Source organism: Pseudophryne corroboree, unplaced genomic scaffold, assembly GCF_028390025.1.
Source record: "Pseudophryne corroboree isolate aPseCor3 unplaced genomic scaffold, aPseCor3.hap2 scaffold_249, whole genome shotgun sequence".
Taxonomy (NCBI): domain Eukaryota; kingdom Metazoa; phylum Chordata; class Amphibia; order Anura; family Myobatrachidae; genus Pseudophryne; species Pseudophryne corroboree.
In genome coordinates, this window is record NW_026969146.1 from 275251 (window position 1) to 418802 (window position 143552).

The 143552-nt window shown below is 47.3% G+C and overlaps 26 non-coding genes and 2 pseudogenes across 26 annotated transcripts; all 28 read left to right on the forward strand.

The window, feature by feature from the left end:
- Positions 1-28996: 28996 nt before the first annotated feature.
- On the forward strand, positions 28997-29159 carry LOC135011561 (U1 spliceosomal RNA). Its single transcript, XR_010210634.1, has one exon. It is a non-coding gene; the product is annotated as a U1 spliceosomal RNA (small nuclear RNA).
- A 671-nt stretch (positions 29160-29830) lies between these two features.
- On the forward strand, positions 29831-29994 carry LOC135011580 (U1 spliceosomal RNA). The gene has a single exon (XR_010210649.1). It is a non-coding gene; the product is annotated as a U1 spliceosomal RNA (small nuclear RNA).
- A 152-nt stretch (positions 29995-30146) lies between these two features.
- On the forward strand, positions 30147-30309 carry LOC135011563 (U1 spliceosomal RNA). The gene has a single exon (XR_010210636.1). It is a non-coding gene; the product is annotated as a U1 spliceosomal RNA (small nuclear RNA).
- Positions 30310-30987: 678 nt separating this feature from the next.
- Positions 30988-31151, forward strand: LOC135011586 (U1 spliceosomal RNA). Its single transcript, XR_010210655.1, has one exon. It is a non-coding gene; the product is annotated as a U1 spliceosomal RNA (small nuclear RNA).
- A 152-nt stretch (positions 31152-31303) lies between these two features.
- Positions 31304-31466, forward strand: LOC135011619 (U1 spliceosomal RNA). The gene has a single exon (XR_010210689.1). It is a non-coding gene; the product is annotated as a U1 spliceosomal RNA (small nuclear RNA).
- Positions 31467-32144: 678 nt separating this feature from the next.
- Positions 32145-32308, forward strand: LOC135011608 (U1 spliceosomal RNA). The gene has a single exon (XR_010210676.1). It is a non-coding gene; the product is annotated as a U1 spliceosomal RNA (small nuclear RNA).
- Positions 32309-32460: 152 nt separating this feature from the next.
- LOC135011620 (U1 spliceosomal RNA) lies at positions 32461-32623 on the forward strand. Its single transcript, XR_010210690.1, has one exon. It is a non-coding gene; the product is annotated as a U1 spliceosomal RNA (small nuclear RNA).
- Positions 32624-33299: 676 nt separating this feature from the next.
- Positions 33300-33463, forward strand: LOC135011604 (U1 spliceosomal RNA). The gene has a single exon (XR_010210671.1). It is a non-coding gene; the product is annotated as a U1 spliceosomal RNA (small nuclear RNA).
- A 152-nt stretch (positions 33464-33615) lies between these two features.
- LOC135011573 (U1 spliceosomal RNA) lies at positions 33616-33766 on the forward strand (annotated as a pseudogene).
- A 687-nt stretch (positions 33767-34453) lies between these two features.
- LOC135011596 (U1 spliceosomal RNA) lies at positions 34454-34617 on the forward strand. Its single transcript, XR_010210664.1, has one exon. It is a non-coding gene; the product is annotated as a U1 spliceosomal RNA (small nuclear RNA).
- A 152-nt stretch (positions 34618-34769) lies between these two features.
- On the forward strand, positions 34770-34932 carry LOC135011574 (U1 spliceosomal RNA). The gene has a single exon (XR_010210645.1). It is a non-coding gene; the product is annotated as a U1 spliceosomal RNA (small nuclear RNA).
- A 654-nt stretch (positions 34933-35586) lies between these two features.
- Positions 35587-35750, forward strand: LOC135011593 (U1 spliceosomal RNA). The gene has a single exon (XR_010210661.1). It is a non-coding gene; the product is annotated as a U1 spliceosomal RNA (small nuclear RNA).
- A 152-nt stretch (positions 35751-35902) lies between these two features.
- LOC135011617 (U1 spliceosomal RNA) lies at positions 35903-36065 on the forward strand. Its single transcript, XR_010210686.1, has one exon. It is a non-coding gene; the product is annotated as a U1 spliceosomal RNA (small nuclear RNA).
- Positions 36066-51309: 15244 nt separating this feature from the next.
- Positions 51310-51472, forward strand: LOC135011602 (U1 spliceosomal RNA). The gene has a single exon (XR_010210670.1). It is a non-coding gene; the product is annotated as a U1 spliceosomal RNA (small nuclear RNA).
- Positions 51473-64707: 13235 nt separating this feature from the next.
- On the forward strand, positions 64708-64849 carry LOC135011570 (U1 spliceosomal RNA; annotated as a pseudogene).
- A 692-nt stretch (positions 64850-65541) lies between these two features.
- Positions 65542-65705, forward strand: LOC135011582 (U1 spliceosomal RNA). The gene has a single exon (XR_010210651.1). It is a non-coding gene; the product is annotated as a U1 spliceosomal RNA (small nuclear RNA).
- Positions 65706-65857: 152 nt separating this feature from the next.
- LOC135011622 (U1 spliceosomal RNA) lies at positions 65858-66020 on the forward strand. Its single transcript, XR_010210692.1, has one exon. It is a non-coding gene; the product is annotated as a U1 spliceosomal RNA (small nuclear RNA).
- A 673-nt stretch (positions 66021-66693) lies between these two features.
- Positions 66694-66857, forward strand: LOC135011591 (U1 spliceosomal RNA). The gene has a single exon (XR_010210659.1). It is a non-coding gene; the product is annotated as a U1 spliceosomal RNA (small nuclear RNA).
- Positions 66858-67009: 152 nt separating this feature from the next.
- Positions 67010-67172, forward strand: LOC135011565 (U1 spliceosomal RNA). Its single transcript, XR_010210639.1, has one exon. It is a non-coding gene; the product is annotated as a U1 spliceosomal RNA (small nuclear RNA).
- A 671-nt stretch (positions 67173-67843) lies between these two features.
- LOC135011583 (U1 spliceosomal RNA) lies at positions 67844-68007 on the forward strand. Its single transcript, XR_010210652.1, has one exon. It is a non-coding gene; the product is annotated as a U1 spliceosomal RNA (small nuclear RNA).
- Positions 68008-68159: 152 nt separating this feature from the next.
- LOC135011566 (U1 spliceosomal RNA) lies at positions 68160-68322 on the forward strand. Its single transcript, XR_010210640.1, has one exon. It is a non-coding gene; the product is annotated as a U1 spliceosomal RNA (small nuclear RNA).
- A 6267-nt stretch (positions 68323-74589) lies between these two features.
- On the forward strand, positions 74590-74753 carry LOC135011605 (U1 spliceosomal RNA). Its single transcript, XR_010210672.1, has one exon. It is a non-coding gene; the product is annotated as a U1 spliceosomal RNA (small nuclear RNA).
- Positions 74754-74905: 152 nt separating this feature from the next.
- On the forward strand, positions 74906-75068 carry LOC135011611 (U1 spliceosomal RNA). Its single transcript, XR_010210679.1, has one exon. It is a non-coding gene; the product is annotated as a U1 spliceosomal RNA (small nuclear RNA).
- Positions 75069-75738: 670 nt separating this feature from the next.
- Positions 75739-75902, forward strand: LOC135011598 (U1 spliceosomal RNA). The gene has a single exon (XR_010210666.1). It is a non-coding gene; the product is annotated as a U1 spliceosomal RNA (small nuclear RNA).
- Positions 75903-76054: 152 nt separating this feature from the next.
- LOC135011614 (U1 spliceosomal RNA) lies at positions 76055-76217 on the forward strand. Its single transcript, XR_010210683.1, has one exon. It is a non-coding gene; the product is annotated as a U1 spliceosomal RNA (small nuclear RNA).
- Positions 76218-76888: 671 nt separating this feature from the next.
- LOC135011590 (U1 spliceosomal RNA) lies at positions 76889-77052 on the forward strand. Its single transcript, XR_010210658.1, has one exon. It is a non-coding gene; the product is annotated as a U1 spliceosomal RNA (small nuclear RNA).
- A 152-nt stretch (positions 77053-77204) lies between these two features.
- LOC135011575 (U1 spliceosomal RNA) lies at positions 77205-77367 on the forward strand. Its single transcript, XR_010210646.1, has one exon. It is a non-coding gene; the product is annotated as a U1 spliceosomal RNA (small nuclear RNA).
- A 12267-nt stretch (positions 77368-89634) lies between these two features.
- Positions 89635-89708, forward strand: TRNAN-AUU (transfer RNA asparagine (anticodon AUU)). The gene has a single exon. It is a non-coding gene; the product is annotated as a tRNA-Asn (tRNA).
- The last annotated feature ends 53844 nt before the right edge of the window (positions 89709-143552 follow it).

Here is a 143552-nt window from a genome sequence, read left to right on the forward strand (position 1 = left end):
TTAGGTGGTATATACAATTATGGACGGGCTGCCGAGTGCCGACACAGAGGTAGCCACAGCCGTGAACTACCGCACTGTACTGTGTCTGCTGCTAATATATAGACTGGTTGATAAAGAGATAGTATACTCGTAACTAGTATGTATGTATAAAGAAAGAAAAAAAAACCACGGTTAGGTGGTATATACAATTATGGACGGGCTGCCGAGTGCCGACACAGAGGTAGCCACAGCCGTGAACTACCGCACTGTACTGTGTCTGCTGCTAATATATAGACTGGTTGATAAAGAGATAGTATACTCGTAACTAGTATGTATGTATAAAGAAAGAAAGAAAAACCACGGTTAGGTGGTATATACAATTATGGACGGGCTGCCGAGTGCCGACACAGAGGTAGCCACAGCCGTGAACTACCGCACTGTACTGTGTCTGCTGCTAATATAGACTGGTTGATAAAGAGATAGTATACTCGTAACTAGTATGTATGTATAAAGAAAGAAAAAAAACCACGGTTAGGTGGTATATACAATTATGGACGGGCTGCCGAGTGCCGACACAGAGGTAGCCACAGCCGTGAACTACCGCACTGTACTGTGTCTGCTGCTAATATATAGACTGGTTGATAAAGAGATAGTATACTCGTAACTAGTATGTATGTATAAAGAAAGAAAAAAAAACCACGGTTAGGTGGTATATACAATTATGGACGGGCTGCCGAGTGCCGACACAGAGGTAGCCACAGCCGTGAACTGCCGCACTGTACTGTGTCTGCTGCTAATATAGACTGGTTGATAAAGAGATAGTATACTCGTAACTAGTATGACTATAAAGAAAGAAAAAAAAACCACGGTTAGGTGGTATATACAATTATGGACGGGCTGCCGAGTGCCGACACAGAGGTAGCCACAGCCGTGAACTACCGCACTGTACTGTGTCTGCTGCTAATATAGACTGGTTGATAAAGAGATAGTATACTACTAATATTATATATACTGGTGGTCAGGTCACTGGTCACTAGTCACACTGGCAGTGGCACTCCTGCAGCAAAAGTGTGCACTGTTTAATTTTAATATAATATTATGTACTCCTGGCTCCTGCTATAACCTATAACTGGCACTGCAGTGCTCCCCAGTCTCCCCCACAATTATAAGCTGTGTGAGCTGAGCACAGTCAGATATATATATACATTGATGCAGCACACTGGGCTGAGCAGTGCACACAGATATGGTATGTGACTGAGTCACTGTGTGTATCGTTTTTTTCAGGCAGAGAACGGATATATTAAATAAAACAAACAACTGCACTGTCTGGTGGTCACTGTGGTCGTCAGTCACTAAACTCTGCACTCTCTTCTACAGTATCGCAGCCTCAGGTCAATCTCTCTCTCTCTCTCTCAACCCTAATCTAAATGGAGAGGACGCCAGCCACGTCCTCTCCCTATCAATCTCAATGCACGTGTGAAAATGGCGGCGACGCGCGGCTCCTTATATAGAATCCGAGTCTCGCGATAGAATCCGAGCCTCGCGAGAATCCGACAGCGTCATGATGACGTTCGGGCGCGCTCGGGTTAACCGAGCAAGGCGGGAAGATCCGAGTCGCTCGGATCCGTGTAAAAAAAGCTGAAGTTCGGGCGGGTTCGGATTCCGAGGAACCGAACCCGCTCATCTCTAATTCAAGGTATGTGCAAAACATTGGACGTGCTGGAATTTGCCCATATTTAATGCACACACAATATTGCTGGCGTTGTCCGATGCCACAAATCCACAGGAGAGTCCAATTGGGGTAAGCCATTCCGCGATGATCTTCCTCAGTTGCCGTAAGAGGTTTTCAGCTGTGTGCGTATTCTGGAAACCGGTGATACAAAGCGTAGCCTGCCTAGGAAAGAGTTGGCGTTTGCGAGATGCTGCTACTGGTGCCGCCGCTGCTGTTCTTGCGGCGGGAGTCCATACATCTACCCAGTGGGCTGTCACAGTCATATAGTCCTGACCCTGCCCTGCTCCACTTGTCCACATGTCCGTGGTTAAATGGACATTGGGTACAACTGCATTTTTTAGGACACTGGTGAGTCTTTTTCTGACGTCCGTGTACATTCTCGGTATCGCCTGCCTAGAGAAGTGGAACCTAGATGGTATTTGGTAACGGGGGCACACTACCTCAAGAAATTGTCTAGTTCCCTGTGAACTAACGGCGGATACCGGACGCACGTCTAACACCAACATAGTTGTCAAGGCCTCAGTTATCCGCTTTGCAACAGGATGACTGCTGTGATATTTCATCTTCCTCGCAAAGGACTGTTGGACAGTCAATTGCTTTGTGGAAGTAGTAAAAGTGGGCTTACGACTTCCCCTCTGGGATGACCATCGACTCCCAGCAGCAACAACAGCAGCGCCAGCAGCAGTAGGCGTTACACGCAAGGATGCATCAGAGGAATCCCAGGCAGGAGAGGACTCGTCAGAATTGCCAGTGACATGGCCTGCAGGACTATTGGCATTCCTGGGGAAGGAGGAAATTGACACTGAGGGAGTTGGTGGGGTGGTTTGCGTGAGCTTGGTTACAAGAGGAAGGGATTTACTGGTCAGTGGACTGCTTCCGCTGTCGCCCAAAGTTTTTGAACTTGTCACTGACTTATTATGAATGCGCTGCAGGTGACGTATAAGGGAGGATGTTCCGAGGTGGTTAACGTCCTTACCCCTACTTATTACAGCTTGACAAAGGCAACACACGGCTTGACACCTGTTGTCCGCATTTCTGTTGAAATACTTCCACACCGAAGAGCTGATTTTTTTGGTATTTTCACCAGGCATGTCAATGGCCATATTCCTCCCACGGACAACAGGTGTCTCCCCGGGTGCCTGACTTAAACAAACCACCTCACCATCAGAATCCTCCTGGTCAATTTCCTCCCCAGCGCCAGCAACACCCATATCCTCCTCATCCTGGTGTACTTCAACACTGACATCTTCAATCTGACTATCAGGAACTGGACTGCGGGTGCTCCTTCCAGCACTTGCAGGGGGCATGCAAATGGTGGAAGGCGCATGCTCTTCACGTCCAGTGTTGGGAAGGTCAGGCATCGCAACCGACACAATTGGACTCTCCTTGTGGATTTGGGATTTCAAAGAACGCACAGTTCTTTGCTGTGCTTTTGCCAGCTTGAGTCTTTTCATTTTTCTAGCGAGAGGCTGAGTGCTTCCATCCTCATGTGAAGCTGAACCACTAGCCATGAACATAGGCCAGGGCCTCAGCCGTTCCTTGCCACTCCGTGTGGTAAATGGCATATTGGCAAGTTTACGCTTCTCCTCCGACAATTTTATTTTAGATTTTTGAGTCCTTTTTTTACTGATATTTGGTGTTTTGGATTTTACATGCTCTGTACTATGACATTGGGCATCGGCCTTGGCAGACAACGTTGCTGGCATTTCATCGTCTCGGCCATGACTAGTGGCAGCAGCTTCAGCACGAGGTGGAAGTCGATCTTGATCTTTCCCTATTTTTGGAACCTCAACATTTTTGTTCTCCATATTTTAATAGGCACAACTAAAAGGCACCTCAGGTAAACAATGGAGATGGATGGATACTAGTATACTTATGGATGACGAGCGACTGCCGACACAGAGGTAGCTACAGCCGTGGACTACCGTACTGTGTCTGCTGCTAATATAGACTGGATGATAATGAGATAAAATTAAAATATATATATATATATATCACACTAGTACTGCAGCCGGACAGGTATATATTATGTAATGACGGACCTGCTGGACACTGTCTGTCAGCACTGCAGACTCCTAAAGTAAGCTACTAGTATCAAGAAGATAGAAAAAAAAAAAACCACGGGTAGGTGGTATACAATTATGGATGGACGAGCGACTGCCGACACAGAGGTAACTACAGCCGTGGACTACCGTACTGTGTCTGCTGCTAATATAGACTGGATGATAATGAGATAAAATTAAAATATATATATATATATATATATCACACTAGTACTGCAGCCGGACAGGTATATATTATGTAATGACGGACCTGCTGGACACTGTCTGTCAGCACTGCAGACTCCTAAAGTAAGCTACTAGTATCAAGAAGATAGAAAAAAAAAAAACACGGGTAGGTGGTATACAATTATGGATGGACGAGCGACTGCCGACACAGAGGTAGCTACAGCCGTGGACTACCGTACTGTGTCTGCTGCTAATATAGACTGGATGATAATGAGATAAAATTAAAATATATATATATATCACACTAGTACTGCAGCCGGACAGGTATATATTATGTAATGACGGACCTGCTGGACACTGTCTGTCAGCACTGCAGACTCCTAAAGTAAGCTACTAGTATCAAGAAGATAGAAAAAAAAAAAAAACACGGGTAGGTGGTATACAATTATGGATGGACGAGCGACTGCCGACACAGAGGTAGCTACTACAGCCGTGGACTACCGTACTGTGTCTGCTGCTAATATAGACTGGATGATAATGAGATAAAATTAAAATATATATATATATATATCACACTAGTACTGGCGCCGGACAGGTATATATTATGTAATGACGGACCTGCTGGACACTGTCTGTCAGCACTGCAGACTCCTAAAGTAAGCTACTAGTATCAAGAAGATAGAAGAAAAAAAAAAACACGGGTAGGTGGTATACAATTATGGATGGACGAGCGACTGCCGACACAGAGGTAGCTACAGCCGTGGACTACCGTACTGTGTCTGCTGCTAATATAGACTGGATGATAATGAGATAAAATTAAAATATATATATATTATATATCACACTAGTACTGCAGCCGGACAGGTATATATTATGTAATGACGGACCTGCTGGACACTGTCTGTCAGACTCAGCACTGCAGACTCCTAAAGTAAGCTACTAGTATCAAGAAGATAGAAAAAAAAAACCACGGGTAGGTGGTATACAATTATGGATGGACGAGCGACTGCCGACACAGAGGTAGCTACAGCCGTGGACTACCGTACTGTGTCTGCTGCTAATATAGACTGGATGATAATGAGATAAAATTAAAATATATATATATATCACACTAGTACTGCAGCCGGACAGGTATATATTATGTAATGACGGACCTGCTGGACACTGTCTGCAGAATGCGTTTATAAAAACACCACACGACGAGTGTTTAACTTTTTCAGGCAGACAATCACAATATACTGGTGGTCAGCAGACAATCACAATACTGGTGGTCAGTGGTCACTGGTCAGTCACACTGGCAGTGGCACTCTGGCAGCAAAAGTGTGCACTGTACTTAAAATATGTACTCCTGCTATAACTGCTCCCCAGTCTCCCCCACAATTAAGCTGTGTGAGCAGTGAGCACTCAGCACAGTCAGATAATGATATACAGTATTACATATAATGCAGCACACTGGGCTGAGCACAGATATGGTATGTGACTGTGTCACACTGTGTATCGTTTTTTTTCAGGCAGAGAACGGATTAATTAAACTGGTGGTCACTGGTCACACTATCAGCAGCAAGTAGTACTCCTCCTAATAATATGCTCCCCAAAATTTGTGTCTCTCTCTAGTACTCTAGTCTAAACGGAGAGGACGCCAGCCACGTCCTCTCCCTATCAATCTCAATGCACGTGTGAAAATGGCGGCGACGCGCGGCTCCTTATATAGAATCCGAGTCTCGCGATAGAATACGAGCCTCGCGAGAATCCGACAGCGGGATGATGACGTTCGGGCGCGCTCGGGTTAACCGAGCAAGGCGGGAAGATCCGAGTCGCTCGGCCCCGTGTAAAAAAACCTGAAGTTCGGGCGGGTTCGGATTCCGAGGAACCGAACCCGCTCATCTCTACCCTCTATACAGTACACTGACCTCTATATACCTGCTAGTACATCCCTGATGCCTATATTCCCTAAGCTAAATCCCTGACGCCTCTATTCCCTACGCTACATCCCTGACGCCTCTATTCCCTATGCTACATTCCTGACGCCTCTATACCCTACGCTACATCCCTGATGCCTCTATTCCCTACGCTACATTCCTGATGCCTCTATAACCTACGCTACATCCCTGACGCCTCTATACCCTACGCTACATCCCTGACGCCTCTATACAGTACAATGCATTACTGATCCCTCTAGACCATACATCCTCATTACATCAGAGAGATAGTGAAACACTGGAAAAAATAAGGATAAAGTGGACTACAGAAACTGATGCTCTAAACAAAGGAGAGAGAGAGAGAGAGAGAAAAGCACAAGGGAAAGTGGGCAATCGGAACACCATAGAGAGAGGAGAGATAGAAATGCCTGAAAAAGTAAAGGGGGTTGGGTATGGCATCCGGCGCTCGGGATTCCAGCAGTCATATGATACCTAATCCTAACCCTCTGGGGGGGTGGCGGATAGGGCTAACCCTCAGGGGGTGGCAGCTAGGACTAACCCCCCCCCCCTCCTAGTGCCTTCCCTAACACCCCCTCCCCCGGTCCTAACCCTCCCTCCAATACTTGCCTTCGGGATGTTGGCTGTCTGTGTGCCGGCACCAGTCTCCCAAGTGGTGTCAGGATTCCAACATCGGTCAAATGACCGCCGGTATACCGTCTGCCGGGATGGTAAATGTATCCTGAGGACAGGTAGTGAGTGTGGAGGGATAGGTGGTTCAGTAAAATGTAACAGCTCAAACTGCGATCATTCACTGATAAATTGATTTATAGCTCTCCCTTTTTAACCATTGCAGTCATAAAAGCAATGTTTTTTAAACTTTTAAATAAAGCTTGTTAGCATCCCCAGCACACTGTATATGCTGGGAGATGTAGTTCTCAATATGAAAACATTTAATTACTGTATGAACTCTAATTCCCCAACTGAAACCTCTCACAAACACACACTCCTAAATCTAGTACACACACACACACACATTTCCCCAGTACTGACAACTCTCATCACTTCCACACACTGACAACTCCCTCCTGCTCCTCTCCCCACTGACACTGACAGCTCCCTCACAGTCACACACATCCTCCACCCCCCCACACACACACTGATAGCACACATCCCCCCCTCCTCGACACTAACTGTCACGGACTGCTTGGGCAGCAGGGGGCAGGCTCTGACTTGAAGTGCTGAAATTCAACAGCTCTCTCGAACTTGCAAGGCATGGCTGTGCAGCTGTCTCCAGCCATCTCCTTGCCCACTGTGTAATTTGTGGCGTTCTCTGATGTTCCCCGCTCTGCCTCTACAACCGGCACATAATGTACAGCAGTGGTGACTCCTGAGTATGGGCCTGGAGAACTCCGCCTACCGGGGGGTAGGGATTAATAATTTCAAAGGGGCAGAGCTAGGAGTGAAGCAGTGGACAGCAGTTGAGGGGCGTTTCAAACTGTAACAGGGTTGGGACAATTTCAGTATCCTTCCCTCACCGTCTAATTGGTCAGTCCCACGCCGAGACTGCAGAACTCTATCCCTTAGCCACGGTTGGCACAGCTGGATGGTGCCCCTGGCAAGTGCCATCCTGGCCAAGGGGTAGATACGCCCCTGAGGGTCAGGGCCAGCAACAGAAATCTCGGGGCCCAGTACACTGATATCTCTGGGGCCCCCTCAACCCCCCCTTAACTTGGCAGAGGGATCTTTAAAAAAAAATGGAGCCTTTGACTCGGACCGTCAGTGAGGCCGGCAGGTGGTTTTCATACTGGGCTATCCAGCTCTTCGGTGGCGGTGGCAGGGACATTCAGAAAAGGGCCAGCACAGCAACATGCATAATAATGGCAATACAGTATGGACCACAGGGACTGGACAAAGTGATGGGGTAAAAGGAGGGGGGAGGGTTTAGTTGGCCTGTTAATTGTTTTCCTGCTTAAATTGAGCAGTTGGTGGATACACTTTAAAAAGCAATATTGGCACTGTGGCCCCATTATTTCTGTTCTTAATACTTGGAGCCCTGAACAAGTGTCCCCTTTGTCCCCCCTGTCACCGGGCCTGTTCAGGCGTTACCTATGGAGAAGCTGCGACATGACATCCTAGGACACGATACTGCACCATGCATCACCATTATATTTCAGTGTGCCTTGTCAATATTTAAATCTTGTTCTGTGTGACGTGAGTTGTAAATGGTTGAAAATCTCTGTGCTACAGTATCGTCACCATGTAGTTATAACAACACAGCAAAACCACCAAAAGACGTGTTTTGGTAGAGGGACTGCTGGAGGGGCCCATTGGGGCCCCCAGTTTGCTACCCCACCCCAGTATACCTGTGCTGTAGCCAGTGGAAGGGGCACTATCTTCCCGGTGATCTCTTCGGGAAGATGGTGCCGCACATAGAAAGCAAAGACTCTGGCTGCACTCTCCTGCCCTCGCTCTAAGCAAGGTGATCGGGCCACAAAAGGACCCCTGTCGGACCCCGGCCTGTGGGCCACAAAAGGATGCATTGGGGGCGGCATGCGGCCCATGGGTTTGACACCCCTGCCCTAGAGTATCACAATTTGTTTCACGGCACCCCTAGGCCAAAGTTTTTTTTATTGAGAAATTCAGAAAAAAATATAAAATTAAGTAAATTGTGTTTATAGCATGTCATCCTCAGGTTCAGTTATGTTGTGAGGGAATGGTTTTGCCAATTTAATAAAGTATAAATAATTTTAATTGGTCCTGGACCACCAAACTATGCTACCAGTGCAAGAACCCCAGTTTGGAAACTACTGCCATAAAATAAACCTTTTTTGTTGTTTTTAAACTACATGTAATACACCTTCGATCTCAGTTCCTAAAAGGTTTTAAACCTTTGCATACAGTAAACTACACATATTTAAAAATCCTACACCGGGCACAAGTGCTCACGGGCCAATTTCATGGCAGTCTCGGATAGGAGGGCATTGTGGATTCACCAAGGGAATGCTGATGCTGACTCCAAGAAGAAAGGGAGTCTCTTCCCTATGAAGGTGAAGCCTTGTTTGGCGACGGCCTAGTTAATTTGATCTCGGCAGCTCCCGCAGGTAAGTCATCCTTCTTGCCCTATGTTCCCTCTCAACGGATGAAGACGCATCATTATCTGACGCAGTCATTTCGTCCCAATAGATATGCAAGAAGTTAAGATTCCCCTTTCTTTGCAGGTAGAGGAAGGAAAAGAGGGAAGAGGTCTGTAGCCTCTTCAAGATCGCAGGAGCAGAGATCGTCCTCTGCTTTTGCCAAATCCACTGCATGACGCTGGGGCTCTCTTGCAGGAGCCCGCACCAGTGGGGGGCACGTCTAAAACTCTTCAGTCAGTTCTGGATTCATTCGGACCTGGACTCGTGGGTTTTACAAATAGTGTCCCAAGGGTACAAACTGGGGTTTCAAGACGTTCCCCCTCACCGATTGTTCAAATCAGCCTTAGTCAGCAGGGAGAAGGTTTTTATTCAAGCCTCTTCGTGGTCCCGAAGCCGGACGGCTCAGTCAGACCAATCTTAAATCTGAAATCCCTTAATTTCTACCTAAAGAAATTCAATTTCAAGATGGAATCTCTCAGGGTAGTGATCTCCAGTCTGGGGGATAAAGGAGATTTCATGGTTTTGGTAGACATAAAGGATGCCTACTTATATGTTCCCATTTAGCCACTGCATCAAGCTACCTGAGGTTTGCAATTCAGGATTGTCATTACCAATTTCAGACGTTGCCGTTTGGTCTGTCCACGGCTCCGAGGATTTTCACCAGGGTGATGGCGGAAATGATGGTTCTCCTTCGCAAGCAAGGAGTCACAATTATCCCGTACTTGGATGATCTCCTGATAAAGGCGAGATCCAGGGACCAGTTGGTGCAAAACATCTACTCTCCCTGACAGTTCTTCAACAACATGGTTGGCTCCTAAACTTGCCAAAATCGCAGTTGGTCCCAATGACGCGGTTGTTGTTTTTGGGAGTGATACTGGACACAGAAGAGGTTTTCTTCTAGTGGAAAGGCTCTGGAGATCCAGAGTCTGGTCAAACAAATTCTGAAACCAGCAAGAGTGTTAATCCATCATTGCATTCAGTTGCTGGGGAAGATGGTTGCGGCCTACGAGGCCATTCAGTTTGACAGGTTCCATGCCAGAGTGTTCCAGTGGGACCTGTTGGACAAGTGGTCCGGATCCCACCTACACATGCACCGGAGGATAATCCTGTCTTCCAAGACCAGAATCTCACTCCATTGGTGGCTGCACAGTTCTCACCACCTAGAGGGGCGATGGTTCGGGATCCAGGACGGGATCCTAGGGACCACGGATGCAACCCTCTGAGGCTGGAGAGCAGTCACACAGGGGGAAAACATCCAAGGAAGATGGTCAAGTCTTCCTTGGATGTTTTCATCTCCACATAAATGTTCTGGAGTTAAGGGCCATTTAATAACTGCAGACACAGTACGCACTGGGACGGGTGCCCAGCATCCTCTACGGACTAAGAGAAAAGGATTTACCGGTAGGTATTAAAATCCTATTTTCTCTAACGTCCTAGAGGATGCTGGGGACTCCGTAAGGACCATGGGGATAGACGGGCTCCGCAGGAGACATGGGCACTTTAAGAAAGACTTTAGTTCTGGGTGTGCACTGGCTCCTCCCTCTATGCCCCTCCTCCAGACCTCAGTTTGATACTGTACCCAGTGGAGACTGGGTGCTTTTCAGGAGCTCTCCTGAGCTTTCTGACAGAAAGTATTTTGTTAGGTTTTTCATTTTCAGGGAGCACTGCTGGCAACAGACTCCCTCATCGAGGGACTGAGGGGAGAGAAGCAGCCCTACTCTCTGAGTTGCAAGGTCCTGCTTCTTAGGCTACTGGACACCATTAGCTCCAGTGGGATTGGTACGCAGGATCTCACCCTCGCCGTCCGTCCCAGAGCCGCGCCGCCGTCCCCCTCGCAGAGCCGGAAGATAGAAGCCGGGTGAGTATGAGAAGAAAAGAAGACTTCAGAGGCGGCAGAAGACTTCATGATCTTCACTGAGGTAATGCACAGCACTGCAGCTGTGCGCCTTTGCTCCCATACACCTCACATACTCCGGTCACTGTAAGGGTGCAGGGCGCAGGGGGGGCGCCCTGGGCAGCAATATAAACCTCTTTCGCAGAAATATAACATATATACAGCTGGGCACTTTATATATGTATAAGCCCCCCACCAATTTTACAGTTTAAGCGGGACAGAAGCCCGCCTCCGAGGGGGCGGGGCTTCTCCCTCAGCACTCACCAGCGCCATTTTTTCTCCACAGCACCGCTGAGAGGAAGCTCCCCGGACTCTACCCTGCTTATACCACGTTAGACAAGAGGGTTGAAAAGAGGGGGGGGGGGGCACATAATTCGCAAATTACATACAGCAGCACTACTGGGCAAACATTAAGTTACTGTTTTATTCCTGGGTTATATAGCGCTGGGGGGTGTGCTGGCATACTCTCTCTCTGTCTCTCCAAGGGGCCTTGTGGGGAAACTGTCTTCAGAAAAAGCATTCCCTGTGTGTGAAGTGTGTCGGTACACGTGTGTCGACATGTCTGAGGAAGAAGGCTATATTAGAGAGGAGCGGGAGCAAATGAATGTGGTGTCTCCGCCGACAGCTGATTGGATGGATATGTGGAATGTTTTAAATGCTAGTGTAAACTCATTGCACAAAAGATTAGACAAGGCAGAAGCTTTGGGACAGTAAGGGTTTCAACCCATGCCTGATCCTATGTTGCAGGGACTGTCAGGGTCTCATAAGCGCCCACTATCCCAGATTGTTGACACAGATACCGACACGGATTCTGACTCCAGTGTCGATTACGATGATGCAAAGTTACAGCCAAAATTGGCAAAATCCATTCGATTTATGATTATGGCAATAAAAGATGTTTTGCACATCACAGAGGAACCCCCTGTCGCTGACAAGAGGGTACATATGTACAAGGGAAAGAAGCCTGAGGTAACCTTTCCCCCCTCACACGAGCTGAACGAGTTATGTGAAAAAGCTTGGGAATCTCCAGATAAAAGACTGCAGATTTCCAAAAGGATTCTTATGGCGTATCCTTTCCCATCAACGGATAGGTTACGATGGGAATCCTCCCCTAGGGTGGACAAAGCATTAACACGCTTATCCAAGAAGGTAGCCCTCCCGTCCCAGGATACGGCTACCCTCAAAGAGTGTGCTGACCGCAAACAGGAGATTACCCTGAAGTCCATTTATACACATTCAGGTACCTTACTCAGACCGGCAATTGCGTCGGCCTGGGTGTGTAGTGCTGTAGCGGCATGGACAAATACCTTATCTGAGGGGATGGATAGCCTAGACAAGGATACTATTTTATTGACCCTGGGGCATATAAGAGATGCTGTCCTATATATGTGTGTATGCAAACTACAGGTGGTGCTGCAGGGCCCACACCCTTTTACTTGTCTTGTAGAGCAGCTCTGAAGCTGTTACAGTGCCCAGCTGCTGCAAGAAATCAGCTTGAATGCTTCAGGGGCTTGGGCATGGCCAACATGAGCCCCACACCGAAGGAGGGTGGGGGTGTTTAATGCAAACTTGGGGTTATCCAAGCGCCGCAAAAGGCCGCCATGCCCTGCATGCCCCTTTTCTCTTTTCATATACAGATGAGGGTTCCAGCCAACTTTGGCCCACTGCTTGGATGACATCACCGTATGCAAATCCGTCTGCTGCAGACCTTCCCCCAGGAATGCTTGCAATAGTTGTTGCATATGGTTTAATGTCTGAGGGTGCTTCAGTATTAGGCAGCCTTCCGCCCTCCCATGTTCATCTGAAAAGATGTGGTCTCCCTGCAGTTGTTGTCCCCAGACGAGAGTTCCCTTGTGCTTCCTCAGTTAAATCTCCTTAACTTGACGGGGGTGTGCCCGAGCAGCCACCCTCCCCAGCCCTATCCCAACACATACTTATCTTGCATATGAGATCTCTTGATCATGAAGATAGTTCTCACAGGTTGAGGTTCATCCTGGCCCCGCTCCCCGCTGGAGAGCGCTGATGGGGACAGCAGCGGGGCTTCAGCAGAAGGGTGAGTACGTGTGGCCAGAGACCTCCCTTCCCATGTGCAGGCCTGCAGAGTCTGCCGCGCAGGATGGGGCATGTGGCACTCTCCCTCCCAGGGGCTCTTCCAGATGTAGCTCCTCAGCAGTATTTTTCCCGGGCTGCGCTGCGCTCTCCCCGACTGGCATCCGCCCTGGAACACTGCCACGCAACATCAGCAGGGGGCCCTTGCCTCATCACCATCCCAGGTCTTTCTCATGTATGTATCATGTATGTGTGTGTGATATATGTATGAATCATATATGTTTGTGATATATATATATGTATGTATGTATCTATCTATCTATCTATCTATCGTATGTGTGTGTATATATATATGTATCTATCATGTATGTATGTATGTATCTATCTTGTATGTATGTATGTGTTCTATCTATCTATCTATCTATCTATCTATCGTGTGTGTGATATATGTATGTATCTATCATGTATGTGTTATATGTATGTATCACACCTTCCTCTATACATATACATACATACATACATACATACATACATACACACACCTATATCTGTACGTACACTGACATACACACACCAACATCTATACATTAACACGCTGACCCCTAAACGTACACCAACGTACCCACACCTGCATCTATACCTACACATGCTGACACGTGGACGTACACCGGCTTACCCACATGTGAATCTATACATACATGTGCTGACACCTGGACATACACTGATGTACCCACACCTAACATCTATACATACACATGCTAACACCTGGACGTATACAGACGTACCCACATTTGCATCCATGCATATATAGATGTAGGTGTGTGTACGTCAGTGTACGTCCAGGTGTCAACGCGTGTATGTATAGATGCAGGTGTGGGTACGTCTGTGTATGTCCAGGTGTCAGAATGTGTATGTATAGATGCAGGTGTGGGAAGGTCAGTGTAGGTTCAGGTGTCAGCGCGTGTATGTATAGATGCAGGTGCTTGTATGTCCAGATGTCAGTGCATGTATGTATAGATGCAAGTGTGGGTACGTCGGTGTATGTCCATTTGTCAGCGCGTGTATATATAGATGCAGGTGCTTGTATGTTGGTGTATGTCCAGGTGTCAGCATGTGTATGTATAGATGCAGGTGTGGGAATGTTGGTGTATCTCCAGGTGTCAGGGCGTGTATGTATGGATATTAGGTGTGGGTACATCAGTGTATGTCCAGGTGTTAGCGCATGTATGTATAGATGTATATATACACACACATACGATAGATAGATAGATAGATAGATAGATAGATAGATAGATACATATTATAAGGGCACGGTCGTGCCCTTATATTAAGGCTGAATCGAACAAACGGAATTCTCCCATAGGGAACTTCTGAGATGGGGGCATGGTGTTTGAGGGGCTACACCTCAAAACTGATTGGACGTACTGAGCTGAAATTTGGCATGGGCGTGTAGAATCGTCACCCGGTGCTGCATGCCAAATTTCAGGGCAAAATAATAAAAAATGAGGAATTGGGAGTAACCTAAAGTTCCAACTGTCAGTTTTTTTCTGTGACTTCCTTTGTGGCTTTTTGACACCGTTTTCCTATAGAGTGAATTAGATATTTTTTGGGAAGGCATAACTCCGGATAGAGGACGAATTAAGACTTGGGGTTTGTTTTACTAGATAGAGTATGCCCCAGTGTAGTGCCTTTTGGGGTTGTGGTTTTTCAGAAAGTTATAGGGTTTTTTTAATTAAGAGAAATATGCCCCATTATAGAGATAGGGCTTTTCAATTTGTTGCGGCTGCGCAGTGGCCGCCAGGAGAGCGAGTGAGAGTGAGTGAGGGAAGGGGTCTCGTGCAGGCTGAGGTTATAAAAGTAGCTGCTGGCGGCGGGAGGAGAGCCAGCGGTTCCTGGGTGTGTGCACCTGCGGTCCCTTACAGACTGCAGCGACCCATTAGGACTGTGGAGGAGAGGGGTAGCGGCATAGCAGCCGCAGGCTTACCGAAAGTGCTCACTACTGAGCAATATGGTCCCCTTACCCGAAGTGGGAGCCGCAGCGGGAGGAATAGCTGGAGTTGCGCCGCAGGAGAAAGTCAGAGGACATCCAGAAAGACATCCGGTGCAGCGCTGACTCCTGACTGACAGCGCTTGCCTACTGAGCGGTGTGGTACCCCCACACCTGAAGCGGGAGCGGCAGCCGGAGAAGACAGCTGTGCTGCACGGAAGAAGTCAGGCAGCAGCAGCACCAGCGGGCTGAGGTGGGGAGGATCAGTATGGTCCCTTACGTGCGGCTCACATTCAGATCCATCCGGCTCCCTTCCCCTCCTCCCCTGCACCCTTAGCAGCCTGCCCCCACATCTCATTCACCCACCGCCGCAGACTCCTCCCCCACACGGTTATTATAATAAGGCCACCCCTCTACCCCCTTCCCACCCTGCTGTGTGTCCAGCCACCCCCCCCCCTCACCTGCTGTGTGTCCGGCCTACCCCCCCCCCCTCACCTGCTGTGTGTCCAGCCCCCCCCCCCCTCACCTGCTGTGTGTCCAGCCCCCCCCCTCACCTGCTGTGTGTCCGGCCTACCCCCCCCCCTGCTGTGTGTCCATCCACCACCCCCTCACCTGCTGTGTGTCCGGCCTACCCCCCCCCCCCTGCTGTGTGTCCAGCCCCCCCCCCTCCCTGCTGTGAGTCCGGCCTACCCCCCCCCCCCTCCCTGCTGTTTGTCCGGCCTACCCCCCCCTCCCTGCTGTGTGTCCAGCCCCCCCCCCCCTCACCTGCTGTGTGTCCAGCCACCCCCCCCCCTCACCTGCTGTGTGTCCGGCCTACCCCCCCCTCCCTGCTGTTTGTCCGGCCACCCTCCCCTCCCCTGCTGTGTGTCCGGCGGCCTACCCCCCCCCTCCCTGCTGTGTGTCCGGCCTACCCCCCCCTCACCTGCTGTGTGTCCAGCCCCCCCCCTCACCTGCTGTGTGTCCAGCCCCCCCCTCCTCCCCTGCTGTGTGTCCGGCCTACCCCCCCCCTCCCTGCTGTTTGTCCGGCCACCCTCCCCTCCCCTGCTGTGTGTCCGGCCACCCTCCCCTCCCCTGCTGTGTGTCCGGCCACCCTCCCCTCCCCTGCTGTGTGTCCGGCCACCCTCCCCTCCCCTGCTGTGTGTCCGGCCACCCTCCCCTCCCCTGCTGTGTGTCCGGCCACCCTCCCCTCCCCTGCTGTGTGTCCGGCCACCCTCCCCTTCCCTGCTGTGTGTCCGGCCTACCCCCCCCCTCCCCTGCTGCGTGTCCAGCCCCCCCCTTACCTGCTGCGTGTCCAGCCCCCCCCCCCTCACCTGCTGTGTGTCCAGCCCCCCCCCCTCACCTGCTGTGTGTCCAGCCCCCCCCCTCACCTGCTGTGTGTCCAGCCCCCCCCCTCACCTGCTGTGTGTCCAGCCCCCCCCCTCACCTGCTGTGTGTCCAGCCCCCCCCCCTCACCTGCTGTGTGTCCAGCCCCCCCCCCTCACCTGCTGTGTGTCCAGCCCCCCCTCACCTGCTGTGTGTCCAGCCACCCCCCCCCTCCCCTGCTGTGTGTCCGGCCTACCCCCCCCCCCTCCCTGCTGTTTGTCCGGCCACCCTCCCCTCCCCTGCTGTGTGTCCTGCCTACCCCCCCTCCCTGCTGTGTGTCCAGCCACCCCCCCCCTCACCTGCTGTGTGTCCGGCCTACCCTCCCCTGCTGTTTGTCTGGCCACCATCCCCTCCCCTGCTGTGTGTTCGGCAACTCCCCCCTCTTCCCGCTGTGTTCGGCCACCCCCTACCCCCTCCCCTCCCTGCCGTGTGTCCGGTCACCCTCCCCTCTCTGCTGTGTGTCCAGCCACCCCCCCCCTCTCTGCTGTGTGTCCGGCCACCCCCCCAGACACGCAGCGCCTGAGACACACAGACATGCAACACCTGACACGCATACGCATATGCAGCGCCTGACACACACGCACACACACAGCACCTGACACACACACACACACACACAGCACCTGACACACACGCACACACACAGCACCTGACACACACACACACACACAGCACCTGACACTCACACGGACCTGACACACGTGCACACACACTCACACGCAGCACCTGACACACACGCAGCACCTGACACACGCACACACAGACGCAGCACCTGACACTCACACGGACCTGACACACACGCACACACTCACACGCGGCGCCTGACGCACATAGACATGCGGCGCCTGACGCACACGCGGCGCCTGACTCACACGCGGCGCCTGACGCACACGCGGTGCCTGACGCACACGCGGCGCCTGACGCACACGCGGCGCCTGACAGACACGCGGCGCCTGACACACACGCACAGGCAGCACCTGGCACACACGCACAGGCAGCGCCTGGCACACACGCACAGGCAGCGCCTGACACACACGCAGCGCCTGACACACACAGACACGCAGCGCCTGACACACACAGACTCGCAGCGCCTGACACACACAGACACGCAGCGCCTGACGCACAGGCAGCGCCTGACACACACGCACACGCACAGGCAGCGCCTGACACACGCAGCGCCTGACACACGCAGCGCCTGACACACACACGCACCTGACACTCACATGCTCCTGACACACGCAGCACCTGACATACTCACGCGCAGCACCTGACACACACGCAGACACGCCGCATCTGACACACACACACGCAGCACCTGACACACACACGCAGCACCTGACACACAAACACGCAGACACGCAGCGCCTGACACACACGCAGCGCCTGACACACACGCAGACACGCAGCGCCTGACACACACGCAGACACGCAGCGCCTGAGACACACGCAGCGCCTGACACACACGCAGCGCCTGACACACACGCAGAGCCTGACACACACGCAGACACGCAGCGCCTGACACACACGCAGACACGCAGCGCCTGACACACACGCAGCGCCTGACACACACGCAGCGCCTGACACACACGCAGACACGCAGCGCCTGACACACACGCAGACACGCAGCGCCTGACACACACGCAGCGCCTGACACACACGCAGCGCCTGACACACACGCAGACACGCAGCGCCTGACAGACACGCAGCGCCTGACAGACACGCAGCGCCTGACACACACGCAGACACGCAGCGCCTGACACACACGCAGACACGCAGCGCCTGACACACACGCAGACACGCAGCGCCTGACACACACGCAGACACGCAGCACCTGACACACACGCAGACACGCAGCACCTGACAGACACGCGCACACACACACACACACACACACAGCACCTGACACAGATATGCAGCGCCTGACACACACACGCAGACATACAGCGCCTGACACACACACACGCAGACATGCAGCACCTGACACACACATGCAGCACCTGACAGACACACACACCCACACACACACACAGACATGCAGCACCTGACACACCCACACACACATGCATCACCTGACACACCCACACACATATACAGACATGCAGCACCTGACACACACACACACACACACAGACATGCAGCGCCTGACACACACACACATACAGACATGCAGCACCTGACACACACACACACACACACATACAAACATGCAGCACCTGACACACACACACACACACGCAGCACCTGACACACATATATACATGTGGCATTTAACGCACACACGCACAGCACCTGACACACAATCATATACACTCAGAGCACCTAACACACATATACACTCGCAGCACCTCACACACACTCGTATACACACGCAGCACCTGCCACTCACACATATATACACATGCAGCACCTGCCACTCCCACATACATGAACAGCACCTGACACACACATACACGCGCAGCACCTGACAGTCACACACATACAGATGCGACAGCTGACACAAACACATACACGCTCAACACCTGACACCCACGTGGCAGCTGACGCATGCAAATGCAGCACCTGAAATACACACATATACACGTGCAGCACCTGAGACACACACATACACGTACAGCACCTGAGACACACACACACACATGTATGTACACGCGCGGCTCCAGGCACACACATACGTACGTACACACGCGGCACTTGACACACACACGTACACGCGCGGCACCTGACACACACACACACACACGTACGTACGTACGTACGTACGTACGTACGTACGTATGTACGTACGTACATGTGTGGCACCTGACACACACAAATGCACACGTGTGGCTCCTGACACACACGCGCGTTGCTCCTGACACACACACATGTACGTACACGCTCGGCTCCTGACACACACACGTATGTATACGCGCGGCACCTGAAACCTACACGTATGTACGTATACGCGCGGCTCCTGACACCCTCACGCATGTACACGCGTGGCTCCTGGCACACACACACACACACACACACACACGTACGTACACGCGCGGCACCTGACACATACACGCGTGTATGTACACACATGCACAGCACCTGACATACACACATGTAGGTACGCGCCACCTGACACACACACACGTACACGCACGACACCTGACACACACGTACGTACGTACGTACGTACGTACGCGCACGGCACCTGACACACACGTACATACTAGTGATGAGTGGGTTCGGTTCGTCGGAATCCGGACCCCCCGAACTTCACCCATTTTACATGGGTCCGAGGCAGGTTCGAACCTTCCCGCCTTGCTCGGCTAACCCGAGCGCGCCCGTACGTCATCATCCCGCTGTCGGATTCCCGCGAGATTCGGATGTCTGCATTCGTGGAAAGGGGTCCCATGTGTAAACATGGGACCCCTTTCAGTCCGTCTGGTCCGGGTGTTCGGTTTGTTGTTTTGCCAAGTACGTGGATTTAATCTGGAACCTGGATCAGGTGAGTATAATTATCTTTTATTTTCAGGTACCCGTGGATTCTACTTGGAGAAGAGGACCGACTGCTTCGTGTCAACATAGGTAAGTATGTGTGTGTCGGCAGGTGTGAAATAAAGTTATACTTTCACGGTGTCTGTGTCCTGTTTTTATTTGGGTATTTTTTCCCCAGTAGAACTACAGGTACCAGCGGGCCCGTTTTTCTCCCGCATGCTGGTACTTGTGGTTCTCAAAGTACCAGATTGAGGGGGAGGCTTGCTGGGACTTGTAGTACTACTGGAAAAAACAATATTCTTTCAATTTTCTCAAGGCTATCAGCCTCCCATCCGCAGCCCTCGGGCTTCACCCCTGGCCCTTGGGTGGCTGGGGGGGGGACCCCTTGATTGAAGGGGTCCCCACTCCCCCAGGGTACCCCGGCCAGGGGTGACTAGTTGGATATTTAATGCCACGGCCGCAGGGCACTGTATAAAAGTGACCCCCGGCTGTGGCATTATCTGTCCAGCTAGTGGAGCCCGATGCTGGTGTAAAAATAATGGGGGACCCTACTCTTTTTGTCCCCCGTATTTTTTGCACCAGCACCAGGCGCAGAGCCCGGAGCTGGTTTTAAAAATACGGGGGATCCCCTGTCCGTTTTTCCCCCGGATTTTTAGAACCAGGACCGGCTCGAAGAGCCCGAGGCTGGTTATGCTTTGGAGGGGGGACCCCACGCAATTTTTCTTTTCCGGGTTTTTCACATTCCATTTAAAAAAAAATAATAATAATAATAATCTTTTAAAAAATATATAAATAATACTTGTGCCTCCAAAAAAGACAAATAAAGTACCTAATCCCTTCTAATATAAATAGATATGCTATTACCCCAAAAAAAACATGTTTTAAATTTTTTTTATTAGATTCCGCCTGCAAAGTGTGGCGGATTGAAAATGATGAATTTACTGTTTAAAAGCACTGTTGTCGAATTTACAAACTTCAATTGAATATACTTTTGTTGAATTGCCGCATTTGTACCATTGCAGAAAAGTCGAATTTGTCAAATGTCGAATTTTAAAAAGTCGAATTTTGAAAGGATGCAAGAATAGGCCCCGCCCCCTTCTTCACATCAGCCGTCCCCTTCTACCCCTGTACATTGCTCTCTCCTGTCTGTGCTCTCTCCCGTCTGTAGGACTAGGCCCCGCCCCCTTCTTACCCTCCAGTGACTGCTCTCTCCTGACAAGTGGACCAGGCTTGCCCCCTACACGCTGCTGGTGTCTTCATTGTTACTTGGTCTGGAGCTCCGTTGGGGAGAGAACTCACGTGAGCTCATTAAGAATGAGGAACTGGGATGTTTTAATTTTATTGTGAGTAGTGTAGTGTGGTGATGTAGTATGTTGTATGGGGGGTATAGTGTAACTATGAAGTGCAGCATATGGGAGGGCTATAGCATAGTGATGTAGTGTGGCATATGGGGGGTGGTAGCTCATAGGCGTGCGTACAGGGGGTGCCTGGTGCGCACAGGCACTCCCTAATGTCCAGCACCGCTGCACGCCACGCTTGCTGTGGCACAGTGATCGCTGAGTGTGTGATCGGTGGAGCCTAGCCTGTAGCTCATTTCCGTACCTCCCACCACCGCTGCGCCCGCCCCCCCCCTCTGCCTGCTGCTAATACTATGCTGAGTGCATTCGTCGGCGGCCTCACTGGGGGGACTGGTGTCACCTTGCAATGTGACGTGGTGATGTCCGCCTATGCTCTCCTCCCGCCCACCCGTGCTTTCCTCCCGCTGCGGTCTCTCAGTCCTAGTGTGCCGCGGCTGCCACACCACTGGCAGTGTTCCTCTAGGGGGCACTGGGAGCCGCCGGCAGACACATTCTGCTGAGACTTACTTGTCAGTGCGGGTTCCGGATGGCAGGCGGCGGGTGGGAGGGCAGACGGGGAGCAGGTGTCACAAGGAGTGTGTGGGTAACTAATTCACAATACTTCCGCTCAACGTGGCACTGCTGGTCCTTCATCTCCCATGTCTCTTCACCAGGTGGCGGGCGGCCCGGAAATTAAGTGATGTGTTGTGCAGCAGTCAGTGTGAAGTGACTGTGAGTAACACTGATGGTGCTGATGATGCTGCTGCAGAATCGGGAAGCAATTAATTCATAAATATAATGTACTCAGTGTATTATACATACATAAACATGTACATACGTGTATTTGTGTATACATGTATATACATGAGTGTGTGTGCATATATATATATATATATATATATATATATATATACACAGCCAGTTCCCAGGAACAAAAGTCCTCCCCCGCTTCCGCTAAGTCCACAGCATGACGCTGGGGCTCCACTGGTGGAGCCAGGTGCGGTGGGGGCCCGTCTCAAGTGCTTCAGCAATCAGTGAGCTTGCTCACAGGTGGATCCCTGGATTCTACAAGTAGTGTCTCAGGGATTCAAGCTGGAATTCGAGACGTCGTCCCCTCGCCGTTTCCTAAAATCTGCCTTGCCAACATCTCCCTTGGACAGGGAGACTGTGATAGAGGCAAATTCACAAGCTGTATTTGCAGCAGGTGATAGTCAAGGTACCCCTCCTTCAACAAGGAAGGGGTTACTATTCCACAATGTTTGTGGTACCGAAACCGGACGGTTCGGTGAGACCCATTTTAAATTTTAAATCTTTGAACACGTATATAAAACGGTTCAAGTTCAAGATGGAATCGCTCAGGGCGGTTATCTCAAGCCTGGAGGAAGGGGATTACATGGTATCACTGGACATCAAGGATGCTTACCTGCATGTCCCCATTTACTCTCCTCACCAGGAGTACCTCAGATTTGTGGTACAGGACTGTCATTCTGCGGCGGGACTGCCGCATTCTAGATCAGTAAAAGCCCATTCCACGAGGAAGGTGGGCTCTTCTTGGGCGGCTGCCCGAGGGGTCTCTGCTTTACAACTTTGCCGAGCTGCTACTTGGTCGGGGTCAAACACATTTGCAAGATTTTACAAGTTTGACACCCTGGCTGAGGAGGACCTGGAGTTCGCTCATTCGGTGCTGCAGAGTCATCCGCACTCTCCCTCCCGTTTGGGAGCTTTGATATAATCCCCATGGTCCTTACGGAGTCCCAGCATCCACTTAGGACGTCAGAGAAAATAAGATTTTACTCACCGGTAAATCTATTTCTCGTAGTCCGTAGTGGATGCTGGGCGCCCATCCCAAGTACTTGTACATAGTTATTGTTAACAAAAGGGTTATTGTTGAGAGCCATCTGTGCAGAGGCTCCGTTGTTGTCATACTGTTAACTGGGTATAATATCACGAGTTGTACGGTGTGATTGGTGTGGCTGGTATGAGTCTTACCCGGGATTCAAAATCCTTCCTTAGTGTCAGCTCTTCCGGGCACAGTATCCTAACTAAGGTCTGGAGGAGGGTCATAGGGGGAGGAGCCAGTGCACACCAGGTAGTCCTAAAGCTCTCTTTAGTTGTGCCAAGTCTCCTGCGGAGCCGCTATTCCCCATGGTCCTTACGGAGTCCCAGCATCCACTACGGACTACGAGAAATAGATTTACCGGTGAGTAAAATCTTATTATATATATATATATATATATATATATATGACTTGGGGTTTGTTTTATTAGATAGAGCATGTCCCTGTGAAGTGCCTTTTGGGGTTGTGGTTTTTCAGAAAGTTACAGGTTTTTTTTAATTAAGAGAAATATGCCCCATTATAGAGATCGGGCATTTCAATTTGTTGCCTGCGCAGTTGCCGCCAGCAGGGGGTGTACTAGAGTGCCTTCTCTTGAGAGCCGCAATATGGCCGCCTTCTCCCCGGTTATTCTGTAAATAGGAAAATAACCTCACAGGTTCACATAGGGCAGAGTTGCCACTACTAGTGCAGGGCTGTAACTTACAGTACTAAGGAAAAGCCATATACTAAAGCGGCACGGTGACCTCACCCCTCTCAGAGACACCAGGGCGCAGCACACTGGTACACACACCTGTTAGCTCAGGGCAGCACTATAGGACCCTCCTGTAATGCTGTGCTGGCGGCGTGTAGTGATCAGGGCACTGGGAGACTGGCTGGCTGGTCTCCGTCTCTGCTGCCTATAGAACTTCCACCTCTGTTATATATCAGGGCTGCTCTCCTGTTGTTATGATTCCAATACTCTGGTCTGGGGATATCTTATAGCAAGGACCTGAGTACTGGAACGTAATGCTTGGAAAGGGAGTGGGAACGGGAATAGCCCCTGGCGCCCTATCTCCGTTGTCTCGCCCGTGCTGTCAGAAATCTCTTGCGAGACTATGGTTGCTTGGGCCCATGGCAGCCGCGTTTGAAGGGCGGATTACGTCTGCCCAACTCCGATGCCCCCTCAGGTCTTAATGGGAGACCAAGAGAAATCCGAGACAGGGTGATAACAAGGGGCCCTCTACTAAACAACAAAGCCAGGGGCTCAAAACTAACTTTAAACTAGAGTATGTGCGGAAAACCGCCAGGGAAAAGGACAACCAAAATACCCACTTGTCCACTCTTCTACCCGGCACCGGCGAGTTCCGGAGAGGAGTGTGGGAGCGTAAACCTCCGCAAATGCACCAACACAGAATACAAAATAAAGCGGCCTAGGCCGCAGCACGCGGCAGAGCCGCCACTCACGAAAACCACACGAGATCCTCTAGCGACTGTTGTGGGTAAATGAGGACTGGAAGACTCCTTGGGAAGAGATGACAACACTAAGATTCAGGAACTCTGAGGACAGGAATGACCGGACACAGCAGAACTGGAACAGACGTCAGCAAACCAAAGCAGCATGCAGGAAGCTATTACCGGCGTCTGTGTGAAGCACTGAAAAGGTATTTAGCAGGGAGTCCTTCAATCAGAAGTTCAGAGCCTGATTAGCACAATGCCGTGCAGCTGCCTTGCTGCACGACCAGAAGACAAGTGTGTGTGTGTAGTTCACTTGATTGACCCTGCAAGGGGAGCGCAGTCCGTCCATGGCGTCCCCGTTGCTAGGGTCCAGGCGGCTCAGCGCGCCCGGCGTCCTAGCGTTGCTAGGGAGCTGGCGGCTAGCACGCTCGGCGTCCCTAGTTGCTAGGCGCCGGGCCGCGAGGACATCGCGGACCACGGCGCCTAACACCTGTGTGTTCTCTTCCTCTCCTACCTCACACTGGAACTGGCTGCCCAGAGAACGAGAGGGCAGCGGCTGACATCAGAGAGGGTGCAGCAATCTGTGTGGGCAGAGCCCCTCACAGCAAGGTGTCCTTATGCTGTGCCCCGTGTAATCACTGTGATCCATACAGACTCTCACCCTGGTATGCTCTCTATTATTTATTTTTTTACACTGCGGCATGCTCGAGGGAAGGGAGCAGGCACCACCCCACCGCCACTACTCCTCCGCCAGCATCACTGCCGAGCCGGTCAGTGTTCCGGCGGCAATGAGCAGTAGGCAGCCACCAGCAACAACAGTCAGGAAGCTGTTACTCCCGGCAGCAGTAGCGTCAAGCTGCAATTCAGCCAGCGGCACGATGATCCGGGAGACAGTGGCAGCACAGGGAAGCAGTACCCCCTCCAATCGCAGCACCAACTAGGAGACTGAGGCAGCAACCTGCCCCCAGCAGCAGCACCACCCTGATGATAGGTAAGATGCATTTTGGTGTCACAAGAAGGTGGCCGGAGTAGTGGCTGGCTGTGGTCACACCCCGGGGAAAAGTGATAGTGATTTCAGTGTTCCCTTGCGCGGGGATTGGATGTGTAGATGTATGGAGGCTATGTATGTATAGATGTGAGCGGCAGTGTGCGGATGTATGAGAGCGGCAGTGTGCGGATGTATGAGAGCGGCAATGTACGGCTGTATGAGTGCGATGGTGTGCGGCTGTATGAGTGCGATGGTGTGCGGCTGTATGCGTGCGGCGGTGTGCGGCTGTAAGAGTGCGGCAGTGTGCGGCTGTAAGAGTACGGCTGTAAGAGTACGGCTGTAAGAGTGCGGCTGTAAGAGTACGGGGTTGTACGGATGTATGAGAGCGGGGTTGTACGGATGTATGAGAGCGGGGTTGTACGGATGTATGAGAGCGGGGTTGTACGGATGTATGAGAGCGGGGTTGTACGGATGTATGAGAGCGGCAGTGTATGGATGTATGAGAGCAACAGTGTACAGTTGTGTGAGAGCGGCAGTGTGCGGATGTATGAGAGTGGCGGTGTACGGATGTATGAGAGCGGCAGTGTATGGATGGCAGCGTCATAGGGAGGGATGTCGGAATGCTGTTATAGGGTTCCTAATACAAAATGCCACGTTGGGCTTGATGGGCAGGTAGTGCGGCAAGCACACCCAAATTGGCATCTGACGTCGCCTGCAGTCCACACTGTTGTGAGGAGTCAGAGTTAATTTTGACTGTGTAGTGTACTCACAGAGGACCTACCGCCCGTCCCCTCCTCGCATCTGAGCAGCAGGTCAGGCTCTTATTTTCTTTTTAATCAGGAGAGGCCGAGTGAACTGTGAGCAGGGGGGCAGAGCTACATGGGACCCAGAGGTGCTGCTGTGCTGTCAGAGAGGGAGAGGAAGAGAGAGATGAAGCTACTGCAGATCCCCAGCTGATTGTGAGGTGCCGGGTTGAAGGGTGATGTGATCACCCTTCTCCCTCGCTGCCGCTGGGGACCGCATCTAGGCTTCCTCCATCGAGGGCATGCGGCGCAGCAGTGGGCAGTGTGTAATGAGTTTGTCTGACTCATTATACTGCTGCCTGTTGTGGACACCTCCGTCCGTACGGACTGGTGTACATGCCCAGCACAGAGGTGACAGTGTTGGTGGAAGTGCTGCCCAGTTCTGACCCTGCAGGCCTCCCTGATCTGACTGCGGCCGCTGCTACTGCTGCGGCCCGAAACCCCTGCCGGTCCCCCCCATAGACTTCTGCCTGTCCAGCGCTGAGGTACTAGGGGTATCCCAGCTACGGGAAGGGTATGTCTCTGGCTTTCTCTCCGGCAGGGGAAGGTGACAGCGGCGGAGGAAGTGTTGCCCACCTCAGACACTGCAGGCCTCCCCGATCCAGCTGCGGCCACAGCTGATGCTGCCAGAACCCCCTGCTGGTCTCCTTTGTTGACTGCCGCATGGCCAGTGCTGAAGTACTGGGGGTAGGCCAGCTACGGGAAGAGTGTATCTGCCTCGGGCTCTCTCTCTCTGTCAGGGGAAGGAAGGGCTGATTCTCTGGCACAACAGGGAGGGCTAGGCTGCAGGAACACAGCACTGGAAGAAACAGGAGGCCGAACTCATGACCAAAAAGTGAGCAGTGCAGTGATCAGCCCCCTAGTCTTTCCCTCTCTCTGGGTGCAGAGCTGTATTCTACAGAGAGAGCTGGGATGGGAAGAAGGGGAACGGCACCTGACAAACACATACACGCGCGGCACCTGACACACACATACACGCGCAACACCTGACACACACACATACACGTGCGGCACCTGACACACACACACACGTAGCATCAGACACAATAAAATAAACATGCAGCACCTGACCCACACATACACGCGCAACACCTGACACACACACATACACGTGCGGCACCTGACACACACACACGTAGCATCAGACACAATAAAAATAAACATGCAGCACCTGACCCACACATACACGCGCAACACCTGACACACACACACATATACACGTGCGGCACCTGACACACACACGTACCATCAGACACAATAAAATAAACATGCAGCACCTGACACATGCATATACACGCAGCACCTGACACATGCATATACACGCAGCACCTGACACATGCATATACACGCAGCACCTGACACATGCATATACACGCAGCACCTGACACATGCATATACACGCAGCACCTGACACATGCATATACACGCAGCACCTGACACATTCATATACACGCACACCATCAGACACACACATACACACGCAGTGCCTTACTCACACACACATAGACACGTGCAGCACCTGAGGCACACTCATGTACACACGCAGCACCTGACGCACACTCATGTACACGCGCAGCACCTAATGCACACTCATGTACACGCGCAGCACCTGACGCACACTCATGTACACGCGCATCACCTGACACAGACATACGTATTCATGTACAGCACCAGACATACACTTGTACACACGCGGAGCACCTGATACTCACACACATATACACCCGCAACACCTGACACACACACACACACACGTGCGGCAGCTGACGCATACACACGCACCATCAGACACACTCATATATACACGCAGCACCTGACACACACATACACACAGGAGCTGACACACACATACACAGGCAGCACCTGACACACACACACATATACACGCGCAGCACCTGACACCACGCACTCACACGTACAAGCAATGCATTTCACGCCTACCTCCAGCCTCAGTTACAGGCTGCTGCCGCCTACCCCCCTCCCTGCATCAGCTGCAAAGGCAGCAAAATATTTTGACCAAAGTCTAAAGGCCCGTACACATTAAACGATGTCGCTCTGTGAGCTACATCGTCTAATGTTTCCCCTCCCGGGCCGGCCGGCGGCCGACCGCTCATATCGCTCAGTGACGTCACGCCCCCGCCAGCCCTGCATGAAGGTCGTGGACGACAGTCCACATCCTTCCTGCATGCCCTACCGACAGCGAAGATTGTTGCCGACCCGCGGGGCCGCGCATCGTTTGTCGCTGGCTGCATACACACTTAACGATAAAATGAGCGACGTCGCTCATTAAATCGTTAAGTGTGTACGGACCTTAAACAATTTGGTTTGGTTAATAAAATAATTTTGCACAGAACAGTGATGTTATACGAACATTTTCATTAAACATTTAAAAAATCAAATGTTTATTCTTACAGTGAAATTTTACATTTCTGAATAAAAAAAATAAATTTAAAAAAAGCGATGAAATTCCATAGACAAAAAACCTTACGGTTTCACATGTCCCATTAAGGCTTCTTAGACATGATCGAAATTTCAGAAACCTGTTGTAACTCTTCCACTCAAACTCCAAAAAGCAATGAAATTCCGATCATTAAGGCTGACGCCTTAATGGACGTGTTCCTTGCGCAATACAGATATGGTATGCCATCACAGCCTGTGGGTAAGTGCAGATTCAGCACTCTCACAGAGTGAGATTGCTGTCACTCACACAATGGTGGAGCTGCTAATTCACAGATTTGTGTGCTCATTGGAATACACACATGCAGTCTATGCTGCCTCAGTTGGATCTCCTTCACTTGACAGGGGGGTGCCCGAGCAGCGACCCTCCCCAGCTCTAGCCCAACTCCTACTTACCTGCCAGGTGAGATACTATGATCATGAAGGTGCTTCTCCCAGGTCAAGGCTCACCCATTGCACTCTGGGTGTGCTGCTCCTGCGATTTCCCCAAATGTGGGACACTTGACTGCATAATTTGTGTTTCCTCTGGTCGGCTCTCGTATAATTCAGATCTCTTTGTCTCAGGTCTCTCTCCAGCCTAGTTTGCTGTCTGTTTCCACTTCTCTTTTCTTGAGCCGCTCCCTTCTATGCCCTTGCGCACTATCCTGACTTCTCCCGTCTGCTTACTTTGTGCCATCCAACGCACAATGCGAACTTCAGGTAGTGCTGCAGGGCCCACACTCTTTTAGTTGCCTTACAGAGCAGCTCTGGAGCTGTTACAGTGCTCAGCTGCTGGAAGAAATCAGCTTGAATGCTTCAGTTGCTGGGGCATAGCCAACATGAGCCCCACACCGAAGGAGGATGGAGGTGTTTAATGCGAATTAGGGGTCATCCAAGCGCCGCAAAAGGCCGCCATGCCCTGCACATCCCTTTTTTCTTTTCATATGCAGACGAGGGTTGAAGCCAACTTTGACCCACTGCTTGGATGACATCACCATATGCAAATCCATCTGCTGCAGGCCTTCCCCCAGGAATGCTTGCACTAGTTGTTGCATTTGGTTTGTTGTTTGGGGGTGCTTCAGTATTAGGCAGCCTTCTGCCCTCCCATGTTCATCTGAAAATATGTGTTCTCCCTGTAGTTGTTGTCCCCAGATGAGAGTTCCCTTGTGCTGCCTCAGTTGAATCTCCTTTACTTGACAGAGATGTGCCTGAGCAGCGGCCCTCCCCAGCCCTGTCCCAAATCATACTTATTTTGCATAGGAGATACCATGGTCATGAAGATTGTTCTCCCAGGGTGAGGTTCATTCATTGCATTCTGGGTATGCTGACCCCTGTGATTTCCCCAAATGTGGGAAACTCGACTGCATTATTTGTGGTAGTGGGGGACTGTGTTTGTGCTTTCCTCTGGTCAGCTCTGGTAAAAGTCAGATTTCTTTGTCTCAGATCTTCCTCTAGCCTTGTTCTTCTTTCGAGAGTTCCCTTGTGCTGCCTCAGTTGGATCTCCTTCACTTGACAGGGGGGTGCCCGAGCAGCGACCCTCCCTAGCTCTAGCCCAAATCCTACTTACCTGCCAGGTGAGATACTATGATCATGAAGGTGCTTCTCCCAGGGCAAGGCTCACCCATTGCACTCTGGGTGTGCTGCCCCTGTGATTTCCCCAAATGTGGGAAACTTGACTGCATAATTTGTGTTTCCACTGGCCGGCTTTCATATAATTCAGATCTCTTTGTCTAAGGTCTCTCTCCAGCCTAGTTTGCTGTCTGTTTCCACTTCTTCTTTTTTTTTTGAGCCCCTCCCTTCTATACCCTTGTGCACTATCCTGACTTCTCCTCCTGTCTGCTTACTTTGTGCCTTCCAATGCACAATGCAAACTACAGGTAGTGCTGCAGGGCCCACAACCTTTTACTTGCCTTACAGAGCAGCTCTGGAGCTGTTACAGTGCCAAGCTGCTGCAAGAAATCAGCTTGAATGCTTCAGGGGCTGGGGCATTGCCAACATGAGCCCCACACCGAAGGAGGGTGGGGGTGTTTAATGTGAACTAAGGGTCATCCAAGCGCCGCAAAAGGCCGCCATGCCCTGCATACCCCTTTTCTCTTTTCATATGCAGATGAGGGTTCCAGCCAACTTTGGCCCACTGCTTGGATGACATCACTGTATGCAAATCCGTCTTCTGCAGACCTTCCCCCAGGAATGCTTGTACTAGTTGTTGCATTTGGTTTGTTGTTTGGGGGTGCTTCAGTATTAGGCAGCCTTCTGCCCTCCCATGTTCATTTGAAAATATGTGTTCTCCCTGCAGTTGTTGTCCCCAGATGAGAGTTCCCTTGTGCTGCCTCAGTTGAATCTCCTTTACTTGACAGAGATATGCCTGAGCAGCGGCCCTCCCCAGCCCTATCCCAAATCATACTTATTTTGCATAGGAGATACCATGGTCATGAAGATTGTTCTCCCAGGGTGAGGTTCATTCATTGCATTCTGGGTATGCTGACCCCTGTGATTTCCCCAAATGTGGGAAACTCGACTGCATTATTTGTGGTAGTTGGGGACTGTGTTTGTGCTTTCCTCTGGTCAGCTCTGGTAAAAGTCAGATTTCTTTGTCTCAGATCTTCCTCTAGCCTTGTTCTTCTTTCGAGAGTTCCCTTGTGCTGCCTCAGTTGGATCTCCTTCACTTGACAGGGGGGTGCCCGAGCAGCGACCCTCCCCAGCTCTAGCCCAACTCCTACTTACCTGCCAGGTGAGATACTATGATCAGGAAGGTGCTTCTCCCAGGGCAAAGCTCACCCATTGCACTCTGGGTGTGCTGCTCCTGCGATTTCCCCAAATGTGGGACACTTGACTGCATAATTTGTGTTTCCTCTGGTCGGCTCTCGTATAATTCAGATCTCTTTTTCTCAGGTCTCTCTCCAGCCTAGTTTGCTGTCTGTTTCCACTTCTTCTTTTTTTTTTGAGCCCCTCCCTTCTATACCCTTGTGCACTATCCTGACTTCTCCTCCTGTCTGCTTACTTTGTGCCTTCCAATGCACAATGCAAACTACAGGTAGTGCTGCAGGGCCCACAACCTTTTACTTGCCTTACAGAGCAGCTCTGGAGCTGTTACAGTGCCAAGCTGCTGCAAGAAATCAGCTTGAATGCTTCAGGGGCTGGGGCATTGCCAACATGAGCCCCACACCGAAGGAGGGTGGGGGTGTTTAATGCGAACTAAGGGTCATCCAAGCGCCGCAAAAGGCCGCCATGCCCTGCATACCCCTTTTCTCTTTTCATATGCAGATGAGGGTTCCAGCCAACTTTGGCCCACTGCTTGGATGACATCACTGTATGCAAATCCGTCTTCTGCAGACCTTCCCCCAGGAATGCTTGTACTAGTTGTTGCATTTGGTTTGTTGTTTGGGGGTGCTTCAGTATTAGGCAGCCTTCTGCCCTCCCATGTTCATTTGAAAATATGTGTTCTCCCTGCAGTTGTTGTCCCCAGATGAGAGTTCCCTTGTGCTGCCTCAGTTGAATCTCCTTTACTTGACAGAGATATGCCTGAGCAGCGGCCCTCCCCAGCCCTATCCCAAATCATACTTATTTTGCATAGGAGATACCATGGTCATGAAGATTGTTCTCCCAGGGTGAGGTTCATTCATTGCATTCTGGGTATGCTGTCCCATGTGATTTCCCCAAATGTGGGAAACTCGACTGCATTATTTGTGGTAGTGGGGGACTGTGTTTGTGCTTTCTTCTGGTCAACTCTGGTAAAAGTCAGATTTCTTTGTCTCAGATCTTCCTCTAGCCTTGTTCTTCTTTCGAGAGTTCCCTTGTGCTGCCTCAGTTGGATCTCCTTCACTTGACAGGGGGGTGCCCGAGCAGCGACCCTCCCCAGCTCTAGCCCAACTCCTACTTACCTGCCAGGTGAGATACTATGATCAGGAAGGTGCTTCTCCCAGGGCAAAGCTCACCCATTGCACTCTGGGTGTGCTGCTCCTGCGATTTCCCCAAATGTGGGACACTTGACTGCATAATTTGTGTTTCCTCTGGTCGGCTCTCGTATAATTCAGATCTCTTTTTCTCAGGTCTCTCTCCAGCCTAGTTTGCTGTCTGTTTCCACTTCTTTGTTTTTTTGAGCCCCTCCCTTCTATACCCTTGTGCACTATCCTGACTTCTCCTCCTGTCTGCTTACTTTGTGCCTTCCAATGCACAATGCAAACTACAGGTAGTGCTGCAGGGCCCACAACCTTTTACTTGCCTTACAGAGCAGCTCTGGAGCTGTTACAGTGCCAAGCTGCTGCAAGAAATCAGCTTGAATGCTTCAGGGGCTGGGGCATAGCCAACATGAGCCCCACACTGAAGGAGGGTGGAGGTGTTTAATGCGAACTAGGGGTCATCCAAGCGCCGCAAAAGGCCGCCATGCCCTGCACGCCCCTTTTCTCTTTTCATATGCAGATGAGGGTTGAAGCCAACTTTGACCCACTGCTTGGATGACATCACCGTATGCAAATCCATCTGCTGCAGGCCTTCCCCCAGGAATGCTTGTACTAGTTGTTGCATTTGGTTTGTTGTTTGGGGGTGCTTCAGTATTAGGCAGCCTTCTGCCCTCCCATGTTCATCTGAAAATATGTGTTCTCCCTGCAGTTGTTGTCCCCAGATGAGAGTTCCCTTGTGCTGCCTCAGTTGAATCTCCTTTACTTGACAGAGATGTGCCTGAGCAGCGGCCCTCCCCAGCTCTATCCCAAATCATACTTATTTTGCATAGGAGATACCATGGTCATGAAGATTGTTCTCCCAGGGCGAGGTTCATTCATTGCATTCTGGGTATGCTGACCCCTGTGATTTCCCCAAATGTGGGAAACTCGACTGAATTATTTGTGGTAGTGGGGGACTGTGTTTGTGCTTTCCTCTGGTCAGCTCTGGTAAAAGTCAGATTTCTTTGTCTCAGATCTTCCTCTAGCCTTGTTCTTCTTTCGAGAGTTCCCTTGTGCTGCCTCAGTTGGATCTCCTTCATTTGACAGGGGGGTGCCCGAGCAGCGACCCTCCCCAGGTCTAGCTCAACTCCTACTTACCTGCCAGGTGAGATACTATGATCATGAAGGTGCTTCTCCCAGGGCAAGCTCACCCATTGCACTCTGGGTGTGCTGCTCCTGCGATTTCCCCAAATGTGGGAAACTTAACTGCATAATTTGTGTTTCCCCAGGTCAGCTCTCGTATAATTCAGATCTCTTTGTCTCAGGTCTCTCTCCAGCCTAGTTTGCTGTCTGTTTCCACTTCTTTTTTTTTTTGAGCCCCTCCCTTCTATACCCTTGTGCACTATCCTGACTTCTCCTCCTGTCTGCTTACTTTGTGCCTTCCAATGCACAATGCAAACTACAGGTAGTGCTGCAGGGCCCACAACCTTTTACTTGCCTTACAGAGCAGCTCTGGAGCTGTTACAGTGCTAAGCTGCTGCAAGAAATCAGCTTGAATGCTTCAGGGGCTGGGGCATTGCCAACATGAGCCCCACACCGAAGGAGGGTGGGGGTGTTTAATGCGAACTAGGGGTCATCCAAGCGCCGCAAAAGGCTGCCATGCCCTGCACGCCCCTTTTCTCTTTTCATATGCAGACGAGGGTTGATGCCAACTTTGACCCACTGCTTGGATTACATCACCATATGCAAATCCATCTGCTGCAGGCCTTCCCCCAGGAATGCTTGCACTAGTTGTTGCATTTGGTTTGTTGTTTGGGGGTGCTTCAGTATTAGGCAGCCTTCTGCCCTCCCATGTTCATCTGAAAATATGTGTTCTCCCTGCAGTTGTTGTCCCCAGATGAGAGTTCCGTTGTGCTGCCTCAGTTGAATCTCCTTTACTTTACAGAGATGTGCCTGAGCAGCGGCCCTCCCCAGTCCTATCCCAAATCATATTTATTTTGCATAGGAGATACCATGGTCATGAAGATTGTTCTCCCAGGGTGAGGTTCATTCATTGCATTCTGGGTATGCTGACCCCTATGATTTCCCCAAATGTGGGAAACTCGACTGCATTATTTGTGGTAGTGGGGGACTGTGTTTGTGCTTTCCTCTGGTCAGCTCTGGTAAAAGTCAGATTTCTTTGTCTCAGATCTTCCTCTAGCCTTGTTCTTCTTTCGAGAGTTCCCTTGTGCTGCCTCAGTTGGATCTCCTTCACTTGACAGGGGGGTGCCCGAGCAGCGACCCTCCCCAGCTCTAGCCCAACTCCTACTTACCTGCCAGGTGAGATACTATGATCATGATGGTGCTTCTCCCAGGGCAAGACTCACCCATTGCACTCTGGGTGTGCTGCCCCTGTGATTTCCCCAAATGTGGGAAACTTGACTGCATAATTTGTGTTTCCACTGGTCGGCTTTCATATAATTCAGATTTCTTTGTCTTAGGTCTCTCTCCAGCCTAGTTTGCTGTCTGTTTCCACTTCTTTTTTTTTGAGCCCCTCCCTTCTATACCCTTGTGCACTATCCCGACTTCTCCTCCTGTCTGCTTACTTTGTGCCTTCCAATGCACAATGCAAACTACAGGTAGTGCTACAGGGCCCACAACATTTTACTTGCCTTACAGAGCAGCTCTGGAGCTGTTACAGTGCCAAGCTGCTGCAAGAATTCAGCTTGAATGCTTCAGGGGCTGGGGCATTGCCAACATGAGCCCCACACCGAAGGAGGGTGGGGGTGTTTAATGCAAACTAAGGGTCAGCCAAGCCCTGCATACCCCTTTTCTCTTTTCATATGCAGATGAGGGTTCCAGCCAACTTTGGCCCACTGCTTGGATGACATCACTGTATGCAAATCCGTCTTCTGCAGACCTTCCCCCAGGAATGCTTGTACTAGTTGTTGCATTTGGTTTGTTGTTTGGGGGTGCTTCAGTATTAGGCAGCCTTCTGCCCTCCCATGTTCATTTGAAAATATGTGTTCTCCCTGCAGTTGTTGTCCCCAGATGAGAGTTCCCTTGTGCTGCCTCAGTTGAATCTCCTTTACATGACAGAGATATGCCTGAGCAGCGGCCCTCTCCAGCCCTATCCCAAATCCTACTTATTTTGCATAGGAGATACCATGGTCATGAAGATTGTTCTCCCAGGGTGAGGTTCATTCATTGCATTCTGGGTATGCTGACCCCTGTGATTTCCCCAAATGTGGGAAACTCGACTGCATTATTTGTGGTAGTGGGGGACTGTGTTTGTGCTTTCCTCTGGTCAGCTCTGGTAAAAGTCAGATTTCTTTGTCTCAGATCTTCTTCTAGCCTTGTTCTTCTTTCGAGAGTTCCCTTGTGCTGCCTCAGTTGGATCTCCTTCACTTGACAGGGGGGTGCCCGAGCAGCGACCCTCCCCAGCTCTAGCCCAACTCCTACTTACCTGCCAGGTGAGATACTATGATCAGGAAGGTGCTTCTCCCAGGGCAAGGCTCACCCATTGCACTCTGGGTGTGCTGCTCCTGCGATTTCCCCAAATGTGGGACACTTGACTGCATAATTTGTGTTTCCTCTGGTCGGCTCTCGTATAATTCAGATCTCTTTGTCTCAGGTCTCTCTCCAGCCTAGTTTGCTGTCTGTTTCCACTTCTCTTTTCTTGAGCCGCTCCCTTCTATGCCCTTGCGCACTATCCTGACTTCTCCCGTCTGCTTACTTTGTGCCTTCCAACGCACAATGCGAACTACAGGTAGTGCTGCAGGGCCCACACCCTTTTAGTTGCCTTACAGAGCAGCTCTGGAGCTGTTACAGTTAGAGATGAGCGGGTTCGGTTTCTCTGAATCCGAACCCGCCAGAACTTCATGTTTTTTTTCACGGGTCCGAGCGACTCGGATCTTCTTGCCTTGCTCGGTTAACCCGAGCGCGCCCGAACGTCATCATGACGCTGTCGGATTCTCGCGAGGCTCGGATTCTATCGCGAGACTCGGATTCTATATAAGGAGCCGCGCGTCGCCGCCATTTTCACACATGCATTGAGATTGATAGGGAGAGGACGTGGCTGGCGTCCTCTCCGTTTAGAATAGATTAGAGAGACACTTGATTTACTAATTTTGGGGAGCATTAGGAGTACTCAGTACAGTGCAGAGTTTTGCTGATAGTGACCAGTGACCACCAGTTTTATTTATAATCCGTTCTCTGCCTGAAAAAAGCGATACACAGCACACAGTGACTCAGTCACATACCATATCTGTGTGCACTGCTCAGGCTCAGGCCAGTGTGCTGCATCATCTATTATCTATATATAAATAATATTATATATATCTGTCTGACTGCTCAGCTCACACAGCTTATAATTGTGGGGGAGACTGGGGAGCACTACTGCAGTGCCAGTTATAGGTTATAGCTGGAGCCAGGAGTACATAATATATTATATAGTGAGTGACCACCAGACACACAGTGCAGTTTATTTAATATATCCGTTCTCTGCCTGAAAAAAGCGATACACACAGTGACTCAGTCAGTCACATACCATATCTGTGTGCACTGCTCAGGCTCAGGCCAGTGTGCTGCATCATCTATATATATTATATATCTGTCTGACTGCTCAGCTCACACAGCTTATAATTGTGGGGGAGACTGGGGAGCACAACTGCAGTGCCAGTTATAGGTTATAGCAGGAGCCAGGAGTACATAATATTATATTAAAATTAAACAGTGCACACTTTTGCTGCAGGAGTGCCACTGCCAGTGTGACTAGTGACCAGTGACCTGACCACTAGAGATGAGCGCCGGAAATTTTTCGGGTTTTGTGTTTTGGTTTTGGGTTCGGTTCCGCGGCCGTGTTTTGGGTTCGACCGCGTTTTGGCAAAACCTCACCGAATTTTTTTTGTCGGATTCGGGTGTGTTTTGGATTCGGGTGTTTTTTTCAAAAAACCCTAAAAAACAGCTTAAATCATAGAATTTGGGGGTAATTTTGATCCCAAAGTATTATTAACCTCAAAAAACATAATTTACACTCATTTTCAGCCTATTCTGAACACATCACACCTCACAATATTATTTTTAGTCCTAAAATTTGCACCGAGGTCGCTGTGTGAGTAAGATAAGCGACCCTAGTGGCCGACACAAACACCGGGCCCATCTAGGAGTGGCACTGCAGTGTCACGCAGGATGGCCCTTCCAAAAAACCCTCCCCAAACAGCACATGACGCAAAGAAAAAAAGAGGCGCAATGAGGTAGCTGTGTGAGTAAGATTAGCGACCCTAGTGGCCGACACAAACACCGGGCACATCTAGGAGTGGCACTGCAGTGTCACGCAGGATGTCCCTTCCAAAAAACCCTCCCCAAACAGCACATGACGCAAAGAAAAAAAGAGGCGCAATGAGGTAGCTGACTGTGTGAGTAAGATTAGCGACCCTAGTGGCCGACACAAACACCGGGCCCATCTAGGAGTGGCACTGCAGTGTCACGCAGGATGTCCCTTCCAAAAAACCCTCCCCAAACAGCACATGACGCAAAGAAAAAAAGAGGCGCAATGAGGTAGCTGACTGTGTGAGTAAGATTAGCGACCCTAGTGGCCGACACAAACACCGGGCCCATCTAGGAGTGGCACTGCAGTGTCACGCAGGATGTCCCTTCCAAAAAACCCTCCCCAATCAGCACATGATGCAAAGAAAAAGAAAAGAAAAAAGAGGTGCAAGATGGAATTATCCTTGGGCCCTCCCACCCACCCTTATGTTGTATAAACAAAACAGGACATGCACACTTTAACCAACCCATCATTTCAGTGACAGGGTCTGCCACACGACTGTGACTGATATGACGGGTTGGTTTGGACCCCCCCCAAAAAAGAAGCAATTAATCTCTCCTTGCACAAACTGGCTCTACAGAGGCAAGATGTCCACCTCATCTTCACCCTCCGATATATCACCGTGTACATCCCCCTCCTCACAGATTATCAATTCGTCCCCACTGGAATCCACCATCTCAGCTCCCTGTGTACTTTGTGGAGGCAATTGCTGCTGGTCAATGTCTCCGCGGAGGAATTGATTATAATTCATTTTAATGAACATCATCTTCTCCACATTTTCTGGATGTAACCTCGTACGCCGATTGCTGACAAGGTGAGCGGCGGCACTAAACACTCTTTCGGAGTACACACTTGTGGGAGGGCAACTTAGGTAGAATAAAGCCAGTTTGTGCAAGGGCCTCCAAATTGCCTCTTTTTCCTGCCAGTATAAGTACGGACTGTGTGACGTGCCTACTTGGATGCGGTCACTCATATAATCCTCCACCATTCTATCAATGTTGAGAGAATCATATGCAGTGACAGTAGACGACATGTCCGTAATCGTTGTCAGGTCCTTCAGTCCGGACCAGATGTCAGCATCAGCAGTCGCTCCAGACTGCCCTGCATCACCGCCAGCGGGTGGGCTCGGAATTCTGAGCCTTTTCCTCGCACCCCCAGTTGCGGGAGAATGTGAAGGAGGAGATGTTGACAGGTCGCGTTCCGCTTGACTTGACAATTTTGTCACCAGCAGGTCTTTCAACCCCAGCAGACCTGTGTCTGCCGGAAAGAGAGATCCAAGGTAGGCTTTAAATCTAGGATCGAGCACGGTGGCCAAAATGTAGTGCTCTGATTTCAACAGATTGACCACCCGTGAATCCTTGTTAAGCGAATTAAGGGCTGCATCCACAAGTCCCACATGCCTAGCGGAATCGCTCCGTGTTAGCTCCTTCTTCAATGCCTCCAGCTTCTTCTGCAAAAGCCTGATGAGGGGAATGACCTGACTCAGGCTGGCAGTGTCTGAACTGACTTCACGTGTGGCAAGTTCAAAGGGCATCAGAACCTTGCACAACGTTGAAATCATTCTCCACTGCACTTGAGACAGGTGCATTCCATCTCCTATATCGTGCTCAATTGTATAGGCTTGAATGGCCTTTTGCTGCTCCTCCAACCTCTGAAGCATATAGAGGGTTGAATTCCACCTCGTTACCACTTCTTGCTTCAGATGATGGCAGGGCAGGTTCAGTAGTTTTTGGTGGTGCTCCAGTCTTCTGTACGTGGTGCCTGTACGCCGAAAGTGTCCCGCAATTTTTCTGGCCACCGACAGCATCTCTTGCACGCCCCTGTCGTTTTTTAAAAAATTCTGCACCACCAAATTCAAGGTATGTGCAAAACATGGGACGTGCTGGAATTTGCCCATATTTAATGCACACACAATATTGCTGGCGTTGTCCGATGCCACAAATCCACAGGAGAGTCCAATTGGGGTAAGCCATTCCGCGATGATCTTCCTCAGTTGCCGTAAGAGGTTTTCAGCTGTGTGCGTATTCTGGAAAGCGGTGATACAAAGCGTAGCCTGCCTAGGAAAGAGTTGGCGTTTGCGAGATGCTGCTACTGGTGCCGCCGCTGCTGTTCTTGCGGCGGGAGTCCATACATCTACCCAGTGGGCTGTCACAGTCATATAGTCCTGACCCTGCCCTGCTCCACTTGTCCACATGTCCGTGGTTAAGTGGACATTGGGTACAACTGCATTTTTTAGGACACTGGTGAGTCTTTTTCTGACGTCCGTGTACATTCTCGGTATCGCCTGCCTAGAGAAGTGGAACCTAGATGGTATTTGGTAACGGGGGCACACTGCCTCAATAAATTGTCTAGTTCCCTGTGAACTAACGGCGGATACCGGACGCACGTCTAACACCAACATAGTTGTCAAGGACTCAGTTATCCGCTTTGCAGTAGGATGACTGCTGTGATATTTCATCTTCCTCGCAAAGGACTGTTGAACAGTCAATTGCTTACTGGAAGTAGTACAAGTGGGCTTACGACTTCCCCTCTGGGATGACCATCGACTCCCAGCGGCAACAACAGCAGCGCCAGCAGCAGTAGGCGTTACACGCAAGGATGCATCGGAGGAATCCCAGGCAGGAAAGGACTCGTCAGACTTGCCAGTGACATGGCCTGCAGGACTATTGGCATTCCTGGGGAAGGAGGAAATTGACACTGAGGGAGTTGGTGGGGTGGTTTGCGTGAGCTTGGTTACAAGAGGAAGGGATTTACTGGTCAGTGGACTGCTTCCGCTGTCACCCAAAGTTTTTGAACTTGTCACTGACTTATTATGAATGCGCTGCAGGTGACGTATAAGGGAGGATGTTCCGAGGTGGTTAACGTCCTTACCCCTACTTATTACAGCTTGACAAAGGGAACACACGGCTTGACACCTGTTGTCCGCATTTCTGGTGAAATACCTCCACACCGAAGAGCTGATTTTTTTGGTATTTTCACCTGGCATGTCAACGGCCATATTCCTCCCACGGACAACAGGTGTCTCCCCGGGTGCCTGACTTAAACAAACCACCTCACCATCAGAATCCTCCTGGTCAATTTCCTCCCCAGCGCCAGCAACACCCATATCCTCCTCATCCTGGTGTACTTCAACACTGACATCTTCAATCTGACTATCAGGAACTGGACTGCGGGTGCTTCTTCCAGCACTTGCAGGGGGCATGCAAATAGTGGAAGGCGCATGCTCTTCACGTCCAGTGTTGGGAAGGTCAGGCATCGCAAACGACACAATTGGACTCTCCTTGTGGATTTGGGATTTCAAAGAACGCACAGTTCTTTGCGGTGCTTTTGCCAGCTTGAGTCTTTTCAGTTTTCTAGCGAGAGGCTGAGTGCTTCCATCCTCATGTGAAGCTGAACCACTAGCCATGAACATAGGCCAGGGCCTCAGCCGTTCCTTGCCACTCCGTGTGGTAAATGGCATATTGGCAAGTTTACGCTTCTCCTCCGACAATTTTATTTTAGGTTTTGGAGTCCTTTTTTTTCTGATATTTGGTGTTTTGGATTTGACATGCTCTGTACTATGACATTGGGCATCGGCCTTGGCAGACGACGTTGCTGGCATTTCATCGTCTCGGCCATGACTAGTGGCAGCAGCTTCAGCACGAGGTGGAAGTGGATCTTGATCTTTCCCTAATTTTGGAACCTCAACTTTTTTGTTCTCCATATTTTATAGGCAGAACTAAAAGGCACCTCAGGTAAACAATGGAGATGGATGGATTGGATACTAGTATACAATTATGGACGGACTGCCACGGTTAGGTGGTATAAAAAAACCACGGTTAGGTGGTATATATTATAATAATAATACAATTATGGATGGACGGACTGCCTGCCGACTGCCGACACAGAGGTAGCCACAGCCGTGAACTACCGCACTGTACACTGGTTGATAAAGAGATAGTAGTATACTCGTAACAACTAGTATGACACTATGACGACGGTATAAAGAATGGAAAAAAAACCACGGTTAGGTGGTATATATTATAATAATAATACAATTATGGATGGACGGACTGCCTGCCGACTGCCGACACAGAGGTAGCCACAGCCGTGAACTACCGCACTGTACACTGGTTGATAAAGAGATAGTAGTATACTCGTAACAACTAGTATGACACTATGACGACGGTATAAAGAATGAAAAAAAAACCACGGTTAGGTGGTATATATTATAATAATAATACAATTATGGATGGACGGACTGCCTGCCGACTGCCGACACAGAGGTAGCCACAGCCGTGAACTACCGCACTGTACACTGGTTGATAAAGAGATAGTAGTATACTCGTAACAATTAGGATGACACTATGACGGTATAAAGAATGAAAAAAAAAACCACGGTTAGGTGGTAGGTATATAATAATAAATAATACAATTCTGGTCGGACGGACTGCCTGCCGTGTGCCGACACAGAGGTAGCCACAGCCGTGAACTACCGCACTGTACACTGGTTGATAAAGAGATAGTAGTATACTCGTAACAATTAGGATGACACTATGACGGTATAAAGAATGAAAAAAAAAACCACGGTTAGGTGGTAGGTATATAATAATAAATAATACAATTCTGGTCGGACGGACTGCCTGCCGTGTGCCGACACAGAGGTAGCCACAGCCGTGAACTACCGCACTGTACACTGGTTGATAAAGAGATAGTAGTATACTCGTAACAATTAGGATGACACTATGACGGTATAAAGAATGAAAAAAAAAACCACGGTTAGGTGGTAGGTATATAATAATAAATAATACAATTCTGGTCGGACGGACTGCCTGCCGTGTGCCGACACAGAGGTAGCCACAGCCGTGAACTACCGCACTGTACACTGGTTGATAAAGAGATAGTAGTATACTCGTAACAATTAGGATGACACTATGACGGTATAAAGAATGAAAAAAAAAACCACGGTTAGGTGGTAGGTATATAATAATAAATAATACAATTCTGGTCGGACGGACTGCCTGCCGTGTGCCGACACAGAGGTAGCCACAGCCGTGAACTACCGCACTGTACACTGGTTGATAAAGAGATAGTAGTATACTCGTAACAATTAGGATGACACTATGACGGTATAAAGAATGAAAAAAAAAAACCACGGTTAGGTGGTAGGTATATAATAATAAATAATACAATTCTGGTCGGACGGACTGCCTGCCGTGTGCCGACACAGAGGTAGCCACAGCCGTGAACTACCGCACTGTACACTGGTTGATAAAGAGATAGTAGTATACTCGTAACAATTAGGATGACACTATGACGGTATAAAGAATGAAAAAAAAAACCACGGTTAGGTGGTAGGTATATAATAATAAATAATACAATTCTGGTCGGACGGACTGCCTGCCGTGTGCCGACACAGAGGTAGCCACAGCCGTGAACTACCGCACTGTACACTGGTTGATAAAGAGATAGTAGTATACTCGTAACAATTAGGATGACACTATGACGGTATAAAGAATGAAAAAAAAAACACGGTTAGGTGGTAGGTATATAATAATAAATAATACAATTCTGGTCGGACGGACTGCCTGCCGTGTGCCGACACAGAGGTAGCCACAGCCGTGAACTACCGCACTGTACACTGGTTGATAAAGAGATAGTAGTATACTCGTAACAATTAGGATGACACTATGACGGTATAAAGAATGAAAAAAAAACCACGGTTAGGTGGTAGGTATATAATAATAAATAATACAATTCTGGTCGGACGGACTGCCTGCCGTGTGCCGACACAGAGGTAGCCACAGCCGTGAACTACCGCACTGTACACTGGTTGATAAAGAGATAGTAGTATACTCGTAACAATTAGGATGACACTATGACGGTATAAAGAATGAAAAAAAAAACCACGGTTAGGTGGTAGGTATATAATAATAAATAATACAATTCTGGTCGGACGGACTGCCTGCCGTGTGCCGACACAGAGGTAGCCACAGCCGTGAACTACCGCACTGTACACTGGTTGATAAAGAGATAGTAGTATACTCGTAACAATTAGGATGACACTATGACGGTATAAAGAATGAAAAAAAAACCCACGGTTAGGTGGTAGGTATATAATAATAAATAATACAATTCTGGTCGGACGGACTGCCTGCCGTGTGCCGACACAGAGGTAGCCACAGCCGTGAACTACCGCACTGTACACTGGTTGATAAAGAGATAGTAGTATACTCGTAACAATTAGGATGACACTATGACGGTATAAAGAATGAAAAAAAAACCACGGTTAGGTGGTAGGTATATAATAATAAATAATACAATTCTGGTCGGACGGACTGCCTGCCGTGTGCCGACACAGAGGTAGCCACAGCCGTGAACTACCGCACTGTACTGTGTCTGCTGCTAATATAGACTGGTTGATATTTAAAGAGATATTAGTAGTATACAACAATACTATACTGGTGGTCAGGCACTGGTCACCACTCCTGCAGCAAAAGTGTGCACTGTTAATTAATATAATTGTACTCCTGGCTCCTGCTAACAACCTGCAGTGCTCCCCAGTCTCCCCCACAATTAATTATAAGCTTTTAATTTATACATTGATGACTGTGCAGCACACTGGGCTGAGCTGAGTGCACACAGACTGAGTCACACTGTGTGACTGACTGTGCTGTGTATCGTTTTTTTTTTCAGGCAGAGAACGGATATAGCAGAGAGAAGTGAACGGATATATTATATTAAATAAAAGTTAACTAGCAACTGCACTGGTCACTGACTGTGGTAAACTAACTCTGTCTGCGACTCTGCACAATCTCTCTCTATCTAATCTATCTATCTCTATTCTAATGGAGAGGACGCCAGACACGTCCTCTCCCTATCAATCTCAATGCACGAGTGAAAATGGCGGCGACGCGCGGCTCCTTATATAGAATCCGAGTCTCGCGATAGAATCCGAGCCTCGCGAGAATCCGACAGCGTCATGATGACGTTCGGGCGCGCTCGGGTTAACCGAGCAAGGCGGGAAGATCCGAGTCGCTCGGACCCGTGAAAAAAAACATGAAGTTCGGGCGGGTTCGGATTCCGAGGAACCGAACCCGCTCATCTCTACTGACCACCAGTATATATAATATTAGTAGTATACTATCTCTTTATCAACCAGTCTATATTAGCAGCAGACACAGTACAGTGCGGTAGTTCACGGCTGTGGCTACCTCTGTGTCGGCACTCGGCAGCCCGTCCATAATTGTATATACCACCTAACCGTGGTTTTTTTTTCTTTCTTTATACATACATACTAGTTACGAGTATACTATCTCTTTATCAACCAGTCTATATATTAGCAGCAGACACAGTACAGTGCGGTAGTTCACGGCTGTGGCTACCTCTGTGTCGGCACTCGGCAGCCCGTCCATAATTGTATATACCACCTAACCGTGGTTTTTTTTTCTTTCTTTATACATACATACTAGTTACGAGTATACTATCTCTTTATCAACCAGTCTATATATTAGCAGCAGACACAGTACAGTGCGGTAGTTCACGGCTGTGGTTACCTCTGTGTCGGCACTCGGCAGCCCGTCCATAATTGTATATACCACCTAACCGTGGTTTTTTTTTCTTTCTTTATACATACATACTAGTTACGAGTATACTATCTCTTTATCAACCAGTCTATATTAGCAGCAGACACAGTACAGTGCGGTAGTTCACGGCTGTGGCTACCTCTGTGTCGGCACTCGGCAGCCCGTCCATAATTGTATATACCACCTAACCGTGGTTTTTTTTTCTTTCTTTATACATACATACTAGTTACGAGTATACTATCTCTTTATCAACCAGTCTATATATTAGCAGCAGACACAGTACAGTGCGGTAGTTCACGGCTGTGGCTACCTCTGTGTCGGCACTCGGCAGCCCGTCCATAATTGTATATACCACCTAACCGTGGTTTTTTTTCCTTTCTTTATACATACATACTAGTTACGAGTATACTATCTCTTTATCAACCAGTCTATATATTAGCAGCAGACACAGTACAGTGCGGTAGTTCACGGCTGTGGCTACCTCTGTGTCGGCACTCGGCAGCCCGTCCATAATTGTATATACCACCTAACCGTGGTTTTTTTTTCTTTCTTTATACATACATACTAGTTACGAGTATACTATCTCTTTATCAACCAGTCTATATATTAGCAGCAGACACAGTACAGTGCGGTAGTTCACGGCTGTGGCTACCTCTGTGTCGGCACTCGGCAGCCCGTCCATAATTGCATATACCACCTAACCGTGGTTTTTTTTTCTTTCTTTATACATACATACTAGTTACGAGTATACTATCTCTTTATCAACCAGTCTATATTAGCAGCAGACACAGTACAGTGCGGTAGTTCACGGCTGTGGCTACCTCTGTGTCGGCACTCGGCAGCCCGTCCATAATTGTATATACCACCTAACCGTGGTTTTTTTTTCTTTCTTTATACATACATACTAGTTACGAGTATACTATCTCTTTATCAACCAGTCTATATATTAGCAGCAGACACAGTACAGTGCGGTAGTTCACGGCTGTGGCTACCTCTGTGTCGGCACTCGGCAGCCCGTCCATAATTGTATATACCACCTAACCGTGGTTTTTTTTTCTTTCTTTATACATACATACTAGTTACGAGTATACTATCTCTTTATCAACCAGTCTATATATTAGCAGCAGACACAGTACAGTGCGGTAGTTCACGGCTGTGGCTACCTCTGTGTCGGCACTCGGCAGCCCGTCCATAATTGTATACTAGTATCCAATCCATCCATCTCCATTGTTTACCTGAGGTGCCTTTTAGTTGTGCCTATTAAAATATGGAGAACAAAAATGTTGAGGTTCCAAAATTAGGGAAAGATCAAGATCCACTTCCACCTCGTGCTGAAGCTGCTGCCACTAGTCATGGCCGAGACGATGAAATGCCAGCAACGTCGTCTGCCAAGGCCGATGCCCAATGTCATAGTACAGAGCATGTTAAATCCAAAACACCAAATATCAGTAAAAAAAGGACTCCAAAACCTAAAATAAAATTGTCGGAGGAGAAGCGTAAACTTGCCAATATGCCATTTACCACACGGAGTGGCAAGGAACGGCTGAGGCCCTGGCCTATGTTCATGGCTAGTGGTTCAGCTTCACATGAGGATGGAAGCACTCAGCCTCTCGCTAGAAAAATGAAAAGACTCAAGCTGGCAAAAGCAGCACAGCAAAGAACTGTGCATTCTTCGAAATCCCAAATCCACAAGGAGAGTCCAATTGTGTCGGTTGCGATGCCTGACCTTCCCAACACTGGACGTGAAGAGCATGCGTCTTCCACCATTTGCACGCCCCCTGCAAGTGCTGGAAGGAGCACCCGCAGTCCAGTTCCTGATAGTCAGATTGAAGATGTCAGTGTTGAAGTACACCAGGATGAGGAGGATATGGGTGTTGCTGGCGCTGGGGAGGAAATTGACCAGGAGGATTCTGATGGTGAGGTGGTTTGTTTAAGTCAGGCACCCGGGGAGACACCTGTTGTCCGTGGGAGGAATATGGCCGTTGACATGCCAGGTGAAAATACCAAAAAAATCAGCTCTTCGGTGTGGAGGTATTTCACCAGAAATGCGGACAACAGGTGTCAAGCCGTGTGTTCCCTTTGTCAAGCTGTAATAAGTAGGGGTAAGGACGTTAACCACCTCGGAACATCCTCCCTTATACGTCACCTGCAGCGCATTCATAATAAGTCAGTGACAAGTTCAAAAACTTTGGGTGACAGCGGAAGCAGTCCACTGACCAGTAAATCCCTTCCTCTTGTAACCAAGCTCACGCAAACCACCCCACCAACTCCCTCAGTGTCAATTTCCTCCTTCCCCAGGAATGCCAATAGTCCTGCAGGCCATGTCACTGGCAATTCTGACGAGTCCTCTCCTGCCTGGGATTCCTCCGATGCATCCTTGCGTGTAACGCCTACTGCTGCTGGCGCTGCTGTTGTTGCCGCTGGGAGTCGATGGTCATCCCAGAGGGGAAGTCGGAAGACCACTTGTACTACTTCCAGTAAGCAATTGACTGTCCAACAGTCCTTTGCGAGGAAGATGAAATATCACAGCAGTCATCCTGCTGCAAAGCGGATAACTCAGGCCTTGGCAGCCTGGGTGGTGAGAAACGTGTTTCCGGTATCCACTGTCAATTCACAGGGAACTAGAGACTTGATTGAGGTACTGTGTTCCCGGTACCAAATACCATCTAGGTTCCATTTCTCTAGGCAGGCGATACCGAGAATGTACACGGACGTCAGAAAAAGACTCACCAGTGTCCTAAAAAATGCAGTTGTACCCAATGTCCACTTAACCACGGACATGTGGACAAGTGGAGCAGGGCAGGGTCAGGACTATATGACTGTGACAGCCCACTGGGTAGATGTATGGACTCCCGCCGCAAGAACAGCAGCGGCGGCACCAGTAGCAGCATCTCGCAAACGCCAACTCTTTCCTAGGCAGGCTACGCTTTGTATCACCGCTTTCCAGAATACGCACACAGCTGAAAACCTCTTACGGCAACTGAGGAAGATCATCGCGGAATGGCTTACCCCAATTGGACTCTCCTGTGGATTTGTGGCATCGGACAACGCCAGCAATATTGTGTGTGCATTAAATATGGGCAAATTCCAGCACGTCCCATGTTTTGTACATACCTTGAATTTGGTGGTGCAGAATTTTTTAAAAAACGACAGGGGCGTGCAAGAGATGCTGTCGGTGGCCAGAAAAATTGCGGGACACTTTCGGCGTACAGGCACCACGTACAGAAGACTGGAGCACCACCAAAAACTACTGAACCTGCCCTGCCATCATCTGAAGCAAGAAGTGGTAACGAGGTGGAATTCAACCCTCTATATGCTTCAGAGGTTGGAGGAGCAGCAAAAGGCCATTCAAGCCTATACAATTGAGCACGATATAGTAGGTGGAATGCACCTGTCTCAAGTGCAGTGGAGAATGATTTCAACGTTGTGCAAGGTTCTGATGCCCTTTGAATTTGCCACACGTGAAGTCAGTTCAGACACTGCCAGCCTGAGTCAGGTCATTCCCCTCATCAGGCTTTTGCAGAAGAAGCTGGAGGCATTGAAGAAGGAGCTAAAAGGGAGCGATTCCGCTAGGCATGTGGGACTTGTGGATGCAGCCCTTAATTCGCTTAACAAGGATTCACGGGTGGTCAATCTGTTGAAATCAGAGCACTACATTTTGGCCACCGTGCTCGATCCTAGATTTAAAGCCTACCTTGGATCTCTCTTTCCGGCAGACACAGGTCTGCTGGGGTTGAAAGACCTGCTGGTGACAAAATTGTCAAGTCAAGCGGAACGCGACCTGTCAACATCTCCTCCTTCACATTCTCCCGCAACTGGGGGTGCGAGGAAAAGGCTCAGAATTCCGAGCCCACCCGCTGGCGGTGATGCAGGGCAGTCTGGAGCGACTGCTGATGCTGACATCTGGTCCGGACTGAAGGACCTGACAACGATTACGGACATGACGTCTACTGTCACTGCATATGATTCTCTCAACATTGATAGAATGGTGGAGGATTATATGAGTGACCGCATCCAAGTAGGCACGTCACACAGTCCGTACTTATACTGGCAGGAAAAAGAGGCAATTTGGAGGCCCTTGCACAAACTGGCTTTATTCTACCTAGGTTGCCCTCCCACAAGTGTGTACTCCGAAAGAGTGTTTAGTGCCGCCGCTCACCTTGTCAGCAATCGGCGTACGAGGTTACATCCAGAAAATGTGGAGAAGATGATGTTCATTAAAATGAATTATAATCAATTCCTCCGCGGAGACATTGACCAGCAGCAATTGCCTCCACAAAGTACACAGGGAGCTGAGATGGTGGATTCCAGTGGGGACGAATTGATAATCTGTGAGGAGGGGGATGTACACGGTGATATATCGGAGGGTGAAGATGAGGTGGACATCTTGCCTCTGTAGAGCCAGTTTGTGCAAGGAGAGATTAATTGCTTCTTTTTTGGGGGGGGGTCCAAACCAACCCGTCATATCAGTCACAGTCGTGTGGCAGACCCTGTCACTGAAATGATGGGTTGGTTAAAGTGTGCATGTCCTGTTTTGTTTATACAACATAAGGGTGGGTGGGAGGGCCCAAGGACAATTCCATCTTGCACCTCTTTTTTCTTTTCTTTTTCTTTGCATCATGTGCTGATTGGGGAGGGTTTTTTGGAAGGGACATCCTGCGTGACACTGCAGTGCCACTCCTAGATGGGCCCGGTGTTTGTGTCGGCCACTAGGGTCGCTAATCTTACTCACACAGTCAGCTACCTCATTGCGCCTCTTTTTTTCTTTGCGTCATGTGCTGTTTGGGGAGGGTTTTTTGGAAGGGACATCCTGCGTGACACTGCAGTGCCACTCCTAGATGGGCCCGGTGTTTGTGTCGGCCACTAGGGTCGCTAATCTTACTCACACAGCTACCTCATTGCGCCTCTTTTTTTCTTTGCGTCATGTGCTGTTTGGGGAGGGTTTTTTGGAAGGGCCATCCTGCGTGACACTGCAGTGCCACTCCTAGATGGGCCCGGTGTTTGTGTCGGCCACTAGGGTCGCTAGTCTTACTCACACAGCTACCTCATTGCGCCTCTTTTTTTCTTTGCGTCATGTGCTGTTTGGGGAGGGTTTTTTGGAAGGGACATCCTGCGTGACACTGCAGTGCCACTCCTAGATGGGCCCGGTGTTTGTGTCGGCCACTAGGGTCGCTTATCTTACTCACACAGCGACCTCGGTGCAAATTTTAGGACTAAAAATAATATTGTGAGGTGTGAGGTATTCAGAATAGACTGAAAATGAGTGTAAATTATGGTTTTTGAGGTTAATAATACTTTGGGATCAAAATGACCCCCAAATTCTATGATTTAAGCTGTTTTTTAGTGTTTTTTGAAAAAAACACCCGAATCCAAAACACACCCGAATCCGACAAAAAAAATTCGGTGAGGTTTTGCCAAAACGCGTTCGAACCCAAAACACGGCCGCGGAACCGAACCCAAAACCAAAACACAAAACCCGAAAAATTTCAGGCGCTCATCTCTAGTTACAGTGCCCAGCTGCTGCAAGAAATCAGCTTGAATGCTTCAGGGGCTGGGGCATAGCCAACATGAGCCCCACACCGAAGGAGGGTGGAGGTGTTTAATGCGAATTAGGGGTCATCCAAGCGCCGCAAAAGGCCGCCATGCCCTGCACATCCCTTTTTTCTTTTCATATGCAGACGAGGGTTGAAGCCAACTTTGACCCACTGCTTGGATGACATCACCAAATGCAAATCCATCTGCTGCAGGCCTTCCCCCAGGAATGCTTGCACTAGTTGTTGCATTTGGTTTGTTGTTTGGGGGTGCTTCAGTATTAGGCAGCCTTCTGCCCTCCCATGTTCATCTGAAAATATGTGTTCTCCCTGCAGTTGTTGTCCCCAGATGAGAGTTCCCTTGTGCTGCCTCAGTTGAATCGCCTTTACTTGACAGAGATGTGCCTGAGCAGCGGCCCTCCCCAGCCCTATCCCAAATCATACTTATTTTGCATAGGAGATACCATGGTCATGAAGATTGTTCTCCCAGGGTGAGGTTCATTCATTGCATTCTGGGTATGCTGACCCCTGTGATTTCCCCAAATGTGGGAAACTCGACTGCATTATTTGTGGTAGTGGGGGACTGTGTTGTGCTTTCCTCTGGTCAGCTCTGGTAAAAGTCAGATTTCTTTGTCTCAGATCTTCCTCTAGCCTTGTTCTTCTTTCGAGAGTTCCCTTGTGACTACTGGGCAAACATTAAGTTACTGTGTATTCCTGGGTTATATAGCGCTGGGGTGTGTGCTGGCATACTCTCTCTCTGTCTCTCCAAAGGGCCTTGAGGGGAAACTGTCTTCAGAAAAAGCATTCCCTGTGTGTGTGGTGTGTCGGTACACGTGTGTCGACATGTCTGAGGAAGAAGGCTATATTAGAGAGGAGCAGGAGCAAATGAATGTGGTGTCTCCGCCGACAGCTGATTGGATGGATATGTGGAATGTTTTAAATGCTAGTGTAAACTCATTGCACAAAATATTAGACAAGGCTGAAGCTTTGGGACAGTCAGGGTCTCAACCCATGCCTGATCCTATGTTGCAGGGACTGTCAGGGTCTCATAAGCGCCCACTATCCCAGATTGTTGACACAGATACAGACACGGATTCTGACTCCAGTGTCGATTACGATGATGCAAAGTTACAGCCAAAATTGGCAAAATCCATTCGATATATGATTATGGCAATAAAAGATGTTTTGCACATCAGAAAGGAACCCCCTGTCCCTGACAAGAGGGTACATATGTACAAGGTGAAAAAGCCTGAGGTAACCTTTGAGGGGGTCACACGAGCTGAACGAGTTATGTGAAAAAGCTTGGGAATCTCCAGATAAAAGACTGCAGATTTCCAAAAGGATTCTTATGGCGTATCCTTTCCCATCAATGGATTGGTTACGATGGGAATCCTCCCCTAGGGTGGACAAAGCATTAACACGCTTATCCAAGAAGGTAGCCCTCCCGTCCCAGTATACGGCTACCCTCAAAGAGTCTGCTGACCGCAAACAGGAGATTACCCTGAAGTCCATTTATACACATTCAGGTACCTTACTCAGACCGGCAATTGCGTCGGCCTGGGTGTGTAGTGCTGTAGCGGCATGGACGGATACCTTATCTGAGGGGATGGATACCCTAGATAAGGATACTATTTTATTGACCCTGGGGCATATAAGAGATGCTGTCCTATATATGTGTGTATGCAAACTACAGGTGGTGCTGCAGGGCTCACACACTTTTACTTGTCTTGTAGAGCAACTCTGGAGCTGTTTCTGGGTCCAGCTGCTGCAAGAAATCAGCTTGAATGCTTCAGGGGCTGGGGCATGGCCAACATGAGCCCACACTGATGGGGGGTGGGGGTGTATAAAGCGATTTAGGGGTCATCCAAGCGCAACCCCACAAAGGCCGCCATGCCCTGCGTGACCCTTTTCTCTTTTCATATGCAGACGAGGGTTGACGCCAACTATGCCCACTGCTTGGATGACATCACTATTAGAGATGAGCGGGTTCGGTTTCTCTGAATCCGAACCCGCACGAACTTCATGTTTTTTTTCACGGGTCCGAGCGACTCGGATCTTCCCGCCTTGCTCGGTTAACCCGAGCGCGCCCGAACGTCATCATGACGCTGTCGGATTCTCGCGAGGCTCGGATTCTATCGCGAGACTCGGATTCTATATAAGGAGCCGCGCGTCGCCGCCATTTTCACACGTGCATTGAGATTGATAGGGAGAGGACGTGGCTGGCGTCCTCTCCGTTTAGAATAGATTAGAGAGACACTTGATTTACTAATTTTGGGGAGCATTAGGAGTACTCAGTACAGTGCAGAGTTTTGCTGATAGTGACCACCAGTTTTATTTATAATCCGTTCTCTGCCTGAAAAAAGCGATACACAGCACACAGTGACTCAGTCACATACCATATCTGTGTGCACTGCTCAGGCTCAGGCCAGTGTGCTGCATCATCTATTATCTATATATAATATTATATATATCTGATTATCTGTCTGACTGCTCAGCTCACAAAGCTTATAATTGTGGGGGAGACTGGGGAGCACTACTGCAGTGCCAGTTATAGGTTATAGCAGGAGCCAGGAGTACATAATATATTATATAGTGAGTGACCACCAGACACACAGTGCAGTTTATTTAATATATCCGTTCTCTGCCTGAAAAAAGCGATACACACAGTGACTCAGTCAGTCACATACCATATCTGTGTGCACTGCTCAGGCTCAGGCCAGTGTGCTGCATCATCTATATATATTATATATCTGTCTGACTGCTCAGCTCACACAGCTTATAATTGTGGGGGAGACTGGGGAGCACTACTGCAGTGCCAGTTATAGGTTATAGCAGGAGCCAGGAGTACATAATATTATATTAAAACAGTGCACACTTTTGCTGCAGGAGTGCCACTGCCAGTGTGACTAGTGACCAGTGACCTGACCACCAGTATATATAATATTAGTAGTATACTATCTCTTTATCAACCAGTCTATATTAGCAGCAGACACAGTACAGTGCGGTAGTTCACGGCTGTGGCTACCTCTGTGTCGGCACTCGGCAGCCCGTCCATAATTGTATATACCACCTAACCGTGGTTTTTTTTTCTTTCTTTATACATACATACTAGTTACGAGTATACTATCTCTTTATCAACCAGTCTATATTAGCAGCAGACACAGTACAGTGCGGTAGTTCACGGCTGTGGCTACCTCTGTGTCGGCACTCGGCAGCCCGTCCATAATTGTATATACCACCTAACCGTGGTTTTTTTTTCTTTCTTTATACATACATACTAGTTACGAGTATACTATCTCTTTATCAACCAGTCTATATTAGCTATATGTCTATATGTGCTGATTGGGGAGGGTTTTTTGGAAGGGCCATCCTGCGTGACACTGCAGTGCCACTCCTAGATGGGCCCGGTGTTTGTGTCGGCCACTAGGGTCGCTAATCTTACTCACACAGCTACCTCATTGCGCCTCTTTTTTTCTTTGCGTCATGTGCTGTTTGGGGAGGGTTTTTTGGAAGGGACATCCTGCGTGACACTGCAGTGCCACTCCTAGATGGGCCCGGTGTTTGTGTCGGCCACTAGGGTCGCTTATCTTACTCACACAGCGACCTCGGTGCAAATTTTAGGACTAAAAATAATATTGTGAGGTGTGAGGTATTCAGAATAGACTGAAAATGAGTGTAAATTATGGTTTTTGAGGTTAATAATACTTTGGGATCAAAATGACCCCCAAATTCTATGATTTAAGCTGTTTTTTAGTGTTTTTTGAAAAAAACACCCGAATCCAAAACACACCCGAATCCGACAAAAAAAATTCGGTGAGGTTTTGCCAAAACGCGTTCGAACCCAAAACACGGCCGCGGAACCGAACCCAAAACCAAAACCCGAAAAATTTCAGGCGCTCATCTCTAATCACTATATGCAAATCCATCTGCTGCAGGCCTTCCCCCAGGAATGCTTGCAGTAGTTGTTGCATTTGGTTTGTTGTTTGGGGGTGCTTCAGTATTAGGCAGCCTTCTGCCCTCCCACATTCGTCTGAAAATGTGTTCTCCCTGCAGTTGTTGTTCCCAGATGAGAGTTCCCTTGTGCTTCCTCAGTTGAATCTCCTTAAGTTGACAGGGGTGTGCCCGAGCAGCCGCCCTCCACAGCCCTATCCCAACACATACTTATCTTGCATATGAGATCTCTTGATCATGAAGATAGCTCTCACAGGGTGAGGTTCATCCATTACATTTTAAAGTAGGAAGGTACAAATTACATATTCAAATTACATATATGTGCTGGATTCAAATGTTTTCCCCCCTTCCTTTCTCAATTGTGCCCATCAGCAGCTATTCTAATGTTGCTGCCAATGGGTGTGACGCATTCATTTCTTCTGTGGGGTACACTGGACTCCACAAGGATTCACATTGTATATGTACACCAGAGTAGGATCTTGATCTGAGGCACCAACAGGCTCAAAGCTTTTGACTGTTCCCAAGATGCTCAGCGCCCCCTCCTCTATAACCTCGCTTCCATGAACAGGGAGCTCAGTTTGTAGTTGGTGCCTTCAGTAGCAGGCCACTTAACAGGGGGCTGCCTCAGGCAGCCTATTCTTAGCTATTAATTTTGGCAAGAAAAGAAGAACTTTTTTTATAAGAATCTACAAGGGCTGCAGCAGGCTAGGTCTAATAGACCTCTTTACTGCAGCTCCATCACTCCCAGTGGCGCAGTATACTCCCGTGCCCCGGTTGCTGGGTCACTGCAGCGGAGGCTCCGGTTTCTTCCTAAGGTCAGTCACACACACACCGCCCTCCGGGATCACGAGGCCGCTGATGGGGGCGGGCCGTGTGCGCACTGGCGTGGACACTGATTACTGGGCAGCCGCTCCACTAGCCACCAGGGACAGTTAAGGAACACAGCTCTGGGTTTTTTTTCTCCTATATTAACCCCATTTTGTACTACCCGCAGTGCATTGTGATAGGTAATGGGGCCTGATTCAGGTTGGATCGCAATCCAACTGCAAAAACTGCTAAGAGCATACGCATCCGCCTGCATTTTCTGCGGCACCCCGCAGATAATGCGATCACCTCTGCCTGTGAATCGGTGAAGGGGGGGGGGGAGGGGGGTCAACAACACTCCATTTCCAAGTCGGAGATGGAGCGGTGCAGGGGCACGGTTTCAAAATGGGGTCGGCAATGGAGAAACAGGAGGCGTGGTCAGAGCAGCTGCATGACATCACATGGGCCGGACTCTGCCAGTGGAGCCCCAGCGTCATGAGGTAGATTTTGTAGAGACCGGGGAGGACTTCTGTTCCTGGGAACTAGCTGTGTTGTGCAGCTTTATTCCTCTGCCCCTACCTCTGGCAAGAAAGGACGCACCTCGCACTTTCTTGTTTCTTTGTGACCGAAAGGACTGCATTTGATAATGCGGAGCTTTCTTATGCTGTGAGGGAACATAAGGTAAAAAATTTGATTTTCCAACTGTAGCTGTGCGTGTTAATGCTTTGTCCATCCTACGGGAGGATTTCCATCGTAACCTATCCGTTGATGGAAAAGGATACGCCATAAGAATCCTTTTGGAAATCTGCAGTCTTTTATCTGGAGATTCACAAGCTTTTTCACATAACTCGTTTAGCTCGTGTGACCCCCTCAAAGGTTACCTCAGGCTTCTTTCCCTTGTACATATGTACCCTCTTGTCAGGGACAGGGGGTTCCTCTGTGATGTGCAAAACATCTTTTATTGCCATAATCATATATCGAATGGATTTTGCCAATTTTGGCTGTAACTTTGCATCATCGTAATCGACACTGGAGTCAGAATCCGTGTCGGTATGTGTTTCAACAATCTGGGATAGTGGGCGCTTATGAGACCCTGACAGTCCCTGCAACATAGGATCAGGCATTGGTTGAGTCCCTGACTGTCCCAAAGCTTCAGTCTTGTCTAATCTTTTGTACAATGAGTTTACACTAGCATTTAAAACATTCCACATATCCATCCAATCAGGTGTCAGCGGAGACACCACATTCATTTGCTCCCGCTCCTCTCTAATATAGCCTTCTTCCTCAGACATGTCGACACACGTGTACCGACACACCACACACACAGGGAATACTTTTTCTGAAGACAGTTTCCCCACAAGGCCCTTTGGAGAGACAGAGAGAGAGTATGCCAGCACACTCCCCAGCGCTATATAACCCAGGAATAACACAGTAACTTAATGTTTGTCCAGTAGCGCTGCTGTATGTAATTTGCGCCGAATTATGTGCCCCCCCTCTCTTTTCAACCCTCTTCTCTACCGTGGTATAAGCAGGGGAGAGTCCGGGGAGCTTCCTCTCAGCGGTGCTGTTGAGAAAAAATGGCGCTGGTGAGTGCTGAGGGAGAAGCCCCGCCCCCTCGGCGGCGGGCTTCTGTCCCGCTTAAACTGTAAAATTGGTGGGGGCTCATACATATATACAGTGCCCAGCTGTATATATGTTATATTTTTGCCAAAAAGAGGTTTATATTGCTGCCCAGGGCGCCCCCCCTGCGCCCTGCACCCTTACAGTGACCGGAGTATGTGAGGTGTATGGGAGCAATGGCGCACAGCTGCAGTGCTGTGCGCTACCTCAGTGAAGATCATGAACTCTGTGGAGCCCGTCTATCCCCATGGTCCTTACGGAGTCCCCAGCATCCTCTAGGACGTTAGAGAAACTAGGATTTTAATACCTACCGGTAAATCCTTTTCTCTTAGTCTGTTGAGGATGCTGGGCACCCGTCCCAGTGTGTACTGTGTCTGCAGTTATTAAATGGCCCTTAACTCCAGAACATTTATGTGGAGACAACTTTCCTGACTTGACCATCTTCCTTGGACGTTTTCCCCCTGTGTGACTGCTCCCCAGCTTCGGAGGGTTGCATCTGTGGTCCCTAGGATCCAGTCCTGGATCCCGAACCATCGCCCCTCTAGGAGGTGAGAACTGTGCAGCCACCAATGGAGTGAGATTCTGGTCTTGGAAGACAGGATTATCCTCCGGTGCATGTGTAGGTGGGATCCGGACCACTTGTCCAACAGGTCCCACTGGAACACTCTGGCATGGAACCTGCCAAACTGAATGGCCTCGTAGGCCACAACCATCTTCCCCAGCAACTGAATGCATTGATGGATTAACACTCTTGCTGGTTTCAGAATTTGTTTGACCAGACTCTGGATCTCCATAGCCTTTCCACTGGAAGAAAACCTCTTCTGTGTCCAGTATGTGTTATGATTCCAGCACTCTGGTCAGAGAAGATCTTATGGCAAGGACCGGAGCACTGGAACGGAATGCTGGGGAAGGGAGCAGGACAGGAAAATAGCCCCTGGCGCCCTAACTCTGTTGTCTCACCCGTGTTGTCAGAAATCCCCTGCGAGACTATGGTTTCTTGAGCCCTTGGCAGCCACGTTTGAAGGGCGGATTATGTCTGCCCAACTTCGATGCCCCCCAGTCTTAATGAGAGACAAAGGGAAACCCGAGACAGGGTGATAACAAGAGTCCCTCTAACTAAACAACCAGGCCAGGGGCTAAGCAAACTCAAAACTATAATATGTGCGGAGAAACCGCCAGGAAAAAGGACAACCAAAATATCCACTTGTCCAATTCTCCTACCCGGCACCGCCGAGTACCAGAGAGGACTTGTGGAAGCGGAACCCTCCGCAAATGCTCCAAACACAAAATATAAAAGGTAAAGCGGCTGAGCCGCAACACACGGCAGAGCCGCAACTCACGAACACCACTGGATATAAAACGGTGATCAGTCAGGACTCCAGGGAACCAAACGACCTCTTGGGATGAGATGACAACTCCCGAATACCGGACTTCTGCGGACTGGAATGACCGGATACAGCAGGACTGGAAACAGACTCTCAGCAAACAAAGGCAGCATGCAGGAAGCTATTACCGGCATCTGTGAGAAGCCCTGGGAGTGTATTTAACAAGGAGTCCTCCAATCAGCTGCTAATGGCTGATTAGAATAAATGCTGTGCAGCTGCCTTGCTGCACGGCCAGAGAGCAGGTGAATATCTTAATTTCCTAAAGCCTAGCAACGGGGAACGCGGTCCGCCAGTGGCGTCCCCGTTGCTAGGGTCCGTGCGGCTCAGCGCGCCCGGCGTCTAGCATTGCTAGGGAGCCGGCGGCTGTACGTGCACGGCATCTCTAGTTGCTAGGGGCCGGGCCGCGCAGACCATCAAGCGGACCCCGGCGCCTAACAGTACCCCCCCCTTGAGGAGGGGTCAAGGAACCCCTAAAGCCAGGTTTCTGAGGAAATTCCCGAAAAAATGCCCTCTTGAGCCTCGGGGCATGAAGATCCTTATCCAGGACCCAAGACCTTTCCTCCGGACCATAGCCTTTCCAGTGAACCAGAAAATACAGCCGATCCCGGGACAATTTGGAATCGAGAACCTTCTCTACCAAGAACTCCTGTTGTCCCTGTACATCCACTGGAGATCTACCCTGAGAGATCTTCCGAGGAAATCTACTGGAAGAAACATATTGTTTCAACAGGGAACAATGAAACGTATTTCCAATCCTGAGAGATCTTGGTAAACGTAACCGAAAGGCAACTGGGTTGACTCTTTTAATAATAAGATATGGCCCAATAAATTTGGGTCCCAGTCTAGCCGAGGATTGTCGAAGCCTGATGTTGCGAGTCGACAACCACACCCTATCTCCCACCTTAAAAGTGCAAGGACGTCGGAGCCTGTCAGAAAATTTCTTCTCTGGAAAGGCCGCTTTTCTGAGAGCAAGGTGCACCTTTTTCCAAATGGCTCTGAGATGGGAGGTTAAGGTAAGCGAGGAGACTGAGGAATGATGAAAAAAAGAATTAGCTCTGGGGTGAAAACCAAAAACTGAAAAGAATGGAGACTCTTTAGTGGAGGAATGACAAGAATTATTGTAAGCAAATTAAGCCAACGGAAGAAACTCGGACCAATCATTCTGGAGTTTGGCTGAATACAAGCGCAAATATTGTTTCAATGATTGGTTAACTCGTTCGGTTTGCCCGTTGGATTGTGGGTGGTAACCGGATGTTAACGACAATTTCATCTTCAATGAGGCACAAAAACATTTCCAGAATTGTGCGATGAATTGTGGACCCCGATCAGAAACAATATCAGTAGGCAACCCATGAAGCCTGAATACATGGCGGAGAAACAAAACTGCCAACCCTTGGGCAGAAGGCAATCAGGGAAGAGCAATAAAATGAGCCATTTTACTAAAACGGTCCACTACCACCCATATGACTCGGAATCCGGCTGAAAGGGGAAGGTCAACCACAAAATCCATGGAAATATGAGACCACGGCCTGAGAGGAACATTTAAGGGCATAAGTTGCCCGATGGGCAAGGAACGGGGAACCTTATGCTGTGCACAAACCTGACATGAATAAACAAATTCCTTGACGTCTTTAGAAAGACCAGGCCACCATACTGAGCGAGAGACTAACTCCAATGTCTTAGAGACTCCTGGATGCCCTGAAACTTTGTTATCATGGAATTCCGTTAAAACAGTAACTCTCAAAAACTCAGGGACGTAAAGACGACCAGCAGGAGTAATTCTAGGAGCTTGGTGTTGAAGCTGTTTTAACTGGGTAAATAAATCTTGTGTGAGGCCCGCCCAGATGACCGAAGATGGAAGTATGGGGGTAACAGGATTGTTATTGTGAACCGGAAGAAAGCTATGTGACAGGGCATCAGCCTTAGTATTCTTGGAACCAGGCCTGAAAGTGATTATAAATTTGAAATGCGTAAAAAATAATGCCCAACGTGCCTGCCGGGCATTAAGCCGCTTAGCCGATTCAATGTATTGCAGGTTCTTATGGTCAGTCAATACCGAAATAGTATGTTTTGCTCCCTCCAGCCAATGCCTCCACTCCTCGAAAGCCCATTTTACCGCCAGTAACTCCCGATTACCAACGTCATAGTTGGATTCAGCGGAGGAGAATTTCCTGGACATAAAGGCACAAGGATGTAACTCCAGAGACTCCGGATCCTTTTGAGAAAGGATAGCCCCCACTCCAACCTCCGAGGCATCAACCTCCACCACAAAGGGCAATTCCGGATTAGGATGTCTGAGGACTGGAGCCGAGACAAAGGCTTGTTTCAAGGCCCGAAAGGACAACTCAGCTTCACGCGACCAGTTGGTAGGATCCGCTCCTTTCTTTGTCAGAGCTACAATGGGAGCAACCAGGTCAGAAAAAGAATGAATGAACCTCCTATAATAATTCGCAAACCCTAAAAAACGCTTAATTGCTTTTAAATTGGTGGGTTGCGCCCAACTAAGGATGGCCTGGAGTTTCTTTGGTTCCATGGAAAATCCCTGAGGGGAAATTATGTACCCTAAAAAAGATACTGCCGTGACATGAAACTCACACTTCTCCAGCTTGGCATATAAATGATTCTCACATAACTTTTGAAGAACCAGACGCACCTGGGTAACATGTTGTTCCATTGATTTAGAAAAAATCAGGATGTCGTCTAAGTAAACGACCACGAATTTCCCTAGGAAGTCACGGAGCACATCGTTAATGAGGTCTTGAAAAACTGCCGGAGCATTGGACAGGCCGAACGGCATCACCAGGTATTCGTAGTGACCCGACTGAGTACTGAAGGCCGTTTTCCACTCATCTCCAGATTTAATTCAGATGAGGTTGTACGCTCCTCTAAGGTCAATTTTAGAAAAAATCACAGCAGAACGTAACTGATCAAAGAGTACAGAAATCAACGGCAAAGGATAGGTGTTTTTAACTGAGATCTTATTCAGGGCTCTAAAATCAATGCAAGGTCTAAGCGAGCCATCCTTTTTCTCCACAAAGAAGAAGCCTGCACTTAAAGGAGATTTTGATGGTCTAATAAATCCTTTCTCAAGGCTCTCCTTTACATAATCATTCATAGCCGCAGTTTCTGGCCCGGATAATGCATATAATCTTCCCTTTGGCAATGCGGCACCAGGAATTAACTCAATAGCACAATCATAAGGCCGATGGGGAGGCAGAATGTCCGCATTGCCTTTGGAGAAAACATCAGCAAACTCCTGGTATTCCACCGGAATGAGTTCTGGAATGATAGCTGCTACTCTGACTGGAAACGTGATACATTCCTTATCACAAAAAGTACCCCAATGTGAAATCTCCCCCGACCGCCAATCAATGGTGGGATTATGAAAGGCCAGCCAAGGGTGACCCAGAACAACTGGAACTGCTGGGCAATGTGTAAGAAAGAACTCGATTTTCTCGGAATGTAGAGCTCCTACTGTAAGTAGTACAGGGGGTGTACGGAGAGAAATAATCCCATTAGACAGCGGACTCCCATCTAAGCCATGCATGGTGACACACCTACCCAAAGGTAACTGAGGAATGCCTAAGGCCTTAGCCCAAGTTAAATCCATAAAGTTTCCTGCAGCTCCACTGTCAACAAAAGCCGACACCAAAGAACTGAGGCTGCCAAAGGAAACTTTAACTGGGACTAAAAGGGAGTTATTCGAGGAGATAAGCTGCAGACCTAGGTGAACCCCCTCACAATTCACCTGGTCAAAGCGTTTCCCGACTTGTTTGGACAATTACGAGCAAAATGTCCCTTACCCCCACAGTACAGACAAAGACCAGAATTTTGCCTTCTGGCTCTTTCTTCAGGAGACAGCCGGGAGAGACCCATCTGCATGGTCTCCTCTACGTCTTCAGGAATGGAATATACACACGGACTTGACCTTACAGGTGCTCCTTTTTCAGCCCTCCGCTCTCTGAGACGACGATCAATCTTAATAGAAAGCTCCATGAGTTTATCGAGAGTCTCAGGAGCGGGGTACTGAAGGAGACTGTCTTTTATAGACTCTGATAAGCCGAGGCGAAACTGACTGCGCAGGGCTGGGTCATTCCAGCCACAGTCGTTCGACCAACGGCGAAACTCCGTACAATAAACTTCTGCAGGATTTCTACCCTGTCTGAGAGCGCTCAACTGACTTTCAGCGGACGCCTCTCTATCAGGGTCATCATACAAGAGCCCTAAAGACTCAAAAAAAGCGTCAACTGACAACAATGCCGGATCCTCTGCTCTTAAACCAAATGCCCAGGTCTGAGGATCCCCCTGGAGCAAAGAAATAATAAACCCGACCCGCTGAGATTCAGTACCCGAGGAAGTCGGTCTTAAACGAAAATAAAGTTTACAGGATTCTTTAAAATTAAAAAACTCTTTTCTATCACCAGAAAAACGGTCAGGCAAATGCATCTTTGGTTCAGGGACTACCCTTGGGGAAGCTCGCAAAAGATCTTCCTGCGACTTCACCCGAAGAGAAAGATCCTGAACCATCTGAGTAAGTTCTTGAATCTGGCTGACTAAGAGCTGACCAGGAGTTGGCCCTAAACCTGTTGGATTCATGAGGCCGATAAACTCTCACAAAACTGAATGAGAAAAAATTAAACCCCGTTTAATTTTAAGTTTTGGTATGGCCGGTAATAATGTTATGATTCCAGCACTCTGGTCAGAGAAGATCTTATGGCAAGGACTGGAGCACTGGAACGGAATGCTGGGGAAGGGAGCAGGACAGGAAAATAGCCCCTGGCGCCCTAACTCTGTTGTCTCACCCGTGTTGTCAGAAATCCCCTGCGAGACTATGGTTTCTTGAGCCCTTGGCAGCCGCGTTTGAAGGGCGGATTATGTCTGCCCAACTTCGATGCCCCCCGGTCTTAATGAGAGACAAAGGGAAACCCGAGACAGGGTGATAACAAGAGGCCCTCTAACTAAACAACCAGGCCAGGGGCTAAGCAAACTCAAAACTATAATATGTGCGGAGAAACCGCCAGGAAAAAGGACAACCAAAATATCCACTTGTCCAATTCTCCTACCCGGCACCGCCGAGTACCAGAGAGGACTTGTGGAAGCGGAACCCTCCGCAAATGCTCCAAACACAAAATATAAAAGGTAAAGCGGCTGAGCCGCAACACACGGCAGAGCCGCAACTCACGAACACCACTGGATATAAAACGGTGATCAGTCAGGACTCCAGGGAACCAAACGACCTCTTGGGATGAGATGACAACTCCCGAATACCGGACTTCTGCGGACTGGAATGACCGGATACAGCAGGACTGGAAACAGACTCTCAGCAAACAAAGGCAGCATGCAGGAAGCTATTACCGGTGTCTGTGAGAAGCCCTGGGAGTGTATTTAACAAGGAGTCCTCCAATCAGCTGCTAAAGGCTGATTAGAATAAATGCCGTGCAGCTGCCTTGCTGCACGGCCAGAGAGCAGGTGAATATCTTAATTTCCTAAAGCCTAGCAACGGGGAACGCGGTCCGCCAGTGGCGTCCCCGTTGCTAGGGTCCGTGCGGCTCAGCGCGCCCGGCGTCTAGCGTTGCTAGGGAGCCGGCGGCTGTACGTGCACGGCGTCTCTAGTTGCTAGGCGCCGGGCCGCGCAGACCATCAAACGGACCCCGGCGCCTAACAGTATGACTCCCAAAAACAACAACCGCGTCATTGGGACCAACTGCGATTTTGGCAAGTTTAGGAGCCAACCATGTTGTTGAAGAACTGTCAGGGAGAGTGCAATGTTTTGCACCAACTGGTCCCTGGATCTCGCCTTTATCAGGAGATCATCCAAGTACGGGATAATTGTGACTCCTTGCTAGCGAAGGAGAACCATAATTTCCGCCATCACCCTGGTGAAAATCCTCGGAGCCGTGGACAGACCAAACGGCAATGTCTGAAATTGGTAATGACAATCCTGAATTGCAAACCTTAGGTAGCTTGATGCAGTGGCTAAATGGGAACATGTAAGTAGGCATCCTTTATGTCTACCAAAACCATGAAATCTCCGTCCTCCGGACTGGAGATCACTGCCCTGAGAGATTCCATCAACTCCTACTTACCTGCCAGGTGAGATACTATGATCATGTAGGTGCTTCTCCCAGGGCAAGGCTCACCCATTGCACTCTGGGTGTGCTGCCCCTTTGATTTCCCCAAATGTGGGAAACTTGACTGCATAATTTGTGTTTCCCCTGGTCGGCTCTCATATAATTCAGATCTCTTTGTCTCAGGTCTCTCTCCAGCCTAGTTTGCTGTCTGTTTCCACTTCTCTTTTCTTGAGCCGCTCCCTTCTATGCCCTTGCGCACTATCCTGACTTCTCCCGTCTGCTTACTTTGTGCCTTCCAACGCACAATGCGAACTACAGGTAGTGCTGCAGGGCCCACACCCTTTTACTTGCCTTACAGAGCAGCTCTGGATCTGTTACAGTGCCCAGCTGCTGCAAGAAATCAGCTTGAATGCTTCAGGGGCTGGGGCATAGCCAACATGAGCCCCACACCGAATGAGGGTGGAGGTGTTTAATGCGAACTAGGGGTCATCCAAGCGCCGCAAAAGGCCGCCATGCCCTGCACGCCCCTTTTCTCTCTTCATATGCAGATGAGGGTTGAAGCCAACTTTGACCCACTGCTTGGATGACATCACCATATGCAAATCCATCTGCTGCAGGCCTTCCCCCAGGAATGCTTGTACTAGTTGTTGCATTTGGTTTGTTGTTTGGGGGTGCTTCAGTATTAGGCAGCCTTCTGCCCTCCCATGTTCATCTGAAAATATGTGTTCTCCCTGCAGTTGTTGTCCCCAGATGAGAGTTCCCTTGTGCTGCCTCAGTTGAATCTCCTTTACTTGACAGAGATGTGCCTGAGCAGCGGCCCTCCCCAGCCCTATCCCAAATCATACTTATTTTGCATAGGAGATACCATGGTCATGAAGATTGTTCTCCCAGGGTGAGGTTCATTCATTGCATTCTGGGTATGCTGACCCCTGTGATTTCCCCAAATGTGGGAAACTCGACTGCATTATTTGTGGTAGAGGGGGACTGTGTTTGTGCTTTCCTCTGGTCAGCTCTGGTAAAAGTCAGATTTCTTTGTCTCAGATCTTCCTCTAGCCTTGTTCCTCTTTCAAGAGTTCCCTTGTGCTGCCTCAGTTGGATCTCCTTCACTTGACAGGGGGGTGCCCGAGCAGCGACCCTCCCCAGCTCGAGCCCAACTCCTACTTACCTGCCAGGTGAGATACTATGATCATGAAGGTGCTTCTCCCAGGGCAAGGCTCACCCATTGCACTCTGGGTGTGCTGCTCCTGCAATTTCCCCAAATGTGGGACACTTGACTGCATAATTTGTGTTTCCCCTGGTCGGCTCTCGTATAATTCAGATCTCTTTGTCTCAGGTCTCTCTCCAGCCTAGTTTGCTGTCTGTTTCCACTTCTCTTTTCTTGAGCCGCTCCCTTCTATGCCCTTGCGCACTATCCTGACTTCTCCCGTCTGCTTACTTTGTGCCTTCCAATGCACAATGCAAACTACAGGTAGTGCTGCAGGGCCCACACCCGTTTACTTGCCTTACAGAGCAGCTCTGGAGCTGTTACAGTGCCCAGCTGCTGCAAGAAATCAGCTTGAATGCTTCAGGGGCTGGGGCATAGCCAACATGAGCCCCACACCGAAGGAGGGTGGAGGTGTTTAATGCGAACTAGGGGTCATCCAAGCGCCGCAAAAGGCCGCCATGCCCTGCACGCCCCTTTTCTCTTTTTTGATATGCAGACGAGGGTTGAAGCCAACTTTGACCCACTGCTTGGATGGCATTACCATATGCAAATCAATCTGCTGCAGGCCTTCCCCCAGGAATGCTTGCACTAGTTGTTGCATTTGGTTTGTTGTTTGGGGGTGCTTCAGTATTAGGCAGCCTTCTGCCCTCCCATGTTCATCTGAAAATATGTGTTCTCCCTGCAGTTGTTGTCCCCAGATGAGAGTTCCCTTGTGCTGCCTCAGTTGAATCTCCTTTACTTGACAGAGATGTGCCTGAGCAGCGGCCCTCCCCAGCCCTATCCCAAATCATACTTATTTTGCATAGGAGATACCATGGTCATGAAGATTGTTCTCCCAGGGTGAGGTTCATTCATTGCATTCTGGGTATGCTGACCCCTGTGATTTCCCCAAATGTGGGAAACTCGACTGCATTATTTGTGGTAGTGGGGGACTGTGTTTGTGCTTTCTTCTGGTCAACTCTGGTAAAAGTCAGATTTCTTTGTCTCAGATCTTCCTCTAGCCTTGTTCTTCTTTCGAGAGTTCCCTTGTGCTGCCTCAGTTGGATCTCCTTCACTTGACAGGGGGGTGCACGAGCAGCGACCCTCCCCAGCTCTAGCCCAACTCCTATTTACCTGCCAGGTGAGATACTATGATCAGGAAGGTGCTTCTCCCAGGGCAAGGCTCACCCATTGCACTTTGGGTGTGCTGCTCCTGCGATTTCCCCAAATGTGGGACACTTGACTGCATAATTTGTGTTTCCTCTGGTCGGCTCTCATATAATTCAGATCTCTTTGTCTCAGGTCTTTCTCCAGCCTAGTTTGCTGTCTGTTTCCACTTCTCTTTTCTTGAGCCGCTCCCTTCTATGCCCTTGCGCACTATCCTGACCTCTCCCGTCTGCTTACTTTGTGCCTTCCAACGCACAATGCATACTACAGGTAGTGCTGCAGGGCCCACACCCTTTTACATGCTTTACAGAGCAGCTCTGGAGCTGTTACAGTGCCCAGCTGCTGCAAAAAATCATCTTGAATGCTTCAGGGGCTGGGGCATAGCCAACATGAGCCCCACACCGAAGGAGGGTGGAGATGTTTAATGCGAATTAGGGGTCATCCAAGCGCCACAAAAGGACGCCATGCCCTGCACATCCCTTTTTTCTTTTCATATGCAGACGAGGGTTGAAGCCAACTTTGACCCACTGCTTGGATGACATCACCATATGCAAATCCATCTGCTGCAGGCCTTCCCCCAGGAATGCTTGCACTAGTTGTTGCATTTGGTTTGTTGTTTGGGGGTGCTTCAGTATTAGGCAGCCTTCTGCCCTCCCATGTTCATCTGAAAATATGTGTTCTCCCTGCAGTTGTTGTCCCCAGATGAGAGTTCCTTTGTGCTGCCTCAGTTGAATCTCCTTTACTTGACAGAGATGTGCCTGAGCAGCGGCCCTCCCAAGCCCTATCCCAAATCATACTTATTTTGCATAGGAGATACCATGGTCATGAAGATTGTTCTCCCAGGGTGAGGTTCATTCATTGCATTCTGGGTATGCTGACCCCTGTGATTTCCCCAAATGTGGGAAACTCAACTGCATTATTTGTGGTAGTGGGGGACTGTGTTTGTGCTTTCTTCTGGTCAACTCTGGTAAAAATCAGATTTCTTTGTCTCAGATCTTCCTCTAGCCTTGTTCCTCTTTCGAGAGTTCCCTTGTGCTGCCTCAGTTGGATCTCCTTCACTTGACAGGGGGGTACCCGAGCAGCGACCCTTCGCAGCTCTAGCCCAACTCCTACTTACCTGCCAGGTGAGATACTATGATCATGTAGGTGCTTCTCCCAGGGCAAGGCTCACCCATTGCACTCTGGGTGTGCTGCCCCTGTGATTTCCCCAAATGTGGGAAACTTGACTGCATAATTTGTGTTTCCCCTGGTCGGCTCTCGTATAATTCAGATCTCTTTGTCTCAGGTCTCTCTCCAGCCTAGTTTGCTGTCTGTTTCCACTTCTCTTTTCTTGAGCCGCTCCCTTCTATGCCCTTGCGCACTATCCTGACTTCTCCCGTCTGCTTACTTTGTGCCTTCCAACACACAATGCAAACTACAGGTAGTGCTGCAGGGCCCACACCCTTTTACTTGCCTCACAGAGCAGCTCTGGAGCTGTTACAGTGCCCAGCTGCTGCAAGAAATCAGCTTGAATGCTTCAGGGGCTGGGGCATTGCCAACATGAGCCCCACACCGAAGGAGGGTGGGGGTGTTTAATGCGAACTAAGGGTCACCTGTCATGACTGAGGTTTTTGTGAACCCGGTGTAGTGAAGTCTGTGCGGGCGACTGGAGGATTATGTGAATACTACCACTGACCTGGTTTGGAAATGCTGTGGACTCTGGGTTTCCTCCGGTGACTGGGAAGAGGAACCGCAGCAGAGATGGCCGAATCTAGGTTCTCCTCATGCAGGATTAGGTCGGCAGACAGGAGGCATGCTGAAGGTCTCCTGAAAGACAGAACTGGAAAGGCACTGATGAATCAGTGAAGAATACCAGGTATAATTGTGCTAAAGGGCACGGGGTGCTTGGAGACACTGAGGTGCTTGCGGACACTGAGGTGCTTGCGGACACTGAGGTGCTTGGAGACACTGAGGTGCTTGGAGACACTGAGGTGCTTGGAGACACTGAGGTGCTTGGAGACACTGAGGTGCGTGGAGGCACTGAGGTGCGTGGAGGCACTGAGGTGCGTAGAGACACTGGGGTGCGTAGAGACACTGGGGTGCGTAGGGGTGCTGAGGCACGGAGGTGCTGGAAGCACGGAGATGCTGTGGCATGGAGGTACTGAGGCACGGAGGTGCTGTGACACGGAGGTGCTGTGGCATGGAGGTGCTGGAAGCACGGGGGTACTGAGGCACTGAGGCACGGAGATGCTGAGGCACTGAGGTGCTGAGGCACGGAGATGCTGAGTCACGGAGATACTGAGGTGCTGGAAGCACGGAGGTACTGAGGCACGGAGGTACTGAGGCACGGAGATGCTGAGTCACGGAGATACTGAGGTGCTGGAAGCACGGAGGTACTGAGGCACGGAGGTACTGAGGCACGGAGGTGCTGAGGCACGGAGGTGCTGTGGCACGGAGGTGCTGGAAGCACGGAGGTACTGAGGCACTGAGGCACGGAGATGCTGAGGTGCTGAGGCACGGAGATGCTGAGTCACGGAGATACTGAGGTGCTGGAAGCACGGAGGTACTGAGGCACGGAGGTACTGAGGCACGGAGATGCTGAGTCACGGAGATACTGAGGTGCTGGAAGCACGGAGGTACTGAGGCACGGAGGTACTGAGGCACGGAGGTGCTGAGGCACGGAGGTGCTGAGCCCTGGAGATCCCAACTACAACAGTAGTAAAACTGAAACACGACAGTTGTGGTTTTCCATGGAGAACACGGAATTCAGTACTGTGCCTTTAAGACGAAACATTGCAGCTGTACCTTTACATTGAGACTCAGGGAAATGGTGAAATCAAATGGCAACACACAAATAAACCAAACGGTAACAAGGGAACAGAGTTTCCACAGGAACTTAGGTACAAAGGTTACCTTTAGGGAGCTCAGCTTAAGACCCACACAAAGCTGTATGTGACACAAGGAACTGGCCCAGATTCCAACTCAGCCTCCTGATTTATACTTCCTGGTCCTTGATGATTGGTGGGCAGGATTAGGTGATGTCACTGTCATGTGACTACTCTAGCCAAGGCTGTGATGTAGAATGAGGCCTAGCAGGCCAAGAGAACACTGAAGCCTGGACTTCTGCAAAACACAGGATGCTTGCTTTTAGATTACTGAATTCAGCCTCACACAGGAGATCACCACAGGTGGAGCTGATTACCTATTACCTCTCAGGCAGAGAACTCAGGAAAACTGACAAGCTGTTTAACTCCGTGAGTGAAAAGACACAGGATCCAGGACAGATGGCAGGGGTAAGTCACCAAATATAAAACCTACAGTCAGGATTGTGACAGTATCCCCCTCTTCAAGGGTGGACTCCGGACACCCATCTTGAATCTTAGAGGAACTTGAGAAATTCATACAGAAGAATTTAGGACCTTCGTTGATGCAGATTCCAAAGGTTTAGGACTAAATTCTTTAACTACAGCGTTACTGAAAGTCTGTAAGTCATGGAACACAGGATCATTACTCTCAAAGAGCATGTTGGCCCACTCCAAAGCTCTTCCTCTGAATGCCAGGAACAGATATCGAGTAACGTTGGAAAGAGTTACTGCACCTGAAGGATCAGACTCCATCCGAGAGAGAAATTGTTCAACCAGAGCGGCATATTGCAATAAATCTCCATCAAAGTAAATAGGTGGAAAACCATCAGACGAAAGCTTAGAGGATGAAACTGAAGAAAGCTTTGGCTGGACGAGTAGGACTGGATTGGATCCGAGGATACTTGGATTGGCTGGAGCCAAAGGAGACGGACCAGGCTGGTCCTGGAGTATTGCTGGACCGGCTGGAACCGGGACGGACTGACCAGGCGGAGCCTGGAGTATTGCTGGACCGGCTGGAACCGGGACGGACTGACCAGGCGGAGCCTGGAGTATTGCTGGACCGGCTGGAACCGGGACGGACTGACCAGGCTGGGCCTGGAGTATTGCTGGACCGGCTGGAACCGGGACGGACTGACCAGGCAGAACCTGGAGTATTACTGGACTGGCTGGAACCGGGACGGACTGACCAGGCGGAGCCTGGAGTATTGCTGGACCGGCTGGAACCGGGACGGACTGACCAGGCTGGGCCTGGAGTATTGCTGGACCGGCTGGAACCGGGACGGACTGACCAGGCAGGGCCTGGAATATTGCTGGACCGGCTGGAACCGGGACGGGCTGAGCCCTTTCTTCACAGGGCTGGGCTGAGGCAAGAGCCCCCACTTCACGGGGCTGGACTGAGGCAAGAGCCCTCTCTTCACGGGCTGGGCTGAGGCAAGAGCCCCCTCTTCACGGGGCTGGGCAGCACTCTGTAGAATCTCTGGCTGGGCAGCACTCTGTAGAATCTCTGGCTGGGCAGCACTCTGTAGAATCTCTGGCTGGGCAGCACTCTGTAGAATCTCTGGCTGGGCAGCACTCTGTAGAATCTCTGGCTGGGCAGCACTCTGTAGAATCTCTGGCTGGGCAGCACTCTGTAGAATCTCTGGCTGGGCAGCACTCTGTAGAATCTCTGGCTGGGCAGCACTCTGTAGAATCTCTGGCTGGGCAGCACTCTGTAGAATCTCTGGCTGGGCAGCACTCTGAAGACTCACTGGCTGGGCAGCACTCTGAAGACTCACTGGCTGGGCAGCACTCTGAAGACTCACTGGCTGGGCAGCACTCTGAAGACTCACTGGCTGGGCAGCACCCTGAAGACTCTCTGGGGCTGGGCGCTCTGAACCCATCACTGGGGCTGGACGCTCTGAAGACGCCCCTCCTGGGGCTGGACGCTCAGAAAACGCCCCTCCTGGGGCTGTGGACACGGACTCCTCTGTGACTGTAAATGGCTTGAACATTCTTCTCTGGACACCCAACTTGGGATAAGGTCTTTTAACCACCGGACCCCAGTCATAAATTTGAGTCTCTCTCAAAAGAGTAGCCTTCTTGATACCCCCGTCAGCAGCAGAAGGATCGGATACTGTGGATGACTTGTAGTCATGAGCACTATGATACTGAGATTTGTCACTATTACCTGGCTTGCGAAGAATGCAGTCTTTAACAAAATGACCAGAATTTCCACAGTAAAGACAGAGATGTAGCTCCTTACGCCGCTGACGTTCAGCTTCAGAGAGCTTGGGCCCTGGATAGCTCTGATGAAAAACTTTCCCTTGCGCAGAGGAAGAGACTCTATTAACTGGATGGGACAAAACAGGATCAACAACGTTGGTAGTATTCCTGAGGAGATCAGGCATCACAGAGAGAATACTAGGCAAAAGTTCTTGTAACTGTAGTAACATCTGGTAGAAAATCTGCAGTTGGTCAGGAGTCTTAGAGCAGAAGGTCATAGAATCTCTGGAGGACGAATTCCGCTGCAGACACTGTGCCAATCGATGCTGAGTCGACTCCAGACCTTCCAAGCGTCCTGCAATATTGCTTAGGAGGTCATGCGTCAGACTAACACTTTCGGCCGGGTCCATGTGGCCAGTTCCTACTGTCATGACTGAGGTTTTTGTGAACCCGGTGTAGTGAAGTCTGTGCGGGCGACTGGAGGATTATGTGAATACTACCACTGACCTGGTTTGGAAATGCTGTGGACTCTGGGTTTCCTCCGGTGACTGGGAAGAGGAACCGCAGCAGAGATGGCCGAATCTAGGTTCTCCTCATGCAGGATTAGGTCGGCAGACAGGAGGCATGCTGAAGGTCTCCTGAAAGACAGAACTGGAAAGGCACTGATGAATCAGTGAAGAATACCAGGTATAATTGTGCTAAAGGGCACGGGGTGCTTGGAGACACTGAGGTGCTTGCGGACACTGAGGTGCTTGCGGACACTGAGGTGCTTGGAGACACTGAGGTGCTTGGAGACACTGAGGTGCTTGGAGACACTGAGGTGCTTGGAGACACTGAGGTGCTTGGAGACACTGAGGTACGTGGAGGCACTGAGGTGCGTGGAGGCACTGAGGTGCGTAGAGACACTGGGGTGCGTAGAGACACTGGGGTGCGTAGGGGTGCTGAGGCACGGAGGTGCTGGAAGCACGGAGATGCTGTGGCATGGAGGTACTGAGGCACGGAGGTGCTGTGACACGGAGGTGCTGTGGCATGGAGGTGCTGGAAGCACGGGGGTACTGAGGCACGGAGATGCTGAGGCACTGAGGTGCTGAGGCACGGAGATGCTGAGTCACGGAGATACTGAGGTGCTGGAAGCACGGAGGTACTGAGGCACGGAGGTACTGAGGCACGGAGATGCTGAGTCACGGAGATACTGAGGTGCTGGAAGCACGGAGGTACTGAGGCACGGAGGTGCTGAGGCACGGAGGTGCTGTGGCACGGAGGTGCTGGAAGCACGGAGGTACTGAGGCACTGAGGCACGGAGATGCTGAGGTGCTGAGGCACGGAGATGCTGAGTCACGGAGATACTGAGGTGCTGGAAGCACGGAGGTACTGAGGCACGGAGGTACTGAGGCACGGAGATGCTGAGTCACGGAGATACTGAGGTGCTGGAAGCACGGAGGTACTGAGGCACGGAGGTACTGAGGCACGGAGGTGCTGAGGCACGGAGGTGCTGAGCCCTGGAGATCCCAACTACAACAGTAGTAAAACTGAAACACGACAGTTGTGGTTTTCAATGGAGAACACGGAATTCAGTACTGTGCCTTTAAGACGAAACATTGCAGCTGTACCTTTACATTGAGACTCAGGGAAATGGTGAAATCAAATGGCAACACACAAATAAACCAAACGGTAACAAGGGAACAGAGTTTCCACAGGAACTTAGGTACAAAGGTTACCTTTAGGGAGCTCAGCTTAAGACCCACACAAAGCTGTATGTGACACAAGGAACTGGCCCAGATTCCAACTCAGCCTCCTGATTTATACTTCCTGGTCCTTGATGATTGGTGGGCAGGATTAGGTGATGTCACTGTCATGTGACTACTCTAGCCAAGGCTGTGATGTAGAATGAGGCCTAGCAGGCCAAGAGAACACTGAAGCCTGGACTTCTGCAAAACACAGGATGCTTGCTTTTAGATTACTGAATTCAGCCTCACACAGGAGATCACCACAGGTGGAGCTGATTACCTATTACCTCTCAGGCAGAGAACTCAGGAAAACTGACAAGCTGTTTAACTCCGTGAGTGAAAAGACACAGGATCCAGGACAGATGGCAGGGGTAAGTCACCAAATATAAAACCTACAGTCAGGATTGTGACATCACCCAAGCGCCGCAAAAGGCCGCCATGCCCTGCACGCCCCTTTTCTCTTTTCATATGCAGACGAGGGTTGAAGCCAACTTTGACCCACTGCTTGGATGGCATTACCATATGCAAATCAATCTGCTGCAGGCCTTCCCCCAGGAATGCTTGCACTAGTTGTTGCATTTGGTTTGTTGTTTGGGGGTGCTTCAGTATTAGGCAGCCTTCTGCCCTCCCATGTTCATCTGAAAATATGTGTTCTCCCTGCAGTTGTTGTCCCCAGATGAGAGTTCCCTTGTGCTGCCTCAGTTGAATCTCCTTTACTTGACAGAGATGTGCCTGAGCAGCGGCCCTCCCCAGCCCTATCCCAAATCATACTTATTTTGCATAGGAGATACCATGGTCATGAAGATTGTTCTCCCAGGTTGAGGTTCATTCATTGCATTCTGGGTATGCTGACCCCTGTGATTTCCCCAAATGTGGGAAACTCGACTGCAATATTTGTGGTAGTGGGGGACTGTGTTTGTGCTTTCCTCTGCTCAGCTCTGGTAAAAGTCAGATTTCTTTGTCTCAGATCTTCCTCTAGCCTTGTTCTTCTTTCGAGAGTTCCCTTGTGCTGCCTCAGTTGGATCTCCTTCACTTGACAGGGGGGTGCCCGAGCAGCGACCCTCCCCAGCTCTAGCCCAACTCCTACTTACCTGCCAGGTGAGATACTATGATCAGGAAGGTGCTTCTCCCAGGGCAAGGCTCACCCATTGCACTCTGGGTGTGCTGCTCCTGCGATTTCCCCAAATGTGGGAAACTTGACTGCATAATTTGTGTTTCCTCTGGTCGGCTCTCGTATAATTCAGATCTCTTTGTCTCAGGTCTTTCTCCAGCCTAGTTTGCTGTCTGTTTCCACTTCTCTTTTCTTGAGCCGCTCCCTTCTATGCCCTTGCGCACTATCCTGACCTCTCCCGTCTGCTTACTTGTGCCTTCCAACGCACAATGCATACTACAGGTAGTGCTGCAGGGCCCACACCCTTTTACATGCTTTACAGAACAGCTCTGGAGCTGTTACAGTGCCCAGCTGCTGCAAGAAATCATCTTGAATGCTTCAGGGGCTGGGGCATAGCCAACATGAGACCCACACCGAAGGAGGGTGGAGATGTTTAATGTGAATTAGGGGTCATCCAAGCACCACAAAAGGACGCCATGCCCTGCACATCCCTTTTTTCTTTTCATATGCAGACGAGGGTTGAAGCCAACTTTGACCCACTGCTTGGATGACATCACCATATGCAAATCCATCTGCTGTAGGCCTTCCCCCAGGAATGCTTGTACTAGTTGTTGCATTTGGTTTGTTGTTTGGGGGTGCTTCAGTATTAGGCAGCCTTCTGCCCTCCCATGTTCATCTGAAAATATGTGTTCTCCCAGCAGTTGTTGTCCCCAGATGAGAGTTCCCTTGTGCTGCCTCAGTTGAATCTCCTTTACTTGACAGAGATGTGCCTGAGCAGCGGCCCTCCCCAGCTCTATCCCAAATCATACTTATTTTGCATAGGAGATACCATGGTCATGAAGATTGTTCTCCCAGGGTGAGGTTCATTCATTGCATTCTGGGTATGCTGACTCCTATGATTTCCCCAAATGTGGGAAACTCGACTGCATTATTTGTGGTAGTGGGGGACTGTGTTTGTGCTTTCCTCTGGTCAGCTCTGGTAAAAGTCAGATTTATTTGTCTCAGATCTTCCTCTAGCCTTGTTCTTCTTTCGAGAGTTCCCTTGTGCTGCCTCAGTTGGATCTCCTTCACTTGACAGGGGGGTGCCCGAGCATCGACCCTCCCCAGCTCAAGCCCAACTCCTACTTACCTGCCAGGTGAGATACTATGATCATGAAGGTGCTTCTCCCAGGGCAAGGCTCACCCATTGCACTCTGGGTGTGCTGCTCCTGCGATTTCCCCAAATGTGGGAAACTTGACTGCATAATTTGTGTTTCCCCTGGTCAGCTCTCGTATAATTCAGATCTCTTTGTCTCAGGTCTCTCTCCAGCCTAGTTTGCTGTCTGTTTCAACTTCTCTTTTCTTGAGCCGCTCCCTTCTATGCCCTTGCGCACTATCTTGACTTCTCCCATCTGCTTACTTTGTGCCTTCCAACGCACAATGCGAACTACAGGTAGTGCTGCAGGGCCCACACCCTTTTACTTGCCTTACAGAGCAGCTCTGGAGCTATTACAGTGCCCAGCTGCTGCAAGTAATCAGCTTGAATGCTTCAGGGGCTGGGGCATAGCCAACATGAGCCCCACACCGAAGTAGGGTGGAGGTGTTTAATGCGAACTAGGGGTCATCCAAGCGCCGCAAAAGGCCGCCATGCCCTGCACGCCCCTTTTCTCTTTTCATATGCAGATGAGGGTTGAAGCCAACTTTGACCCACTGCTTGGATGACATCACCATATGCAAATCCATCTGCTGCAGGCCTTCCCCCAGGAATGCTTGTACTAGTTGTTGCATTTGGTTTGTTGTTTGGGGGTGCTTCAGTATTAGGCAGCCTTCTGCCCTCCCATGTTCATCTGAAAATATGTGTTCTCCCTGCAGTTGTTGTCCCCAGATGAGAGTTCCCTTGTGCTGCCTCAGTTGAATCTCCTTTACTTGACAGAGATGTGCCTGAGCAGCGGCCCTCCCCAGCCCTATCCCAAATCATACTTATTTTGCATAGGAGATACCATGGTCATGAAGATTGTTCTCCCAGGGTGAGGTTCATTCATTGCATTCTGGGTATGCTGACCCCTGTGATTTCCCCAAATGTGGGAAACTCGACTGCATTATTTGTGGTAATGGGGGACTGTGTTTGTGCTTTCCTCTGGTCAGCTCTGGTAAAAGCCAGATTTCTGTGTCTCAGATCTTCCTCTAGCCTTGTTCTTCTTTCGAGAGTTCTCTTGTGCTGCCTCAGTTGGATCTCCTTCACTTGACAGGGGGGTGCCCGAGCAGCGACCCTCCTCAGCTCTTGCCCAACTCCTACTTACCTGCCAGGTGAGATACTATGATCATGAAGGTGCTTCTCCCAGGGCAAGGCTCACCCATTGCACTCTGTGTGTGCTGCTCCAGCTATTTCCCCAAATGTGGGAAACTCGACTGCATAATTTGTGTTTCCCCTGGTCGGCTCTCGTATAATTCAGATCTCTTTGTCTCAGGTCTCTCTCCAGCCTAGTTTGCTGTCTGTTTCCGCTTCTCTTTTCTTGAGCCGCTCCCTTCTATGCCCTTGCGCACAATCCTGACTTCTCCCGTCTGCTTACTTTGTGCCTTCCAACGCACAATGCAAACTACAGGTAGTGCTGCAGGGCCCACACCCTTTTAGTTGCCTTACAGAGCAGCTCTGGAGCTGTTACAGTGCCCAGCTGCTGCAAGAAATCAGCTTGAATGTTCTTCGTTGATTGATGGAAGAAACATCTTACAAAAACTCTCCAGATTATTGACTTTTTAAAGTTTTTCTAGGAAACGTTCTAGATGAATGCTTATTAGCGTTTGTCAGAATGTACGTTTGCAAAGTGTCTCTGTGGCGCAATCAGTTAGCGTGTTCGGTTATTATCCAAAAGGTTGGTGGTTCAATCCCACCCAGGGACGTAATTTACCTTGTTAGCAGATTTTGGTGATCTTTAAGTAGACAAGTCAAAATTTCAAACCCCCTCTTGTGGTGTAGGGTACCTGGCCTTCTCTGATGTAATCAGAGTTAGATTTGATTAAGTGATTTTATAAAAAAAACAGCTAGGAAGCACAATTTAGCAGTGGGTTGCAGAGAAAAAGAAATATGCTGGCAAAAAAATCCAATTAAGTGATTAAACAGCTCTTCATTTTCTGGCTTTATTTTTATGCTAACAAATTTGTTCTCTGAAAAGTGTCCACAAAGCCAAGTATCTGATTAACACCTTTGTAGGGATGGTTTTTCACCTATTACTAAATTAAACTTGCTTCATTGGAAAGGCAGCAAGATGCATCGTCATTTCAATATCTACTGAAATAATACAGGTTGACACCAGGAAACATTAACGCCACTGCATCCTTGCTGCTTTCTCATGTGGAAGTCTGTTTAATGTGAAAACAAGGTGATATCTAATTAGCACACAGGTAAGGAATTAAGAAAATCTTTATTTAAGGGTGAAGATGTTTCTCACAAAATCGTTGCCCCAATGCATCATTGAAATTCAAGCTGGAAAGATGATTTTAATATATCACTTGTACATTTTGTATTGCTCTTCTGGTGACAATGTAGTTTGTTTTTGTCAATTACCATTTTAATAATAGGGTAAAGAAAATTAAGTGGATTTTTGAAAGAAAACAATACTGTCAATATACTATTAAAACAAATTAAAATGGTAAAAGTTATTGTACTTTAAGTAAAAATAAAAGAGCAAAAATATCAATCCCAGTTTTGAATTACTTTAATTAACAAAAAAAAAAATGCATATAGCAAAGGATAATTTCAATCTGCCTACCTCTGGGTTATGGGCCCAGCATGCTTCCATTGCAGTACTCTGCTGCACATGTAAGTGCAAGAGATCCTGAAGCACTCACTCATCATGGGAAAGTACCAATGTGTTTCTTCATTGGTTAATGGAAGAAACATCTTACAAAAACTCTCCAGATTATTGACTTTTTAAAGTTTTTCTAGGAAACGTTCTAGATGAATGCTTATTAGCCTTTGTCAGTATGTACTTTTGCAAAGTGTCTCTGTGGCGCAATTGGTTAGTGTGTAAGGCTATTAACAAAAGGTTGGTGGTTCAATCCCACCCAGGAATGTAATTGACCTTGTGATCAGATTTTGGTGATATTTAAGTAGACAAGTCAAAATTTCAAACCCCCTCTTATTGTGTAGGGTACCTGGCCTTCTCTGATGTAATCAGAGTTAGATTTGATTCAGTGATTTTATAAAAAACAGCTAGGAAGCACAATTTAGCAGTGGGTTGCAGATAAAAAAAATATGCTGGCAAAAAAATACAATTGAGTGATTAAACAGCTCTTCATTTTCTGGCTTTATTTTTATGCTAACAAATTTGTTCTCTGAAAAGTGTCCACAAAGCCAAGTCTCTGATTAACACCTTTGTAGGGATGGTTTTTCACCTATTACTAAATTAAACTTGCTTCATTGGAAAGGCAGCAAGATGCATCCTCATTTCAATGTCTACTGAAATAATACAGGTTGACACCAGGAAACATTAACGCCACTGCATCCTTGCTGCTTTCTCATGTGGAAGTCTGTTTAATGTGAAAACAAGGTGATATCTAATTAGCACACAGGTAAGGAATTAAGAAAATCTTTATTTAAGGGTGAAGATGTTTCTCACAAAATCGTTGCCCCAATGCATCATTGAAATTCAAGCTGGAAAGATGATTTTAATATATCACTTGTACATTTTGTATTGCTCTTCTGGTGACAATGTAGTTTGTTTTTGTCAATTACCATTTTAATAATAGGGTAAAGAAAATTAAGTGGATTTTTGAAAGAAAACAATACTGTCAATATACTATCAAAACAAATTAAAATGGTAAAAGTTATTGTACTTTAAGTAAAAATAAAAGAGCCAAAATATCAATCCCAGTTTTGGATTACTTTAATTAACAAAAAAAATACATATAGCAAAGGATAGTTTCAATCTGCCTACCTCTGGGTTATGGGCCCAGCATGCTTCCATTGCAGTACTCTGCTGCACATGTAAGTGCAAGAGATCCTGAAGCACTCACTCATCATGGGAAAGTACCAATGTGTTTCTTCATTGGTTGATGGAAGAAACATCTTACAAAAACTCTCCAGATTATTGACTTTTTAAAGTTTTTCTAGGAAACGTTCTAGATGAATGCTTATTAGCCTTTGTCAGTATGTACTTTTTGCAAAGTGTCTCTGTGGCGCAATTGGTTAGTGTGTACGGCTATTAACCAAAAGGTTGGTGGTTAAATCCTACCCAGGGACGTAATTGACCTTGTGATCAGATTTTGGTGATATTTAAGTAGACAAGTCAAAATTTCAAACCCCCTCTTATTGTGTAGGGTACCTAGCCTTCTCTGATGTAATCAGAGTTAGATTTGATTCAGTGATTTTATAAAAACAGCTAGGAAGCACAATTTAGCAGTGGGTTGCAGAGAAAAAGAAATATGCTGGCAAAAAAATCCAATTGAGTGATTAAACAGCTCTTCATTTCTGGCTTTATTTTTATGCTAACAAATTTGTTCTCTGAAAAGTGTCCACAAAGCCAAGTCTCTGATTAACACCTTTGTAGGGATGGTTTTTCACCTATTACTAAATTAAACTTGCTTCATTGGAAAGGCAGCAAGATGCATCCTCATTTCAATGTCTACTGAAATAATACAGGTTGACACCAGGAAACATTAACGCCACTGCATCCTTGCTGCTTTCTCATGTGGAAGTCTGTTTAATGTGAAAACAAGGTGATATCTAATTAGCACACAGGTAAGGAATTAAGAAAATCTTTATTTAAGGGTGAAGATGTTTCTCACAAAATCGTTGCCCCAATGCATCATTGAAATTCAAGCTGGAAAGATGATTTTAATATATCACTTGTACATTTTGTATTGCTCTTCTGGTGACAATGTAGTTTGTTTTTGTCAATTACCATTTTAATAATAGGGTAAAGAAAATTAAGTGGATTTTTGAAAGAAAACAATACTGTCAATATACTATCAAAACAAATTAAAATGGTAAAAGTTATTGTACTTTAAGTAAAAATAAAAGATCCAAAATATCAATCCCAGTTTTGGATTACTTTAATTAACAAAAAAAATGCATATAGCAAAGGATAGTTTCAATCTGCCTACCTCTGGGTTATGGGCCCAGCATGCTTCCATTGCAGTACTCTGCTGCACATGTAAGTGCAAGAGATCCTGAAGCACTCACTCATCATGGGAAAGTACCAATGTGTTTCTTCATTGGTTGATGGAAGAAACATCTTACAAAAACTCTCCAGATTATTGACTTTTTAAAGTTTTTCTAGGAAACGTTCTAGATGAATGCTTATTAGCCTTTGTCAGTATGTACTTTTGAAAAGTGTCTCTGTGGCGCAATTGGTTAGTGTGTACGGCTATTAACCAAAAGGTTGGTGGTTAAATCCTACCCAGGGACGTAATTGACCTTGTGATCAGATTTTGGTGATATTTAAGTAGACAAGTCAAAATTTCAAACCCCATCTTATTGTGTAGGGTACCTGGCCTTCTCTGATGTTATCAGAGTTAGATTTGATTCAGTGGTTTTATAAAAAACAGCTAGGAAGCACAATTTAGCAGTGGGTTGCAGAGAAAAAAAATATGCTGGCAAAAAAATACAATTGAGTGATTAAACAGCTCTTCATTTTCTGGCTTTATTTTTATGCTAACAAATTTGTTCTCTGAAAAGTGTCCACAAAGCCAAGTCTCTGATTAACACCTTTGTAGGGATGGTTCTTCACCTATTACTAAATTAAACTTGCTTCATTGGAAAGGCAGCAAGATGCATCCTCATTTCAATGTCTACTGAAATAATACAGGTTGACACCAGGAAACATTAACGCCACTGCATCCTTGCTGCTTTCTCATGTGGAAGTCTGTTTAATGTGAAAACAAGGTGATATCTAATTAGCACACAGGTAAGGAATTAAGAAAATCTTTATTTAAGGGTGAAGATGTTTCTCACAAAATCGTTGCCCCAATGCATCATTGAAATTCAAGCTGGAAAGATGATTTTAATATATCACTTGTACATTTTGTATTGCTCTTCTGGTGACAATGTAGTTTGTTTTTGTCAATTACCATTTTAATAATAGGGTAAAGAAAATTAAGTGGATTTTTGAAAGAAAACAATACTGTCAATATACTATCAAAACAAATTAAAATGGTAAAAGTTATTGTACTTTAAGTAAAAATAAAAGAGCCAAAATATCAATCCCAGTTTTGGATTACTTTAATTAACAAACAAAATGCATATAGCAAAGGATAGTTTCAATCTGCCTACCTCTGGGTTATGGGCCCAGCATGCTTCCATTGCAGTACTCTGCTGCACATGTAAGTGCAAGAGATCCTGAAGCACTCACTCATCATGGGAAAGTACCAATGTGTTTCTTCATTGGTTGATGGAAGAAACATCTTACAAAAACTCTCCAGATTATTGACTTTTTAAAGTTTTTCTAGGAAACGTTCTAGATGAATGCTTATTAGCCTTTGTCAGTATGTACTTTTGCAAAGTGTCTCTGTGGCGCAATTGGTTAGTGTGTAAGGCTATTAACCAAAAGGTTGGTGGTTCAATCCCACCCAGGGACGTAATTGACCTTGTGATCAGATTTTGGTGATATTTAAGTAGACAAGTCAAAATTTCAAACCCCATCTTATTGTGTAGGGTACCTGGCCTTCTCTGATGTAATCAGAGTTAGATTTGATTCATTGATTTTATAAAAACAGCTAGGAAGCACAATTTAGCAGTGGTTTGCAGAGAAAAAAAATATGCTGGCAGAAAAATCCAATTGAGTGATTAAACAGGTCTTCATTTTCTGGCTTTATTTTTATGCTAACAAATTTGTTCTCTGAAAAGTGTCCACAAAGCCAAGTCTCTGATTAACACCTTTGTAAGGATGGTTTTTCACCTATTATTAAATTAAACTTGCTTCATTGGAAAGGCAGCAAGATGCATCCTCATTTCAATGTCTACTGAAATAATACAAGTTGACACCAGGAAACATTAACGCCACTGCATCCTTGCTGCTTTCTCATGTGGAAGTCTGTTTAATGTGAAAACAAGGTGATATCTAATTATCACACAGGTAAGGAATTAAGAAAATCTTTATTTAAGGGTGAAGATGTTTCTCACAAAATCGTTGCCCTAATGCATCATTGAAATTCAAGCTGGAAAGATGATTTTAATATATCACTTGTACATTTTGTATTGCTCTTCTGGTGACAATGTAGTTTGTTTTTGTCAATTACCATTTTAATAATAGGGTAAAGAAAATTAAGTGGATTTTTGAAAGAAAACAATACTGTCAATATACTATCAAAACAAATTAAAATGGTAAAAGTTATTGTACTTTAAGTAAAAATAAAAGAGCCAAAATATAAATCCCAGTTTTGGATTACTTTAATTAACAAAAAAAATGCATATAGCAAAGGATAGTTTCAATCTGCCTACCTCTGGGTTATGGGCCCAGCATGCTTCCATTGCAGTACTCTGCTGCACATGTAAGTGCAAAAGATCCTGAAGCACTCACTCATCATGGGAAAGTACCAATGTGTTTCTTCATTGGTTGATGGAAGAAACATCTTACAAAAACTCTCCAGATTATTGACTTTTTAAAGTTTTTCTAGGAAACGTTCTAGATGAATGCTTATTAGATTTTGTCAGTATGTACTTTTGCAAAGTGTCTCTGTGGCGCAATTGGTTAGTGTGTAAGGCTATTAACCAAAAGGTTGGTGGTTCAATCCCACCCAGGGACGTAATTGACCTTGTGTTCAGATTTTGGTGATCTTTAAGTAGACAAGTCAAAATTTCAAACCCCCTCTTATTGTGTAGGGTACCTGGCCTTCTCTGATGTTATCAGAGTTAGATTTGATTCAGTGATTTTATAAAAAACAACTAGGAAGCACAATTTAGCAGTAGGTTGCAGAGAAAAAAAATATGCTGGCAGAAAAATCCAATTTAGTGAATAAACAGCTCTTCATTTTCTGGCTTTATTTTTATGCTAACAAATTTGTTCTCTGAAAAGTGTCCACAAAGCCAAGTCTCTGATTAACACCTTTGTAAGGATGGTTTTTCACCTATTACTAAATTAAACTTGCTTCATTGGAAAGGCAGCAAGATGCATCCTCATTTCAATGTCTACTGAAATAATACAGGTTGACACCAGGAAACATTAACGCCACTGCATCCTTGCTGCTTTCTCATGTGGAAGTCTGTTTAATGTGAAAACAAGGTGATATCTAATTAGCACACAGGTAAGGAATTAAGAAAATCTTTATTTAAGGGTGAAGATGTTTCTCACAAAATCGTTGCCCCAATGCATCATTGAAATTCAACCTGGAAAGATGATTTTAATATATCACTTGTACATTTTGTATTGCTCTTCTGGTGACAATGTAGTTTGTTTTTGTCAATTACCATTAAAATAATAGGGTAAAGAAAATTAAGTGGATTTTTGAAAGAAAACAATACTGTCAATATACTATTAAAACAAATTAAAATGGTAAAAGTTATTGTACTTTAAGTAAAAATAAAAGAGCAAAAATATCAATCCCAGTTTTGGATTACTTTAATTAACAAAAAAAATGCATATAGCAAAGGATAGTTTCAATCTGCCTATCTCTGGGTTATGGGCCCAGCATGCTTCCATTGCAGTACTCTGCTGCACATGTAAGTGCAAGAGATCCTGAAGCACTCACTCATCATGGGAAAGTACCAATGTGTTTCTTCATTGGTTGATGGAAGAAACATCTTACAAAAACTCTCCAGATTATTTACTTTTTAAAGTTTTTCTAGGAAACGTTCTTGATGAATGCTTATTAGCCTTTGTCAGTATGTACTTTTTGCAAAGTGTCTCTGTGGTGCAATTGGTTAGTGTGTAAGGCTATTAACCAAAAGGTTGGTGGTTCAATCCCACCCAGGAATGTAATTGACCTTGTGATCAGATTTTGGTGATATTTAAGTAGACAAGTCAAAATTTCAAACCCCCTCTTATTGTGTAGGGTACCTGGCCTTCTCTGATGTAATCAGAGTTAGATTTGATTCAGTGATTTTATAAAAAACAGCTAGGAAGCACAATTTAGTAGTGGGTTGCAGAGAAAAAAAATATGCTGGCAAAAAAAATCCAATTGAGTGATTAAACAGCTCTTCATTTTCTGGCTTTATTTTTATGCTAACAAATTTGTTCTCTGAAAAGTGTCCACAAAGCCAAGTCTCTGATTAACACCTTTGTAGGGATGGTTTTTCACCTATTACTAAATTAAACTTGCTTCATTGGAAAGGCAGCAAGATGCATCCTCATTTCAATGTCTACTGAAATAATACAAGTTGACACCAGGAAACATTAACGCCACTGCATCCTTGCTGCTTTCTCATGTGGAAGTCTGTTTAATGTGAAAACAAGGTGATATCTAATTATCACACAGGTAAGGAATTAAGAAAATCTTTATTTAAGGGTGAAGATGTTTCTCACAAAATCGTTGCCCCAATGCATCATTGAAATTCAAGCTGGAAAGATGATTTTAATATATCACTTGTACATTTTGTATTGCTCTTCTGGTGACAATGTAGTTTGTTTTTGTCAATTACCATTTTAATAATAGGGTAAAGAAAATTAAGTGGATTTTTGAAAGAAAACAATACTGTCAATATACTATCAAAACAAATTAAAATGGTAAAAGTTATTGTACTTTAAGTAAAAATAAAAGAGCCAAAATATAAATCCCAGTTTTGGATTACTTTAATTAACAAAAAAAATGCATATAGCAAAGGATAGTTTCAATCTGCCTACCTCTGGGTTATGGGCCCAGCATGCTTCCATTGCAGTACTCTGCTGCACATGTAAGTGCAAAAGATCCTGAAGCACTCACTCATCATGGGAAAGTACCAATGTGTTTCTTCATTGGTTGATGGAAGAAACATCTTACAAAAACTCTCCAGATTATTGACTTTTTAAAGTTTTTCTAGGAAACGTTCTAGATGAATGCTTATTAGATTTTGTCAGTATGTACTTTTGCAAAGTGTCTCTGTGGCGCAATTGGTTAGTGTGTAAGGCTATTAACCAAAAGGTTGGTGGTTCAATCCCACCCAGGGACGTAATTGACCTTGTGTTCAGATTTTGGTGATCTTTAAGTAGACAAGTCAAAATTTCAAACCCCCTCTTATTGTGTAGGGTACCTGGCCTTCTCTGATGTTATCAGAGTTAGATTTGATTCAGTGATTTTATAAAAAACAGCTAGGAAGCACAATTTAGCAGTAGGTTGCAGAGAAAAAAAATATGCTGGCAGAAAAATCCAATTTAGTGAATAAACAGCTCTTCATTTTCTGGCTTTATTTTTATGCTAACAAATTTGTTCTCTGAAAAGTGTCCACAAAGCCAAGTCTCTGATTAACACCTTTGTAAGGATGGTTTTTCACCTATTACTAAATTAAACTTGCTTCATTGGAAAGGCAGCAAGATGCATCCTCATTTCAATGTCTACTGAAATAATACAGGTTGACACCAGGAAACATTAACGCCACTGCATCCTTGCTGCTTTCTCATGTGGAAGTCTGTTTAATGTGAAAACAAGGTGATATCTAATTAGCACACAGGTAAGGAATTAAGAAAATCTTTATTTAAGGGTGAAGATGTTTCTCACAAAATCGTTGCCCCAATGCATCATTGAAATTCAACCTGGAAAGATGATTTTAATATATCACTTGTACATTTTGTATTGCTCTTCTGGAGACAATGTAGTTTGTTTTTGTCAATTACCATTTTAATAATAGGGTAAAGAAAATTAAGTGGATTTTTGAAAGAAAACAATACTGTCAATATACTATTAAAACAAATTAAAATGGTAAAAGTTATTGTACTTTAAGTAAAAATAAAAGAGCAAAAATATCAATCCCAGTTTTGGATTACTTTAATTAACAAAAAAAATGCATATAGCAAAGGATAGTTTCAATCTGCCTATCTCTGGGTTATGGGCCCAGCATGCTTCCATTGCAGTACTCTGCTGCACATGTAAGTGCAAAAGATCCTGAAGCACTCACTCATCATGGGAAAGTACCAATGTGTTTCTTCATTGGTTGATGGAAGAAACATCTTACAAAAACTCTCCAGATTATTTACTTTTTAAAGTTTTTCTAGGAAACGTTCTTGATGAATGCTTATTAGCCTTTGTCAGTATGTACTTTTTGCAAAGTGTCTCTGTGGTGCAATTGGTTAGTGTGTAAGGCTATTAACCAAAAGGTTGGTGGTTCAATCCCACCCAGGAATGTAATTGACCTTGTGATCAGATTTTGGTGATATTTAAGTAGACAAGTCAAAATTTCAAACCCCCTCTTATTGTGTAGGGTACCTGGCCTTCTCTGATGTAATCAGAGTTAGATTTGATTCAGTGATTTTATAAAAAACAGCTAGGAAGCACAATTTAGTAGTGGGTTGCAGAGAAAAAAAATATGCTGGCAAAAAAAATCCAATTGAGTGATTAAACAGCTCTTCATTTTCTGGCTTTATTTTTATGCTAACAAATTTGTTCTCTGAAAAGTGTCCACAAAGCCAAGTCTCTGATTAACACCTTTGTAGGGATGGTTTTTCACCTATTACTAAATTAAACTTGCTTCATTGGAAAGGCAGCAAGATGCATCCTCATTTCAATGTCTACTGAAATAATACAAGTTGACACCAGGAAACATTAACGCCACTGCATCCTTGCTGCTTTCTCATGTGGAAGTCTGTTTAATGCGAAAACAAGGTGATATCTAATTAGCACACAGGTAAGGAATTAAGAAAATCTTTATTTAAGGGTGAAGATGTTTCTCACAAAATCGTTGCCCCAATGCATCATTGAAATTCAAGCTGGAAAGATGATTTTAATATATCACTTGTACATTTTGTATTGCTCTTCTGGTGACAATGTAGTTTGTTTTTGTCAATTACCATTTTAATAATAGGGTAAAGAAAATTAAGTGGATTTTTGAAAGAAAACAATACTGTCAATATACTATTAAAACAAATTAAAATGGTAAAAGTTATTGTACTTTAAGTAAAAATAAAAGAGCCAAAATATCAATCCCAGTTTTGGATTACTTTAATTAAAAAAAAAAAACATACAGCAGAGGATAGTTTCAATCTGCCTACCTCTGGGTTATGAGCCCAGCATGCTTCCATTGCTGTACTCTGCTGCACATGTAAGTGCAAGAGATCCTGAAGCACTCACTCATCATGGGAAAGTACCAATGTGTTTCTTCGTTGGTTGATGGAAGAAACATCTTACAAAAACTCTCCAGATTATTGACTTTTTAAAGTTTTTCTAGGAAACGTTTTAGATGAATGTTTATTAGCCTTTGTCAGTATGCACTTTCGCAAAGTGTCTCTGTGGCGCAATCAGTTAGTGTGTACGGCTAATAACTAAAAGGTTGGTGGTTCAATCCCACCCAGAGATGTAATTGATCTTGTTATCAGATTTTGGTGATCTTTAAGTATACAAGTCAAAATTTCAAACCCCCTCTTATGGTGTAGGGCAGTGGTTCTCAAACTCGGTCCTCAGGACCCCACACAGTGCATGTTTTGCAGGTAACCCAGCAAGTGCACAGGTGTATTAATTACTCACTGACACATTTTAAAAGGTCCACAGGTGGAGCTAATTATGTCACTTGTGATTCTGTGAGGAGACCTGCAAAACATGCACTGTGTGGGGTCCTGAGGACCGAGTTTGAGAACCTGTGGTGTAGGGTACCTGGCCTTCTCTGATGTAATCAGAGTTAGATTTGATTCAGTGATATTATAAAAACATCTAGGAAGCACAATTTAGCAGTGGGTTGCAGAGAAAAAGAAATATGCTTGCAAAAAAATCAAATTGCTTGATTTAACAGCTCTTAATTTTCTTGCTTTATTTTTATGCTAACAAATTTGTTCTCTGAAAAGTGTCCACAAAGCCAAGTCTCTGATTAACACCTTTGTAGGGATGGTTTTTCACCTATTACTAAATTAAACTTGCTTCATTGGAAAGGCAGCAAGATGCATCCTCATTTCAATGTCTACTGAAATAATACAGGTTGACACCAGGAAACATTAACGACACTGCATCCTTGCTGCTTTCTCATGTGGAAGTCTGTTTAATGTGAAAACAAGGTGATATCTAATTAGCACACAGGTAAGGAATTACGAAAATCTTTATTTAAGGGTGAAGATGTTTCTCACAAAATTGTTGCCCCAATGCATCATTGAAATTCAAGCTGGAAAGATGATTTTAATATATCACTTGTACATTTTGTATTGCTCTTCTGGTGACAATGTAGTTTTTTTTGTCAATTACCATTTTAATAACAGGGTAAAGAAAATTAAGTGGATTTTTGAAAGAAAACTATACTGTCAATATACTATTAAAACAAATTAAAATGGTAAAAGTTATTGTACTTTAAGTAAAAATAAAAGAGCAAAAATATCAATCCCAGTTTTGATTACTTAAATTAACAAAAAAAATGCATTTAGCAAAGGATAGTTTCAATCTGCCTACCTCTGGGTTATGGGTCCAGCATGCTTCCATTGCAGTACTCTGCTGCACATGTAAGTGCAAGAGATCCTGAAGCACTCACTCATCATGGGAAAGTACCAATGTGTTTATTCGTTGGTTGATGGAAGAAACATCTTACAAAAACTCTCCAGATTATTGATTTTTTAATGTTTTTCTAGGAAACGTTCTAGATGTATGCTTATTAGCCTTTGTCAGTATACACTTTTTGCAAAGTGTCTCTGTGGCGCAATCGGTTAGTGTGTTCGGCTATTAACTGAAAGGTTGGTGGTTCAATCCCACCCAGGGACGTAATTAAACTTGTGATCAGATTTTGGTGATATTTAAGTAGACAAGTCAAAATTTCAAACCCCCTCTTATGGTGTAGGGTACATGGCCTTCTCTGATGTAATCAGAGTTAGATTTGATTCAGTGATTTTATAAAAAAACAGCTAGGAAGCACAATTTAGCAGTGGGTTGCAGAGAAAAAAAATATGCTGGCAGAAAAATCCAATTGAGTGATTAAACAGCTCTTTATTTTCTGGCTTTATTTTTATGCTAACAAATTTGTTCTCTGAAAAGTGTCCACAAAGCCAAGTCTCTGATTAACACCTTTGTAGGGATGGTTTTTCACCTATTACTAAATTAAACTTGCTTCATTGGAAAGGCAGCAAGATGTATCCTCATTTATATGTCTACTGAAATAATACAGGTTGACACCAGGAAACATTAACGCCACTGCATCCTTGCTGCTTTCTCATGTGGAAGTCTGTTTAATGTGAAAACAAGGTGATATCTAATTAGCACACAGGTAAGGAATTAAGAAAATCTTTATTTAAGGGTGAAGATGTTTTCTCACAAAATCGTTGCCCCAATGCATCATTGAAATTCAAGCTGGAAAGATGATTTTAATATATCACTTGTACATTTTGTATTGCTCTTCTGGTGACAATGTAGTTTGTTTTTGTCAATTACCATTTTAATAATAGGGTAAAGAAAATGAAGTGGATTTTTGAAAGAAAACAATACTGTCAATATACTATTAAAACAAATTAAAATGGTAAAAGTTATTGTACTTTAAGTAAAAATAAAAGAGACAAAATATCAATCCCAGTTTTGGATTACTTTAATTAACAAAAAAAAATGCATATAGCAGAGGATAGTTTCAATCTGCCTACCTCTGGGTTATGGGCCCAGCATGCTTCCATTGCAGTACTCTGCTGCACATGTAAGTGCAAGAGATCCTGAAGCACTCACTCATCATGGGAAAGTACCAATGTGTTTCTTCATTGGTTGATGGAAGAAACATCTTACAAAAACTCTCCAGATTATTGACTTTTTAAAGTTTTTCTAGGAAACGTTTTAGATGAATGCTTATTAGCCTTTGTCAGTAAGGACTTTTTCAAAGTGTCTCTGTGGCGCAATCAGTTAGTATGTACGGCTATTAACCATAAGGTTGGTGGTTCAATCCCACCCAGGGACCTAATTTCCCTTGTTATCAGATTTTGGTGATCTTTAAGTAGACAAGTCAAAATTTCAAACCCCCTGTTACGGTGTAGGGTACCTGGCCTTCTCTGATGTAATTAGATTTGATTCAGTGATTTTATAAAAACAGCTAGGAAGCACAATTTAGCAGTGGGTTGCAGAGAAAAAAAATATGCTGGCAGAAAAATCCAATTGAGTGATTAAACAGCTCTTCATTTTCTGGCTTTATTTTTATGCTAACAAATTTGTTCTCTGAAAAGTGTCCACAAAGCCAAGTCTCTGATTAACACCTTTGTAAGGATGGTTTTTCAACTATTACTAAATTAAACTTGCTTAATTGGAAAGGCAGCAAGATGCATCCTCATTTCAATGTCTACTGAAATAATACAAGTTGACACCAGGAAACATTAACGCCACTGCATCCTTGCTGCTTTCTCATGTGGAAGTCTGTTTAATATGAAAACAAGGTGATATCTAATTAGCACACAGGTAAGGAATTAAGAAAATCTTTATTTAAGGGTGAAGATGTTTCTCACAAAATCGTTGCCCCAATGCATCATTGAAATTCAAGCTGGAAATATGATTTTAATATATCACTTGTACATTTTGTATTGCTCTTCTGGTGACAATGTAGTTTGTTTTTGTCAATTACCATTTTAATAATAGGGTAAAGAAAATGAAGTGGATTTTTGAAAGAAAACAATACTGTCAATATACTATTAAAACAAATTAAAATGGTAAAAGTTGTTGTACTTTAAGTAAAAATAAAAGAGCCAAAATATCAATCCCAGTTTTGGATTACTTTAATTAACAAAAAAAAATGCATATAGCAGAAGATAGTTTCAATCTGCCTACCTCTGGGTTATGGGCCCAGCATGCTTCCATTGCTGTACTCTGCTGCACATGTAAGTGCAAGAGATCCTGAAGCACTCACTCATCATGGGAAAGTACCAATGTGTTTCTTCGTTGGTTGATGGAAGAAACATCTTACAAAAACTCTCCAGATTATTGACTTTTTAAAGTTTTTCTAGGAAACGTTTTAGATGAATGCTTATTAGCCTTTGTCAGTATATACTTCTGCAAAGTGTCTCTGTGGCACAATCAGTTAGTATGTACAGCTATTAACCAAAAGGTTGGTGGTTCAATCCCACCCAGGGACGTAATTGACCTTGTTATCAGATTTTGGTGATCTTTAAGTAGACAAGTCAAATTTCATACCCCCTGTTATGGTGTAGGGTACCTGGCCTTCTCTGATGTAATCAGAGTTAGATTTGATTCAGTGATTTTATAAAAACATCTAGGAAGCACAATTTAGCAGTGGGTTGCAGAGAAAAAGAAATATGCTGGCAAAAAAATCAAATTGCGTGATTAAACAGCTCTTCATTTTCTGGCTTTATTTTTATGCTAACAAATTTGTTCTCTGAAAAGTGTCCACAAAGCCAAGTCTCTGATTAACACCTTTGTAGGGATTGTTTTTCACCTATTACTAAATTAAACTTGCTTCATTGGAAAGGCAGCAAGATGTATCCTCATTTCAATGTCTACTGAAATAATACAGGTTGACACCAGGAAACATTAACGCCACTGCATCCTTGCTGCTTTCTCATGTGGAAGTCTGTTTAATGTGAAAACAAGGTGATACCTAATTAGCACACAGGTAAGGAATTAAGAAAATCTTTATTTAAGGGTGAAGATGTTTCTCACAAAATTGTTGACCCAATGCATCATTGAAATTCAAGCTGGAAAGATGTTTTTAATATATCACTTGTACATTTTGTATTGCTCTTCTGGTGACAATGTAGTTTGTTTTTGTCAATTACCATTTTAATAATAGGGTAAAGAAAATGAAGTGGATTTTTGAAAGAAAACAATACTGTCAATATACTATTAAAACAAATTAAAATGGTAAAAGTTATTGTACTTTAAGTAAAAATAAAAGAGACAAAATATCAATCCCAGTTTTGGATTACTTTAATTAACAAAAAAAAATGCATATAGCAGAGGATAGTTTCAATCTGCCTACCTCTGGGTTATGGGCCCAGCATGCTTCCATTGCAGTACTCTGCTGCACATGTAAGTGCAAGAGATCCTGAAGCACTCACTCATCATGGGAAAGTACCAATGTGTTTCTTCGTTGGTTGATGGAAGAAACATCTTACAAAAACTCTCCAGATTATTGACTTTTTAAAGTTTTTCTAGGAAACGTTTTAGATGAATGCTTATTAGCCTTTGTCAGTAAGGACTTTTTCAAAGTGTCTCTGTGGCGCAATCAGTTAGTATGTACGGCTATTAACCATAAGGTTGGTGGTTCAATCCCACCCAGGGACCTAATTGACCTTGTTATCAGATTTTGGTGATCTTTAAGTAGACAAGTCAAAATTTCAAACCCCCTGTTATGGTGTAGGGTACCTGGCCTTCTCTGATGTAATCAGATTTAGATTTGATTCAGTGATTTTATAAAAACAGCTAGGAAGCACAATTTAGCAGTGGGTTGCAGAGAAAAAAATATGCTGGCAGAAAAATCCAATTGAGTGATTAAACAGCTCTTCATTTTCTGGCTTTATTTTTATGCTAACAAATTTGTTCTCTGAAAAGTGTCCACAAAGCCAAGTCTCTGATTAACACCTTTGTAAGGATGGTTTTTCACCTATTACTAAATTAAACTTGCTTCATTGGAAAGGCAGCAAGATGCATCCTCATTTCAATGGTAAGTCAACCTTCTTGCCCTATGTTCCCTGTCAACGGATGAAGACGCATCATTATCTACCGCAGTCATTTTGGCCCAATAGATATGCAAGAAGTTTAGATTCCCCTTTCTTTGCAGGTAGAGGAAGGAAAAGGAAGAGGTCTGTAGCCTCTTCAAGATCGCAGGACCAGAGATTGTCCTCTGCTTCTGCCAAATCCACTGCATGACACTGGGGCTTTCTTGCAGGAGCCCACACCAGTGGGGGCACGTCTAAAACTCTTCAGTCAGTTCTGGATTCATTCGGACCTGGACTCGTGGGTTTTACAAATAGTGTCCCAAGGGTACAAACTGGGGTTTCAAGACGTTCCCCCTCACCGATTGTTCAAATTGGCCTTAGTCAGCAGGGAGAAGGTTTTTATTCAAGCTTCTTCGTGGTCCCGAAGCCGGACGGCTCAGTCAGACCAATCTTAAATCTGAAATCCCTCAATTTCTTCCTAAAGAAATTCAATTTCAAGATGGAATTTCTCAGGGCAGTGATCTCCAGTCCGGAGGACGGAGATTTCATGGTTTTGGTAGACATAAAGGATGCCTACTTACATGTTCCCATTTAGCCACTGCCTCAAGCTACCTAAGGTTTGCAATTCAGGATTGTCATTACCAATTTCAGACATTGCCGTTTGGTCTGTCCACGGCTCCGAGGATTTTCACCAGGGTGATGGCGGAAATTATGGTTCTCCTTCGCAAGCAAGGAGTCACAATTATCCCGTACTTGGATGATCTCCTGATAAAGGCGAGATCCAGGGACCAGTTGGTGCAAAACATTGCACTCTCCCTGACAGTTCTTCAACAACATGGTTGGCTCCTAAACTTTCCAAAATCGCAGTTGGTCCCAATGACGCGGTTGTTGTTTTTGGGAGTCATACTGTTAGGCGCCGGGGTCCGCTTGATGCTCTGCGCGGCCCGGCGCCTAGCAACTAGAGACGCCATGCACGTACAGCCGCCGGCTCCCTAGCAACGCTAGACGCCGGGCGCGCTGAGCCGCACGGACCCTAGCAACGGGGACGCCACTGGCGGACCGCGTTCCCCGTTGCTAGGCTTTAGGAAATTAAGATATTCACCTGCTCTCTGGCCGTGCAGCAAGGCAGCTGCACGGCATTTATTCTAATCAGCCTTTAGCAGCTGATTGGAGGACTCCTTGTTAAATATACTCCCAGGGCTTCTCACAGACGCCGGTAATAGCTTCCTGCATGCTGCCTTTGTTTGCTGAGAGTCTGTTTCCAGTCCTGCTGTATCCGGTCATTCCAGTCCACAGAAGTCCGGTATTCGGGAGTTGTCATCTCATCCCAAGAGGTCGTTTGGTTCCCTGGAGTCCTGACTGATCACCGTTTTTTATCCAGTGGTGTTCGTGAGTTGCGGCTCTGCCGTGTGTTGCGGCTCAGCCGCTTTACCTTTTATATTTTGTGTTTGGAGCATTTGCGGAGGGTTCCGCTTCCACAAGTCCTCTCTGGTACTTGGCGGTGCCGGGTAGGAGAATTGGACAAGTGGATATTTTGGTTGTCCTTTTTCCTGGCGGTTTCTCCGCACATATTATAGTTTTGAGTTTGCTTAGCCCCTGGCCTGGTTGTTTAGTTAGAGGGCCTCTTGTTATCACCCTGTCTCAGGTTTCCCTTTGTCTCTCATTAAGACCGGGGGGCATCGAAGTTGGGCAGACATAATCCGCCCTTCAAACGCGGCTGCCAAGGGCTCAAGAAACCATAGTCTCGCAGGGGATTTCTGACAACATGGGTGAGACAACAGAGTTAGGGTGCCAGGGGCTATTTTCCTGTCCTGCTCCCTTCCCCAGCATTCCGTTCCAGTGCTCCAGTCCTTGCCATAAGATCTTCTCTGACCAGAGTGCTGGAATCATAACATTATTACCGGCCATACCAAAACTTAAAATTAAACAGGGTTTAATTTTTTCTCATTCAGTTTTGTGAGAGTTTATCGGCCTCATGAATCCAACAGGTTTAGGGCCAAATCCTGGTCAGCTCTTAGTCAGCCAGATTCAAGAACTTACTCAGATGGTTCAGGATCTTTCTCTTCGGGTGAAGTCGCAGGAAGATCTTTTGCAAGCTTCCCCAAGGGTAGTCCCTGAACCAAAGATGCATTTGCCTGACCGTTTTTCTGGTGATAGAAAAGAGTTTTTTAATTTTAAAGAATCCTGTAAACTTTATTTTCGTTTAAGACCGACTTCCTCGGGTACTGAATCTCAGCGGGTCGGGTTTATTATTTCTTTACTCCAGGGGGATCCTCAGACCTGGGCATTTGGTTTAAGAGCAGAGGATCCGGCATTGTTGTCAATTGACGCTTTTTTTGAGTCTTTAGGGCTCTTGTATGATGACCCTGATAGAGAGGCGTCCGCTGAAAGTCAGTTGCGCGCTCTCAGACAGGGTAGAAATCCTGCAGAGGTTTATTGTACGGAGTTTCGCCGTTGGTCGAACGACTGTGGCTGGAATGACCCAGCCCTGCGCAGTCAGTTTCGCCTCGGCTTATCAGAGTCTATAAAAGACAGTCTCCTTCAGTACCCCGCTCCTGAGACTCTCGATAAACTCATGGAGCTTTCTATTAAGATTGATCGTCGTCTCAGAGAGCGGAGGGCTGAAAAAGGAGCACCTATAAGGTCAAGTCCGTGTGTATATTCCATTCCTGAAGACGTAGAGGAGACCATGCAGATGGGTCTCTCCCGGCTGTCTCCTGAAGAAAGAGCCAGAAGGCAAAATTCTGGTCTTTGTCTGTACTGTGGGGGTAAGGGACATTTTGCTCGTAATTGTCCAAACAAGTCGGGAAACGCTTTGACCAGGTGAATTGTGAGGGGGTTCACCTAGGTCTGCAGCTTATCTCCTCGAATAACTCCCTTTTAGTCCCAGTTAAAGTTTCCTTTGGCAGCCTCAGTTCTTTGGTGTCGGCTTTTGTTGACAGTGGAGCTGCAGGAAACTTTATGGATTTAACTTGGGCTAAGGCCTTAGGCATTCCTCAGTTACCTTTGGGTAGGTGTGTCACCATGCATGGCTTAGATGGGAGTCCGCTGTCTAATGGGATTATTTCTCTCCGTACACCCCCTGTACTACTTACAGTAGGAGCTCTACATTCCGAGAAAATCGAGTTCTTTCTTACACATTGCCCAGCAGTTCCAGTTGTTCTGGGTCACCCTTGGCTGGCCTTTCATAATCCCACCATTGATTGGCGGTCGGGGGAGATTTCACATTGGGGTACTTTTTGTGATAAGGAATGTATCACGTTTCCAGTCAGAGTAGCAGCTATCATTCCAGAACTCATTCCGGTGGAATACCAGGAGTTTGCTGATGTTTTCTCCAAAGGCAATGCGGACATTCTGCCTCCCCATCGGCCTTATGATTGTGCTATTGAGTTAATTCCTGGTGCCGCATTGCCAAAGGGAAGATTATATGCATTATCCGGGCCAGAAACTGCGGCTATGAATGATTATGTAAAGGAGAGCCTTGAGAAAGGATTTATTAGACCATCAAAATCTCCTTTAAGTGCAGGCTTCTTCTTTGTGGAGAAAAAGGATGGCTCGCTTAGACCTTGCATTGATTTTAGAGCCCTGAATAAGATCTCAGTTAAAAACACCTATCCTTTGCCGTTGATTTCTGTACTCTTTGATCAGTTACGTTCTGCTGTGATTTTTTCTAAAATTGACCTTAGAGGAGCGTACAACCTCATCCGAACTAAATCTGGAGATGAGTGGAAAACGGCCTTCAGTACTCAGTCGGATCACTACGAATACCTGGTGATGCCGTTCGGCCTGTCCAATGCTCCGGCAGTTTTTCAAGACCTCATTAACGATGTGCTCCGTGACTTCCTAGGGAAATTCGTGGTCGTTTACTTAGACGACATCCTGATTTTTTCTAAATCAATGGAACAACATGTTACCCAGGTGCGTCTGGTTCTTCAAAAGTTATGTGAGAATCATTTATATGCCAAGCTGGAGAAGTGTGAGTTTCATGTCACGGAAGTATCTTTTTTAGGGTACATAATTTTCCATGGAACCAAAGAAACTCCAGGCCATCCTTAGTTGGGCGCAACCCACCAATTTAAAAGCAATTAAGCGTTTTTTAGGGTTTGCGAATTATTATAGGAGGTTCATTCATTCTTTTTCTGACCTGGTTGCTCCCATTGTAGCTCTGACAAAGAAAGGAGCGGATCCTACCAACTGGTCGCGTGAAGCTGAGTTGTCCTTTCGGGCCTTGAAACAAGCCTTTGTCTCGGCTCCAGTCCTCAGACATCCTAATCCGGAATTGCCCTTTGTGGTGGAGGTTGATGCCTCGGAGGTTGGAGTGGGGGCTATCCTTTCTCAAAAGGATCCGGAGTCTCTGGAGTTACATCCTTGTGCCTTTATGTCCAGGAAATTCTCCTCCGCTGAATCCAACTATGACGTTGGTAATCGGGAGTTACTGGCGGTAAAATGGGCTTTCGAGGAGTGGAGGCATTGGCTGGAGGGAGCAAAACATACTATTTCGGTATTGACTGACCATAAGAACCTGCAATAGATTGAATCGGCTAAGCGGCTTAATGCCCGGCAGGCACGTTGGGCATTATTTTTTACGCGTTTCAAATTTATAATCACTTTCAGGCCTGGTTCCAAGAATACTAAGGCTGATGCCCTGTCACATAGCTTTCTTCCGGTTCACAATAACAATCCTGTTACCCCCATACTTCCATCTTCGGTCATCTGGGCGGGCCTCACACAAGATTTATTTACCCAGTTAAAACAGCTTCAACACCAAGCTCCTATAATTACTCCTGCTGGTCGTCTTTACGTCCCTGAGTTTTTGAGAGTTACTGTTTTAACGGAATTCCATGATAACAAAGTTTCAGGGCATCCAGGAGTCTCTAAGACATTGGAGTTAGTCTCTCGCTCAGTATGGTGGCCTGGTCTTTCTAAAGACGTCAAGGAATTTGTTTATTCATGTCAGGTTTGTGCACAGCATAAGGTTCCCTGTTCCTTGCCCATCGGGCAACTTATGCCTTTAAATGTTCCTCTCAGGCCGTGGTCTCATATTTCCATGGATTTTGTGGTTGACCTTCCCCTTTCAGCCGGATTCCGAGTCATATGGGTGGTAGTGGACCGTTTTAGTAAAATGGCTCATTTTATTGCTCTTCCCCGATTGCCTTCTGCCCAAGGGTTGGCAGTTTTGTTTCTCCGCCATGTATTCAGGCTTCATGGGTTGCCTACTGATATTGTTTCTGATCGGGGTCCACAATTCATCGCACAATTCTGGAAATGTTTTTGTGCCTCATTGAAGATGAAATTGTCGTTAACATCCGGTTACCACCCACAATCCAACGGGCAAACCGAACGAGTTAACCAATCATTGAAACAATATTTGCGCTTGTATTCAGCCAAACTCCAGAATGATTGGTCCGAGTTTCTTCCGTTGGCTGAATTTGCTTACAATAATTCTTGTCATTCCTCCACTAAAGAGTCTCCATTCTTTTCAGTTTTTGGTTTTCACCCCAGAGCTAATTCTTTTTTTCATCATTCCTCAGTCTCCTCGCTTACCTTAACCTCCCATCTCAGAGCCATTTGGAAAAAGGTGCACCTTGCTCTCAGAAAAGCGGCCTTTCGAGAGAAGAAATTTTCTGACAGGCTCCGACGTCCTTGCACTTTTAAGGTGGGAGATAGGGTGTGGTTGTCGACTCGCAACATCAGGCTTCGACAATCCTCAGCTAGACTGGGACCCAAATTTATTGGGCCATTTCTTATTATTAAAAGAGTCAACCCAGTTGCCTTTCGGTTACGTTTACCAAGATCTCTCAGGATTGGAAATACGTTTCATTGTTCCCTGTTGAAACAATACGTTTCTTCCAGTAGATTTCCTCGGAAGATCTCTCAGGGTAGATCTCCAGTGGATGTACAGGGACAACAGGAGTTCTTGGTAGAGAAGGTTCTCGATTCCAAATTGTCCCGGGATCGGCTGTATTTTCTGGTTCACTGGAAAGGCTATGGTCCGGAGGAAAGGTCTTGGGTCCTGGATAAGGATCTTCATGCCCCGAGGCTCAAGAGGGCATTTTTTCGGGAATTTCCTCAGAAACCTGGCTTTAGGGGTTCCTTGACCCCTCCTCAAGGGGGGGGTACTGTTAGGCGCCGGGGTCCGCTTGATGGTCTGCGCGGCCCGGCGCCTAGCAACTAGAGATGCCGTGCACGTACAGCCGCCGGCTCCCTAGCAACGCTAGACGCCGGGCGCGCTGAGCCGCACGGACCCTAGCAACGGGGACGCCACTGGTGGACCGCGTTCCCCGTTGCTAGGCTTTAGGAAATTAAGATATTCACCTGCTCTCTGGCCGTGCAGCAAGGCAGCTGCACGGCATTTATTCTAATCAGCCTTTAGCAGCTGATTGGAGGACTCCTTGTTAAATACACTCCCAGGGCTTCTCACAGATGCCGGTAATAGCTTCCTGCATGCTGCCTTTGTTTGCTGAGAGTCTGTTTCCAGTCCTGCTGTATCCGGTCATTCCAGTCCGCAGAAGTCCGGTATTCGGGAGTTGTCATCTCATCCCAAGAGGTCGTTTGGTTCCCTGGAGTCCTGACTGATCACCGTTTTATATCCAGTGGTGTTCGTGAGTTGCGGCTCTGCCGTGTGTTGCGGCTCAGCCGCTTTACCTTTTATATTTTGTGTTTGGAGCATTTGCGGAGGGTTCCGCTTCCACAAGTCCTCTCTGGTACTCGGCGGTGCCGGGTAGGAGAATTGGACAAGTGGATATTTTGGTTGTCCTTTTTCCTGGCGGTTTCTCCGCACATATTATAGTTTTGAGTTTGCTTAGCCCCTGGCCTGGTTGTTTAGTTAGAGGGCCTCTTGTTATCACCCTGTCTCGGGTTTCCCTTTGTCTCTCATTAAGACTGGGGGGCATCGAAGTTGGGCAGACATAATCCGCCCTTCAAACGCGGCTGCCAAGGGCTCAAGAAACCATAGTCTCGCAGGGGATTTCTGACAACACGGGTGAGACAACAGAGTTAGGGCGCCAGGGGCTATTTTCCTGTCCTGCTCCCTTCCCCAGCATTCCGTTCCAGTGCTCCGGTCCTTGCCATAAGATCTTCTCTGACCAGAGTGCTGGAATAATAACACATACTGGACACAGAAGAGGTTTTCTTCCAGTGGAAAGGCTATGGAGATCCAGAGTCTGGTCAAACAAATTCTGAAACCAGCAAGAGTGTTAATCCATCAATGCATTCAGTTGCTGGGGAAGATGGTTGTGGCCTACGAGACCATTCAGTTTGGCAGGTTCCATGCCAGAGTGTTCCAGTGGGACCTGTTGGACAATTGGTCCGGATCCCACCTACACATGCACCGGAGGATTATCCTGTCTTCCAAGACCAGAATCTCACTCCATTGGTGGCTGCACAGTTCTCACCTCCTAGAGGGGCGATGGTTCGGGATCCAGGACTGGATCCTAGGGACCACAGATGCAACCCTCCGAGGCTGGGGAGCAGTCACACAGGGGGAAAACGTCCAAGGAAGATGGTCAAGTCAGGAAAGTTGTCTCCACATAAATGTTCTGGAGTTAAGGGCCATTTAATAACTGCAGACACAGTACACACTGGGACGGGTGCCCAGCATCCTCAACAGACTAAGAGAAAAGGATTTACCGGTAGGTATTAAAATCCTAGTTTCTCTAACGTCCTAGAGGATGCTGGGGACTCCGTAAGGACCATGGGGATAGACGGGCTCCACAGAGTTCATGATCTTCACTGAGGTAGCGCACAGCACTGCAGCTGTGCGTCATTGCTCCCATACACCTCACATACTCCGGTCACTGTAAGGGTGCAGGGCGCAGGGGGGGCGCCCTGGGCAGCAATATAAACCTCTTTTTGGCAAAAATATAACATATATACAGCTGGGCACTGTATATATGTATGAGCCCCCACCAATTTTACAGTTTAAGCGGGACAGAAGCCCGCCGCCGAGGGGGCGGGGCTTCTCCCTCAGCACTCACCAGCGCCATTTTTCTCCACAGCACCGCTGAGAGGAAGCTCCCCGGACTCTCCCCTGCTTATACCACGGTAGAGAAGAGGGTTGAAAAGAGAGGGGGGGCACATAATTCGGCGCAAATTACATACAGCAGCGCTACTGGACAAACATTAAGTTACTGTGTTATTCCTGGGTTATATAGCGCTGGGGAGTGTGCTGGCATACTCTCTCTCTGTCTCTCCAAAGGGCCTTGTGGGGAAACTGTCTTCAGAAAAAGTATTCCCTGTGTGTGTGGTGTGTCGGTACACGTGTGACGACATGTCTGAGGAAGAAGGCTATATTAGAGAGGAGCGGGAGCAAATGAATGTGGTGTCTCCGCTGACACCTGATTGGATGGATATGTGGAATGTTTTAAATGCTAGTGTAAACTCATTGTACAAAAGATTAGACAAGGCTGAAGCTTTGGGACAGTCAGGGACTCAACCCATGCCTGATCCTATGTTGCAGGGACTGTCAGGGTCTCATAAGCGCCCACTATCCCAGATTGTTGACACAGATACCGACACGGATTCTGACTCCAGTGTCGATTACGATGATGCAAAGTTACAGCCAAAATTGGCAAAATCCATTCGATATATGATTATGGCAATAAAAGATGTTTTGCACATCACAGAGGAACCCCCTGTCCCTGACAAGAGGGTACATATGTACAAGGGAAAGAAGCCTGAGGTAACCTTTGAGGGGGTCACACGAGCTGAACGAGTTATGTGAAAAAGCTTGGGAATCTCCAGATAAAAGACTGCAGATTTCCAAAAGGATTCTTATGGCGTATCCTTTTCCATCAACGGATAGGTTACGATGGAAATCCTCCCGTAGGATGGACAAAGCATTAACACGCACAGCTACAGTTGGAAAATCAAATTTTTTACCTTATGTTCCCTCACAGCATAAGAAAGCTCCGCATTATCAAATGCAGTCCTTTCGGTCACAAAGAAACAAGAAAGTGCGAGGTGCGTCCTTTCTTGCCAGAGGTAGGGGCAGAGGAATAAAGCTGCACAACACAGCTAGTTCCCAGGAACAGAAGTCCTCCCCGGCCTCTACAAAATCTACCTCATGACGCTGGGGCTCCACTGGCAGAGTCCGGCCCATGTGATGTCATGCAGCTGCTCTGACCACGCCTCCTGTTTCTCCGTTGCCGACCCCATTTTGAAACCGTGCCCCCGCACCGCTCCATCTCCGACTTGGAAATGGAGTGTTGTTGACCCCCCTCCCCCCCCCCTTCACCGATTCACAGGCAGAGGTGATCGCATTATCTGCGGGGTGCCGCAGAAAATGCAGGCGGATGCGTATGCTCTTAGCAGTTTTTGCAGTTGGATTGCGATCCAACCTGAATCAGGCCCCATTACCTATCACAATGCACTGCGGGTAGTACAAAATGGGGTTAATATAGGAGAAAAAACCCCAGAGCTGTGCTCCTTAACTGTCCCTGGTGGCTAGTGGAGCGGCTGCCCAGTAATCAGTGTCCACGCCAGTGCGCACACGGCCCGCCCCCATCAGCGGCCTCGTGATCCCGGAGGGCGGTGTGTGTGTGACTGACCTTAGGAAGAAACCGGAGCCTCCGCTGCAGTGACCCAGCAACCGGGGCACGGGAGTATACTGCGCCACTGGGAGTGATGGAGCTGCAGTAAAGAGGTCTATTAGACCTAGCCTGCTGCAGCCCTTGTAGATTCTTATAAAAAAAGTTCTTCTTTTCTTGCCAAAATTAATAGCTAAGAATAGGCTGCCTGAGGCAGCCCCCTGTTAAGTGGCCTGCTACTGAAGGCACCAACTACAAACTGAGCTCCCTGTTCATGGAAGCGAGGTTATAGAGGAGGGGGCGCTGAGCATCTTGGGAACAGTCAAAAGCTTTGAGCCTGTTGGTGCCTCAGATCAAGATCCTACTCTGGTGTACATATACAATGTGAATCCTTGTGGAGTCCAGTGTACCCCACAGAAGAAATGAATGCGTCACACCCATTGGCAGCAACATTAGAATAGCTGCTGATGGGCACAATTGAGAAAGGAAGGGGGGAAAACATTTGAATCCAGCACATATATGTAATTTGAATATGTAATTTGTACCTTCCTACTTTAAAATGTAATGGATGAACCTCACCCTGTGAGAACTATCTTCATGATCAAGAGATCTCATTTGCAAGATAAGTATGTGTTGGGATTGGGCTGTGGAGGGCGGCTGCTCGGGCACACCCCTGTCAAGTTAAGGAGATTCAACTGAGGAAGCACAAGGGAACTCTCATCTGGGAACAACAACTGCAGGGAGAACACATTTTCAGACGAATGTGGGAGGGCAGAAGGCTGCCTAATACTGAAGCACCCCCAAACAACAAACCAAATGCAACAACTACTGCAAGCATTCCTGGGGGAAGGCCTGCAGCAGATGGATTTGCATATAGTGATGTCATCCAAGCAGTGGGCATAGTTGGCTGCAACCCTCGTCTGCATATGAAAAGAGAAAAGGGTCACGCAGGGCATGGCGGCCTTTGTGGGGTTGCGCTTGGATGACCCCTAAATCGCTTTATACACCCCCATCAGTGTGGGCTCATGTTGGCCATGCCCCAGCCCCTGAAGCATTCAAGCTGATTTCTTGCAGCAGCTGGACCCAGAAACAGCTCCAGAGTTGCTCTACAAGACAAGTAAAAGGGTGTGAGCCCTGCAGCACCACCTGTAGTTTGCATACACACATATATAGGACAGCATCTCTTATATGCCCCAGGGTCAATAAAATAGTATCCTTATCTAGGGTATCCATCCCCACAGATAAGGTATCCGTCCATGCCGCTACAGCACTACACACCCAGGCCGACGCAATTGCCGGTCTGAGTAAGGTACCTGAATGTGTATAAATGGACTTCAGGGTAATCTCCTGTTTGCGGTCAGCAGACTCTTTGAGGGTAGCCGTATACTGGGACGGGAGGGCTACCTTCTTGGATAAGCGTGTTAATGCTTTGTCCACCCTAGGGGAGGATTCCCATCGTAACCTATCCATTGATGGGAAAGGATACGCCATAAGAATCCTTTTGGAAATCTGCAGTCTTTTATCTGGAGATTCCCAAGCTTTTTCACATAACTCGTTCAGCTCGTGTGACCCCCTCAAAGGTTACCTCAGGCTTTTTCACCTTGTACATATGTACCCTCTTGTCAGGGACAGGGGGTTCCTCTCTGATGTGCAAAACATCTTTTATTGCCATAATCATATATCGAATGGATTTTGCCAATTTTGGCTGTAACTTTGCATCATCGTAATCGACACTGGAGTCAGAATCCGTGTCTGTATCTGTGTCAACAATCTGGGATAGTGGGCGCTTATGAGACCCTGACAGTCCCTGCAACATAGGATCAGGCATGGGTTGAGACCCTGACTGTCCCAAAGCTTCAGCCTTGTCTAATCTTTTGTGCAATGAGTTTACACTAGCATTTAAAACATTCCACATATCCATCCAATCAGCTGTCGGCGGAGACACCACATTCATTTGCTCCTGCTCCTCTCTAATATAGCCTTCTTCCTCAGACATGTCGACACATGTGTACCGACACACCACACACACAGGGAATGCTTTTTCTGAAGACAGTTTCCCCACAAGGCCCTTTGGAGAGACAGAGAGAGAGTATGCCAGCACACACCCCAGCGCTATATAACCCAGGAATACACAGTAACTTAATGTTTGCCCAGTAGTACTGCAGCATGTAATTTGCGCCAAATTATGTGCCCCCCCCCCTCTTTTCAACTCTCTTGTCTACCGTGGTATAAGCAGGGGAGAGTCCGGGGAGCTTCCTCTCAGCGGTGCTGTGAAGAAAAAATGGCGCTGGTGAGTGCTGAGGGAGAAGCCCCGCACCCTCGGCGGCAGGCTTCTGTCCCGCTTAAACTGTAAAATTGGCGGGGGCTCATACATATATACAGTGCCCCGCTGTATATGTGTTATATTTTTGCCAAAAAGAGGTTTATATTGCTGCCCAGGGTGCCCCCCCCCCCCCTGCGCCCTGCACCCTTACAGTGACCGGAGTGTGTGAGGTGTATGGGAGCAATGGCGCACAGCTGCAGTGCTGTGCGTTACTTCAGTGAAGATCATGAAGTCTTCTGCCGCCTCTGAAGTCTTCTTTTCTTCTCATACTCACCCGGCTTCTATCTTCCGGCTCTGCAAGGGGGACGGAGGCGCGGCTCTGGGACGGACGGCGAGGGTGAGATCCTGCGTACCAATCCCTCTGGAGCTAATGGTGTCCAGTAGCCTAAGAAGCAGGACCTTGCAACTCAGAGAGTAGGGCTGCTTCTCTCCCCTCAGTCCCTCGATGAGGGAGTCTGTTGCCAGCAGTGCTCCCTGAAAATTAAAAACCTAACAAAATACTTTCTGTCAGAAAGCTCAGGAGAGCTCCTGAAAAGCACCCAGTCTCCACTGGGCACAGTATCAAACTGAGGTCTGGAGGAGGGGCATAGAGGGAGGAGCCAGTGCACACCCAGAACTAAAGTCTTTCTTAAAGTACCCATGTCTCCTGCGGAGCCTATCTATCCCCATGGTCCTTACGGAGTCCCCAGCATCCTCTAGGACGTTAGAGAAAATAGGATTTTAATACCTACCGGTAAATCCTTTTCTCTTAGTCCGTAGAGGATGCTGGGCACCCGTCCCAGTGCGTACTGTGTCTGCAGTTATTAAATGGCCCTTAACTCCAGAACATTTATGTGGAGAAAACTTTCCTGACTTGACCATCTTCCTTGGATGTTTTCCCCCTGTGTGACTGCTCCCCAGCCTCGGAGGGTTGCATCCATGGTCCCTAGGATCCAGTCCTGGATCCCGAACCATCGCCCCTCTAGGAGGTGAGAACTGTGCAGCCACCAATGGAGTAAGATTCTGGTCTTGGAAGACAGGATTATCCTCCGGTGCATGTGTAGGTGGGATCCGGACCACTTGTCCAACAGGTCCCACTGGAACACTCTGGCATGGAACCTGCCAAACTGAATGGCCTCGTAGGCTGCAACCATCTTCCCCAGCAACTGAATGCATTGATGGATTAACACTCTTGCTGGTTTCAGAATTTGTTTGACCAGACTCTGGAACTCCATAGCCTTTCCACTGGAAGAAAGCCTCTTCTGTGTCCAGTATGACTCCCAGAAACAACAACCGCGTCATTGGGACCAACTGCGATTTTGGCAAGTTTAGGAGCCAACCATGTTGTTGAAGAACTGTCAGGGAGAGTAGATGTTTTGCACCAACTGGTCCCTGGATCTCGCCTTTATCAGGAGATCATCCAAGTACGGCATAATTGTGACTCCTTGCTTGCGAAGGAGAACCATCATTTCCACCATCACCCTGGTGAAAATCCTCGGAGCCGTGGACAGACCAAACGGCAACGTCTGAAATTGGTAATGACAATCCTGAATGGCAAACCTCAGGTAGCTTGATGCAGTGGCTAAACGGGAACATGTAATTAGGCATCCTTATGTCTACCAAAACCATGAAATCTCCTTCCTCCGGACTGGAGATCCCTACCCTGAGAGATTCCATCTTGAAATTGAATTTCTTCAGGTAGAAATTGAGGGATTTCAGATTTAAGATTGGTCTGACTGAGCCGTCCGGCTTCGGGAGCACGAAGAGGCTTGAATAAAAACCTTCTCCCTGCTGACTAAGGCCGATTTGAACAATCGGTGAGGGGGAACGTCTTGAAACCCCAGTTTGTACCCTTGTGACACTATTTGTAAAACCCACAAGTCCAGGTCCAAATTAATCCAGAACTGACTGAAGTGTTTTAGACGTGCCCCCACTGGTGTGGGCTCCTGCAAGAGAGCCCCAGCGTCATGCAGTGGATTTGGCAGAAGCAGAGGACGATCTCTGCTCCTGCGATCTTGAAGAGGCTACAGACCTCTTCCCTCTTCTCCTTCCTCTACCTGCAAAGAAAGGGGAATCTTAACTTCTTGCATATCTATTGGGACAAAATGACTGCGTTAGACAATGATGCGTCTTCATCCGTTGAGAGGGAACATAGGGCAAGAAGGATGACTTACCTGCGGGAGCTGCCGAGATCAAATTAACTAGGCCGTTGCCAAACAAGGCTTCACCTTCATAGGGAAGAGACTCCCTTTCTTCTTGGAGTCAGCATCAGCATTCCCTTGGTGAATCCACAATCCGCCCGTCCCCTCCTCGCATCTGAGCAGCAGGTCAGGCTCTTATTTTCTTTTTAATCAGGAGAGGCCGAGTGAACTGTGAGCAGGGGGGCAGAGCTACATGGGACCCAGAGGGGCTGCTGTGCTGTCAGAGAGGGAGAGGAAGAGAGAGATGAAGCTACTGCAGATCCCCAGCTGATTGTGAGGTGCCGGGTTGAAGGGTGATGTGATCACCCTTCTCCCTCGCTGCCGCTGGGGACCGCATCTAGGCTTCCTCCATCGAGGGCATGCGGCGCAGCAGTGGGCAGCGTGTAATGAGTTTGTCTGACTCATTATACTGCTGCCTGTTGTGGACACCTCCGTCCGTACGGACTGGTGTACATGCCCAGCACAGAGGTGACAGTGTTGGTGGAAGTGCTGCCAAGTTCTGACCCTGCAGGCCTCCCTGATCTGACTGCGGCCGCTGCTACTGCTGCGGCCCGAAACCCCTGCCGGTCCCCCCCATAGACTTCTGCCTGTCCAGCGCTGAGGTACTAGGGGTATCCCAGCTACGGGAAGGGTATGTCTCTGGCTTTCTCTCCGGCAGGGGAAGGTGACAGCGGCAGAGGAAGTGTTGCCCACCTCAGACACTGCAGGCCTCCCCGATCCAGCTGCGGCCACAGCTGATGCTGCCAGAACCCCCTGCTGGTCTCCTTTGTTGACTGCCGCATGGCCAGTGCTGAAGTACTGGGGGTAGGCCAGCTACGGGAAGAGTGTATCTGCCTCGGGCTCTCTCTCTCTGTCAGGGGAAGGAAGGGCTGATTCTCTGGCACAACAGGGAGGGCTAGGCTGCAGGAACACAGCACTGGAAGAAACAGGAGGCTGAACTCATGACCAAAAAGTGAGCAGTGCAGTGATCAGCCCCCTAGTCTTTCCCTCTCTCTGGGTGCAGAGCTGTATTCTACAGAGAGAGCTGGGATGGGAAGAAGGGGAACGGCACCTGACACACACATACACGCGCGGCACCCGACACACACATACACGCGCAACACCTGACACACACACATACACGTGCGGCACCTGACACACACACACACACGTAGCATCAGACACAATAAAATAAACATGCAGCACCTGACCCACACATACACGCGCAACACCTGACACACACACATACACGTGCGGCACCTGACACACACACACGTAGCATCAGACACAATAAAATAAACATGCAGCACCTGACCCACACATACACGCGCAACACCTGACACACACACACATATACACGTGCGGCACCTGACACACACACGTACCATCAGACACAATAAAATAAACATGCAGCACCTGACACATGCATATACACGCAGCACCTGACACATGCATATACACGCAGCACCTGACACATGCATATACACGCAGCACCTGACACATGCATGTACACGCAGCACCTGACACATGCATATACACGCAGCACCTGACACATGCATATACACGCAGCACCTGACACATGCATATACACGCAGCACCTGACACATACATATACACGCACACCATCAGACACACACATACACACGCAGTGCCTTACTCACACACACATAGACACGTGCAGCACCTGAGGCACACTCATGTACACACGCAGCACCTGACGCACACTCATGTACACGCGCAGCACCTAATGCACACTCATGTACACGCGCAGCACCTGACGCACACTCATGTACACGCGCATCACCTGACACAGACATACGTATTCATGCACAGCACCAGACATACACTTGTACACACGCGGAGCACCTGATACTCACACACATATACACCCGCAACACCTGACACACACACACACACGTGCGGCAGCTGACGCATACACACGCAGCATCAGACACACTCATATATACACGCAGCACCTGACACACACATACACACAGGAGCTGACACACACATACACAGGCAGCACCTGACACACACACACATATACACGCGCAGCACCTGACACCACGCACTCACACGTACAAGCAATGCATTTCACGCCTACCTCCAGCCTCAGTTACAGGCTGCTGCCGCCTACCCCCCTCCCTGCATCAGCTGCAAAGGCAGCAAAATATTTTGACCAAAGTCTAAAGGCCCGTACACATTAAACGATGTCGCTCTGTGAGCTACATCGTCTAATGTTTCCCCTCCCGGGCCGGCCGGCGGCCGACCGCTCATATCGCTCAGTGATGTCACGCCCCCGCCAGCCCTGCATGAAGGTCGTGGACGACAGTCCACATCCTTCCTGCATGCCCTACCGACAGCGAAGATTGTTGCCGACCCGCGGGGCCGCGCATCGTTTGTCGCTGGCTGCATACACACTTAACGATAAAATGAGCGACGTCGCTCATTAAATCGTTAAGTGTGTACGGACCTTAAACAATTTGGTTTGGTTAATAAAATAATTTTGCACAGAACAGTGATGTTATACGAACATTTTCATTAAACATTTAAAAAATCAAATGTTTATTCTTACAGTGAAATTTTACATTTCTGAATAAAAAAAATAAATTTAAAAAAAGCGATGAAATTCCATAGACAAAAAACCTTACGGTTTCACATGTCCCATTAAGGCTTCTTAGACATGATCGAAATTTCAGAAACCTGTTGTAACTCTTCCACTCAAACTCCAAAAAGCAATGAAATTCCGATCATTAAGGCTGACGCCTTAATGGACGTGTTCCTTGCGCAATACAGATATGGTATGCCATCACAGCCTGTGGGTAAGTGCAGATTCAGCACTCTCACAGAGTGAGATTGCTGTCACTCACACAATGGTGGAGCTGCTAATTCACAGATTTGTGTGCTCATTGGAATACACACATGCAGTCTATGCAACTGAAGGTCTGAGCGGAAGACAAAGCTGCTCAGATGAGGTAAGAGTGTTGTTGATTGGAGGGAGGAGAGCGGTGTGGATGGGGGAACAGAAGTGTGTGGATAGAGGGAACACTAAGCAGCACTAATGGGGGGGACAGAGAAACACAGGGGGTAATTCAGACCGCAGCAGCAGCAGCGATTGCAGTCTGAATTAGTTTGTGAGGTGCGCACGTGCAATGGCCGCACTGCGCGTGCGTACCCCAGGAGCCCAGTGAGATGCTATCACCCTGCCTGATTGATAGGCAGAGGTGGTTGCGGGGAAGGAGGGGGGCGTGCAAACAGCGTTAGAATGCCATTGGCAGGACATGGTCTGCACAACGGAAGCGTTTCCGGACCACTGGGGGGTGGGCTGTGGCGGTTATCCCCCTGCCAAGAGCGCAGGATCCACTAAATTTACCTTCAGGATGTCAGCTACATGAATAGGGTAAGAGTGGTGTGGATAGGGGGTAGATTAAGCAGCAAGTATGGGAAGGGAGACAGAGCGGTGCAGATGGGGGAAATGGTGCAGATGGGTTGAAAACACTGGCATGGATGGGTAGAAAACTGGTGCAGATGGGAGAGAAGACAGTGTGCCATGTACTGGTGGAGGCAGAGTGACGTTGAAGAAGGAAACACTGAGCAGCACAGAGAGAAGGAAACGGTGGTACAGACAATGCACAGGTGGGGAAAGACAGATGGTACAGATAAGTTAGTACAGACTAGCACAGATGGGAGAACACAGCAGTAGGGATTGGGGAAGACCGGGCAGCATGGGGGTGTATAGGGGAAGTAAGTGTAGATGCATAGACCGTAGATGGGGTATTATAGTTTAGCAATTAACCAAGATGTTTGAGGGAGCTAAATGTGTATACTAAGTGAGATGGATGTATGGAGTTAGAAGGATGTTGTAACAAGGTGGCTTTGTTGTGTTGACTGAATGGGATGGTTGTGGGCACTGTGTGGGATGGGAGCACCACAAAACTGCTCAGACCTTCAGTTGCATAGACTGCATGTGTGTATTCCAATGAGCACACAAATCTGTGAATTAGCAGCTCCACCATTGTGTGAGTGACAGCAATCTCACTCTGTGAGAGTGCTGAATCTGCACTTACCCACCGGCTGTGATGGCATACCATATCTGTATTGCGCAAGGAACACGTCCATTAAGGCGTCAGCCTTAATGATCGGAATTTCATTGCTTTTTGGAGTTTGAGTGGAAGAGTTACAACAGGTTTCTGAAATTTCGATCATGTCTAAGAAGCCTTAATGGGACATGTGAAACCGTAAGGTTTTTTGTCTATGGAATATATATATATATCACAAACATATATGATTCATACATATATCACACACACATACATGATACATACATGAGAAAGACCTGGGATGGTGATGAGGCCAGGGCCCCCTGCTGATGTTGCGTTGAGGAAGGCAGTGTTCCAGGGCGGATGCCATTCGGGGAGAGCGCCGCGCAGCCCGGGAAAAATACTGCTGAGGAGCTACATCTGGAAGAGCCCCTGGGAGGGAGAGTGCCACATGCCCCATCCTGCGCGGCAGACTCTGCAGGCCTGCACATGGGAAGGGAGGTCTCTGGCCACACATACTCACCCTTCTGCTGAAGCCCCGCTGCTGTCCCCATCAGCAATCTCCAGCGGGGAGCGGGGCCAGGATGAACCTCAATCTGTGAGAACTATCTTCATGATCAAGAGATCTCATATGCAAGATAAGTATGTGTTGGGATAGGGCTGGGGAGGGCGGCTGCTCGGGCACACCCCCGTCAAGTTAAGGAGATTTAACTGAGGAAGCACAAGGGAACTCTCGTCTGGGGACAACAACTGCAGGGAGACCACATCTTTTCAGATGAACATGGGAGGGCGGAAGGCTGCCTAATACTGAAGCACCCTCAGACATTAAACCATATGCAACAACTATTGCAAGCATTCCTGGGGGAAGGTCTGCAGCAGACGGATTTGCATACGGTGATGTCATCCAAGCAGTGGGCCAAAGTTGGCTGGAACCCTCATCTGTATATGAAAAGAGAAAAGGGGCATGCAGGGCATGGCGGCCTTTTGCGGCGCTTGGATAACCCCAAGTTTGCATTAAACACCCCCACCCTCCTTCGGTGTGGGGCTCATGTTGGCCATGCCCAAGCCCCTGAAGCATTCAAGCTGATTTCTTGCAGCAGCTGGGCACTGTAACAGCTTCAGAGCTGCTCTACAAGACAAGTAAAAGGGTGTGGGCCCTGCAGCACCACCTGTAGTTTGCATACACACATATATAGGACAGCATCTCTTATATGCCCCAGGGTCAATAAAATAGTATCCTTGTCTAGGCTATCCATCCCCTCAGATAAGGTATTTGTCCATGCCGCTACAGCACTACACACCCAGGCCGACGCAATTGCCGGTCTGAGTAAGGTACCTGAATGTGTATAAATGGACTTCAGGGTAATCTCCTGTTTGCGGTCAGCACACTCTTTGAGGGTAGCCGTATCCTGGGATGGGAGGGCTACCTTCTTGGATAAGCGTGTTAATGCTTTGTCCACCCTAGGGGAGGATTCCCATCGTAACCTATCCGTTGATGGGAAAGGATACGCCATAAGAATCCTTTTGGAAATCTGCAGTCTTTTATCTGGAGATTCCCAAGCTTTTTCACATAACTCGTTCAGCTCGTGTGAGGGGGGAAAGGTTACCTCAGGCTTCTTACCCTTGTACATATGTACCCTCTTGTCAGCGACAGGGGGTTCCTCTGTGATGTGCAAAACATATTTTATTGCCATAATCATAAATCGAATGGATTTTGCCATTGTTGGCTGTAACTTTGCCTCATCGTAATCGACACTGGAGTCAGAATCCGTGTCGGTATCTGTGTCAACAATCTGGGATAGTGGGCGCTTATGAGACCCTGACAGTCCCTGCAACATAGGATCAGGCATGGGTTGAAACCCTGACTGTCCCAAAGCTTCTGCCTTGTCTAATCTTTTGTGCAATGAGTTTACACTAGTATTTAAAACATTCCACATATCCATCCAATCAGCTGTCGGCGGAGACACCACATTCATTTGCTCCCGCTCCTCTCTAATATAGCCTTCTTCCTCAGACATGTCGACACACGTGTACCGACACACTACACACACAGGGAATGCTTTTTCTGAAGACAGTTTCCCCACAAGGCCCTTTGGAGAGACAGAGAGAGAGTATGCCAGCACACCCCCCAGCGCTATATAACCCAGGAATAAAACAGTAACTTAATGTTTGCCCAGTAGTGCTGCTGTATGTAATTTGCGAATTATGTGCCCCCCCCCCCCCTCTTTTCAACCCTCTTGTCTAACGTGGTATAAGCAGGGGAGAGTCCGGGGAGCTTCCTCTCAGCGGTGCTGTGGAGAAATAATGGCGCTGGTGAGTGCTGAGGGAGAAGCCCCGCCCCCTCGGAGGCGGGCTTCTGTCCCGCTTAAACTAAAATTGGTGGGGGCTTATACATATATAAAGTGCCCAGCTGTATATATGTTATATTTTTGCGAAAGAGGTTTATATTGCTGCCCAGGGCGCCCCCCCTGCGCCCTGCACCCTTACAGTGACCGGAGTATGTGAGGTGTATGGGAGCAAAGGCGCACAGCTGCAGTGCTGTGCGTTACCTCAGTGAAGATCATGAAATCTTCTGCCGCCTCTGAAGTCTTCTTTTCTTCTCATACTCACCCGGCTTCTATCTTCCGGCTCTGCGAGGGGGACGGTGGCGCGGCTCTGGGACGGACGGCGAGGGTGAGATCCTGCGTACCAATCCCACTGGAGCTAATGGTGTCCAGTAGCCTAAGAAGCAGGACCTTGCAACTCAGAGAGTAGGGCTGCTTCTCTCCCCTCAGTCCCTCGATGAGGGAGTCTGTTGCCAGCAGTGCTCCCTGAAAATTAAAAACCTAACAAAATACTTTCTGTCAGAAAGCTCAGGAGAGCTCCTGAAAAGCACCCAGTCTCCACTGGGTACAGTATCAAACTGAGGTCTGGAGGAGGGGCATAGAGGGAGGAGCCAGTGCACACCCAGAACTAAAGTCTTTCTTAAAGTGCCCATGTCTCCTGCGGAGCCCGTCTATCCCCATGGTCCTTACGGAGTCCCCAGCATCCTCTAGGACGTTAGAGAAAATAGGATTTTAATACCTACCGGTAAATCCTTTTCTCTTAGTCCGTAGAGGATGCTGGGCACCCGTCCCAGTGCGTACTGTGTCTGCAGTTATTAAATGGCCCTTAACTCCAGAACATTTATGTGGAGATGAAAACATCCAAGGAAGACTTGACCATCTTCCTTGGATGTTTTCCCCCTGTGTGACTGCTCTCCAGCCTCGGAGGGTTGCATCCGTGGTCCCTAGGATCCCGTCCTGGATCCCGAACCATCGCCCCTCTAGGTGGTGAGAACTGTGCAGCCACCAATGGAGTGAGATTCTGGTCTTGGAAGACAGGATTATCCTCCGGTGCATGTGTAGGTGGGATCCGGACCACTTGTCCAACAGGTCCCACTGGAACACTCTGGCATGGAACCTGCCAAACTGAATGGCCTCGTAGGCCGCAACCATCTTCCCCAGCAACTGAATGCATTGATGGATTAACACTCTTGCTGGTTTCAGAATTTGTTTGACCAGACTCTGGATCTCCAGAGCCTTTCCACTAGAAGAAAACCTCTTCTGTGTCCAGTATCACTCCCAAAAACAACAACCGCGTCATTGGGACCAACTGCGATTTTGGCAAGTTTAGGAGCCAACCATGTTGTTGAAGAACTGTCAGGGAGAGTAGATGTTTTGCACCAACTGGTCCCTGGATCTCGCCTTTATCAGGAGATCATCCAAGTACGGGATAATTGTGACTCCTTGCTTGCGAAGGAGGACCATCATTTCCACCATCACCCTGGTGAAAATCCTCGGAGCCGTGGACAGACCAAACGGCAACGTCTGAAATTGGTAATGACAATCCTGAATTGCAAACCTCAGGTAGCTTGATGCAGTGGCTAAATGGGAACATATAAGTAGGCATCCTTTATGTCTACCAAAACCAAGAAATCTCCTTTATCCCCCGGACTGGAGATCACTACCCTGAGAGATTCCATCTTGAAATTGAATTTCTTTAGGTAGAAATTAAGGGATTTCAGATTTAAGATTGGTCTGACTGAGCCGTCCGGCTTCGGGACCACGAAGAGGCTTGAATAAAAACCTTCTCCCTGCTGACTAAGGCTGATTTGAACAATCGGTGAGGGGGAACGTCTTGAAACCCCAGTTTGTACCCTTGGGACACTATTTGTAAAACCCACGAGTCCAGGTCCGAATGAATCTAGAACTGACTGAAGAGTTTTAGACGTGCCCCCCACTGGTGCGGGCTCCTGCAAGAGAGCCCCAGCGTCATGCAGTGGATTTGGCAAAAGCAGAGGACGATCTCTGCTCCTGCGATCTTGAAGAGGCTACAGACCTCTTCCCTCTTTTCCTTCCTCTACCTGCAAAGAAAGGGGAATCTTAACTTCTTGCATATCTATTGGGCCGAAATGACTGCGTCAGATAATGATGCGTCTTCATCCGTTGAGAGGGAACATAGGGCAAGAAGGATGACTTACCTGCGGGAGCTGCCGAGATCAAATTAACTAGGCCGTCGCCAAACAAGGCTTCACCTTCATAGGGAAGAGACTCCCTTTCTTCTTGGAGTCAGCATCAGCATTCCCTTGGTGAATCCACAATGCCCTCCTATCCGAGACTGCCATGAAATTGGCCCGTGAGCACTTGTGCCCGGTGTAGGATTTTTAAATATGTGTAGTTTACTGTATGCAAGGGTTTAAAACCTTTTAGGAACTGAGATCTAAGGTGTATTACATGTAGTTTAAAAAAAAAAAAAAAAGGTTTATTTTATGGCAGTAGTTTCCAAACTGGGGTTCTTGCACTGGTAGCATAGTTTGGTGGTCCAGGACCAATTAAAATTATTTATACTTTATTAAATTGGCAAAACCATTCCCTCACAACATAACTGAACCAGAGGATGACATGCTATAAACACAATTTACTTAATTTTATATTTTTTTCTGAATTTCTCAATAAAAAAAACTTTGGCCTAGGGGTGCCGTGAAACAAATTTTGATACTCTAGGGCAGGGGTGTCAAACCCATGGGCCGCATGCCGCCCCCAATGCATCCTTTTGTGGCCCACAGGCCAAGGTCCGACAGGGGTCCTTTTGTGGCCCGATCACCTTGCTTAGAGCGAGGGCAGGAGAGTGCAGCCAGAGTCTTTGCTTTCTATGTGCGGCACCATCTTCCCGAAGAGATCACCGGGAAGATAGTGCCCCTTCCACTGGCTACAGCACAGGTATACTGGGGTGGGGTAGCAAACTGGGGGCCCCAATGGGCCCCTCCAGCAGTCCCTCTACCAAAACACGTCTTTTGGTGGTTTTGCGGTGTTGTTATAACTACATGGTGACGATACTGTAGCACAGAGATTTTCAACCATTTACAACTCACGTCACACAGAACAAGATTTAAATATTGACAAGGCACACTGAAATATAATGGTGATGCATGGTGCAGTATCGTGTCCTAGGATGTCATGTCGCAGCTTCTCCATAGGTAACGCCTGAACAGGCCCGGTGACAGGGGGGACAAAGGGGACACTTGTTCAGGGCTCCAAGTATTAAGAACAGAAATAATGGGGCCACAGTGCCAATATTGCTTTTTAAAGTGTATCCACCAACTGCTCAATTTAAGCAGGAAAACAATTAACAGGCCAACTAAACCCTCCCCCCTCCTTTTACCCCATCACTTTGTCCAGTCCCTGTGGTCCATACTGTATTGCCATTATTATGCATTTTGCTGTGCTGGCCCTTTTCTGAATGTCCCTGCCACCGCCACCGAAGAGCTGGATAGCCCAGTATGAAAACCACCTGCCGGCCTCACTGACGGTCCGAGTCAAAGGCTCCATTTTTTTTTAAAGATCCCTCTGCCAAGTTAAGGGGGGGTTGAGGTGGCCCCAGAGATATCAGTGTACTGGGCCCCGAGATTTCTGTTGCTGGCCCTGACCCTCAGGGGCGTATCTACTAGAGATGAGCGGGTTCGGTTTCTCTGAATCCGAACCCGCACGAACTTCATGCTTTTTTTCACGGGTCCGAGCGACTCGGATCTTCCCGCCTTGCTCGGTTAACCCGAGCGCGCCCGAACGTCATCATGACGCTGTCGGATTCTCGCGAGACTCGGATTCTATATAAGGAGCCGCGCGTCGCCGCCATTTTCACACGTGCATTGAGATTGATAGGGAGAGGACGTGGCTGGCGTCCTCTCCATTTAGATTAGGAGAGAGAGAGAGAGAGATTGACCTGAGGCTGATACTGTAGAAGAGAGTGCAGAGTTTAGTGACTGACCACAGTGACCACCAGCAGTGCAGTTGTTTTATTTAATATATCCGTTCTCTGCCTGAAAAAAACGGTACACACAGTGACTCAGTCACATACCATATCTGTGTGCACTGCTCAGCCCAGTGTGCTGCATGCCTGCATCATCTATGTATATATTATATATCTGACTGTGCTCAGCTCACACAGCTTATAATTGTGGGGGAGACTGGGGAGCACTGCAGTGCCAGTTATAGGTTATAGCAGGAGCCAGGAGTACAAGACAGTCACATACCATATCTGTGTGCACTGCTCAGCCCAGTGTGCTGCATCATCTATGTATATATATTATATATCTGACTGTGCTCAGCTCACACAGCTTATAATTGTGGGGGAGACTGGGGAGCACTGCAGTGCCAGTTATAGGTTATAGCAGGAGCCAGGAGTACATATTATATTAAAATTAAACAGTGCACACTTTTGCTGCAGGAGTGCCACTGCCAGTGTGACTGACCAGTGACCTGACCACACTGACCACCAGTATAGTTAGTAGTATACTATATTGTGATTGCCTGAAAAAGTTAAACACTCGTCGTGTGACTTCACTTGTGTGGTGTTTTTTTTTTTATTCTATAAAAAACTCATTCTGCTGACAGACAGTGTCCAGCAGGCCCGTCATTATATAATATATATACCTGTCCGGCTGCAGTAGTGATATATATATATTTTTTATATCATTATTTATCATCCAGTCGCAGCAGACACAGTACGGTAGTTCACGGCTGTAGCTACCTCTGTGTCGGCACTCGGCAGTCCATCCATAATTGTATACCACCTAACCGTGGTTTTTTTTTCTTTCTTCTTTATACATACATACTACTACATCTCTTTATCAACCAGTCTATATTAGCAGGAGACACAGTACAGTACGGTAGTTCACGGCTGTGGCTACCTCTGTGTCGGCACTCGGCAGTCCGTCCATAATTGTATACCACCTAACCGTGGTTTTTTTTTCTTTCTTCTTTATACATACATACTACGACATCTCTTTATCAACCAGTCTATATTAGCAGCAGACACAGTACAGTACGGTAGTTCACGGCTGTGGCTACCTCTGTGTCGGCACTCGGCAGTCCGTCCATAATTGTATACCACCTAACCGTGGTTTTTTTTTCTTTCTTCTTCATACATACATACTACGACATCTCTTTATCAACCAGTCTATATTAGCAGCAGACACAGTACAGTACGGTAGTTCACGGCTGTGGCTACCTCTGTGTCGGCACTCGGCAGTCCGTCCATAATTGTATACCACCTAACCGTGGTTTTTTTTTCTTTCTTCTTTATACATACATACTACGACATCTCTTTATCAACCAGTCTATATTAGCAGCAGACACAGTACAGTACGGTAGTTCACGGCTGTGGCTACCTCTGTGTCGGCACTCGGCAGTCCGTCCATAATTGTATACCACCTAACCGTGGTTTTTTTTTTCTTTCTTCTTCATACATACATACTACGACATCTCTTTATCAACCAGTCTATATTAGCAGCAGACACAGTACAGTACGGTAGTTCACGGCTGTGGCTACCTCTGTGTCGGCACTCGGCAGTCCGTCCATAATTGTATACCACCTACCCGTGGTTTTTTTTTCTTTCTTCTTCATACATACATACCACGACATCTCTTTATCAACCAGTCTATATTAGCAGCAGACACAGTACAGTACGGTAGTTCACGGCTGTGGCTACCTCTGTGTCGGCACTCGGCAGTCCGTCCATAATTGTGTACCACCTAACCGTGGTTTTTTTTTCTTTCTTCTTCATACATACATACTACGACATCTCTTTATCAACCAGTCTATATTAGCAGCAGACACAGTACGGTAGTTCACGGCTGTAGCTACCTCTGTGTCGGCACTCGGCAGTCCGTCCATAATTGTATACTAGTATCCATCCATCTCCATTGTTTACCTGAGGTGCCTTTTAGTTGTGCCTATTAAAATATGGAGAACAAAAATGTTGAGGTTCCAAAATTAGGGAAAGATCAAGATCCACTTCCACCTCGTGCTGAAGCTGCTGCCACTAGTCATGGCCGAGACGATGAAATGCCAGCAACGTCGTCTGCCAAGGCCGATGCCCAATGTCATAGTACAGAGCATGTCAAATCCAAAACACCAAATATCAGTAAAAAAAGGACTCCAAAACCTAAAATAAAATTGTCGGAGGAGAAGCGTAAACTTGCCAATATGCCATTTACCACACGGAGTGGCAAGGAACGGCTGAGGCCCTGGCCTATGTTCATGGCTAGTGGTTCAGCTTCACATGAGGATGGAGGCACTCAGCCTCTCGCTAGAAAAATGAAAAGACTCAAGCTGGCAAAAGCAGTAGCACCGCAAAGAACTGTGCGTTCTTCGAAATCCCAAATCCACAAGGAGAGTCCAATTGTGTCGGTTGCGATGCCTGACCTTCCCAACACTGGACGTGAAGAGCATGCGCCTTCCACCATTTGCACGCCCCCTGCAAGTGCTGGAAGGAGCACCCGCAGTCCAGTTCCTGATAGTCAGATTGAAGATGTCAGTGTTGAAGTACACCAGGATGAGGAGGATATGGGTGTTGCTGGCGCTGGGGAGGAAATTGACCAGGAGGATTCTGATGGTGAGGTGGTTTGTTTAAGTCAGGCACCCGGGGAGACACCTGTTGTCCGTGGGAGGAATATGGCCGTTGACATGCCTGGTGAAAATACCAAAATAATCAGCTCTTCGGTGTGGAAGTATTTCAACAGAAATGCTGACAACAGGTGTCAAGCCGTGTGTTCCCTTTGTCAAGCTGTAATAAGTAGGGGTAAGGACGTTAACCACCTCGGAACATCCTCCCTTATACGTCACCTGCAGCGCATTCATAATAAGTCAGTGACAAGTTCAAAAACTTTGGGTGACAGCGGAAGCAGTCCACTGACCAGTAAATCCCTTCCTCTTGTAACCAAGCTCACGCAAACCACCCCACCAACTCCCTCAGTGTCAATTTCCTCCTTCCCCAGGAATGCCAATAGTCCTGCAGGCAATGTCACTGGCAATTCTGACGAGTCCTCTCCTGCCTGGGATTCCTCCGATGCATCCTTGCGTGTAACGCCTACTGCTGCTGGCGCTGCTGTTGTTGCTGCTGGGAGTCGATGGTCATCCCAGAGGGGAAGTCGTAAGCCCACTTGTACTACTTCCAGTAAGCAATTGACTGTTCAACAGTCCTTTGCGAGGAAGATGAAATATCACAGCAGTCATCCTGCTGCAAAGCGGATAACTGAGGCCTTGACAACTATGTTGGTGTTAGACGTGCGTCCAGTATCCGCCGTTAGTTCACAGGGAACTAGACAATTTATTGAGGCAGTGTGCCCCCGTTACCAAATACCATCTAGGTTCCACTTCTCTAGGCAGGCGATACCGAGAATGTACACGGACGTCAGAAAAAGACTCACCAGTGTCCTAAAAAATGCAGTTGTACCCAATGTCCACTTAACCACGGACATGTGGACAAGTGGAGCAGGGCAGGGTCAGGACTATATGACTGTGACAGCCCACTGGGTAGATGTATGGACTCCCGCCGCAAGAACAGCAGCGGCGGCACCAGTAGCAGCATCTCGCAAACGCCAACTCTTTCCTAGGCAGGCTACGCTTTGTATCACCGGTTTCCAGAATACGCACACAGCTGAAAACCTCTTACGGCAACTGAGGAAGATCATCGCGGAATGGCTTACCCCAATTGGACTCTCCTGTGGATCTGTGGCATCGGACAACGCCAGCAATATTGTGTGTGCATTAAATATGGGCAAATTCCAGCACGTCCCATGTTTTGCACATACCTTGAATTTGGTGGTGCAGAATTATTTAAAAAACAACAGGGGCGTGCAAGAGATGCTGTCGGTGGCCAGAAAAATTGCGGGACACTTTCGGCGTACAGGCACCACGTACAGAAGACTGGAGCACCACCAAAAACTACTGAACCTGCCCTGCCATCATCTGAAGCAAGAAGTGGTAACGAGGTGGAATTCAACCCTCTATATAATTCAGAGGTTGGAGGAGCAGCAAAAGGCCATTCAAGCCTATACAATTGAGCACGATATAGGAGGTGGAATGCACCTGTCTCAAGCGCAGTGGAGAATGATTTCAACGTTGTGCAAGGTTCTGATGCCCTTTGAACTTGCCACACGTGAAGTCAGTTCAGACACTGCCAGCCTGAGTCAGGTCATTCCCCTCATCAGGCTTTTGCAGAAGAAGCTGGAGACATTGAAGGAGGAGCTAACACGGAGCGATTCCGCTAGGCATGTGGGACTTGTGGATGGAGCCCTTAATTTGCTTAACAAGGATTCACGGGTGGTCAATCTGTTGAAATCAGAGCACTACATTTTGGCCACCGTGCTCGATCCTAGATTTAAAGCCTACCTTGGATCTCTCTTTCCGGCAGACACAAGTCTGCTGGGGTTGAAAGACCTGCTGGTGAGAAAATTGTCAAGTCAAGCGGAACGCGACCTGTCAACATCTCCTCCTTCACATTCTCCCGCAACTGGGGGTGCGAGGAAAAGGCTCAGAATTCCGAGCCCACCCGCTGGCGGTGATGCAGGGCAGTCTGGAGCGACTGCTGATGCTGACATCTGGTCCGGACTGAAGGACCTGACAACGATTACGGACATGTCGTCTACTGTCACTGCATATGATTCTCTCACCATTGAAAGAATGGTGGAGGATTATATGAGTGACCGCATCCAAGTAGGCACGTCACACAGTCCATACTTATACTGGCAGGAAAAAGAGGCAATTTGGAGGCCATTGCACAAACTGGCTTTATTCTACCTAAGTTGCCCTCCCACAAGTGTGTACTCCGAAAGAGTGTTTAGTGCCGCCGCTCACATTGTCAGCAATCGGCGTACGAGGTTACATCCAGAAAATGTGGAGAAGATGATGTTCATTAAAATGAATTATAATCAATTCCTCCGCGGAGACATTGACCAGCAGCAATTGCCTCCACAAAGTACACAGGGAGCTGAGATGGTGGATTCCAGTGGGGACGAATTGATAATCTGTGAGGAGGGGGATGTACACGGTGATATATCGGAGGGTGATGATGAGGTGGACATCTTGCCTCTGTAGAGCCAGTTTGTGCAAGGAGAGATTAATTGCTTCTTTTTTGGGGGGGGGTCCAAACCAACCCGTCATATCAGTCACAGTCGTGTGGCAGACCCTGTCACTGAAATGATGGGTTGGTTAAAGTGTGCATGTCCTGTTTTGTTTATACAACATAAGGGTGGGTGGGAGGGCCCAAGGACAATTCCATCTTGCACCTCTTTTTTCTTTTATTTTTCTTTGCGTCATGTGCTGTTTGGGGAGGGTTTTTTGGAAGGGACATCCTGCGTGACACTGCAGTGCCACTCCTAAATGGGCCCGGTGTTTGTGTCGGCCACTAGGGTCGCTAATCTTACTCACACAGTCAGCTACCTCATTGCGCCTCTTTTTTTCTTTGCGTCATGTGCTGATTGGGGAGGGTTTTTTGGAAGGGTCATCCTGCGTGACACTGCAGTGCCACTCCTAAATGGGCCCGGTGTTTGTGTCAGCCACTAGGGTCGCTAATCTTACTCACACAGTCAGCTACCTCATTGCGCCTCTTTTTTTCTTTGCGTCATGTGCTGATTGGGGAGGGTTTTTTGGAAGGGACATCCTGCGTGACACTGCAGTGCCACTCCTAAATGGGCCCGGTGTTTGTGTCGGCCACTAGGGTCGCTAATCTTACTCACACAGTCAGCTACCTCATTGCGCCTCTTTTTTTCTTTGCGTCATGTGCTGATTGGGGAGGGTTTTTTGGAAGGGACATCCTGCGTGACACTGCAGTGCCACTCCTAAATGGGCCCGGTGTTTGTGTCGGCCACTAGGGTCGCTAATCTTACTCACACAGTCAGCTACCTCATTGCGCCTCTTTTTTTCTTTGCGTCATGTGCTGATTGGGGAGGGTTTTTTGGAAGGGACATCCTGCGTGACACTGCAGTGCCACTCCTAAATGGGCCCGGTGTTTGTGTCGGCCACTAGGGTCGCTAATCTTACTCACACAGTCAGCTACCTCATTGCGCCTCTTTTTTTCTTTGCGTCATGTGCTGATTGGGGAGGGTTTTTTGGAAGGGACATCCTGCGTGACACTGCAGTGCCACTCCTAAATGGGCCCGGTGTTTGTGTCGGCCACTAGGGTCGCTTATCTTACTCACACAGTCAGCTACCTCATTGCGCCTCTTTTTTTCTTTGCGTCATGTGCTGATTGGGGAGGGTTTTTTGGAAGGGACATCCTGCGTGACACTGCAGTGCCACTCCTAGATGGGCCAGGTGTTTGTGTCGGCCACTAGTGTCGCTTAGCTTAGTCATCCAGCGACCTTGGTGCAAATTTTAGGACTAAAAATAATATTGTGAGGTATTCAGAATAGACTGAAAATGAGTGGAAATTATGGTTTTTGAGGTTAATAATAATATGGGATCAAAATGACCCCCAAATTCGATGATTTAAGCTGTTTTTTAGTGTTTTTTTAAAAAAACACCCGAATCCAAAACACACCCGAATCCGACAAAAAAAATTCGGTGAGGTTTTGCCAAAACGCGGTCGAACCCAAAACACGGCCGCGGAACCGAACCCAAAACCAAAACACAAAACCCGAAAAATTTCAGGCGCTCATCTCTAGTATCTACCCCTTGGCCAGGATGGCACTTGCCAGGGGCACCATCCAGCTGTGCCAACCGTGGCTAAGGGATAGAGTTCTGCAGTCTCAAAAGGGCGCTATGGCAATCAGCGTGGGACTGACCAATTAGACGGTGAGGGAAGGATACTGAAATTGTCCCAACCCTGTTACAGTTTGAAACGCCCCTCAACTGCTGTCCACTGCTTCACTCCTAGCTCTGCCCCTTTGAAATTATTAATCCCTACCCCCCGGTAGGCGGAGTTCTCCAGGCCCATACTCAGGAGTCACCACTGCTGTACATTATGTGCCGGTTGTAGAGGCAGAGCGGGGAACATCAGAGAACGCCACAAATTACACAGTGGGCAAGGAGATGGCTGGAGACAGCTGCACAGCCATGCCTTGCAAGTTCGAGAGAGCTGTTGAATTTCAGCACTTCAAGTCAGAGCCTGCCCCCTGCTGCCCAAGCAGTCCGTGACAGTTAGTGTCGAGGAGGGGGGGATTTGTGCATGTGTGCTATCAGTGTGTGTGTGGGGGGGGTGGGGGGGTGGAGGATGTGTGTGACTGTGAGGGAGCTGTCAGTGTCAGTGGGGAGAGGAGCAGGAGGGAGTTGTCAGTGTGTGGAAGTGATGAGAGTTGTCAGTACTGGGGAAATGTGTGTGTGTGTGTACTAGATTTAGGAGTTTGTGTTTGTGAGAGGTTTCAGTTGGGGAATTAGAGTTCATACAGTAATTAAATGTTTTCATATTGAGAACTACATCTCTCAGCATATACAGTGTGCTGGGGATGCTAACAAGCTTTATTTAAAAGTTTAAAAAACATTGCTTTTATGACTGCAATGGTTAAAAAGGGAGAGCTATAAATCAATTTATCAGTGAATGATCGCAGTTTGAGCTGTTACATTTTACTGAACCACCTATCCCTCCACACTCACTACCTGTCCTCAGGATACATTTACCATCCCGGCAGACGGTATACCGGCGGTCATTTGACCGATGTTGGAATCCTGACACCACTTGGGAGACTGGTGCCGGCACACAGACAGCCAACATCCCGAAGGCGAGTATTGGAGGGAGGGTTAGGACCGGGGGAGCGGGTGTTAGGGAAGGCACTAGGAGGGGGGGGGGGGGGGGTTAGTCCTAGCTGCCACCCCCTGAGGGTTAGCCCTATCCGCCACCCCCCCAGAGGATTAGGATTAGGTATCATGTGACTGCTGGAATCCCGAGCGCCGGATGCCATACCCAACCCCCTTTACTTTTTCAGGCATTTCTATCTCTCCTCTGTCTATGGTGTTCCGATTGCCCACTTTCCCTTGTGCTTTTCTCTCTCTCTCTCTCTCTCTCTCTCTCTCTCCTTTGTTTAGAGCATCAGTTTCTGTAGTCTACTTTATCCTTATTTTTTCCAGTGTTTCACTATCTCTCTGATGTAATGAGGATGTATGGTCTAGAGGGATCAGTAATGCATTGTACTGTATAGAGGCGTCAGGGATGTAGCGTAGGGTATAGAGGCGTCAGGGATGTAGCGTAGGTTATAGAGGCATCAGGAATGTAGCGTAGGGAATAGAGGCATCAGGGATGTAGCATAGGGTATAGAGGCGTCAGGGATGTAGCATAGGGAATAGAGGCGTCAGGGATGTAGCATAGGGAATAGAGGCGTCAGGGATGTAGCGTAGGGAATAGAGGCGTCAGGGATTTAGCTTAGGGAATATAGGCATCAGGGATGTACTAGCAGGTATATAGAGGTCAGTGTACTGTATAGAGGGGTCAGTAATGCAGTGATGGTTATAGAAAGGTCAGTGATGTAGTGTAGGGTATAGAGGGGTCAGTTATGTAGTGTGGGGTAAAGAGGGGTCAGTAAAGATACTAAGCTGAAGTACTTAGAACAGTTCTTGAATTAAGACACAACCTGCAAGAAAAAGTATGCAATATGGGTGAAAAGGCAAATGTCAGAGGTCTGATACAAGTGACCAGCTCCACACCTTGCACCACATAGCGTTATGTTAAACTGGGATATGTTCTTTTTTGGTGTGTGTGTGTGTGTGGGGGGGGGGTGCCAAAGGAAATTTTTGCCATTGGCTCCTTTGGTCTAGAACCAGCCCTGATCACAAAATATTTTTGTCTGAGCAGACTGGACACTGATCAGCGTTGGCTCATTCTCAGCCCCCCGCCCAGCCTCTGCTGCCAACAGACTGCTATTAGCTAGTTAACCTTCTGCCTTCCCTATCTATGACACAGACTGCTGCTAATGCTACCAGACTGTTCCCAGTGGCTTCACACCAACAGTGAATCCCAGCCGATGATGTAGGGCAGCGTGTGGGGGAGGGGGTCAGTTGCTGTGGCTCCAACATGGTAACCGCCAATGGACTGCAATGCTTTATCGAAAGGGGGGGCGCCAGTCCCTTACTTTGCCAGGGGCGCTTGGACCCCTAGCTACACCTCTGTTGACCCTAAACGATACCCCTAAACTAACCATAATTCCTGCAGTAAAAATCCATGTTTCTATGTATATAGGGGGTCATTCCGAGTTGATCGCATGCTGCCGTTGTTCGCTGCGTAGCAATCAGTTGAAAAAAAATGGCTAATCTGTGCATGCGCATGCTCCGTAATGTGCATGCGCATCGTACGGGTACAAAGTCCATTGTGGTTTTGCACTAGTTCTAGCGATTATTCCAATCACAGAACAGGCCACAAGGAGATTGACAGAAAGAGGGCGTTTCTGGGTGTCAACTGACCGTTTTCAGGGAGTGCTTGGAAAAATGCAGGCGTGGCAGAAGAAATGCAGACGTGGCTGGGCATTCGCTGGATGGGTGTGTGACATCAAAAGCCGTCCCTCGGTTGTTAGAATCAACGCACACGAAGTGTAACTACAGTGCTGGTCTTATTTTGAAACGATTTTGCAGGCGCTCTGCTGCTCAAGTGTTCGCACTTCTCCAAAGTGAATATACACTCTCCAGTGGGCAGCGACAATGCGTTTGCATGGCTGCTAAAAACTGCTAGCGAGCAATCAACTCAGAATGACCCCCATAGTGTATTGCAAGAAAATATCTGTAAATCCAATGGTACCGTAAGTGCGGTATATACTCGCACTTCTTTGCGGGGTGAGAACATCTCCCCTAAGTGAAGTCAGCCCTATGAATAGAGTTTGTGTGATCCCTGTGCAGCAGTCACAGAAAGGGTTCATCTCTGCAGTTTGTCACTCAAATTACATTGCTGCATTTTTTCTAGAAGTGGATCTGAGAGCTGTTACCCGCAGACCAGCTACAATAATTATCCTGGGTACTCACTAGACCAGTGGTTCTCAAACTGCACCCTGGGGTGCCTCAGGACACTTGCAGGGGTGCCTTGGATTGGTGGTCCAGGACCAATTCAAAATATTTATAGTTAGTGTTATAGGCAAAACCAGTGCTGTTGGCTGGCAATCATAACATATGTGCACAAGCAGAAGCAAATCCTGTCCCCTACCAAAGGGCCAGTGCTAGGGTGTTTGGCGCCTCCCTGCAAACTATTAATTTGGGCCCTCCAATACTTAATAAAGGGACAGTGCGCTCCTTAAAAAAAGAAGGTGTGGTATCACAAGGAAGGGGCATGGCCACACAATAGCACCCCAAATCAAAATACGCCACACAGTAGCACTATCTTATTGTCATTACACCGCATGTAATAATAATAATAATAATACCCACAGTCGCAGTGCCCTTTATACACATAACCACCATATCAGTGCAGCTTACACACATAATGCCAACAGTAGCAGTGCCCCTTCTACACATGCCCACGGTGGCAATCCTTTACGTGGCAAATATCAACCTGGTTTTGCCATGTAAAGGATTGCCACTTTAAAAACAAACAATCAAACAAAAACAAAAAAAACAACAGGAAAAAACACAAAATCTCTCACTTTCTGATTCTCACACCCTATTACATTCCTCCCTATACTAAATGTTTCTATTACTGTATGTTCCCTCTTCCCTTCTCCAAACTATACACATCAAAATTTTTTAGTATTTCCAGGTAAGTTTTGTGATGTAGGCCATGCACAATTTTAGTTGCCCTAATGTATTTACAGCCTTCTGGAGATATGGCTTCTGGAACTGAACACAGGATTCTAAATGTGGCTGTACCAAGGACCTATACAGTGGCATTACAGGTTGAGTATCCCTTATCCAAAATGCTTGGGACCAGAGGAATTTTGGATATCGGATTTTTCTGTATTTTGGAATAATTGCATACCATAACGAGATATTATGGTGATGGGACCTAAATCTAAGCACAGAAGGCATTTATGTTTCATATACACCTTATACACACAGCCTGAAGGTCATTTTAGCCAATATTTTTATAACTTTGTGCATTAAACAAAGTGTGTGTACATTCACAGAATTCATTTATGTTTCATATACACCTTATACACACAGTCTGAAGTTCATTTAATACAATATTTTTAATAACTTTGAGTATTAAACAAAGTTTGTGTACACTGAGCCATCAAAACACAAAGGTTTCACTATCTCAGTCTCACTCAAAAAAGTCCGTATTTCGGAATATTCCGTATTTCGGAATATTTGGATATGGGATACTCAACCTGTATTACTTTTTTCTGCTACTGGTTCTTTAACCTATGCAAACAAGCATCTGACTTGCCTTTCCTATTGCTTTGTTACATTGCTTACCTGAAATAGTAATACTTAGATAGCTTTCCTCTTGCCATTATAATGCCCTTAATATTATAGTTAGCCTTTGCATTTTTGAGACGTGTATGATTTTGCATTTTTTGGCATTAAATGTTGCCATGTTCTTGACCATTCCTCTAGTCCAGGGGCGGAACTGCCAGAGACAACGGAGTCAGTTGCCGCCGGGCTCCAGCCCTAAAGGGGCTTCCTCCATTGCCCCCCGGCTGTTACGTGCCCTTCCTACTAAATAGACAAAGGCGCTACCAGCAGGGTCTCGCAGTTTGTACATTCCATGCCGTAACACCCTTCTTTCCACCTTCACAATGAAGCTATTGGTACTTTGCAAAAAAAAAAAATTATTAGCATTGCAACTCAGCAGATCAATGCAGTGTGCAGCCACACACTCCATATATCTGCTCAGCCACAAAGCTGATTATTTCTTCACAAAGTACAAGGTGAGCTCCAAATAGAATTCTCTAGCTTAGATTATACCTTTCTATGCAAGGGTAAATAGCTCAATTGTTTGACTGCAATGCCACAGGAAATGGTTTGGATCCAAGACAGTGTGACTGAATAATAAAGAAACCTTAAGATGAGTTCATGAATGTTGTATAAGTATTAGTGAGAGAAGGGGTCAGGAGCATGCTAGGCTGCAAAAAATAAGGTAGGCTGCAAGTGAAAGTAATGATCTCCTATATATTTTCCCAGATCTGTCACTCTGTGTGGCTAACTCTGGGGGAAGTCACAGCAATGGGCGGAGACGGCAACTGCAGGACGATACACCAGTGCCAGCAGCAGACCGTAACAAAGTGACAGATCAGGGAAAATATATAGGAGGTAGGGAGGTGGCCATGGTACATGGCTGGCCAAGGGACACTAGCTCATGTACCCCTTTACCACTGAGGCTGGCCACCAATGATGGACCTGTCACCAGTGCACATGCAATAACCTCTTCTGCTGCCCTCTTTGCAACTCAGAATGCCCAGTGCTCCCCTTCGCTAACAGTCCACAAAGTTTCCCCATCTCACGATCTGCCTCCTCACCCCCACTTTCATCTCTACAGCACACGCGCATATCATACAAGATCCCATCATGCGTACGTAGGTCTGAAATGCAAGAGGGAGGTTGGGGGGAGATTGGCATGCGCCAGCAACACCACACAGCTCACTGTGACCACAGTGGAGAGGCGCTGCAACAGGACAATACACCAACCTCGGAGCAAGGAACTGCGTCGGTCAGGAGGAGAACTATTTCAATAGCATAAAAAGGTTAATGCGTCCCACCCTATGGACACCAGACTCATCAAGTCACTGTTGCCAGAGTCTCATACAATGACTCTGAACCTCTAAGCACACTATTTGACTGTCCACACCCTGCTGTGCCTATTACCCATCTCCTCCACCACCCTCAACACTGACCCACACATCATTCACCCACAAAGATACAATAAAGGTAGTTTGGATAAATTAGCTAAATGAAATGGATTTAACCAATTTATCTAAATGACCATTTTTGGATGTTTTCCAGTGTTTGTGAGCAAATGGTCAATTGTCATTTGCTGCCACATATTAGCATAATTTTGTTTCAACTAGAAAAAAAAATTGGACAGATAATCTAAGTGTGGATCCAGTTTAAAGGTCCGTATTCACGGCCCGATTTTGGGGAGAGATGTGTGCTGAGCGAACTGCTCAGCACACATCTCTCCCCCCGCTCAGCACAGCGTGATGTGTGCTGAGCGTACAGTGGGTGGGGGGGGGCGCTCATTTCACCCCCTGTGTAGGGCATTCTGTGTGTATCCAGCTTAACAGGTGTGAGCATCATACAACTACTGACTTGCGAGTAACTATACAGCAGCTCCATACCTTGTGACTTGAAGAAACACCAGTTAACCCCGGGAATGCTGCAGTCAAAGCAACAATTCCTCTTCTTACATTCCGCTGCACTTATTGTGGGGTAGCCGCAATCCCTTCTGCTGTACGGTTCCACATTACATTGTTTCTTGTCACTTCCTGTTGATGCAGTAAGGAAACATCCAGGAATTACAGCAGCTTAGTTTTTTTTTTTTTTTTACTGGGGCAATTTAGCTAGATCACAGGGCAATTTAGCTCCTTTGGTCCTTTTTTAGGACCAGTTAATCAGACAGTTGAGCAAACTGAAAAACAGCTAACAGGAAATTTCCACTTAAATGGTATTTTCTAATCTTATCTGACCATGACTAAGAATAAAGGATACACAAGATAAACTCTTAGAGCCATGGACCTTATCCATGTTTAAGCTCCATCAAATCTGTAATCAATAGCACTACATGCTCCCACTTTACCACTGTACTATATACTCTACCTGTGTTTTTAAGGTAAAAACACCATTTAACCCCAGTGACACTTGAATTAAAGCAGCAGCCTCTGGAATAGCATTCCTTAGCATTAATCCCAGGAAATCTGCAAACTTCACGCTCTTTGATAGCCATGCTACATTGCTGTTTACTTGGATGGAGCAGAGAGCACAACATCAGGACATAGGAAATATTACAATGCATGATAAGAAAGGTGTGAGCTCTACAGCAAGGCCTCTAACCCTTTGCCAGTGCCAAATACATAGGGCTTAACTCAGATCTGATCACAGCAGCAAATTTATTAGCTAAAACCATGTACACTGCAGGGGGGGGGGTGTATAATATGTGCAGAGAGAGTTGGATTTTGGTGCGGTGTGTTCAAACTGAAATCTAAATTGCAGTGTAAAAACAAAACAGCCAGTATTTACCCTGCACACAAACAATATAACCCACCTAAATCTCTCTGCAATTGTTATATCTGCCCCCCCCCCCCCCCCCATCCCTGCAGTGCACATGGTTTTGCCCACTAGCTAACAAATTTGCTGCATCTGGGAATTACAGCAGCTTAATATTTCTTTTTACAGAAGGTTCAGCAAATTAAATTATTTAGTGAAATACTGTAATCATAACAGTTACAGGGATATTGTAGGTAGATTTATTGTCAGTGGATAAATGTAAAAATTAAACCCTTAGGCATAGTTCCAAAATGCTGTCATTGCAATCCAGATTTTAAGGATATCATGCTTGAGCACAGGTGACTTAATTAGAACTTCGGTCAATGTGAATTAACCATTGGACTCAACCATGGTTATCCTTAAAACCCAGGGGTCTATTTAAGATCGATCTTAATCGATGTTGGGCTTCCAGGTTGAAAAAAACACACACATTTACTAACATTTTAAAATTTATATAAAAAAATCATCTGTTCGTAAATGCAGTGCACATGGGCCCTCATTCCGAGTTGATCGCTCGGTAATTTTCTTCGCATCGCAGTGAAATTCCGCTTAGTACGCATGCGCAATATTCGCACTGCGACTGCGCCAAGTAATTTTACAATGAAGATAGTATTTTTACTCACGGCTTTTTCTTCGCTCTGGCGAACGTAGTGTGATTGACAGGAAATGGGTGTTACTGGGCGGAAACACAGCGTTTTCGGGGCGTGTGGATAAAAACGCTACCGTTTCCGGAAAAAACGCAGGAGTGGCCGGAGAAACGGGGGAGTGTCTGGGCGAACACTGGGTGTGTTTATGACGTCAAACCAGGAACGACAAGCACTGAACTGAACGCAGATGCCGAGTAAGTCTGAAGCTACTCTGAAACTGCTAAGTAGTTTGTAATCGCAATATTGCGAATACATCGGTCGCAATTTTAAGAAGCTAAGATACACTCCCAGTAGGCGTAGGCTTAGCGTGAGCAACTCTGCTAAATTCGCCTTGCGAGCGATCAACTCGGAATGAGGGCCATGGTTTTGCCCAACTGCTAACAAAAATCCTGCTGCGATCAACTCAGAATTACCCCCCATGGCCCTCATTCCGAGTTGTTCGCTCGCAAGCTGCTTTTAGCAGCATTGCACACGCTAAGCTGCCGCCTACTGGGAGTGAATCTTAGCATCTTAAAATTGCGAACGAAAGATTTGCAATATTGCGATAAGACATCTCTGTGCAGTTTCTGAGTAGCTCGAGACTTACTCTGCCAGTGCGATCAGTTCAGTGCTTGTCGTTCCTGGTTTGACGTCACAAACACACCCAGCATTCGCCCAGACACTCCTCCGTTTCTCCAGCCACTCCCGCGTTTTTCCCAGAAACAGTAGCATTTTTTCCCACACGCCCCTAAAGCGGCCTGTTTCCGCCCAGAAACACCCACTTCCTGTCAATCACATTACGATCACCAGAACGATGAAAAAACCGTGAGTAATATTCCTAACTGCATAGCAAATTTACTTGGCGCAGTCGCAGTGTGAACATTGCGCATGCGCATTAAGCGGAAAATCGCTGCGATGCGAAGAAAATTACAGAGCGAACAACTCGGAATGACCACCTATGTGCACTGCAGGGAAGGCAGATTTAACATGTGCAGAGAGAGTTAGATTTGGGTGTGGTGTGTTCAATCTGCAATCTAATTTGCAGTGTAAAAATAAAGCAGTCAGTATTTACCCTGCACAGAAACAAAATAACTCACCCAAATCTAACTCTTTCTGCACATGTTATATCTGCCTCCCCTGCAGTACACATGGTTTTGCCCAACTGCTAACAAAATTCCTGCTGCGATCATCTTGGAATTACCCCCATCGATTGATGTTTTCACACTGCTCGTGTATATAAGACATAGGGCCTAATTCAGTTTGGATCGTAATACGCGTTCCAACCGCAAAAACTATGAAGAGGATGGGGGCATATATGCAGGGTCCATCCTGTGCGTGTGCCTACATTTTCTCCGGGTGCCCCGCAGAAAATGCGAATGCCTCTGCCTGTCAATCAGTAGAGGGCGTACCTTCGCAGGTATATCGCGATCATGAGCCATGTCTCCCATTTTTGTCATTATAGGTGCTCTGTGAGCTGCTGGCCATGCCCCAGTCCCTCTGTCTCCCGTGAATAGACATTGAGGCTTATTCAGACCAGATCGCTTCAATTTATTTTCACCCAGCGGGCAATCTGGTCTGCACTGCACATGCGTATGCGCCACAATGCGTAAGTGCGACGGTCCGGAGATCACAAGAAGATTGACAAGAAGAGGGTGTTTGTGTGGGTGGCAACTGAATGTTTCTAGGGAGTGTCCGGAAAAACACTGGAGGGACCCGGCGTTTTGTGGGAGGATTTGTGACGTCACATCAATGGCTGAGTAAGTGCTGAGCTGTGCAGCTCTTGTGCACATGTGATCACACACCTGCACAGCAAATTTTCCCTTCCGCTGTAGGCGGCAACTACCTGATTACAGGGATGCAAAAAACACACCCTAGCGATCAGGTCTGAATTACCCACAATGTGCATATTTGCAGAGCAACAAGCTACAGGGAGCCTTCCACCCCCCCCCCCCCCCTTCCCCATGGGAAGGGGGGGGGGTTGTTTGGGTTAGCTGGACATTCCCCAAAAAAGTGACTGTCCTGCAAAAATTGGGATAGTTGGGAGGTATGTTCAAATACATTTAATGTTTTGCATGCAGGGTAAATACTGGCTTCTTTGACATTTAGCCACAAATGCTGCACAGCTGAATTACAGTATTACACTGCAATTAACAGTTATGGTAGGACATTCCCCCTCCCAAATCTACCTCTCTCTGCATGTTACATCTGTCCCACAGTGGCGTGCGGTGAGGTCAGTGGCTAGTGAGGCACTACAGCCATAATGTCCGCCGAATCCTGCCGATGACCCTTAGCCAATGCCCGCTACTGCCTCTGAGCCGATACCCGCTGCCACCGCCAATGGCTTACAAACTCGCCCACAATCAACTGACCCAGCCCTCCACCACTAATTTCTATCTCAGTCCGATGCCGCCAATGCCCGCTGCCTGCCTGCTCATTGTTCTCGTTATATATTATAAATTTTTAAAGAAAAAAAAATGAGTGTTTGGGACTGGGAAGGGTGAGGGAGGAGGACATGAATGCAATTTTGTTGTCCAGGGCTTCCATTAACTTAAAGGAGAAGGGTCTGAATGGGTTAAAAAAAATGCGTGAGGTCCCCCCTCCTTAGTATAACCAGCCTCGGGCTCTTTGAGCCGGTCCTGGTTATTTAAATACTGGGGGGAAAATTGGACAGGGGTTCCCCATATTTAGACAACTAGCACCGGGCTCTTAGACCGGTCCAGGTTCCAAAAATACGTGGGACAATAGATGTAGGGGTCCCCCATATTTTTAAAACCAGCACCGGGCTCCACTAGCCAGAGAGATAATGCCACAGCCGGGGGACACTTTTATGTAGGTCCCTGCGGCCCTGGCATTACCCCTCCAACTAGTCACCCCTGGTCGGGGTTCCCTGGAGGAGTGGGGACCCCTTAAATCAAGAGGTTCATCCCCTCGAGGCACCCAAGGGCCAGGGGTGAAGCCCGAGGCTGTCCCCAGCACCCCTGGGTGGTGGGTGCCGGGCTGATAGCCATGTGTGTAAAAAAAGAATATTGTTTTTTCGTTGTGGAACTACAAGGCCCAGCAAGCCTCCCCCGCTTGCTGGTACTTGGAGAACCTCAAGTACCAGCAGGCGGGGAAATAACGGGCTTGCTGGTACCTGTAGTTCTACAACAACAAAAAATACCCAAATAAAAACACAAACACACACAGCGTGACAGTAAAATTATTGAGACAGGCTGTAGCATGTGGGTGCATGTAACCCTATAAAAGTGATGGATTGGGTGACTATTACAATACCCACTGTTGCTGTCTGAAAAATGATGGATTTATAGATTGCTCTGCCGAGACATGTTTTTTTCTAAAATGCACCACAGGTATGGATGGATAGTATACTTGACGACATAGAGGTAGGTAGAGCAGTGGCCTACTGTACCGTACTGCTATATACTATATTATTTATTATTATTATTATCCTTTATTTATATGGCGCCACAAGGGTTCCGCAGTGCCCAATTACAGAGTACATAAATAATCAAACAGGAAAACAGCAACTTACAGTTGACGACAATATAGGACAAGTACAGGGTAAATAAACATAGCTACATCAGCAGATGACACTGGAATAAGTATCAGGTGGCAGAAGACTGCTGGATTTGGTGCAGCTGAAGATTATTAAAGTAAGAAAAGAGTAAGCACATGAGGGAAGAGGGCCCTGCTCGTGAGAGCTTACATTCTAAAAGGGAGGGGTAGACAGACAGGGGTGAGACAGATGGGGTACATAGAGAGCATGGAACAGAGGTTTAGGATGAGATTTGGCTGGGTTTGGTGAAGAAGTGGGTCTTGAGAGCCCGTTTGAAGTTTTGTAGAGAGGTGGAGAGTCTGAGGGGGAGAGGTAGGGAATTCCAGAGAAGTGGTGCAGCACGTGAAAAATCTTGGAGGTAGGAGTGGGAGGAAGTAATCCGTAGGCAGGAGAGTCGGTGTGCATTAGCAGAGCGAAGAGGACGGGTGGGAGTGTAAAGCGAGATAAGATCAGAGATGTAGATGGGAGAGGAGTGGGTGAGGGCTTTGTAAGCAAGTGTGAGAAGCTTGAAATGGATTCTGAAAGGGAAGGGGAGCCAGTGAAGGACTAGTAAGAGAGGAGAGGTGGACGTAGTGCGTTTGGTGAGGAAAATGAGCCGGGCAGCAGCATTGAGGATAGATTGGAGTGGAGAGAGGTATTTGTCAGGAATGCCAGTCAGGAAGAGATTACAGCAGTCCAGTCTGGAGATGACCAGTGAGTGGATAAGAGTCTTAGTAGCATCCTGGGTCAGAAAGGGTCTGATCCTGGAAATATTTTTTAGATGAAAACGGCAGGTTTGTGAGAGGTGCTGAATGTGTGGTTTGAAGGAGAGGGAGGAGTCAAGGATTACTCCAAGACAGCGCGCTTGGGGGGTAGAGGAGATAGTAGTGCGATTGTAGGAGGTGAGATTATGCGGGAGGGAGGGAAGATGATCAGCTCGGTCTTAGACATGTTAAGTTTAAGAAAGCGCTGGGACATCCAGGAAGAGATAGCAGAGAGACAGTTGGAGATACGAGTGAGGAGAGTAGGGGAGAGGTCTGGAGAGGAAAGATAGATTTGAGTGTCATCAGCATAGATATGATATTGGAAACCAAAAGAACTAATGAGCTTACCTAGTGAGGACGTATAGAGAGAGAAGAGAAGAGGACCAAGGACAGAACCTTGGGGTACCCCTACAGTTAGTGGAAGTGAGGGGGAGGTGGAGTCATGAGAGGAGACAGAGAATGAACGGTCAGAAAGGTAGGACGACAACCAAGAGAGGGCAGTGTTACGCAGACCAATGGAGTGAAGGATTTGCAGTAGGAGAGGATGGTCCACGGTGTCAAAAGCAGCAGAGAGATCAAGTAGAATAAGTAGAGAGTAGTGTCCCTTAGATTTAGCAGCATGGAGGTCATTGCATACTTTTGTAAGGGCAGTTTCAGTGGAGTGGAGAGGACGGAAGCCAGACTGGAATGGGTCAAGCAGTGAGTGTGAGGAAAGAAAGGAAGTAAGGCGGTTGTAGACAATACGCTTAAGGAGTTTGGAGGCAAAAGGGAGGAGAGAGATGGGTCGGTAGTTGGAGAGAGTGTTTGGATCAAGGGTAGGTTTTTTAAGAATAGGAGAGATGAGAGCGTGCTTGAAGGCAGAGGGGACAGTGCCTGATGAGAGGGAGAGATTGAGAAGGTGGGAAAGATGGGAACAAGCAGAAGAAGAGAGGTGGCAAAGGAGGCGGGAGGGGATAGGGTCAAGTGGGGAGGTGGTGAGGGGACAGGAACAAATGAGGGCCATGACTTCCTCTCCAGATGCATGGGAGAAAGATGACAGAGTTGGTACGAGGGATGGGGAGGGTTGGTAAGGGATGGGAGAAGGCTGGTTACTGATAGTCTGGTGTGATGTGATGTCCTGACGTATGGAGTCAATTTTGGATGTGAAGTAAGTGGCAAAGTCAAGAGCAGAGAGTGAGGAAGGGAGACGAGGTGGAGGTGGGCAGAGGAGTGAGTTGAGAGTGGCAAAGAGGCGCCGGGGGTTGGAAGACTGGGAGGAGATGAGGTTCTTGAAGTATGACTGTTTAGCAAGAGAAAGGGCAGCACTGAAGGATGAGAGCATAAGTTTGAAATGGAGGAAGTCTGCCTTAGAGCGTGATTTCCTCCAGTGTCGCTCAGCAGTACATGAGCATTTTTGCAGATATCTGGTGCATTTGGTGTGCCAGGGTTGAGGTGTTAATTTGCAAGGGTGAATAGTGGTTGGTGGAGCAACAGAGTCAAGAGCAGAAGTAAGGGAAGCATTGTATGTGGAAGTGGCTTGTTCAGGGCATGAGAGAGAGAGAATAGGAGAGAGAAGTGAGTCAAACAGGGAGGAAAGGAATGTGGTGTCAATAGCTTCAATGTTACGCTTAGTGATGGTAGCCTTAGGAGGTAGAGATGGGGAAGTCGAGAGAGATAGGTTGAAGGAGAGCAGGTGGTGGTCAGAGAGGGGAAATGGGGAGTTGGAAAAATCAGAAATATCACAGCGGTGAGTGAAGACCAGATCCAGTGAGCTCCCATTCACATGGGAGGGTGAGGAGGTCCACTGGGAGAGACCAAGTGAAGAGGTGAGGTTAAGGAGTTTAGAGGCAGGGGATTGTGTGGGGATGTCAATAGGGATGTTGAAGTCGCCTAGGATAATGGTGGGAATGTCAGAAGAGAGGAAGCCAGGAAGCAAAGTTGTCGATGAATTTGGAAGCAGTGCCAGGGGGGGGTAAATGACAGCTACTCTAAGATGGACTGGTTGGAAGAGGCATATGGCGTGGTCCTCAAATGTAGAGAATATAAGGGATGGTTCTGGTGGTATGAGTTGGTAGGAGTAACTAGAAGGTAAAAGGACCCCAACACCACCCCCATGGCGACCCCCAGGTCGGGGTGTGTGTGTGAATGTAAGGCCCCCAGCAGAGAGAGCAGCAGCAGAAGTAGTGTCAGAGGGCGTAATCCAAGTTTCAGTAATGGCTAGTAGGTGTAGGGAGTTGGAAATGAAAAGCTCATGAGTGGGGACCAGTTTGTTACAAACAGATCTGTCATTCCAGAGGGCACAGGATAGGGGGTATGAGTTTGTGGGAGAGATGTGAATTAGATTTTCAGGGTTGCTGTAGCGATGAGGTGGGATTAACTTTGAGGGCAGGGATGATGAGAGAGTAGTGATGGTACGGGTGCCTGAGCTAGGAGGGGAAACTGCAGGAGGTGGGCAGGGAGGGAGGTCAGTGTGATGTGGATGGGGGTGTGGGGAGGTGACAGGGAAGGGAGAGAGGGAGCAGGGCTGAGTTGTGGGGTAGCAGGACCATGGGGCAGAGGTGAATGAAAGTGGGGTAACAGGAAAGGTGGGGGAAGGAAACAGAGGGATGGAGGGGAGACAGAGGAGGGGAGAGAGGAGGAGGTGGAGGAGACTAGTGGGGAAGGATAAAGATACATTATTAGGTAGACACTGAGTGATGTGGGGAGTATAAGAAAACCTTGACATAGTGTTAAGTAGGTAAATAGGTTGAAGTAGTGGAAGTAGGAGAGGAGACTGTAAGGCAATCCGAGCAGAAGAATTGCAGAAATGCAGGTGAGAAAAGCAGTGTAGGCTCAAGGGGTGTAGATTTAGTATGAAATGAGTCAAAAGCGTAGATAAAGTGGGTGCAGAAATGTATTTGGAGTGTAACAAATGAAAGGATTGTGAGAGGTTTAAGAAGCAATGGTAATTATGTTAGATGTTTTAAGTGTTTGCAGGTAAAATTGCATTGGTGCAGCTGTGCTTAAAAAACAAAATTACAATAATACAGATACAGGCATTTGTAGGTGAAATGGATGGTTCATGAAATGTCCAAGTAAGGTGGTAGTTCTGTGCTATGTAATCAGATGCAACAATCAGGAGGTGAGTGATCTGAGGAGTAAGTGACTCACATTTGTTATTAGTTCTTCAGTTTTCTTTGTTTTGTTAGATTGGTGTGCTTCTGTTTTCCTTCTTTTTCACTTCGATTGAACGCTGATTGAACACTGCTGTTATGTGTCAATTTTATCACGCTTTGATAAAAATGCACGCTTAGATCAATAAATGCACAGCCAAATGGCTTTGCACAGCCTACACCATTGGACTTAAGTAGAAGACTATTACAAGTGAAACCAATAATTGAAATCTGTAACCACACCCCACCCCCTCAAATGCCAGGCAATAAATTACCTTAAAAACAACAACCAGGCATTCCACAAAGATTAAACTGGGTCTATATCATTCAAAACTTTAAAAAAGTACTTCAAAATCACATACTATGCAATAATGTTTCAATTTGCATTACCCAGCAGAATTAGCTTTGCATATATAGATATAGTGCAGCAGAATATATTGGTGGTTGTAGTCAATTGTAATTACCTGGAGGTGACAAGAAGAGAAGAAACGTCAATTCACAATCGATATCAGCTGAAGATAAATTAATGCTGATTGAACACTGCTGTTATGTGTCAATTTTATCACGCTTTGATAAAAATGCATGCTTAGATCAATAAATGCACAGCCTACACCATTGGACTTAAGTAGAAGACTATTACAAGTGAAACCAATAATTGAAATCTGTAACCACACCCCACCCCCTCAAATGCCAGGCAATAAATTACCTTAAAAACAACAACCAGGCATTCCACAAATATTAAACTGGGTCTATATCATTCAAAACTTTAAAAAAGTACTTCAAAATCACATACTATGCAATAATGTTTCAATTTGCATTACCCAGCAGAATTAGCTTTGCATATATAGATATAGTGCAGCAGAATATATTGGTGGTTGTAGTCAATTGTAATTACCTGTAGGTGACAAGAAGAGAAGAAACGTCAATTCACAATTGATATCAGTTGAAGATAAATTAATGCTGATTGAACACTGCTGTTATGTGTCAATTTTATCACGCTTTGATAAAAATGCACGCTTAGATCAATAAATGCACAGCCAAACGGCTTTGCACAGCCTACACCATTGGACTTAAGTAGAAGATATTACAAGTGAAACCAATAATTGAAATCTGTAACCACACCCCACCCCCTCAAATGCCAGGCAATAAATTACCTTAAAAACAACAACCAGGCATTCCACAAAGATTAAACTGGGTCTATATCATTCAAAACTTTAAAAAAGTACTTCAAAATCACATACTATGCAATAATGTTTCAATTTGCATAACCCAGCAGAATTAGCTTTGCATATATAGATATAGTGCAGCAGAATATATTGGTGGTTGTAGTCAATTGTAATTAACTGTAGGTGACAAGAAGAGAAGAAACGTCAATTCACAATCGATATCAGCTGAAGATAAATTAACGCTGATTGAACGCTGCTGTTATGTGTCAATTTTATCACGCTTTGATAAAAATGCACGCTTGGATCAATAAATGCACAGCCAAACGGCTTTGCACAGCCTACACCATTGGACTTAAGTAGAAGACTATTACAAGTAAAACCAATAATTGAAATCTGTAACCAAACCTCCCCCACCTCAAATGCCAGGCAATAAATTACCTTAAAAACAACAACCAGGCATTCCACAAAGATTAAACTGGGTCTTTATCATTCAAAACTTTAAAAAAGTACTTAAAAATCACATACTATGCAATAATGTTTCAATTTGCATTACCCAGCAGAATTAGCTTTGCATATATAGATATAGTGCAGCAGAATATATTGGTGGTTGTAGTCAATTGTAATTACTCAGCAGAATTAGCTTTGCATATATAGATATAGTGCAGCAGAATATATTGGTGGTTGTAGTCAATTGTAATTACCCAGCATAATTAGCTTTGCAAATATAGATATAGTGCAGCAGAATATATTGGTGGTTGTAGTCAATTGTAATTACCCAGCAGAATTAGCTTTGCATATATATAGTGCAGCAGAATATATTGGTGGTTGTAGTAAATTGTAATTACCCAGCAGCAGCTCTACTGCACTCAACATCACCAGTGCTCACAATATATATATAATGCTATATACTATGCCATAGTGGTGCTTACTATATAACACCTCCTACTGCGTTTCCCCTGGCAATGAGCATGACACCCAGAGAGTGAAACCCCTGGCAATGAGCATGACACCCAGCACGTGAAACTCTTGGCGTTGAGCAGTTTTTGTAAAAGTAATTAGAAGCTTTACTGTAGGGCATAGTGTATCACAGATATTGTGGTGTGTGACATAATATGTTCCAAAGGGCATTAATGTGTGGGGCTTAACATGGTGGAAATTACTGTACTTTTTTCCCTGTGGTGGCCGAGGTCTGTTGGTGCAGGGTCAAGAACTAGGGTGTAAGGTAGTCTTTGCCTGCAAGGCTACGCTCATTTTATGGAGACCATACCCATACATTTAAGTGTGGCATATACCTGCGCTTGCTCGCGGGGTGAGAACATCTCCCTAATTGAATTCAGCGATATGAATAGAGGTTGTGCAGCAGCCACAGAAAGGGTTAATCTCTGCAGCTTGTCACTAAATTACATTGTTGCAATTTTAGCTGGGAGCTGCAATAATTACTCTAATACATAACACAGCCAACACTTCTATATTCACACAATATACTGCATGGTGAATATAGAAGTGGTGCTTGCTAAACAGCACCTCCTACTGCATTCCACATCACCGCTGGTCACACTCATATCAGGCCCATAATGCTGTATACTATGCCATAGTGGTGCTTACTATATAACACCAGGTGCTGTGCAGTGGTCAAAACACACTAACTGGTCCCATGCTGTTGTTGAACTAAAGGCCTATACACACGATGAGATTCGGTCTATGCTAATAGGTTTAAAAAGGTTACATAAAAGCTACTTTATGTATTTATTCATTAAAGTTTTTAAGTTGTATTTTACAACCATACAATGATATGATATATAATGTATCGTATTATCATTACATAATGTTGATGGCATTGAATTGTCTCTGCCTTGACTAGTGGCAGCAGCTTCAGCACTAGGTGGAAGTGGATCTTGATCTTTCCCTATTTTACCCTCCACCTTTTTGTTCTCCATTTTTTAATGTGTGGAATTATATGCCAGTAATATATCTGGAATTAGACGGTGGTAATGTCTGGAATTAGATACCACTAGATAGATACCAGATATCACTGTGACTGGAATGATGACATATGCACAGTGACAGGATACTACCACAGCACCCTACAGCAGCCATATGCGGCACAAGACACTGGAGTATTAGTAATGTACTGTAGTATACTGAGCACCACAAGACAATGAGCAGTGATACGGAGCACTGATGAGATTACTAGAACTGACACTGAGCAGCCAGATGCAGCACTGGACTATTAGTAATGTTCTGTAGTATACTGAGCACCACAATGCAGCACAAGACAGTGAG